This window comes from Patella vulgata, chromosome 1, assembly GCF_932274485.2.
Source record: "Patella vulgata chromosome 1, xgPatVulg1.2, whole genome shotgun sequence".
Taxonomy (NCBI): Eukaryota; Metazoa; Mollusca; class Gastropoda; family Patellidae; genus Patella; species Patella vulgata.
The window spans coordinates 71,023,389-71,167,567 of record NC_065879.2 but is presented as its reverse complement, the minus strand read 5'-3'; the positions used below and the strand labels follow the sequence as shown (position 1 = coordinate 71,167,567).

Below are 144,179 nucleotides of genomic sequence, written 5' to 3'. Positions count from 1 at the left end.
AAATGTCGTATATTGGGTGTTCCAAAAAAAAAAAAAAAAAATTATTACGATCGAAATTGTATTTTCTTGAAAAACCAACTTTGTGTCTAACCAAAGCATTAAAATCAAGCGAAATATAGCCAATATTGTTTTATGGTTAAATACGTATTATTGAAATTATTGTTTAGCCTCTACTGTATGAGATCTATGGAATTGAAGCAGTTAAAGGTGAATATTTTCCTGAGATACGTCTTTACTGTATAGAATTGCAAATAACTAGGTTTCACTCCATATTTCTGCACTAAATGTTGAACTTGATATGCGCGGATACTGTTTAAATGGCTACACATACATTTTGTACATAAATATTTGAAAAGGGCTTCAGAAATACGACATTATATATACGACATTTTGACGTGACGGTTTTAAAAGACATTTTGATTCTTAACCTCTGTGCTATTTTTGGCTCTCCTGGACAATTTCGCAAAATCCATATACGACCTTTTGACTCTCCACCGACGTTGTGCTGAATGGATGTTGGATGGATGTTGGATTGATTTTAAACCCATTTATGTCACTCAGTTTGTTTAATTATAAATAATGATCAGTAGATATAGACTTATAATAACACTTGATTGACAGTAACTAGTATATGATTTATAAAATTATACGAAAAGTTATTGTCCGGGGAGGAGAAATAGACGTTTAGACGTTTATGTCTCTGTGTGTATAAAAATGATTCATAATATTAAAGATGCGTTCTCACGAAAACATTTATGGAGTAGTCGTTTCCAATAAAGGCATGGCAAAGTTTGTTTATTTGGAGAGTAGAGGCGCTCAACTTTACTAAAATTTTAATAAAACAACGGATTACCCAAAGAAACGTCACTTGGCGTGCTTTGTAGCGACTGAGAGAACAGTGAAAGACACAAACGTACAGCAGATTCTGTGATTAAACGGCAGAAAAGGAAATTGGCAGAATAATCAAAGGCTTCGATATTTATGGTTGGTATATGGACAGCGAGTAACGACAAATACATTTTAAAAATGTCCTCTCACCTCAATCAACCCACTTGACAAACAATGATGCTTAAAATAAATTTTCACGACTGGGAGTATTTCTTTGCGATTAACATGTTTTAGTCCAAACATATCATCATCACACAGTACGTGAGAAGGCATCTTTATTTTCTTGCTCTCCAGTAGATAAAGTGACATTTGGATTAATAAACGAATGATTATTGTCCTGGAAACAGACTTACGTGTACATCATAACTAAGAATCGAGTTAACTATACGGTATTTTAATCTTCTCGTATATTTTATAGTTTTCCAGTCTAATTAAGATCACGAAGAACGTATAAACTCATTTATATTAGGTGTTATTAATGTATGTACAGAGTAATTTAAGTCACACAAACCCAAACTTTTATTAATGGCAAATATTGATTTCATATTAAGTCTGTTTAGTGCAAGATCAGAGGACACTGTTGAACCAATTGTTGTGGAGTCCTTCATGCAAGTATGGTCAGTGTTGATCCAGATTATAAGGTTCATACTGTTTCAACGCCACTGAATTTTATAGACGTGATGTGATCTCTATCCATTATGTAAACTGTAATGCATTTAGTTCGTCAACGTTCGTTTTACAATGGTCTCAAGCGTTATTAATAGAAAATACTTACTGTTTGTGGGGTCAGACTTTGCAATGTCAAATGGGCGAAAGATTGGGCAAGTATGTTAAAAGAATAAAGTTTTTTTTTGTGTACGAGTATGTGATGCGCTTACCCCACCGCGAAAACACCATTCTTGTGTGTTATCATCGTGATCTGGTGTCGTTATGCTAGGTTCCCACTATCACGATTCGTGCTACGATTGAAATCATGATTTTAATCGTGGAGTTATCGTGGTAATACTATCGTAGCAATCGTGTTGACCGTATCGAAACGTATCCGAAGGTATCTGCACAGAGCAGATCGTGGACTCACCAGAACGACAGTAGGAACCTGGCATAACATTCAGATGCAACATTAAAGTATCCCTAAAACGAGATTTACCATCATCCATTGATAAAAGTGATGAAAACGTCAAATTGGCAAAATAATCCAGTGTACTTGTTTTGGGGTCCCATATATTCAACTACTTGTAAATTATTATTCCATTAATATTTTTGGGATCGGATATAGGTCCCAAGCACCACTCTTCTCGTTCTTGGGGGAGACATTGTAAGAAAAAACTACGATCGGCGTTCATTTGACAATTGCGTAACACTATTCCAACATGGCGACGATGACATCACGCTTTGCAGAAGTACGTTCGTACGTGTTACACTATCGGGTCATTATAGACGACTGTGTTATTCTTGCCTGATATATCCTCGCGGTGGTTCAGTTAGTAAAACGTTGACCATGTTCGATCCCGGTGTTGGTCGAGAAACTCCGGTGTGCATCCGCCTTGTCTGTGGTGCAGGACCGATCAGGATCTTACAAGGGACAACGTATGGTCGTTCGGGTGGGCCAAATAACCCAGGTCCCGTGTACACTTTGGCGTGCACGTAAAAGAGCCCCTTGCAGTTGGAATTCGATATAAGAGTGAGGAATAGGGACGTTGTCTGGGCAACAGTTTCCCCACAGCACACTGCATGGCTTATGCCCGTCTTCATTACCCGAGTCGGAGCAAAACAGTAGGACGTTAAACACCCTTTCATTTAATTTCGTTTTTTATCCAGGCCCGTAGCTAGCGGAGGGGCAAGAGAGACATGTTGGTCGTTGGCTTCGTATTGCGTCCAATGGAAAGGGCGCCAAAGGCGCCAATTGGGGGAAACGATTCTTTCCTCAATGGGCAAAGGCACCATTAGGTGCGCCGATTTTTTCCAGGGGAGGCAGCTGTCTCTCTTGCCCCCCCCCCTCCCGGGTAGCTACGGGTCTGATATCCTATTTCAACCTTAATCTCCATCTTAACCGTCTAATTCACAACTAATTATTTCATGATATTACAAATTCACTACAATTTACTTATAAATAGATATGTCAATATGTCACCAATTGACATATAAATAGATATATCAATATTTTCTAGCTTAAGCATTGATGTACAAATAGAAATATCAGTATATTTATATAACAAATTGATGTGTAAATGGAAATATCAACAGTTTATATGTAACAAATTGGTGTGTAACCAGATATATCAGTATTTATTTGTGTAAAGAGCGGTTGAGTGACTGAATGGTTAACGCTTGCTCGATGGATCAGGCGGTCTATCATTGAGTCAATGGGTGTGGTTTCGATTCCCCGCTTGCACGTGTGACAAGGAAAAGGTTTGCCTGTCCAACCTCGTGAGGTTTCCCCGGTTCCTCCGGTTTCCTCCCACTGCTAAAGACCCCTACGCGCAAGCGAATTATTGAAATAAAATTGAACCATATGTTAGTCCCAAAATTACTAACATTCTATTCCCAAATATTTGAATACTACAGTAAACTTTGTTAGCTACAATATGTGAATACCTTCAATGGTAGGCTCTCTCTCTCTCTCTCTCTCTCTCTCTCTCTCTAATTGTGTGAATATAATTCTATAATTTCTGCAGACATACTAATATAAACAATGGATGGTTTCTGATTCTATAACTATTTTTGTACTGTAATCTAATACATGAAGTAATTATAACCATTTAATGCAGTAATGGTAGATTTCAGAAGTAGGCAGTAATGGGAGTATTAACAAATGTACAAATCCTAAAATCTAACACCAAAAAAGTAAATTATTTGTACATAAATGTTGACCATGTTTTCATCGACGTTTGATCAATTTTTCAAAAGACATGTCGTGACTAAATTATCTGTCTAATGTTTCGTTTAAACTGAGTTCTTTTTGTTTTGATATTTCTGGGATAAACATACTTTTCTATGTTGAAATATACATGTACTTTAATATCTAATAAAGGAATTTTGTATGATTGTTTTGAATTGAAATTCCTATAGTTTGGTCTCTGTAGATGTTTCCAATGAATCGCCATCATAAACAAATTCTGCAAATAAGCCCAGTCTTCGATCTCATTAGTGAAAGGCAAAGGCGATATATCCCCGGGATATTCACATTGGAGCTTGACTGCTGCATATTTTAATTGTAAAAAAACGTATTGTTTTTTATTATAATGTCAGCGAATTCTAACCCTATTTTTAAGGTCACAATTTTAGATAGAAGATCTTGTTTTTGTTTTATAATGCCTGTTTCGTATGTAACTAATATGTAAATTTATTTAGACTTCATAAAGTATATGTTTATGATATAAATATAGTTGCCAGCTCCTTTAATTTTTGTCTTTGTCTATTGTACCCTTGACCCTCCATTTGAAGGGAGAAACCACTATCTGAAAAGAAAAAAGAAGGTTCAAATGAATAAGTAAATATGTATCGAAGCGGAATTTTAATATGTTTATAGGTTTTATTATGTCAAGTAATATAGTATATTGAGTGAGTGCACCTTTAAAGTTACAATTTCATATTTTCTAACAAAGTCAAAACATAATTATCTCTATGTCTTTTGCTTCACACAGGAAATAATAACACAATTATTACCTCCCAATTACCTCCCTTGTTTTCCTCGCCTGTCCAACCTCGTGGGTTTTCTCCGGGTCCTCCGGTTTCCTCCCACTGCTAAAGACCCCTACGCGCAAGCAAATTATTGAAATAAAATTAAACCATATCTTAGTCCCGAAATGACCTAGTTTGTGTCGAGTGGACGTTAAACACCATCTCTCTCTCTCTCTCTCTCTCTCTCTCTCTCTCTTGTTTTCCTATTCCCCACCATGGAATAGCTATCTTCAAACGTTTGAATTTGAAGTTGAAAATGATATTTTTGCCAATTTCTCAACTGTCAATAGTGAATTATGGGATTAATAGGATTATTCTTTAACAAGGTAGGACTGTTTATAGATACCATCTATTTTAGGGCTTTATTTTAATACATTTTAAAAATATAACTTAAAAATATAAAATTGTAACTTTAAACTAACAAACTGAGACTAATTTTACTTGCAACTGGTCTATAATAACATCTCTCCTTTAACTTGGCTTGTTAACCTGTACTGTTTTCTTAGAGCCCAAATCTTGGGGTGAGTACAATTCTACTCCCTTGGTTGCAAGCAAGTTTTCTTTTTATCTAAACCTCACTTTGGACATCAGACATTAGATAGATTTCGAAGTGTAAGAACATGTTGATACCTTCAATCAAGTTGTTTAACTTTAATTTTGAAATCTAGTTAGGTTATTTTCAGAGAATTGTTCCAGTTATACTACTTCAGTATTACAGGTATGTGTGCTAATTCTCTTATTTTGGATTGGGGTTTAGATGGAGCGGATGTAGGAATGATAGAAATTGTAATATTAAGCAGCTATTTTATTTTAATAGATAGAAAATAACATGTAAAGATCATTAGTTTTTCATATATATAGTAGATTATAAGGTACCGTTTTGAAAGTATATTTTTTATATAATCAGAATAATGTTATTTTTCAGAATATAGTTATCTGAAGATTTTGTTTACCATCGTGCTAGTCTTCTTTAAAAAAAACCTTCTTTGGGTATGTGATCAGTTACTTATATATTACATTTAGTATAAACTTAAGGCATATTTAATATATTTAATTTGGTTAGTGATGTATTTTTAGTGTGTAAATTATTGATATATTTCATTATTAAGTATGCATGCCTTACTATTATGTTATTTTATATTACTGAACTGTGATATGTATATTAATTTTGATGTATATATTTTCAGGGTTTTTAATAAAGATTTAAAAACTAAACACCTTAGTTTTTATTAAGAATTTCCCCCCCCCCCCCCCCGGTTATAAATGTACACATACGGAAAATTTAGCTTATTCGCTATATACCCGGGGATATTCAAACTGGGGCCTCGGTGCGGGATATTTATATAAGACGACATTGTATTCACCTTTCCGTACGATAGACTAAGGCCTACATTTTTTTATTTCATTAACTGCAAATTTATATATAAGTAGCGTGGCAGTATAAAACGCGTGCGGGTCTTATACAAATACAAAAGACGCATGAGAGAAACGTCGATCATATAGCGAGCACACATCCATATATAAAGACCTGCGTAAAACACACGTTCGAATACGCACGGCAAAACAGTTTTACTTCCCTGATTTTGTTTAAACACGAACGTCTCAAATAAAGCCTGTTGGTCCCGATTATACTCCTTTTGATGCAGTTATCACTAGCGAGAAACACGTCAAACAATACTACCGGTCGGTTAATTAACACACCTCTACAGAAAACGCACAGTCGCACAGTTTTTCACTCCTAGCATTAATTAACTCGCCTCTTTGACAGTTTCTCACCCCTAGCGTTATTTAACTCACCTCTCAGACAGTTTCTCACCAATGTTAATTAACGCACCAAAATCAGAGTTAAATATAGAGTTTAGGACCATGCACTGTCAGAAAACTTAATGATAATTTTTCGTCCCAGCCAGTAACCTACATTCAACAAGTTTGGTGTGAAGCATTGGAGTAGTGAGAGAGCGAAGCCAATCGATATTCAGCGTTCCGCGACCTACACTTGTGGAGTTACCGCCTTTGTCCGAAAACCTTTTAACGAATGTTTTTCAAATTAATTAGTATAAAGAATAGTCTCTATTATCCAGAAAAATATTCTACGAATATCAGTCTGGATACGTTGTCAACATTTGAGAATAATAGGTCATTGGCTAGATTATCGGGTCTTTTACATTATCATAAACAAAATCTAAGGGACGTCCATGAAATTAATTTAAGAATGCCATTTCAGAAAATCCATTTGATTGCATTGCCAGTTTAATATCCAACACTCTTAATTTTTGTTATTGCAAAATTTCTCCCTTCATGGGGCATATCTATGTTGTTTTTTTTAAAATTAATTCTAATTCGTCGTCACGATTCATGTTTGTTTATATTAATGCAAGGATTATGGGGTTTATTGCGCGAAGTGTCGCAACTCTTACTTGACTTGGCCAAAGATACTGGATAATCAATCACATAAAAAAAAAACTCCCGGTTACGCATGGACAATGGACCTTTTCGTCAAATATTGACAACGGACCCAGACACCCCGTACGCTGAAGACTAGGAGGTTCTGTGACCGAGACTATGTAAAGAATTGACTTCATGAAAGGACGATGCCTGTCCATATTCATCGTTCAATAACCTTCCGTCCCTGACCATCCAAAAAGTTGATAAAGCGATAGAGGCCACATTTTACCGGGTGACGGCATAATGCGCCCAAACTGAAATATGGGCGTATTCATATTTGGGAATCTGCCTGGTAATGGATTTCAAATAGAGGTAATCATCAAAACAACAAACAAAGTTGTCTGTCTTTCTGTAAAAGAAAATATATTCACCTGTATAGTTCCTATCATTTTTGGGGGTCACGGTGGCTAAGTGGGTAAGACGCTGGCTCCAGGGGCGTACATAACGATTTTGTTTGGGGGGGGGGGGGGGGTGTTTAGCCAAAATGCGACCGACTGATGCCCATACGAATACGAGTACGAGTGACGCAGTCAGGAGCCGAGCACCACAGGTGAGAGTTTTGTAGGGGCCATGTGCAGTAGCGGATCTAGATAGGGGTGGGGGGTCCAAATCTAGGGCGCCACCCCAGCCACAATCCCACCCCACAATGAATGTCAACAAAATACAGGCTATAACATTAAGCGTCCCGGTAGAACATAGATGGTATTGTATAATTATATAGTTGTTTATATAGTTGTTTGCCGATCGTTGTCTCGCTGGAAAGCAGTTTTATTTAAGTTGGCATAAAGTTTACGTCATATATGATTATGCCTATAACACTGAGCAACCTGAGAAAATTTGGAAAAATTGAGTCAATATCTTGGCATTTGAGGTCATTGCTGGGAGAAATTCTTGTGGACGAGAGGACCAGAAATGTGAGTCAATTAGACAAAATCTCGAGATCTGCCCTTGTCAAATCCGCCTGTTTTGCAAGAGTTGACAGAACTTTTGTATAGTCTGACGCCTCACGACCCACACAACAGTGCCAGTGGTACTACTAACATAACTAGGCAGTTCAGTATAACCGTGAATATGAAAGTGCTGAGACAGTATAAGACAACAGAGGAGTGGAAGAATGATGTTATAATGGAATCGAGCGCCCCAGGCGCGAAAAAATTTCAGATGTGTAACCGAGCTTTTTAATTTTTGGGACTGGGCCTGACAATTTTAGTCAATGTCATGGCAAATGGATCCAAATTCTCGTTAACGAGAGGATAAGAAATGAATGGGACAGAATCTTGAGGCCTATCTGTCAATGTCGCCTGTTTTGTGAGAGTAGAACTAACAATTCTACAGTCTTTTGACCCACGACTCACTCACTAGTGGTACTAGTAACTATGTGATTCACTGTAACTGTGAATATGATAGTGATGAGATAGTATAAGACAGAGAAGGAGTTGAAGAATGATGGCATAATGGAATTGAGCGCCGATATGTAACTGAGCTTTTAATTTTTGAGGACTGGGCCTGAGGGCACTTTACCTCAATGGGGCGCTTACTTGGTCTCTGAAATGCCCTGGACTTTGGGGAGAGATTTTGCAGAATTCTGATGGTCAGAAAACACCCCATTAATTCATTTAGTCTGAGACCGACTGCGGTGAGGACTTTTTTTGAGACCGACTATTTTTTTGCCATGGGGTGAAAAACACTTTTTTCAAACATGATAAGTCGACATAATTTTGAGACCGACTGCAGTGACTGCACTTATTTTGAGACCGACTATTTTTCTCCCTGGGGGATATTTTGTTCTTAAGACTTACATACTCACAACAGAATAAGAGTGAAACACAAGGTTATTTTATACTAAAGTTTTGCGTGAGTAGCGTGACGTGTGCAGTGAGCACTTATTTTGATACCGACTGCTCTTATTTTGCGACCGACTGCACTGATTTTGCGACCGACTATTTTTTTTTTCCTGCCCCCCCCCCCCACACATTTACGCCCCTGGCTGGCTCGCTAGCCTGGAGGTCGGGTGTTCGATCCCCCTGCATTGGCCGAGAAAGTTCATCCAGATTTTCCGGCGTGGTTCCCCCTTGTCAGTGATTCAGGACGGAGGGCCTGACAAGGACAGCTGTCTTGTCGTTCGGATGGGAAGAACAAGCGAGGTCCCGTGTACACATTGGCGTGCACGTAAAAGATCCCTTGACAGACGGAATTCGATGTAAGAGTAGACCGTAGTGCTGCTGTCCGGGCAAAATTTCCCTCATAGCACACTGTATGGCGTATGCCCGTCTTCATTAGCCCAGTTCGGAGCAGAACAGTAGGACGTTAAACCCCATTTCATTTCATTTCATTTCCTATCATTTTTCATTCTATATAGAGCGGAAATCACGACATTCTAACTCTTAACCTAATAATACATATGCGCTTACTTCGATGCATATAAATCCTTACTTTCATAATTATATTAAATTGACATTTTACACATGTAGAAATGCTGATTTGTATGTTATATTTTTTTTTAATATTTCAGTTAGATTTGGTATTTTGTTCCATTTTCAATATTAATTTTTTTGGGGGTCATAATAAAAGAAGATTGTAGTCCGTTATGTTTCGTAAACTATGCAAAAAACTAAAACAGCCAGACTACTACTTTAATATACAAATACAACAACTGCAATGTTTGTAAATAGCCAATTTACTATTTGTTAAGTAAGACTATAAGTTAAGTACACATATTAGCACAAGCATGATAATTAGTTTAAGAGTCAGAATTATATCGTTAATTCCGCTCCATAGTTCTACATACGCGTTATTTGAAGACCGAGTATTAATCATATCGATATCAAAAATAAACATCGTATTGATAAATGATTGTCTGGTCACATTGAAATAAACATATTATTATGATAATTGATGACGTATAAACAGAGTTGGGTATCAGAATTATGGACGTTGGTCTTCCCGTTAGAGTTTTTTTTTAAAATCTGAAACTCAAATAAACGATTGTAACAATATTGTTAATATAATGTTACTGACCAGTTATTGGTTTCAAATTCATAGACAAGGAATGGAGAAATATGATGGCTGAAAAAATATTGTTATCTTTACAAATTATTGATTCTAAGTTCATAACCAAACATAGAAGTTATGCTGGTTATTTTGATAGTTAACGGAGCTATAGTTTCGTAAACATGTTGGTCATTTACAGTTTTCAAGGATAAGTTGTTACTGTTTGAGTGGGAAATTACTAATTAGTCTACGTCACTCGGCACCTATAAGAGAGAACGGGGTTAGACTCTTACAGGAGTTAAATATTGTAATGTAGACTATTGTGTAACTGTTGTGACATAAAACGTATCGACAAAACTATCGCTGTTTCTGTTATATATTTGATTTCGGTATCGCGAGAAAGCACAATGGTGAAGTCCTTAAGAAGAGAATCACAACAATATTCGAGTTAGATACAAAACAAGACGATCACAGGCTAACAAAGATCAGTGGCGGGAGAGAATATGTCGGACGTTGGTTGTGGTAAGCTTTTTGAAGGTTTTGGGTTTTCCATGTCTGACCGACGACGTATATTGCTACACGATACAACCAACTAATATCATTTTATGACTTTAAGCTTATAACAGCGGCAAATATTTCCATAGCGGACATGATATAAATGAAATATCAACTTGTTAATCAAGCTGTGAGTGGGCGTTGAACAACATTTGCTAATGTGGGATTTTAATCTATGCAGATAATATATTTGTTTTCGGTTTTAATCAACTGTCATAAGTACAGGTCCGACCGTTTATCAGTTTCTTTTGTATGTACAGGGTAAATTGTTGTCGTATCGCCAGTAGAGTGTATACAAAAGGTTTTCTTCTCGTTTGTCCTGCAACCCGGCGCACGACAACTTCGCGTCCTTGTACTTTTCTTTTCTGTTGTCAATAACAAGGAGAAACCAAATTATTCAGACATGTTATAAAACGATCACACAATAAGTAAGGTTGTCACATGAACATATAAATGTTGTTGGTTTTTTTGCCGAGTAGAAGCGTGATTGGAGTACGAGACCTTACATTCGGACTGAAAAATCGAAGTCAACACGATAGACATGTACAGGTATAATAAGAAAACAAATAAATTTAATTATGTGACACATCAACCAGTGTTCGCAAAATTTGCAGTGATGAACCTGAAATGTGCAGTGACCATCCTCCGTTTGTGCAATAGAAGGTAAGTACGTACATGTATGAGAATCAAATTGTGATCACTGGCCAGATCACTGATTCACATAAATAAGTACTAAGTCCCACACAGCCATTATACCTACTACTAAGAAGTATTCAATGGATTGTAATATCTACCAAAATGCGCAAATTCTATTCACAACAGAGTAAAATATTGTTGGGTAAATTATACCATAGTTTTATAATAAGACTATTCTAATAACTCTCGCATGTTTTTTCTTCAACGATCGAAGGTAGAGCTATGTGCAGAATTGAAGTTTATTCCGCCCTTCTTTTTTCACATTTACACCAGCTTACTTACACATTTCCTCGACTGATTAGATAGTCAGCTAACAATTGAATTATATTTTGCCATTAATACGATTCCGAATCTGAATCCCTGATAGGATGGTATAAATTTCGATTATATTTGTGAAGGGATGTTTACAATATACCCGTCTTTAACGTTTAGAGCAATTTGGCGACGGTAATATGATACAAATCACCGAACTGATTTCTCGCTCAAGAATCGTCACTATTCAACTCGTTCTTATGTTTTCGACCAGTGGTGATATTATAATTTGAACTAATGATATCCGATAGGCATGCTTGTATATTTTACATGACGCATATGAAGCCACTGTAAACGAATTCAGCTATTAAAATATTTAATTCGCTTCGCAATTAAATATCGGCCATTTTGATTACACGTATTATTTTTTTTAAGACAAAACGAAACATCAAATAATCTCCGCATTGATTAATCATTAGGAGTAAATAATGATTTGAGATAACCTTTATATTATATCATTCACAATTATCAATCAACTAATCATTAATCCAAGACAACTGATTAGTATTACTCAATGACGCGATCCGGATTATCGGCCAGTTGATTAATTTATAGTATTCAGCCATGTGATTGACACTAAATAATGGTTAAACCAGGATAAATACGATTAGATTTTTAAGAATTTGTTCCGCCAGTTCTAAAAAAGAATCGCCAGTACCCCAAACTTTATCGTCAAAGTTATCGCCAAAATCAAATTTTAATCGCCACTTTCATATTTTTATCGCAAATTGCGACTTTGGCGACCGACAGTGTGAGCCCTGATTCCGATGTTGCTACCGTTACCAGAATTGAAGTGGGGCGTTTTAATAAATAATATTAAATGAAAAAAAAGAACATTTTTAATAAATATAAATTTTTTTTTCAATAAATAAAAAAAAAAACATTTTTAATAAGTGACAAAAAAAACCCCAACAACATTTTCAATAGATCTAAATGAAAAAAAAAATAATAACTGAAAAAGAAAATCATTTTAATGACCGAAAAGAACAAAGGAAACTAGCTGTTATATTACAACAACACTATTAGCACAATTTATTAGACTTCACTGCAGTCTAGAAATAACCCAAATTGAAACCTATTATTAAAACCCACGATGACTTATTGGTCCTTCATTCTATCCAATAACCTAAGAATACCAATAACTGTACCGTGCCTATCGTTTAGTTTATGTGTCCAACTAATTAATCTTTGGAACTGTCTGATATTGCGACACGAATCACAAGACAATGCTATAGATCATGGTAATGAGTCAAGTGGGCTAGAGAGTAACAAATCGTTAACTGACAGTTCAGCATATATTAATTTCAGTCTATATATTAAATACACTTTAAAACAATGCTTAGCTTCCATAAAATTGGATATCAATGCCTTCAATATGTATCTAAATTATCTATTTCTCATAGGCGGGCATCACATTAACTATGAATAGCTTCATGAGTTTAGAATGCAATATCTGTGCATTCTTAAATACTGTGCATTCTGCAATTCTATTGGTAAATACATGTAGTGGTGTTTTTTGGATTCACTATATGGTAAACTTTTCGTTCATCAAATTAAGATGCGGACCAAGTCGCCAATTAATAACAAAATGTATAACTTTCAGCTGCTTAGGAGCAAGAAAAATTGTTTTATAAACAACTATTCGGTTCACACTATGCGCGCTACCAGCTACGAGAGAGAGAGAGAGAGGGAGAGAGAGAGAGCACCTCCCGTTGAAGGTATTCACATATTATAGCTAGCAAACTGTAAAATTAAAATATCTGAACAGGGAACTTATTACAAACAATACATTATATATTCTCTTCAACGCTAATTATTTGTGTCATCAAAATAAATTACTACTAATGGTGATATTCTGGATGAACGAGTGTAGCTCAGCAGTACCGTCACAATAATTGCCATAAGACCTTGCCTTTCGGTATTTGGGAAAGAATGTAAGTATTTGTCGATCAGGTCTGGTTATACACAATGTAGACATCCGTTATAATCGGTTATTTAATACGAAGACATAGCTGAGAATTATGGCCATTTTCTCCGCACAGGTAACCCCTTTTGGCATTGTTATAATAATATTTTGAATTATATCCGCATTATCGCCCTTATTTTTCTTGATTTTCTTTAGTAACATACTAAATAATGATGTAAACTAGCTGATTATCCTCATGTAGAAACGTCATTCAGGAGATGCAACCGTTGTGGATACTTACGGCTGGTTCCCGGACTCATTCACTTTATTTGATATTTGTTGTTTATTGCTTCCAATATCTGTGTAGTATGTGATTTGTCCGCAGGGTTGTCCCTTCAGTTTTGTTTGTGTGTAAAGTCCCCCACCCCCACCATCCCATGTACTTACTTCTGGAAGGATGTAGCCTTATTGTGTGTAAATCAACTAATGGATTATTTGTTTTTTAAAACTTGCATAAAAAAAATGGATTCCCTGAAAACCACCGCAGGGGCGTGCACAGGACCAAAATGTAAGTGTTGATCGAATGGCTAGCGGTGATTAAACGGCGGATAAGGTGTGGGTAGTTGATAATCCAAGAACTTACTAAGGCTCCAATATTTATGCCAAACAAACAGTGAGTAACGACAAATACAGGCTTTATATGGACGCCCAGTATGGAGTCACGTGGCAAACTAAGCTGTTTAAAATATTTATGCCAAACAAACAGTGAGTAACGACAAATACAGGCTTTATATGGACGCCCAGTATGGAGTCACGTGGCAAACTAAGCTGTTTAAAATAAATGTTTACGGCTTTGGGTAGTTCCTTGCGATCAAAATGTTTTGAAAGGGATTTGAGGAAAATTTTTGATAGATAAATTAATTTGAATCTTTTTAATACAAATATATCATCAATTCATCCAGTTAGTACAGGCATCTTTAAAACTAAAAATACAAAAACATTTAATTAAAAAGAAATGATTAAAATTCTTTAATTAGTATAGTAAAATTGTCTTGGCTTAATCAATCAGTAGGGTTTAAAAAACTAAAAGTAATATAATAATAAAAAATATAACCATTGTTAGTATAATTTTCCCTCGGGGATCTTTCCGTTTTTACGTTAATATCTTCGTTATACACCATTTGATTTTCACTGGTATATTCGGTCAACTCGCTAACCAATATTGACTTACGTTGATTAGAGAAAGCCCGATGTAAATGATTTGTTCTATTATTTCACTTAAACAGGAATAACAAATATACCCTACTTTGTTTTCAAAGTTAATCCATAAATAGAAAAACTATTATGGTTCATATCGCCAGCCATTGATATGAAGTATACATCAATTTTGTACCACGGATGCAATACAGATCATCAATGATTTCCTCATTGACTGTAATGTTAATTCTTGTATCTTAGACCAGCTCTAACCTTTTCATAAATTTTCGTTGGGTAGAACGCTTTCTACCACAGACGAAGCAAGATGTGCCCAAAAGCACGCATGAGGATCACCATGGAAAACTTGAGATATACAAACTGGAAGTAGACTAATAAACATGCAATTTTCTGCCCTATATTTCAACCCAACGAACCTCTTAACTCTTGTATCCTTCCGCCATAAAATCATCAATATTCACCAAAACCTGACAGAAAATGTATATTTAAACCTTTTTCTTCAATTCTATACCAAAAAGTTAAAAAAGATGGCCATGCTAAAAGAGGAAAAAGGGAAAGGCTGAGGTAGACTAAAAAATCGCTTTGTTCATATACGTCCCACACAAACAATAAGATCCTATAACTGGGTCTTGGCGTGATTTTCTCGAGACAAATGCCACTACTGAAATTTCGGTATCATTTTCAAGATAAGCAAGAAATGCTAGGAAATAGATAATAAAAAAAAAAACCCACAAAAAAAAATAAAAAAATAAAAAGATTTTTCGACCAACCGACTGATCAACAACAGAATGAAAACAGAGATGAAATGAAATGGCAGGGCCGGCGGAAGCAATTCTTGATTGGGGGGGCTTCCATCTTAGGTCCTTATAGGCAAGGGTCCAGGGGCTGTAATAACCTGGAGAAAAGAGTACTCCGCCGGGCCTGGCTACGCCGGGCCTGAATGGGGTTTAAAGCCCGCGTTTTCTGCAGTAACTGGACTAATGAAGACCGGCATACGTCATTCAACTACCAATTACAACTAACAAAGGTTCTTTTACGTGCACGCGAACATGTATAAGGGACCTCAGTTCCTCGTCCCATCCGGGGGGGTTGGATGGTCGAATGGTTAGCACGTGCGTGCTGTATCTTAAGACCTGTCATTGAGTCAACTGGCGTGGTTTCGAATCCCCGGTTGTACGTGACAAGGAGTAGGGTCGCCTGTCCAGCCTCGTGGGTTTTCTCCGGGTCCTCCGGTTTCCTCCCACTGCTAAAGACCCCTACGCGCAAGCGAATTATTGAAATAAAATCAAACCATATATTAGTCCCGAAATGACCTAGTTTGTGTCGAGTGGACGTTAAACCCCATTTCTCTTTCTCTCTCTCTCCCTCTCTCTCTCCCTCTCTCTCTCTCTCTCTCTCTCGTCCCATCCGACCGACTAGACGCTATTTCTTGTCATTTGCGGCCCCACTGACCGAGACGAACCAGACTGCACTGCTCTATCAAAGCATTGCTTGCCAAATCAAATAGCTCACTTCGTGTGGGGTTTTCCTGGTTAATCAAGTCCGTGGACGTATTTAGTCGCGGTTGTCAAAACTACAATCCGAAACCAACATATTTATGGATATGGTAAATGTCGTTTAAATTTTGTTATACTATTGTTAACCGGTTGTTTACCAATCGTAATATGCCACAGATACTGTAGTTTAATCCAGCAAAATGTGTCTTGACATTTCATAGAGAGGGGGATCCAAGAATAGAAATGAAATGAAATGGGGTTTAACGCCCTACTGTTCTGCTCCTATACTGGGCTAATGAAGACGGGCATACGCCATACAGTGTGTCCAAGAATAGAGAAATATGTCTTGGAATATCCGCGGATATATCAATCTAATATTAATCAGGGAATATATAGAAAACAAGTACGAACGTACTATGTACCAGGAAAAATGTATGACGTCATTGCCGCCATCTTGGAATTTTGACGGCATACCAAGGCCGAGAGAAGTATACAACAAAAACATGAGTTAATAGAATGATTATTTAAAGACGCCATTAAAACTATTAATTAACGCGGTACAAGAATAATTGATAAAGCTAAAATAAATTAGTTGAGACCGCGTCTCAAAGACATATAATTTCACCAGATACAAACATCAAATAGATTGAACAAAACAACACCAGTCATGTAGCGTTGAGGCTAATTAACCGCGCGCATATTTTGAACTTTTTAAAGACCGTATCACCTTAACGATTGTTGCCGATCAGTGTTTTTTTTTCTATTTAATATATAATTGTGTCAAGTCAAGCTAGTTTGTTTTGATCACAACATTTGAAACAAATATGCCAATCAATTGCCAAGATGAAATGAAATGAAATGGAGTTTAACGTCCTACTGTTCTGCTCCTAACCTGGGCTAATGAAGACGGGCATACGCCATACAGTGTGCTATGAGGGAAATTTTGCCCGGACAGCGGCACTACGGCCTACTCTTATATCGAATTCCAACTGCCAAGGGATCTTTTACGTGCACGCCAATGTGTACACGGGACCTCGGTTTTTCGTCCCATCCGAACGACTAGACAGCTTTCCTTGTCAGCCCCTCCGTCCTGCATCACTGACTAGGGAGAACCACGCCGGAAAATCTGGATGAACTTTCTCGGCCAATGCAGGGATCGAACACCCGACCTCCAGGCTAGCGAGCTAGCGTCTTACCCACTTCGCCACGTGATCCCCCCAATTGCCAAGATAAAGACACCTTAAGATTCAGTTGACTGAACGGAACATGCTGCAAGTAGGTACGTGCTTGAATTTCGACAATAAGATGATTTTAATATTATTATTTTGAACTAATTACATGTACATGTATTAGAACCCGTGAGACTTTCACCCATCTTTAAATTGGTTCAGTTCAATAGCCGCTAGTGCAATGGCTTTACTGTAAAAAAAAACAAACCAGTGCTTCGAAAACTAGACGAATCTATGATTATTGTGAACAGCATGTTATAGAACATTAATGGAACTTATAATTATTTCGCAACACCTAATACCTTTTGTAATAGAAATGAAAAACGCATTTGATATGCAACCCTCGTCGTTTTCCGTTTATTTAACCGACGAATTCCTAAAAACGGCGTTATCACCATCCGTCAGCATTTAAACCAGATCGAAGAGTGAAGCAATTAGCTTTGAGGACAATATTCAGATTTCAACCAATCCCGCACAGTTAATAGTCAAATATACGGAAATTGAAATTAAACGAATATCCTGTACAGAGCTACCCATGATTGATGAGAGCTCTAATGCGTTGGAGTTGAGGAGAGTGAAAATACAATGACTGTCATCGAAGCTAAGGAATGACTAATTTCGTATGAATAAAAAACGAAATGAAATGGGTTTAACTGCTCTGCTCCGATTAGGTTTTTTTTAAAGGTGAGCATGCGCCAGGCAGTGTGCTATGGCGCAGACTTCTCTTTTAACGAATTCCAACTGCCAAGGGTTCTATATGTTGTCCCTTGCCGGGCTTCTGCCACGCATCATTGAAAAGGGGGGGGGGCACGCCAGAAATCCTGATGAAAGTTTCTCGACCAACACTCGAACACGAGACATACAGGATATCGAGCTAACGTCTTACTCACTGAGCCACCAAACCATATGAACACAAAGCAGACTCTGTATCATTTACTAAACCAGTACAGCAGATACTCAACCAAATCTTGTATCTTTCTGTTAAAGTGCTTTACACATGTAAAACGTCTGTTTAATTAAACCATAAAATCCATTTAGTCCAACACAATGTTTACATTGTATTTTGCCAAAATATATTTGGAATATATCTGCATCAACATTAAGTAACATTATTTATTTACCATGACAGTATACTACTACTGAAGAGAATCTGTATCTACGTATAGAAAAATAATACGCAAATTAATAACGCAGGGGTGTATGGCTTTTCCACAAAACAGCACTAGTTTCTTTAAAGGTCATATTAATTTAATAAGGAAATTAGACGTGCATACGTCATAGGCATACAGTGTGCTGTTGGGGTCATTTTAGCAGGACACTGAGCCAACACAGCACCCTTTCCGAAATAGAGTGGAGCTCCAAAATGAAAATACAAATGTATAGTATTGTGATGGGTTAAACCCCAAGGTGGATAATATTAACTCACCTGTGTGCAAATTCTTAAATTTTTCGGGTGGTGTATAGCTAAAAATAAAATATATAAATTTACAATAGTGTAAACAGTATATATATCGTATATGTATTTAAAACTAAAATTTATACATTTTAATTAAACAGTGCATAAGTATTAGATATATAAATAGGGAGCCACGGTGGCTGGGTGGTTAAGACGTTGGCTCGCTAGCCTGGAGGTCCGGTGTTCGATCCCTGCATTGGCCGAGAAAGTTCATCTGGATTTTCCGATGTGCTTTCCCCTTGTCAGTGATGCAGAACGGAGGGCCTGACAAGGACAGCTGTCTAGTCATTCGGGATGAGACGAAAAACCGAGGTCCCGTGTATACATTGGAATGCACGTAAAAGATCCCTTGGCAGTTTGAATTCGATATAAGAGTAGGCGATAGTGCCGCTGCCCGGGCAAAATTAAACCCCAATTCATTTCATTTCAAATATATAAATAACATGTGTAAATATGTGCCCACTTGTTACTATATTCGTATAAAGTGAATGTTTTAGAAATCTGATCAATTCACATTTACTGAGTACTGTATCTGTTAAATGGACTCGACCAAACTCATTCAGTGACTGTAAACATTATGGATTCTGCCAAGAAAATTTTAATAGTTTGCTGAACTATGGATCGTAGTAGCCGAAGGTCTCTATATTATGTGAATTATGTGAATATGTAGAAATTTAGTTCTTGGAATTTTCTAGAACACAAGGAAAGGTAAAGTATTTACTTGCTTAATTTCTACACATAGTAAGAAAGTACGGAAATCTATCGTGATGTTACAGAAGGACAAGCGATAACGTGAAACTAAGAAATTTATGCCTGATCTTCCAGAATCTACAGATACAACTTCACATTTAAAGAGTCATTATGCAAGAGCTAAATCTGCCTATTGCAGGTCTTTATTTTGGCGGCAAATGTTATATAGATTATTATTTAGAAATGTATTCACCTGACAGCCCTATAATTAACTCCCTATAACATCGGAATGAAATAAGATCGCCATTTAATGATTTAATTTAAAAATGGAAAAGCGAGACTAACAAGTAACATTGCTATACGATAATAAACAATCTATGTCAAAACGCCAGTGATAACGTCGCTCAGAATAACGTATTTTGAATGAAATTTTCAATATCTATTTCGGAACTCCTATAGCAAGAACGGCCAGCTCCTCTTTATCTAAATCTTACTTAAGCATCTATAAGTCTTCCTGAGGGGGGGGGGGGGGGGTTGGATGGCCGAATGGTTAGCACGTGCCTGCTGTATCATAAAGCCTGTCATTGAGTCAACTGGCGTGGTTTTGAATTCCCGGTTGTACGTGACAAGGAGTAGGGTCGCCTTTCCAATCTCGTGGGTTTTCTCCGGGTCCTCCGGTTTCCTCCCACTGCTACGCGCAATGACCTAGTTTGTGTCGAGTGGACGTTAAACCCCATCTCTCATGAGACTCTTTATTATTAAGAGGGGTTGGATGGCCGAATAGTTAGCGCGTGCGCGTTGTATCGTAAGGTCTATCATTGAGTCAACTGTCGTGGTTTCGATTCCCCGGTTGTACGTGACAAGGAATAGGGTCGCCTGTCCAACCTTGTGGGGTTTCTCCGGGTCCTCCGGTTCCTCCCACTGCTAAAGACCCCTACGAGCAAGCGAATTATTGAAATAAAATTGAATCATATGTTGGTCCCGAAATGATTAGGTTTGTGTCGAGTGGACGTTAAAGTCTGTGTTCTCCTAGGGCATACAGAGGGTCTGACAAGGAGAAACGTTAAGTAAGTCGGGTAATGTTTTATGATGGGCGGCACATTGAATATCGTCTGAGATTCGGAAATTGACAAAAGTGTTTCCTGGTGAGGTGCATGGAAAATTATTGGAATTGGAAAATAAGTTGACGAATACATACGATTTTGCGGATTATATTCTCCGCCCAATCAATGTCCATAGTTTAATCTTCGTATGTATGTATTACCTCCACCCATTACTCCTTCTTTGTAGTATGTAAAGTATACTTCATTCGTTTTAAGACAGAAATATTAGGCTTACGATAATACTAAGGTGACTTAAGTTTGATAAAGACGAGAGTATCATCGTCGAAACTTTGAATATCAATAAACCAGTAATTGTTATTCCGTAAATAGTGTTATGTTTCTCTTACAAAGACTGGAAATTGTTGGTTTATATAAATTGCTACTTCAAGGGTTCTTTTTGGATTTTCTCCAAGACTGAATTGAAGGATATCTGAACATGGCGTCAGAATTCAACACTGGTACTGCTCATTTTCTTTAAAGAGGCATTAAATCTACAAGAAAATAACATTAATTCCACCTAATATCACATTACAGGGAAACATCATATTCCTGAAGCAGTGGCGCGAGAAATCCCTCTCTGGCCATTGCTGGATTGACTTCTGATACTTGAGTTTTTGATGGAGTGTGTCTTTTCTTCCGATTCATTCAAATCTCTCGTCATAAGTACAGCAACATGGCAACACTTCGTTTAATCTGGGGTCTTCCCTAAAACTTTCGACAGCGATTTAAGGTATTAAAGACGGTGAAAGTATTGTTCGTCTCCAAACAGTATTGTTTACAATGTAACCGTTGATAGCCTCGTTTGTCACGCAATTAGTTTTTCTGCAAGATTCTGCTATGCCTTGGTTAATTGTGGGTAAAAATTTCGCTAGTCATGGCGTAACGTTATGTAAACAATGTGGACCTCCGTTTAAACCCGAAAACGCGAATGACATTGTTACGCAGTTACGCATTGGTTGTTAATCGGACTATTGACTAGTCATAATTTTGAACAGAAAAAAAAAGACTTCATCAATGCAAGTACCATGACGTACGAGGTCCATTAATATCATATTTTTTTTTATTTTTGACTTGTACCTCAACCATCCCGAACACATCTCACAATTATCCATGTCTGTTAGATTTGTAAGATGGCCTTTAAGATGGTATCTGGTTTAATTTAGCCATTTTATCCATTTATTTCCTCCACTACTGCCCATTATCTCCACACGTTTACATCGTTATTTTGAATTACTGGCATTATTCTAAGTAACCAAACAGATTTAAATACATCGGTGAGAGTTATGTTCTCTTATAGACAAGTCAAATAAATAATGAGTCAAATAACATTTATTTGTGTCTTCTCATTTTTTTTTTTTTAAAAAGTAATTTAAGCTGGATTGCTCCGAGAACTGAAAAAAATAGAGTTTTTCTAATAGGCTTGAAAATGAAGAATTTATATTAAAGGTCTAAATATTAGAAACTAAACCGCAAATATATACATGTACTATCATACATCAACCCAATACAATTCATAGTCTTAACAAAACGAAGATGGTTAAAGGGCGTATGGCTTTATTTTTTTAGAACATTAAAATTGATGAAAATGGCTCTAAACCAACACAAATGTAAATTGTAATATGAATGACAATGTAATTTATATTCAACAAGTTTTTTTTAAAAAAAAATATTCCTTTGCCGTTTTTGAATCAGCAATATTGCTAATTACATCCCATATTTTCATAGCAAAATAACAACATCACTATTGACTGAAATGGTGAAATATTGAATTCTAGTTCTAATTTCGAATAATAGTCAAATATTGAGTTAGAAAAAGTCTATCAATCTAAATAAACATTGTTTTGATTTCATAACGTTATTGTAGAATCGCCAAAAGGTTGCTCAATGTTAATGCATTTCTATCCATGAACATCGAGTTCGAATGTAATACCTAATCTAGGTTTATGCCACGGAGAATGAGTGTGCTATTATATAATTAAATAATATGTAAGACAATGGTATGGTCAGGTGTTTCAAACATGTACTAATTAAGTTATTAAGACATCACGTTAATATTAGTAGATACTAGAATATTATTCCTGGCGGATAATAATATATGTTTTATATATTTGACAGATGATCAGCTGGTCAGTTACCACACGTTAACATATTTTTTAATCTTATTAATGAATGTACAATTATAATTTATTACCTATGTTATAAAAGTTACTTTAATATAAATGGGTCTAGGTTTTAGACCATGACAAGTACCTTAGAGGTCATGGCGAAATAAAGGAAAGGAGCTAAATATGGAAGCAGACCTTTAAATTAGGACGATGTCGTAATGACTACATATTGTGTTATGCTGTTCCTGTGTGCTGTTGTTATAGACGTAATGAATTTTAATATTCGTTCCTGCATTGTTGAAATAAAGAAGTCGAATCCACAGACATCGTTATCAGTAGATAGTTTGATCCACTGTTATAAATATTTAGATAGTAACCATCATACGATGACATTATATAACATCTGAATCGCCGTTAAACTAGATTCCTATAAGTACTACTCCAACTTGAACCACGGTCTGATAAAGTCTCCATTAGTAATTACTGTCAGCATTATTGAACATGTGTACTTATATCATTAACCAGGCATCAGACAGCATTATATTTTATTGTTTAGTAAAAACCCCTATGTTATAGATAATAACCCCATTGGGAAAACATCTGGAATGTTTATTTAGGATGTTTATACAGAAATAGAAAGTTCTTGTATTATCATTTGATTCAATTAGAGGAAAGTTTTGAAACGATTACACACAAAATAACAGCTGTAATTATTGTTGCAATGCTGGTATCCGTTTAAAAGAAAGGAGTTTCTGCTTAACATTACTCCGTACAATATTCTGACAGGCATACCATTTGCAAATAATCCACCTTCTTGATTAACCCGTCCAGTATCTATATATATGCCCTGCATCTCGGAATCACGGTACCAGTCCTGTTTCATGACTAACAACGCAGATACCTTCATATTAATTTACTAATTTGTGGCTCATGTTGATCTAGTTTTATTTCAATCTCTCCAAATTTTTGTGTGTATGCTACAGAAGAAAATTATAATTTTTGTCTTGTCTTCAACTAGATAAAATACCCTCATGCATGCGAAAGTTTATAATCATTCTGTCTGCCCATCCTTCGACAAAATCTCGTATATGTAGGTCTTATTGTGTAAACAGGTTTGACTGATAAACACAGGACATGAAAATAGTCAATAATGAATAAGATGTCTCTACTACGATGTGATATATAAATATCTTAATGTAAAAGTATAACAATTCTTATTTGTGTGGATGTAATTGTGAGATTACGACGTGTTTGTAAACATCTAGCACTGTCCATGGAAGTGAGTAAAGGCTATCCTTTTTTCTTTATATAACGAACGATACATAGCGACTGAGAAAGCATATCATTAACAGCTGTCTTAATCATATCTCTCGTTAGTAATTAGTGTGTTTTTTTGTTGTTATGAAAGTCAGTTTTTGTTATATTTGTTGGAATATGATTATAATTCTGTTTGAGCACTTTTCTCTTGACAGAAATGAAATTGAATCTAATGCTGATTACTATTTAGTGAGATGCAGTCTATTTTTTTTATAAGAATTGCCATTATGTTCAATAAAGTCTTATTAGATTCGACCAATCATCAGGTCATGGGCACCTAAAGTGCACGTCACGTTGTTCTGATTTTAGACCGCCATCTTAATTTTCTGAAATCTATTATACCTCTTGACTACAGCCCATTTATATACACCAACATCGAGGCCATGGTAGTATGTAATATAAATTTTTCTTGTATCTTAATCGTATAAATTACTAATTCCCAATTAAAGGTTACGTCTAAATTATCCTCAAAAGAATATCCCCAGTATTTATCCGTGTCTAATTTAAATAATGAACATGTTAATCGACATTTGTGCCACATATTTCCTTCTTAATGTTTTTAACAATATGACATTTTAATCTAAGTACGCTATTTTGCCTTCTTATCTTATTTAGGCAGAACTCATAGACGTTATCTTTCAGCAAGACAGTGAGATTAATTTTCTTGATGTACTTCTTACGAACATGAAAAGTCTTTTAGATATAATATTTGTTGGATAAAATGAGATATAAATGTTTAATCTTGGTATACACTTATATAAGACTGATATTCAAGATTTCATAACTCAAAATGATCTGGTATGGGTGGATTTTCATATTTTAACTGTCAATCAAGTCCGCTTTGAATAATTAAGCAACATATCAGAATTGAAGTAAGCAGTGGACTTGAATGTCATCAATTCCACCTTGGTTTACAAGATAGAAGAAGCTCAATCTATTTATTTCATGGAAAAGGAAGGACCGAAAAGAACTATTATTAAATAGTAAGTAATAATTGAACAGATTCAGACAAAACCAACATGTAGATTATGTAATCTCTTGTTGAAAATGTTACATACAGATCGCTGTGTGAACTCAATACATGTAGGTCAGGTATTTCAAATCTTCAGTCGATGAAGCAGATAAAGATAGTGGTGTGAAATCAATAAAAAAAACAGCGTAGACTTCAAATGGCGATATCTTAGGTTAAAACCAATAGAATAATTTCTGGATCAAAATATTTTTAACAAAAATGACTTGGACTGTATGTGGTCTTAAATTCTGTATTTAAAATTTATCGCGTCATTTAGGAACTTTAATCAACCAATGTGCTTTCTGGAATACCCATTTTGATTGTGTATGGCCTTACCTAACACTTTGCATTTAAACTTTAATGTCGATTTGATACCCCTTTCAAGATGAATTATGTAAGATTTAGATAAACAGCTGATCGTTCTCGCTATAATAGTTTAAAAAGTAAATAATGAAAAATGAAATTATATTGAAATTTTCATTCTTTATTCTGGGCGAAGATGTAGCATAAATTGTTTATTATTGTAGCAAAGGTATTTTACAACCCAGCCTTAGTCTAGGTTATTTTTTTATCGTTAAGTTTTTAAATCCCGCGGAAGATCAAATCCATTTAAATCTCGGTCATCCAATGTTCTAGAGAGTTGATTAAAGGCCATAAGTAAAGACCTGCGATAGGCAGATTGAGCTCTTAGATAATACATCTTTAATTAGGGTTGGGGATAAGCAAAGATTGGACGCAATATAAATCTATTGGGTAAAGGAGCTGAAATGTTTTATGACAAGTTAGAATGATGAATTAATACTAACCTCATTGATTTTCTGTGATTTGGGGATGAATTGCTGGATTTAATCTGAAACACGAAGCGTGAATTGATAGGAATGTGTAAACAACTCAACAGTTTACATTCTTTCTGTAGCGATTATACATTCCACATTCAATATTCACAACTCTGCCACGGGTGGTTTGGCACTGGAACTATGGGAAATCAATTGAGTTTAATGGCTCAAAACAACATTTCTATTAGTTTAGGACTCCGACCTACCACGAAAATCGCGCCTGGAGTAGTACTCAGAAATATTAATTTGAATTCTTTTTAGTGCGTTTACGGCTGTACTATATACAGCAAAACTGCGAAAAAAAATCGAAAAATACCGATAAAAACCGAAAACAAAACTCCTTATAAAAGTACCGAATAATACTTAAAAATACCGAAAAAAACATTTTTGATACCAATTACAGAATAAATCTGAAAAACACTAAATAAATACTGAAAAATAACTAATTACCGAAAAACATCACGAATAACCGAAAAACACCTAGGCTACACATAAAAATTGTTATGTGGGTCAGGGTAACTCTGGGTCACGTATGACAATGGTAGACATTCTAGGTGGGTCATGGGTCAGGCTAGGTCAATTATAATAATTGTGGGGCACTCTAGGTAGGCCATAGGTTAGGTTTTTTTTCAGGCGGCAATTTCGCCCGTTTACACCATTCAGCACGGCATTTTTCTTTATGAACTAGCTATAAAACATCCCAATGTTGGTTGTAAGCATTCTTTGACGGCTATTGATATTTTATGTTTCAATGTTCAGCAGTCAACCGACCATCGATATGAAAAGTTGGAGCAGCCTAAAAGTTCATCAAATAATACATGCAAACGCTGGTTTCATTCTACATGTGCACATATTGAAGACCTACCCCCGGCCTGAATGTAGGTTAGTTTTCGTGTGGACTTTGTGACTTTAGTTATGACTTTACTTTTAAAGAACAATATTGGTGCCAGTCATTATCACATATATCACACGTTCCAAATATTATTTTATCACAGAGATCATTGCTACTATAGATGTGTAATCAATGCTTCAGCAATCGGAAGTGACGAATGCAAAAGGAAAACACGAGTTATCCCTCTATATAATTGACTGAAGTGACGGGTGATAACAGATACATGGGTGAATTTCTGCTCACTAATAATTCCTTCGAAGACTGAAAGTTGTTGTGCGAGACTGTGAAAGGATATCTGACAATTAAAAAAAAATTGACTGTCACTAGATAAGAGAACATGAAAGAAAAATAGAAAAAGTCCGTACATTACCATGTTTTTAAAAGTATAGAATGAATAGACACACGTGAATGTACGGACCGTTTCTATTTTTCTCGTGTTCTCTTATCTAATAACATTTAATTACTCTTTGAATTGTCAGATATACTCTTACGGTCTCATATAACAACTTTTGGTCTTCGAAGGAATTATTAGTCAGCAGAAATTCACCCATTTGTATTTGTCACTTCCGATTGCTGAAGCATTGATAACACATCTATCGTAGCAATAATCTCTGTGATAAAATGATATTCGGAATGTGTTTAACCAGTTCTATCACATATGTGATAATGACTGGCACCAATATTGTCCTTTAACTATGATGGATTATTACTTAAGTTTGTAGATTACTACTAGCTTCATTTTAAACTTTAACTCTTGTAATCCCCGAGTGAATGTTTCAGATATTAGTCATAAAATGTAGCTGGAGTAAGTCCGTATGACGCTGGCGAAACACACTCACAAAGGGGTCTCTGGATCGACTTAAGCGATTATTTCACCGCCTGCTATTTAGAAACCAGTTAGAGCCATGTGAGTGTCAATATCGTACAGAGCATCCCAAAAAAAACGAGGGTGGGGTCAGTTGTGGAAATAATGGACTTTTAAAGTTACCCTACTCCCCTAATTTGAATTATGCATACAATATTCATTCGAATTGATTAACCTTTAAAAACGCTATCCCTTGCCAGACCCTCTGACCTGCACCACTGACATCCCGATAAATTTTCTCGGCCAATGCGGGATCGAACACGGGACATCCAGGCAGGGGCGGATTGGGGCCGGGAACCCGTGTCGGAGCGGCCCCTTTTACTGACCCCCGTCCGGGGCTCTCCCACATGAAAATTTTGAAAAATGAACCCGAAATATGCGATTTGGTGGCATATCTGATTATAATCTCTGTCAAATAATATATCTCATAAATCGATTAATTTAGGCCAAAACCCCGACCTGCAAGTAATTTACAACCATCAACCTGTGAAATTATCATATCGTCATATCATTAATTAACGTATTATCACTGTATCGTCAAGAGTCAAGAGAATTTAACTGGTTAAAAAATTGGACTAGTTGAGAGAATTTTGACCATTTGATTAACCAGTTAGGAATATTGAATAAGTAGGAATATTTTCATTGCAAAATGTCACATGGAAGGCCACGAGACACATTGGTACAGAGTGACGAAAGTGAAATTCTGTAATGTCATCTCTGAAAATAACGAGTTAATAAAAATGTCAAGGAATGTTTAACACCAGCCTCAGGAAATCGTCTCGCAGTCATATTCAGCCAGCAGACCAGCTATCATCAAATTTTGCTGAGGCCTTAAAATTTAATTTTTTGGGGAGTTACGAACCATCGGCAGACGTTTCTGGCGTATCCCCACAAACAGGATGCAGGTGACTTAATAATTAATAAATTTGCGGGCGACAGTGTCGGGTGATTCCGATGAAATTTTCGGATGAAATTCGGAATCCCCATTGCAGGATTCCGAATTCCAGCCCACACCCAGCACACCAGGCCCAGAAAGTCTTTTATACCAGCCTATTGCAGACCCCAGTGATGGCGTGGCGGCCCATTAAAGCCACCGGCCACATACAACATGATCATCATCGCTCCATGGCCGGTCCAATACCCCCCCCCCCCCCCCATATAATGTTCAGCAGAAAAGTTTTTTTTTAGACGAATTGGACAATATTATTTTTTTTTCATTTTTTGATGGCCCAATCCGCCTCTGCATCCAGGTTAGAGAGCCAATGTCTTACCCACTGAGCTACCGTAACCCACTGATGGTATATGTCCCAGTCCACCACTGGTGGTTTCTGTGTGCCAGTGCACCACTGATGGTCCGTGTGTCCCAGTCCTCCACTGGTGGACTGTGTGTACCAATCCACCACTGATGGTCTGTGGCTCTGATCAACTCTGATTGTCTGTGACCCAATCCACCACTGATGATATATTGTGTTGACCCGTCCACCAATGGTGGTATTTGTGTCCCAGTCCACCAGTGATGGTCTGTGACCGAGTCCACCAATGATGATCGGTGGCCCAGTCCACCAATGATGGCCTGTGGCCCATTCCATCACTGATGGTGTGTAGCCCAGTCCACCACTGATGGTATGTAACCCAGTCCACCAATGTTGCTTTGTATGTTCCAGTCAACAGTGGCTCAGTCCACCGTTGATTTTCTATTATGTCATACTTCACCACTGATGATGTGTGTGTCCCAGTGTGTGTCCGAGAGAGAGAGAGAGAGAGAGAGAGAGAGGGATTAACGTTCACATGACACAAACTAGGCCATTTCGGGAATAAAATATGGTTCAATTTTATTTCAATAATTCGCTTGAGCGCATATGGGCCTTTAATTAGTTGTGGCAGGAAACCAGAAGACCGGGAGAACACTAATGAAGCTGGACCGGCGCAATATCCCTTGTCACGCACAAGCTGGGAATCGAAATCACGCCATTTGACCTAATGACAGACCTTATGACCCAAAGCGCACACGTTAGACCATTCGGTCACCAAAAGTCCCAAGTAGAATTTTAGAAACGTTAAAGTGATTTTCTTTGTCGGTGATAAAATTATAACAGAGCGAAAGGGAATTGTTGATTCGAATCTTAAACTAAAGTTATTTATCTCTGGGGAAGGTAACGGCTTGTACGTTGATTGAAAGTTGACACGAAGGTTCGCCAATAACAACAATTTGTCCACCACATATAAACGTGTCATGGGACTGCACTGAGGTCAAAGTTTGATGTTAAGGCCATCGAACTCATCTGAAAATCAATAATATTAGCCATAAATGGGAAATAATTGAAATGCGTTCATGCTACACACAATCAAAGAAAGTAACGGAGGGGGCGGGGGAGCTTTGCACGAGATTTATCCACGTGATTGTTTTCAATAACCACCAATATATATTGTTAACAGTTGCACAAAACCATCTTTAAATTATTTAGAAGTCCCAACAATACGGAAGTGACGTCTCTGGTGTGTGCGGTCTGGAATTGTATCTGCTTGATTTCCTTAAACTTGAATGGGCTAAATTCCATTTTAGCTACGGTGTTTACCTACGTTTCGTATAATATCGTGAATAGTTATAGGGTAGTTATTTCCAATAAAAGTATGGCAACATTGGTATGTATGGAAAGTAGAGACACCCAATCTTACTAGAAAATACTGGATTGCATAGAAAACACCCATGGGCAAGCACTGGGCATAAAATTAATGTCAGCGTATCACTAACTGGCAACCCGACGGCTTATTGTCTGCCAGCTTGACTTTCTGGGAACAGTAAGGGGTTTACACTTACAACAGACTATGCGATTAAACTGTGGAAAAACATGTTGGCAGATGATAATCTAAGAATTTATTTAGGCTTTGATATGTATGGTAAATGGAAATAAGTAACGACAAATACAAACTGTAAATGGACACTCCCTCAATCAAGTTACATACAAAACAATTCTGCTTAAAATATATTTCTACGGCAAGAGGTAGATTTTTTTCCAATTACAAAGATTCGAGAGTGATTTGAAACAAACGTTTGATATATAAATTACTTTGTTGAATATGTTTTTAGTCCAAATATATCACCAAATCACCCAGTTTGCACCTCAATTGGACAATGTATCTCAAACGGCGTGATTGTTCCTTTAATTGAGGAAATGGAGACGGTACATTTCTTACTTTATCGCACCCGCTATCTCTAACCTATAGTTGACGCGGCTTTCGTTTACGACTGACTCTACATGATTAGCAGTGTTGTATAAAATATAGCAGACTAATTCATTTCTTCTGTGGGTTATAATGACCTCCTTCTGTGTCCTCTAACTGGGTGTTTATGTCCACTTTCACCTAGCGCAGAAAAAACAATATCCACGTGTAGAAACCGTATCTTATGTAGCACCCAGCAAGGCTACGGAAGAACCATCATGGTTGTTCAAGATAGCCCTTTCCACTGGAAGGTGTCATAATGCAATGGATTGGGACTGGTGAAACCTTCGTGTAAAAGAAGTAATATTCCTCTCCCCACAGTTGCTCAAGTAAGAAACAAATACATGCTGTGGCTCAGTGAGTACGGCGTAAGCAGACAAACGAGGAGGTCCACAGTTCCGATGAGAAGAAAAACAGGGGTCCTGTTGCAAAATGCCCCTCATACCACACTGTATGGTGTACGTACGCCCCCCCCCCTTTCAATAGCCCAACGGGTGCAGAAGAATAAAACGCTTAGCTCTCATTTCAGCTCAAATAATTCATATTGGTCTCACAATTATTATGCAAGGTAGTCTCGAAATGACCTTGTTTATGTTCGATTGCGCGTTAAACCCCATTTCCCTCTCGAATTCTATATAGGTTTCTCGACGAGATGCTAAATCATAAATGCATACAGTATGTAACATGTGTATATATTTTAAGATTATATATTTATGTTGCCTACCAGAAATAGGTAAGACAAGTGTGATTTTTGTTAAAGATAATTACATACAAGCTCAGTAGCAATCCAGGTAACGGTAAGTAGCTATATGATAGTGTGTATCAACAAATTAATATTATACAGCCGTGTGGTAAACACCAAAACCTTGTACACTTCAACCTTCAAACGAAATAGTTAGAACACTTTGAGGGGAGGTTAGAGGTAGTTCTAGAGCTAACACGAGTACTTTAAAACGATTTAGTCGGAGGTGAAAGAGTGGTCAGGGTACCAGATTATTGACTAGAATATCCCGAGTTCGAATCCCGACATGGACCGAGAAGAACTATCGGGCTGTTAACTACGTTTTACACTTGTCAGAGAGGTAGCGACTGGCAAGGGGATTGAATATAGTCAATTTTATAGGATAAAGCGTGGTTCAACACTATACATATTGTTGTGTACCTAACACATTGACTTTTAAAATCCTATGAATAGCAGACGTAAACGCCGTTGTCTTGGAAATAACCGTAAGAGAGGGTCAAAATGGTGTAAATATCATATTGAGATGTTGAACCCCATTCCATTTCATTAAACACAATATAAATAATTTGAATAGAATTGCCCATTGTTAAAATAATGCCATCTATTTGTGTACGGTTACTAAAACTGAAATCTGTAATATCACTAAATATAAGTGAAGAACCTGATCAGTGAATTTTGTAATATCACTAAATAAAACTTATCATTGAATGAAACTTGTCATATCACTAAATATAAACTTATCACTAAAATTTGTAATGTTACTAAGTCAACAAACTCATCAATATCACAAAATGCAAGTCAACAAACTTACCAATGAAATTTAATGTATACTATTTCTATATTAATTCATTGAATGAAATAAGAAGCGGGCGTTGTAACCTGAACAGAAATGAAATGTTTTATTTTACGAACCATTCCATACTCTTTAAATTTCCTATTTAAAATTGAAATTTCCTATTTAAAATTGAAATTTCCTATTTAAAATTGAAATTTTAAACTTAATTATTCATAATTTTAAACTTATAATTCATAATTTTGAAAATTGGTTTATAATTTTATTTATAATTTTTGAAGATAAGTTTATAATTTTGAAAAGTAGTTTATAATTTTGAAAGTGGTTTATAACTTTGAAAAGTAGTTTATAATTTTGAAAATTATTATAGAAAATTATGCACAAATTTCCAATAATATCTTATTAAATTGGAAACTTACAATAGAAATTTCAAATTAATTCTTAAAATTAAAAAAAAAGTTTTAAATAGGAAAATCAAGAAGTTAAAAATAGTTCGTATTTGGCCTTCCGTGGGTTGTTTACCACTCTGCACCAGCCTAGCTAACAAAGAAGGGCACGCGTCATGCAGTGTGCTATTTGGGATATTTTTCTCAGAGAGCGGCGCTAACGTCTACTCTTCATCGAATTCCATCTGTCAGATTAACAGAAACATATTAAATAAATTAATATAAATAACACGTAATGCATAGTTGGCAATTACCTACACCGTTTTTATTACGACTTTAATTATTTTCATTACATAACACCACTAGTATAACATAACCAAGTATTTAGCACCTTAAAGTAACAACAACGTTCATCCTTTGCAGGGAGTTAAGATATGCTATATTGTGGTAATCTACAGATTTATTGAATTTTATAAACCTCTACATTTCTCAAATACAACGTCTAGAAACTCTGGTTATTTTAGCCTTTAAAAGGACTACCAAAAAAACCCGGTTGTTTACAATAAGTAAAATTATAAGTACCAAAGATTAACCTGTATAATATTCAACAATAAGTTTGATTAAAAGATGATTTATGACGACAAACTATTTTGGATGGCTTAGACATATTACCGCTTGAATAACGAAGGAGCCACGGTCGATCAGTGAGCAAGGAGGTGGCAGGTGTGTTCGACTTCGTTGTTGGCTGAGAACGTTCCCCGAGATTTTCCTGCGTGGTTCAACCTTTAAGGTGTATGACGGATGGACGAGAAACCGTTGGCGTGCTCGTGAAAGGGCCCTTGACAGTTGGAATTCGATATGCCTGTGTTCATTAGTCCGGTTATTGCCTCCAGTCAAAGCAGAACAGTAGGACGTTAAACTCTATTTAATTTTATTTAATTTCCGGTTGGAGCCAAAAAATGGGATGTTTAAATTAATTTATTTCGTTAAAGATAAGTACATCCTTAAACTTCGAGACACATGGCTGTATATGCATATTGACGTTATATTATTTGCCGTCCAAAATAATCCATTTTAGGAATATTGCACTGTCAATCTAAAAGTACCTCCAGCTCGACTTCAAAGCGAACCCAGAGCTGCTAATGCAGTTTCTTGAACATATGAAACGTAAGCACTCTTTGCATACCAGGATTCAATGGAAAACACTTTCCCCGTGACACGGCTTTACTCGGCACCACTCATCTTGATAACGTTTTGAAATTTTGTGTTGAACACATTTACCTTGCTTAAAGTATCAAGATTTTCTGCAGAATGTTGAACAGTTCTTGTTAATTATTTAATTCAATTACAGGAAAATTAGGAGTAACGTATGGTACAATGGGAGTGTTGGTGTAAATTACAAACAGCTGAATACCACACAAACATTTCAAGAAATGAAGATCATCAGAGATGCCACGAATTGGAATCAAAACCTTAAGGTTAGTTACAGTCAGCTCACACTGATATCGGTATGCTGATCCTCAAACACCTGTAAGATGGACACATTGGCGAGAGCAGAGCAGTTTTGGACTATGTCGTTCTAGTCCATCACAAATTCAGCAGAAAAATGAAATTTTCCACCAACATAAGGCCCTGCCTGTATAACATTGGGCAAGGTAATGACTGTCAGCAAAATTTAAAAGAGTTGTGTCCCTTCTTTGATTCTTGCTAAATCTCTACACGGCAATAACTGAGCCATTATTTAGAAAATGAGACATTCCGTGTAAGAATTGTCTGTTATGCTCTAATCAAAAAAAAAAAAAAAAAAAGAAAGCATATGGTCTCATAAAATTTTGTGCGCTATTACAAATGGCCGAGCGGAGCGCGAAAAACCCCATTTAGGACTCTTTAAGAAGGATGGCAGCGTATAATCAGTGATCATAACATTAGGATTAACCGAATTTCATACTTTCTGTTTCAATGTGAGTTTTGGGGTTTTATTGGAAAATATTACCGAGGCCTTATATAGAGCTCTTTGTCGGTTGATAAAGATTAAATTTAAATTTGTTCTAATTAGATATGAAAAATCTTAATACATTTCAGCCAAGCCGTCGCTTAAATACTGTAACTCTAAAGAATTGATACCTTCATGTTCCTGAAGCAACGACAGCGAGTTTTACTATATCTTGACATTGCTAGATTACTTTACAATTACCGAAACTATCGCTACGTTGTCTGCAGACACGTGAATAGTAGCACCCGGTTAGGGGTTGTGACATAGTGACTTCCACGAACCCTGAACTTTGCAACTCGATTATCACAGGTAGACGTTTCAGCTGGAAAGCGCGAGACTTGGCATTCGCGATGATAGAGGAATCAGATAGGCTCTCAAACTGGGTGAATGCCAATGGACATTTATAGTCTGGAGGCTCAGCGCGCGGGGTGGGGGGGGGGGGGTTCCATCAAATGGGCACAAAACCAGACCCAACTTTTCTAAGGTAAATTTTTGCGTAGAATACGATGCCGAGTGGTAATCAGTCCGCCGTTGGGGCGTTTTTGAGATATTCGAGGTCAAAGGTCAATTGAATTCATTTGCACTGAAAGTGAATGCGCAGTCATTCTTGTATTATGAAAATAAGCTGAAAATGATCGAAAGTAATCACACTTTCAATAAAAATGTAAACTTGTTAAATTCACCTTTGTTCTTTGTGACCCCAGACGTCAAAGGTCACATTTTCCGTTTTAGCACCTGGAAGATTTAAAGTAATAACTGCCAGCGTAAAATATAAAAACTAAAGCGAAACCTGTTCTAATTAATAATAGGAACATTTAAAATTTATCTTTAGGTGGTCTTAACACCGAACTTTTACTTTGGAACGTTGAAAATGATCTTGCATAACAGAACCAAAACGCGTCGGAGCCTGTTTCAAAAATATACGTAAAAACTGTTAAATCAAAATCTTTCCGAATTAGTTTTACAACGAATGCTATACATAACGATACTAGTTGTCTGAAGAAAAAAAAACAATTGAATAGTTCCATGGCTAGAATCCAGCCTGCAGACCGCGTCACAAAGCCTGCCTAAAATTTCCCCGCTAACATTTACCAATACGACATATATATCCTGTGAACTACTATGTACAATGCATTCGTCGGTTTTATCTGCGTCCATGTCCCAGTGAAATTCATAAAAACTCATAACAAATTTGCAAACTTTTAATTTCGTCGTCAGATACGTGTTTTCCCGTCACAGATTAACGTCGGTTTTCCTTGACTGGGGTTCTCGGAAATCCACGTGGTCTGCAGGCTGGAGTCCAACTCTGAAACTATTCAATTGTTTTATTTAGACAACTAGTATCATGTATAACAATCGTTGTGAAAATAAATAGGAGAGATTTCGATTTGACAGTTTTTACGTATTTTTGAAACAGGTTTCAAAGTGTGTTGGTTCTGTTATGCAAGATCATTTTCGACGTTCCAAAGTAAAAGTTCGGTTCTAAGACCACCTAAAGATAAATTCTAAGTGTTCCTATTATTAATTGAACAGGTTTCGCTTTAGTTTTTATATTTAACGTTGACATTTTATTGCTTTAAATCTTCCGAGATTAAAAACGGTAAATTTCACCTTTTGATCCCCAGGGTCACTAAGATTAAAGGTGAATTTAGCAAGTTTACATTTTTATTGAAAGTGTCTATTGAAAGTGTATACTTTCGATCATTTTCAGCTTCTTTTCATAATACAAGAATGACTGCGCATTCACTTTCAGTGCAAATGAAATAATTTGACCTTTGACCCCGAATATCTCGAAAACGCCCTAACGGCCGACTGATTACCACTCGGCATCGTATTCTACGCAAAATTTTACTCTAGAAAAGTTGGGTCTGGTTTTGTGCCCATTTGATGGACCCCCCCCCCCCCCGCGCTGAGCCTCTGGTCTATCATTAGTACCGAAATTAGTACCGAAATATTCAGGGTATTACGCGAAGGCCTTGATAAATTGTACGGAGTTAAGCGGGATAAGGCCTTCTTTTGAAATTGTGATACCTTACGCTATGTAGATCAGTGTAGATTTTCGACAATTAGTTAAGCCTGTGGTTATATTGTTGAATATAATAGTCAACATGGATTACATTTTTTTTTTATCTCTCTAGTCTCAATGTGAAAGGATTTTGTTTATAGATATCGCGTTTCCCTTGCAGATTAATTTCATTAGTTTTATGACTAGTTATCAAGTATAAAACTGTTAAAAATGATTGCTAATTTGGCAGGGACGATAATTAATTAAACATGTTGATGAAATGTTGTATGAAGTCCAACATACATTATCAATTTGTGGGGAGCCACGGTGGATCGGTGAATAAGGCACTGGCTTAATAACCAGGACTTCACGGTAGTGCCAGATAAAATTCCTCGTGATTTTTATTACTTTTTTTCCCTTGTCAGTGGTGCAGGAAAGAGGGCCAAGAAAAAGCGTCTAGTGTCTCATATACCACTGCATATCCATCACTGCTAAGGTTCACTGGGGCCACAGTGTGAACTTTAGTATATGCCCAAACTAAATGCTATAATGTATAACCATTGAATGTCGGAATCAGCAGTGTAAAGAGATAACAGGTGTTCTATAAAATACAAGCATACCCTGCCTTTATTAAAGATACATTATGGGAGATAAGATAAAGAGATGGTAGTTCTCGCTATAATAGTTAAAAACTAGATAGTGTAAAGGTAATTTGCTGAAAATTTCAGTCAAATTGATCCACTATGAGTCGAGAAAGAAGCGGGTGAAATTTCTGCATAGTCTCGGTCATCATTACTAAAATCATTAATATAAACAGCATAGTCTCGGTTATCCACTTTGTCTGATTTAATTATCAACGGCCGTTAGCGGCATATAGGAATCTAATCCAGCCAACATCGAAGGCTAGCCTTGACATCGAGAGTTTATTATGGTCTGGATAAGTTAATTAATGTCTAATTGATAATTTAGATAACATTTCAGGCCTAAAGAAAGACATGTAATAAGCAGATTTTGCTCTTGCATAATGCATGTTTAAACGTGGACAATAAAGCTTAAATGAATAGATCTGTGTTCGTGCAATTCACTAACGTCTATTGATTAATGCGCAATAGTATCGTCAGTTGTTAAGCATCCCACTGAGTTCGAAATTGCTGGAACAACTGATTCAAATAAGCCATGGAGATTGAATAATAATAATTGTAGGCCTATATGTATCGTTGTGTATGATAACGACAAGATAATCATTCAGTAATTGTCCTCTATGGAACTGTTGTGGTTGAGTTGATATAAGACTCTCCCTCTAAATCCAGAGTTAAAATTCTGCAAGATATTTTGCTTGTGGATACAATTAGACAGCAAAGCCATCTGGCAAACGAAATGAAACGAAATCAAATGTGGTTTAACGTCAAACATCAACCCTCACCACCTTATTCAGTCACGTCAATGTCACGTCATCCCGAATCGTATTTACGTTATCAACGAATATCGGGAATACGGCGACTGCATTCGTTGCATTCTGAGCAGAAGTAATATATGTTAGATCGTTCGAAACTACGCACCACCGCTTCACCATTTAATGCCGCTGATTGTCAATTGAAGGATTTTGAAACCCTTTTGTAAACTATCATATTGTGAAAGTTTATCTCTAATGGGTAAATCAGTCCAAAAATAGTTAATTTCCGTATTTACAAATTTACGATGAATTTTTAAGTTTAAAAAATGCTTATTAATATTCGACATACTTGCAAACTTATAGATAAGTCTTTAGATGGGCATGCTTTTTATCAAGTTGAACCCAAGTTGGAAGATAATCTTCAGCTGATAGTTTGTTTCTTTCTTCATTAATGTTAAATGATTAATTTGAATACATTTTAGCGTGGCGCAAGCCTTGAAAATTATATATTTTGTCAAAATTACAAATGACAACCTTCGGCATTAAACAATACTTGAACCTAGCAATTTTTTCTGTATGACTTTATAATTGAAGATGTTACGTACAGCTTAAACATACATTATGCAAGAGCTAAATCTGCCTATCGCAGGTCTTTCTTTAGGCCTGAAATGTTATCTGAATTATTAATTAGACATTAATTAACTTATCCAGACCATAATCAACTCCCGGTGTCATCGCTAGCCTGCGATATTTACTGGATTGGAATCCGATCTGCTGCTCAACGCTGATTGATGATTAAATGAAAAAATGGATAATCGAGACTATTTTTTATCGTACCGACTTTATTAATGATGATCGAGGCTAGGCCTAAAAGTCAATCGCTACATTCTCGGTTCAGAGTGGATCAATTTGACTGAAATTTCAGCAAATCCCCTTTACATTATCTAGATTTTAACTATTATAGTGAGAACTGCCAGCTCTTTATCTAATCCCCAAAATGTATCTTTAATAATAATTATTCACAGGAAGTACAGGAAATATACTTAGATCATATACGCCCTAATCAGTGTCTACATTGCAATGATGTGATGTAACGCAGTTAATGTTTGAAAGTTATAAAGTAAATAACTCAACTTCTTGTTAAATTTATGTTGAAACCTAAATATAATAATATAGTCAGACATGCAAACTAAGTTGAATACCGTAGGCGTGGCTAGAAACTTTACTTTACATATTACTAATTAAAAAGTTCAAGTAAATGCCCTAATGTTGATTCTTTATTAAGTCCTGAATCACTATTTTAAACAATAGAAATGACTTACAAGCTATAATATTGTGACGAATCTCTAATAGGAATATCGGTCCAAAAAGGTTCAATTCCATTGAATATTTACAAGATATGTGGAACTGATAAATTTCATCTATCTATGTTTTAAATCCGATTGAATACAATCCGAGACATTATCTAGCGTTGGTATTGGATTTTTTTTTCTTAATTCAATATTAAATAATCAATCTGTGTACATATTTGCGTGGATTAAGGTCTTGTTGTTGGTCTCAATTGTTATATGAATTATCATCTATACATTTATTCACATGACAAGCCCACACTAAACTCGCTAGACCATCGGAGGGGCGTGACCTTAGTGGATTGAACCACGATCGTCATTTAATAATGTGATTTAAAAATGGGGAATCGAAACTTTGTTTATTTTCGTAACAATGGAAGCAATGAAAATCGAAGCTACGCTATTCTTATCAAACTTCCAACGTTCACAACTTCGCTCAAAATAAAGTAAATTTGACAGAAATTTTCAATAATATATTGATTTTTTATTTTTTTATGATCTATTTTGAACTATTATAGCAATATTAATCAGCTCTTTATCTAAATCTTACATAATGCATCTTTAAGATTAGATCGATGCACTATCTTTGAACAAAATCATTGGTATCATTAAGATTATTAATCTATAATGGTATTTAGTGACCTTGAATTATAGTTAAAGCAACCGTCCCAGATAAATTGTATTAATTAAAACTGATTAGGACTGTGTACAGACTATTAGGAAATGCAGACTGAGTCACTGAAACACTGTGATATTTTATCGAAGAAATACAAACTTTTCATTTTCATTTGTGGGGTTTGTGGAAGGTCGATCTGTATTTGCCGAACTTATATTGGTAAATTTTCTTCTCTGTAAAATCACTTATTTGGTAATTCCATGCGGTGCAACAAGTTTCGTAATTTTTAGGCGGAAATAGTTTTGTTTCTGGCATAAGCTGTAGCTCAACTATATCTCAACATTGGCTCTTTGGACATACAATTATCAAAGTCAAAAGATACACACTTTACAAAAATAAAGCAACATAACGAATTTAATTATATCGAGACTTTTGTTATTTACCAACAACAATGAAATCATGTTTATGGAAGGATAATCTAGGAATCTAGGACAGCACCTTTAATTTCATTGATTGAGCTCAACAGTGTTGTGCAATTTGTGTTTTATCACCCAATAATACATTCTACAGTAGATATCGCTTGTGTGATATATTTCATAATCTCCTTAGGAGATATCGCATTACATGAATTTGATTGGTCAGTTGAAAAGGAACTACTTTTTTTATTTTCAAAGAACAGTTAATTTCTTATTAAAAGTAACTTTTTTTTAATTAAAAATGAACTATTGTTATTTAATTGACCTTGATGGAAACGCTGGGTCAATATAAAGATCTTTGCACTGGTTGAATTGCTGTCAAAAAATAATGTATCACTACGCCGTAATGTAATCAGGTTCAGTAAAAGTGAAATCTACAGCATAGAATTATACCTATTTATTTGTACATGTAAGAAAGGATTGGGTGATAAAACAAAAACTCCTACTCGTCTTTTTTGATACCTAAAAATATCAACACTCGTCGATAAAGTAAAAAAAACCTCGGCAGAGCCTCGTTTTTGTTACTTTATCGACTTGTGTTGATTTTGAAATAAAAAAAAAAGACGAGTAGGACATTCTCTATCTATATCACCTTGAAAAACGAGTGGTTAAAACATGAGATCCGTGAAAAATATATACTGATTTATATAACATCAGTAAGATAGTGATAATATGTAGTTTATACAATTGTATCTTATGAGTGAGTGGATGAATGGGGTTTAACATCCACTCGACACAAACTAGACCATTTTGGTACTTGCGCTTATGTGTCTTTAGCAATGGGTGGAAAACTGAGGACCCGGAGAAAAACACGGGGTTTGACAGGCAACCCTACTCTTTGTCACGTAAGACCGGATAATCGAAACCACGCCACTGGATTCAATGACTGACAGACCTTGCGATTTAATTCGGCCACACAACCCCTTCTAAATGTGAATGAGAAAAAATGTGGTATTGGCCTTTTGGTGGGTATTGGTTTTCGCTCCATCTGAACGACTAGACATGTGTTCGTTGCTAGGCTTCCCGCCCTGCACCACTGACCATGGGAAACCACGCTAGAAAATTGCGGGGAACTTTCTCGATGAATACCAGACCCGATTCGAACTCTGGACCTCCATGAGTGAGCCAGTGTCTTACTAAAAAAGCCAGCACGACTTCCTAGGTAACGGACGCCTCGCTATAATCGACGTCATCATCATAAGATGGGTTAGGTATAGTAATAGCGAATCAATTGACGCTTCCTGTTATTATTGTCAACATCTTAATAACCAAGACTTAACTGTTAGCTGCACAAGTTAATTGAGACACGAGCTGTTAATGGAAATCAGTGGACGCGTTTCTTGTCTTCTTAATTAGCTCTTAGCTAAAAGCGATGGTAAGTCGTTTAATAGAAATGTTTTGTTAAATATGCATTATGTAAGATTTTGATAAAGAGCTGATAGTTATCGATATAATAGTTTAAAATAGATTATGAAAAAGGGAATATATTGAAAATCTCAGTCAAATTACTTTATTCTGACTAAATTCCGAGCGAAGCAATCAAATAACTGATTAGAATGGAGCGAAATTCATGACATAATTCCAACCCTTAACATAGCGCGAATAGATGCTTACTTCAATACATGTAACTTCTAACATACATATAGCAAATCGGCTATTATTATGTATGGCTTAATGTCTTGAATATTGTAGTTTGAATTCGTAATTTGTTTTATTTCCATGAATAATTTCAATGAATGTCGAAACAAACTGTAGTGGTTTTAGTTTCGTAATCGTTTTGACACCCAACAAAATGTTACAATAAAGCGTCATATTATTATCATAATGAATTATATGTTAGCTGATAGTGGCCATGAAAAATGGGCTACCAACATAACATTTTTATGTCGATAGATACCCGCTTCGAAAAACAGATAAACACACCCACAATTCAATTAAATTTACACGTCTATTATTAAGTATCAGTGCGATTTGGATATAATAATTTCAAACTTTAATGCAAAATGATTGTTTTTCTGGGAGTTTTCGATAATAGAAAAATGTTATATCCCCGACAAATATCAATGAGCAGTCTAGAAACAAGGATTGTCCATAAGGAAATAGAACGTAAATTATATGGATATGCCCGTCAAGGATCTAACTATATTATCACATATTGCGACTTACATTTATTGAAGGTGTTCTTATTAATCAAACGTGACTTTTCAACTAGACAACTTAATTGTGGTTTGACCATGAATACAAAGCTTATCATTGTTGGGAATATGGACGACGTTTAAGGAGGCATTAGCCCTTTGTAGATCTTGGACGGTTGGTAAACTATAATTATTAATTTCACTGGATTTGAATTAGATTGTGTGTAAACTGTGGAATAAATCTGCTCAACCATCACCGAATATAACGTTTTATTTGTTAATTTATGTACAGGTCAATTTTCATTTTTTTAGAAGTTTCGATGGTTTGGATATGATATTAATAATATTATATTACCTACATTTATTTCCTTAGTTAAACTGACACCGTTTACGCAAATTTAAAAGCCTTTCTATAGATAGATAAATACTGTTAATTTTATAATCCATTGAAAGTGTACAAATTAACACGAACTAGCCTTAGGTTGTTGAAAACGAATCCATCATTTACCTGTGAAAACTGAATGACGAATATCCGTGATGTGTGAAGCGTGTCCATGATGTGGATTGATGTGTATAATATGCTGATATGTGTCCATCAAAATGTTTATCGTGCTTAGAGAACATTTTTTTTCTCAGTAAAGATTAATTTCATACGGAAGTTGATGGAACTGGGAAACCGCTCCTTTTTGTCATGTTGGGGATTTACCTGTCGTGATAATGAAAGACAAATACGCTACTCGAAGCCGCATCTATTCATCACACGTCACGTAATACGTGCTCATAAAATCACTTCGAGCTGCACTGCCAATTGCGCAGTATGTACTCATGGAATCCCAGATCCCTATAATTCATCAGATGGGGATGGGGTAGAGTATATAAAAATAGATTGGGTATAAAGTTTACCTAGGTGAACAGCCCCATTAAGTTACCAATCAAAATCGATTAATTAGAAAATATCGACCGAAACGTAACGGTAAAACCAACGTTTACTAAATTGCACGTTTAAAGGAGAGCTCTAGCCGTTGCAGTGTTTGTTTATTTTGTTTATTATCTTGTATAAATAGTATCTACAGTGCAAAACCCGTATATTATCATTTAGTCGTTAATTAAAACATTAAAGCGCCGACCGACTATGACGAAACGGGAGGAAATGACAGCCAGTGTAAATAAACAAACCAGCAGCACGTGCTTAAAGACGAGAGAGAGCGAGAAATGGGGTTTAATGTCCACTCGACACAAACTAGGTCATTTCGGGACTAACACATGGTTCAATTGTATTCCAATAACTTGGCTTGCGCGTAGGGGTCTTTAGCAGTGAGAGGGAATCGGAGGTCCCGAAAAACCCCCACGAGGTTGAACATGCGACCCTACTTGTCACGTACAACCGGGTATCGAAACCACGCCAATTTACTCAGTAACAGACCTTATGATACAGCGCACACGTGCTAACCATTCGACCACCCAACCCCAGCTAAAAGGCGAACCAATTTGTACCTGGAGTTGAGTATGATTGAAATTAATTTATGAATGAATGAATATATTCTGCAATTGCTGGGGTTATAGTTTTAGACGATTGAAACGAGAACTTAAAACGAAACGATATGCTAACAATGGAGGAAATACTCTAAACAGTGTAACAAATACTTTGACAAGAAACATTCTCCTTATATATTTTAAATATTTGATTTAGTACATAATCTTAATTTGTCATTTCAGAAAGTAGGACGTCAGGGCAATTGGTTTGATTATCCAGTCCGTTGAAGATAAACACTATAGCCATGGCTTCGAATGCTACCGACCCTCGAATTCCGAGTGATATGGACATTATAAGCTTGCTCAATCACAAGAAAGCTGTCCAGTTGATCCCGGCTATCACATATACGGTCATTTTAATGGTGATTGGTTTAATAGGGAATCCCTTGGCTATTTATATCTACGGCTGGCGCTGGCAGAAAACCACGACCAGGAATTTCCTTCTTTGTTTAGCTGTGGTGGACTTGATCAATTGTTTAATCACCATGCCTACGGAAATTGCAGTTATGACTAAATTTTACTTTTTTGACAACGGAAATGTGTGTAAAATGTCGCGTTTTACAACTTACGTCATGAACAATGCAACATCGTTTATCTTCGTTATTGTTTCCGTTGATAGGTACATTCGTATCTGTAAACCTCATAACCAACCAATCAGTCCACGTGGTGCATTAATTGGCTGTGGGATCGCAGCCATTATCGGAATTTCTGTCTCCTGGCCAGCGCTCGTAATGTACGGAAGGGAGGAACTGCCTATAAAGTTGCCAAATGGACGGATAATTCAAGGAGTAATGTGCCTTGTGGAAAATGAATATGAGAATACGCCATATCCATTCGCTTTCTTCATTTATTTGTGGGTTGGGGTTTGCGGTACTGCTATTGTTATCATCACTATGTATATTATGATAGGCAGGGCCATCCTCCAACGCAACAAGAAGAAACGGGCAAGATCACAAAGCACACAAGCAACTATGCAGAAATACCGCAATGCCTCAAACAGCACGGAGCAGGAAGTCTTTCTACCACAAACGCCTACACTAGGTCCGCTAAAACTGCATTGCAATACGCAAGATGCTGCAAAAAATGCAACGCCATCAGAAGCCACTTCAGAATCTCCGATGACGTCACCGATATCACCGAGCGGATCGAAAAACCAAAAAGGCTTCTCATTCCCACGCGGCGTAGCCTTGAGTGTTGCATCTAAATGGAGCAAATCGAAGTTTCGAGGTGGGCGTTCTACCCTTATGCTGTTCGCCATCACAGTGGTTTATGTGCTGAGCTTCGTGCCCTTTTTGATCATCACCACCATCAGAACTCATGTGGGAAGTAGTTTCTATCCAAAATTATCTACCCAGGAGCAAGTGGCGGTCAATATATTTATTCGTTCGTATCTCATTAATAATTGTGCTAATCCTATTGTTTATGGCTTCTGTAATTCTCAATTTAGAGATGAGTGTAAGAAATTATTTAAATGGATGTGTTGTCGTGACGAACGATATCTAAACAGAAGTACTTCAAACCGTGCAGGTGGCAGCAGTGTGCAAGAACAACGTGGTCAGTAACCATTTGAAATTAAATTGATGGATTTTCAAAAGCGTGTTAAAATTCGCATTCGAAAAATTTCTTCCACAAGAACTGTTTGGAAAAGATATTAACTGTTAATTGATATTATCTGTCAAAGATTTTACCGTCAGATAAATCTCGGATTTTAGATATTGCTACAATATTCTATGTTAAGGTTTATAGTTAAACGATAGATGGTATAATATTAAATGATAATAATAATAATTTAATTCATTTGATAGAAGGGCTAAAAAGCTAATAATCGAACTACACGTAACTTTTATCGATGGAGTCATCACAGCGATCTATGCACTAAAACATAAGTAACCAGATATGGATGATCTCTCTCCCTCTCTCTCTCTCTCTCTCTCTCTCTCTCTCCAGGTGCATTATCACCCCGAAACTGGAAATGATAAAGCAACGCCACCTCACCCGACACACAAAGATGCTCAATTAAGAAAAAAACAGACAGCTAGCTAGCTTATGACTTGATGTATATCTGGGGTCTGTTTCACGAAATTTTAGCTAAGATAAAATCCAAATTTTAGTACATGTAATTAGATTGGATAATATTAGGTTGATTTTAGTGCTTAGCAATTTAAAATTGAAGTAAAATTTGGATTTTATCTTTAGTTAAGATTTCGAGAAACAGGGGCCTGAACGAAAAAGTTAAGGGTTGATTTTTTTTAAAACTAGGTGTATTTTTATTTTGTCATGTATATAATATATATATATATAAATATTTACCATTTTCTGTGTATCATTATTCAAATTTAGTGGGAGACAAGAGTCGTTATATAAAAGCGATTTAATCTATATTACTATCATTTTCATCTTGTTAAAATTAATTTTTGTACAAAAGAGTATATGTTAAACAAATTTTTGTAACTTCTTTTTTTTCTTTTTAACAGAAAGCTTTTTTTCCGGGTTTAAAGATATCTAGAAGGGTCGTAATTTAGTGCTTATGTGGATATTTACCATTTTATCAAGGCCCCGATGCGAGATTTTAGCGCTAAAGGAATCACCTGTAAACTACAGTATTTTGAATCTCTTTTACAGAGGAGGGGGGGGGGGATGGGCTTTAACGTACATTTCGAAACTTACATTTGGTTCAATTTTATTTCAATAACTCGCTGGTGCATAGGGGTCTTTAGCATTGTGAGGAACCCGGGGGACCCGGAGAAAACCCACGGGGTTGGACAGGCAACCTACTTCTCGTCACGCACAAGTGGGGAATCGAAACCACGCCACTTGACTCAATGACAGACCTTGTGATTTCACGCGCACGCGTTGACCCTTCGGCCAACCAAGCCCCCAATCTCTCTTATAGCAATATCAGTCCAAAAATGATCCAATTCTGTTTAATATTTACAAAAGTGTGTGGAATTAAAACGCCGGTCGCCATTTTGTTATCTGCGAAAATTTATTGTTTAGGCCTATTGTATCCAAACCCGAACATTGTCTAGAGTTAGTATTTTGATCTTGTTTTCTAAATTTAATATTAAATAATTAATCTGAGTACATGTATATATGAGTGTGGAAAAATGCAACTGGTCCACCGTTACTTTAAATCAAAACCAGTCCTCTTAGCACCAGTTAGCATCTCTGTGGTTAACGCAAAGATAGGGTAAATTACGGAAAATTTAAAGAAAGCCACACTGGTCCTTTTATAAAATAATAAAAATGATTATTGTTACGAGGTGCCACCTGATTTAGACCATAACAACGTGTTACATATCAATAAGTGATGGAACAAAATCTATATGATTAAATTTCCATTTTGAAATATATAGTGGCAGCCGTATTCTTTACTATTTCCGTTTTTGACGACTGTTGAACACGGACTAAAATTTTAAATTTCGACAGATATCCATTGCGAAAAACAAATACACACACACAATTCAATTAAATTAACGTTTTTATATTATAAGTATCAGTGCGATTTCGATAGAATAATTTTTTAAACTTCTAATTTAATGCAAAATGATTTATTCTGAGACTATAGCAATTAATGCACCCATAAATATTACGACATACAGTCAACATACTGTGTAATGCTGTGTATCATCTGATAAACAAGCAATATCCGTATTGGAGACGTAACCGTGTCGCCCAATTTCCGAGTAGTGATCCACCTAACTTCCGACTGGCTTATTATCTACTGATTGACGATGCAATGTATATAACACAATGGATAAAGTGATTAGTCAGACAAACACTGGTCTTATATTATGACAGCTACTCAGCCAGAATTCCCGAAATCTGTGTGTTTGTGGTGGACTGGGGTGGAGGATGGGTTAGATGAGAAGCCGAGGTATTGTGTGTGCGCGCACGCGTGTGGGTGGGTGGAGGGGGGGGGGGCATTGTCTAAATGTCCCACCAATAAACAAATCAGTGACTAGAACACAGTTATTAAAGTGTTTTATTTGACTAGACCATGTATTTATAATATCCCTTTTAACTTCCTACATTTTGGCTCCAACCAGGGTACTGAGGACGGGCACATCAGGGACATTTTTCACGTAAAGCAAGCCATTCAATTTTTTTACATGCACGCCAAGGTGTACATTGGACCTAGGTTGATTCTCAATCAGATCCAAAAATAACTGAATTGGCCGACAGTGTAAAAAAACAATGGGCGAGGGGTGAATATGCTACTCATCAGTGGAACCACTACCACACAGGGGAACACAGAACCAACAACACCCTCGAAGGGTGGCATTCAAGGATCAAGAAGCTATAGTTGCTAAAGCTCATCCGATTTTTATTTCTTAAAGTCATATGCCACACATGTTAAAATGTTAGTTAATTAGTCACATTGGGGATTATGAAAGTGTAAATTCTTATCATAACAACCTATAACTCCATTGTTACATTTTTAATCCATTTTAATCCCTGAAAGCTGGATTCCCGCGAAGGCGTCGAAAACCACCTATTTTAATATATTACGGTCAATAACTGCGCCTTCGTGGGAATAAACCCCCCGTCCTGCACCACTGACAAGAGGAAACCAAGCCTGGAAATCCAGGGGAACTTTCTCGTCTAACACCGAAATTGAAATCCGAACCTCCTAGTAAGTGAGCTACCGCGGCCCCTTTAACAAATGGTATTAAAAAATATCTAATAAAGAACATCTCAATAGCAGAATATTTAAAGATACTTTCCCAGAAAAGTATTTATCGGGTGGTGATATCCGATAAAACTATGTCAAATTTGGTATATATCGAAAGTATAGACACCCAATCTTACTAGAAAAATACGGGATTACCCGAAAAACGCCCATAGGGCAAGAACTGGGCAAAATTGTCAGGGTATCACTAACTGGCAACCCAACTGTTATCTGCCAGCTTATTGTGTGCTAGGATAAGTGAGGGAGCGGTTGTTATTTCTTGATCAAATGGTTAGGCGGTTTTAGGAACATTGAGGGGTGTCAGCGTACAAAAGACTCGGCGGAAAAAGAAGTTGACAGAAATCATTAAGAAGTTACTTAGGCCTCAATATGTATGGTAAATGTACAGTAAGTAATGATAAATACATTCTGCAAAATGGACCCCCCCAATGAAACTAAGTTGACAGACGTTGCGTCTAACAACAGCTTACTTATAGCTATAGGTATCCCCGGTGAATATAAAGTTTTGAGAGGGAATTGAAGCAAATTTTTGATAGATCGGTTACTTTGAATATGTTTTAGTCCAAATATATCATCAAATCACAAAGTTTGTACGCGGGAATGTATCTTTAAGTTGCCAAATTAGTAAATTTAAAAAGCCCAAGAACTGTTCAGAAGTGATTACACGGTTAAGTGTGGCAACATTAACCATGGTCGCGAGAAGATATATAACCCGTTGGTCCGCTAATATATTCGTCTTATTTTCAAATTTTGTTAACTGCCACTTTAATATGACACTTACCCATGCACTCGAGCATGTGTACACTTTCAGCTATTCAATTGACGTATAGTTACAGTACATGTTGGCTAGATACTCTATATACAATATATTCTATACAGGTTGTCTTGGTATACAACTGTCATACATAGTAAATAAAGGCCACGCGGTACGCCAGCTAAAATCCGGATTTTTCAAAAGGGTCTATTCAAACCAAGGTCTTGTCGAGTGTAGCGGTGAAATCAGTTTTTGTACCTTTTCAATAAACTACCGAAAACAAACACATAGCAAATTCAATGCAAAGTGCAATTTGTTACATTGTTTCGAGACTTTCAAGCTTGATAAAGACAATCGCGAGGTTACAGACTTCGCAAACCGGCGCATAGTTACATGGATTACAGACGTGGTGATCTAAACCGTACACGACTTTTAACGTACGAACCAATCGCTTTAATGTATAGATAACAGTATATATTTTACACGACTAGACGACTCAGCCATTCGGCCACCAACCCCCTTTGTCAAACAAAAAAACATGAACAGCCCAAATCACCCTATTCACAACAGATATGGCCATCATTCATATAAAAAGAGAATTCAAATAAAAATAAAGCGAAATATAATTTCAGTGTCACCTAGCAATTTAAACGTTGTAATTTCCGCCATAACAGTTTTATTTGGACGGGTATATAAAGGTAAGAAAGACATCATTGCATATTGTAAAATAGTTTATTGTATTTAAAGTAATGATTGAGAATTTTTTTAAGGTCGGGTTGGATTGAACAAAATATAAATTTGGATACTTTACACAGAGTTCGATTATCGACGTGGGCCGAAAATGAACCTGGGGAGCGGGGGCCACGCCCCTTCTCACTTGTTACGGGTGGCGCCTATGGAGCGGGCAGGGGGTGTTTTCGTGGTTGTTGGGATGAGACGAGAATTCGAGTTTCACCCGTATACACACGTTGACGTAGCTTGCACGTAAAATACTTGGGTGTTGGAATTCTAAAACGAAATGAAATGGGGTTTAACGTCCTACTGTTCTGCCCCGAACCGGGCTATGAAAACGGGCATACGCCATATATTGTGCTATGAGGGAAATTTTGCACGAACAGTGGCACAAAGGCCTACTCTTATATAGAATTCCAATTGTCAAGGGATCTTTTACGTGCATGTCAATGTGTACACGGGACCTCGGTTTTTCGTCCCACCAGACCGACTAGACAACTTTCCTTGTCAGGCCCTCCGTCCTGCATTATTGACAAGGGGGAACTTTTTCGGCGAATGCAGGGATCGAACACCCAGCGTCTTACCCACTTAGCCACCGTGACCCCGTGTTGGAATAACAATAAAAATGACATATATGTAAGTTTTAAAATGACTGATATTGAAAATACATAAAACCCCTTCCATTCAATTATTTACATTCCAGAATGCGTACTATTCTTCATCTTGCAAATTGAATTCCATAATCACAACAAAACACACAACAATACTCGTATACCTTGTGTTTTGATGTAAATATTGAACCGTAATTCTATATGTCATTTAAGGAATTTAATTTCATACGCTGATCATCGGGATTAATTATAGAAAATTTATTCAGCAAAGTTAACCTCGGACTTGTATTCAGTGTGCACTGACAGTTTTCGAATTCGAAACTAAATATGAGTGGAAACCGATTTGAAAAAAAAAAAATCAAGATCCTGATTCGATCGATCGGACTAACTTTACTTCAATCAAGCACACTACTAAATGACCTAGAAATCATTGACACCAGTACATATGTATATATACACTACTATCATATTGACACCTATAGGCGACTAACAGGATATCGTGTAGTTTAGCGGAATACATGCACTCATGATGACATCTAATCGAAAAGTGACATTGAATTAAAGATACATTATGTAAGATTCGATAACGAGTTGGCACTTCTCACTATAATAATTAAAAACTAGATAACGTAAAGGCAATTTGCTGAGAATTTCATTCAAATTGATCCACTATGAACCGAGAACTAAGCGTATAAAATTTCTGCTTAGCCTCGGTCATCATTACTAAAGCCAGTACGTTAAACAGCATAGTTTCGATTATCCATTTAATCGTTTAATCGAGAAGGAAAGTTATGCAGTAAATCGGATCACAATCCACTTACGATCGCAGTCTAGCGATGCCATCTAGAGTTGATTATAGTCTGGATAGGTAAATTAATGTGTAATTAATAATTTAGATAACATTTCGGGCCTAAAGAAAGACCTGCAATAGACAGATTTAGTTCTTGCATAATGTATGTTTAAGTTTTTTGAAATTTGAAATCATCGTTGATAAATCTTTTGGAATAAAACGTTTACTTCATATTTGATATATTTAGAATTACTTCATTTCTCAACTTTTATCAGTATTGGAATAAAATGGGTTTATTGCCCTACTGTTCTGCTCCCACTGGGCTAATGGAGAGGAGACGGCTATGAGTATTGGGTCGTATGCTTGAGTCTTTGGGGCATACAATAAAGGAGTTGGCCCCGGGCATCACCAAACCTCTGTACGACACAGCTTACCAGAAACGGCACACACCATAATGCTTTCTTCACTTGGATGGGAATCTCTGCATAAAAAGGGAGCAAGCAAAAGATCTCTAATAAGCGATCTCTTTGATTTGTCAATGGTGAAATAATTCCAAAGCAGTTGTTCCTTCTCCAATGGCGTGCACATTGAATACAAGTACGCTGAATAAATTTTCTATAATTAATCCCAATGATTAGCATATCCCATATATATATATAACATTACAAGACAAAGTGTCTCATGCCTAACTTTGCGTGCGGGGCACTTTAGTATATAGAGGGCGGATGCCGGAGAACCTGCTATTTAACCGGCGACATAACCCTGCATATATCGTCGATCACATATGCTCCACAACGCATAGGATAAGACTATTCAGCTACCTCCACCACCTTTATTCAGATTTAGCGACCCGTTGCGCGGAGATGATTGTTATCAATCATACAGAGCATACTCTGAATCAAATTACTTCTTCGGGATTTTCCGGCGTGTTTTCGCTATGACGGTGCTAGTAAGACAAAATTCCTCTTATAGCACACTGCATGGCGTATGTTCGTCTTCAATATCCCGGATAGAGCAGAAAAGTAGGACATATCCCAAATCCTTTTCATTTCATTTCACTTAATTACGATAGCTATCTTTTGTCATGCCAACCAGTGATGGATTGGGTAAGATTAGCTGCGGGACCAGTTCGGAATGTCGTGTGTATTTTTGTAAATAAACATTAACAAAATCTTGTGAAAGATAAAGCATCTTGGGCGAAGGTAGTGATTAGAATTTAAATATTTTTTTTTACAAAGATTCGTTAAACCTTTAACAATTAAACTAAAATCAATGTGTGAGACTATTTGTCCTACTTTTTAAAATCTTGGAATTGCGGCCAATCTGATTAAAATACAGATCTATATTTCGTTTCGTTTTTTTTATACTTTCGATGGCCTACACTAAATGAAGATCTGACAAGTTATAGCGATAGGTCATGTCAGGGGTCAAAAGACCGACTTTTGACCTATGACGTCAGACATTTGATTAACCAATCAGCATTGGTGTTACTAGTGGATTACCCACAGTTCCGGGCAAAAAAGGTCAAACACTCGATTCGACAGACCATTTGATTGGCTGACCCCTCATTTCAAGCAGAACACGAGTTAAATAAACGGTCCAGATCCAAGTGTAGTAAAGACAAGTAAAACGGAATTTTGAACTATAAAAACGAAACGAAATAGGATCTGTGTTTTAACCAGATTGGAATTGCGGCATAAGACAAATCGCACATCTATTTTCTATACATACAAGTTCAACAGGTAATTAAAAAAGAAAAACAGAGTGTGATGATTCACGATTTAAAGGGGCTCTCGCTGATATATATATATATATATATATAGTCAATAAAAACAAGATAATAATCCACGATCGGCAATTAAAAACTGTTCCAGCCCTGACCTACCATTAGAAGTTCTAAGAAATATCAAGAAATATCAAAAAGTCAGTAGCCATGAGTGGTTGATGACGAAGTTCGTCACTCTACGTTATATTAGTGTCTGGTTAAACAAGTTTAGAATGTCAAATAGTGGTAATTCGGTCACTCACACAATTAAATATTTAATTAGTTCACCAATGTTATAATGTAATGGCGATCATTTTTTAACAGCTGATTTTCACCCAAAGTAAATAGGCTAAATACATTTATTGTGGCATTTTATCTAAATGATTAAACCACGTTAACAAATATTGTATGAAATATGGGAGTAAAGATTATTAAACAAATATGTTCCTAATAATAGACAGCTTTATGGATAACATTCACTAGGTTTATTAACTGCAACGTTTCAATGAGGACACTCTCACCGTCATCAAGCAATGATACAATCAGCATGTTACAGAACAAACGGATAACATAAACTAATTTAACAATTTGAGAGAGAGAGAGAGAGAGAGAGAGAGAGAGAGAGAGAGAGAGAGATGGGGTTTAACGTCCACTCGACACAAACTAGGTCATTTCGGGACTAACATATGGTTTAATTCTATTTCAATAATTCGCTTGCGCGTAGAACCTTTAGCAGTGGGAGGAAACCGGAGGACCCGGAGAAAACCCACGAGGTTGGACAGGCGACCCTACTCCTTGTCACGTACAACCGGGGATTCGAAACCTTAACAGTTTGAAGCTGAAGCCATTCAAAGTTAAACCTCATACCTATGAAAACTATTATTAATCAATAAGAAATCTACAAATTCATGCTAAAACAACAATTGATAATAATAAACCTTTAATCTCCATATTACGAATATAGATTAAAAATCACCACTAAATAAGAAATCATATATTACTGATATATTTTCCTTATATACAAGACTAGGGCATTACTTCTTATTGCTAACGGCTAGCTTATTCATGTCAAAACAGTAGTTATTCCCATTTAGATTAATATCATACAGTATTGACTCATTGTGTCCTGAAGGTATGGTATATCTAATACAATTTTACTTATGTTGGATTAAGAGACACACTGTTTGGAGATATATCACCTCGATAGTCACGATCTTGGATACACAGGACCGTTACCGGACAATAGATGAACTAAGATATAGTAAAGGCATTCTTAGTGGTTTATGGTTTGTAAAAAGTTGACCTCGTCTATCTTGATGCGGACTAACATACTTTCAGACAATAATATGTTTAGAGAGTCGAATAATGACCTAATTATGTTCCAAGGAATATATCTTTATACAGTATTCGGCTCCTCTCTTGGTTTGAAACACGACAAACATGTTTAAATTATACTGTTGACTAATGAAGATAGTGTAGAAAGGTAATTCGTGCCGATTAAATAGAATTACGTGTAAAAGTGTAGACATTCACTTACATTTTTTCTAAATTAGTTGTCTAAAGCTTAACGTGATACTTACGATTACATGCGACACGGAGTATAATCGCTGATCTAAAACCAGTGTTAATGTTTCTAACTTCAAGTAAATCGAATTAAACTTCAGGCAATCGAGTTTTTCTATTGGGAGATTTTGATATTACTCGAAGAGACAAACTAAAAAAAAAATACATATTTTTGATAGAAGGTAAAGTATAAATTATTTATTTACATATTTGTTAAAATTGTAAATATTTTCTTATCTAGCCATAAGGAAGTCATTATTAGGAAGAGTACAAAGACATTTGTGCAAATTATTTTACACCCCAATGGAGTTCAATAGAAGAAGAACAAATATCTTATAAACATTTATGTTGTTACGCACAAACTTGTTAGGGTTGATATTTGGCAATCCTAGCTATGAACTTGGCTGGGCATCGTTAATGTAACTATCAAACATTTGATTTGGGCTAAATTTTTGTCAAACTTTAATTCTATTGTTATGAGGCGTTTGAAATGCACTTTTAATTCCACGTTGTGGTCATGAAACTTTAGAAATACACTATTCTTAATTCGCACATAACGACAAAAAGTCTACCGTACTTAAAATCGACACAACTAAGAATATATGTATTCACATTAATTGTTTCTATGCACAGAGAACGTCACTAGGTGAATCAGAAATATTTAGTTTTTATATATTTGGTGTGTTTGTTTTGTGTGTATATTTGTTTTTATGTCAAGGCGTAGAGGTTTTGTAGAAACCGGTTTATTTAATTGAATTGAATGTATTTATAAATCACGCTAGTTGTAGGTGTTATAGTAAAGGCTGATCTGAATGTACTAAATATATAATCTATTTCTGTATTCTGTCCACAGAGACTGAACGATGACAAGTGCATGAAGTAGATTACAATTTGAGGTGTATAATGAACGAGTATTAAATGCAGTCTTGTGTGATGTCATGCAAGTAGAGGGATGTTCTTTTCTTTTTTTGTTTTTAAAAAAAAGCCCGTTTAGTTGGATATGTAAACTTAATAAGGAAACACACTTTTCTAATTGGATGTGTAATATTAACGGTAGGTTGTGTTTTGATACATAGAATATATCCATGTGAATAGACTGACTGATATGTAACTAGTCACGATTAATTTAACAAGATATATTATTTATCCTCTGGCTGTTTGAATTGGTTTCAACTTATATAACACATATTTTTATTTCACCTAATTGAAGCTATTTTTGCTTAATGTGCCACTTTTATGTTTGCAATAGAATGTACGGTTATTAGATATTTCCGTTTGGTTTCCGTAATGCACCTGCGACATTCCTGCATGGCAACTGACCATAATAATCAGCTATTAAATTATTTATTGGACAGGTTAACTAGGAATATTCTTTAAAGAGTACAGAACTAAATAAAGATGACGTTATTCCAAGATAAACGATGGGTATGGATTTTTGTTGTTATGTACTCAAGTATATTAGGTAAGTACATTTCAATGATTATACGACTTCGTGTTTCTTTATCCGATGTTAATATTTTTTTTTTGTTATTTCTCTCCCATTAACACAATAAATAGGTACACAAATTCCTTCGCACTAAACACTTAAAGCTGATTTAAGAAAATAAGAATACGTATAATGTTAATTCATCCCTGAGATTTATACTTATTGTATAAACTTTTATTTTGGTTGTTAAGGAGAATTCTCCTTGCGTTAAATGCCTTATCCTAGTCATATCAGTATTAGAATGTTCGATAATTAGGTAAATCTAGGCTTATTTAAGTATGGTATTATTCAATGTGTATTTCATAATATATTATATAATCTTGGTTGGAATGATATTGTCTGTTTATGGGGTTATCAAGTACATTACTCCATTATACCAAAGGCTGAATTGACACCGATTTTTTTTTAAACATATACATTTAGTTTACATATCAGTTATATTTTAGACGATTATAAATTTAAGGACAAAAATTAGTTAAGGAGTGGGATTTCACTCCTAATGAATAGATATGCTTCATAAAACGGCTTGCTGACATGAAGGTGTGTAGTGTAAATGTCTGCATATGTGTGTATATATATATATATATAGGGTTAACCCTATACAGGTAAACGCCATTAATAACCACTCCCCTATCATCATTTGTTTAATTTCTATAACCTTATCACATATGATTCAAAACATATATTATTCGGGTAAGGACGGCGACGCTTTAATGTGTTACTTCTGTTTAATTGTTATATATGATATTAAGTTGAAAGGTATTCAAACTCAATGTCACTTTATTCAAAAATACAGTATATGTATAACAGTGCGTTGGCGTCACAAGGGGTACATTGCTAAAATAGAATACATCTATGAATCTGTTTGTTGACATGTTCCCAAAGGTTATCATATGTATTTATACAGAACTAATAAGTATTTGGTGAGGATTCTGTCATTGTATTTGAATAAGATAATATTGTTAACGCCAACAAACATAAAGATCAGGGTGACACGCTTAGTACGCACCTTTGCTACATGCACGAAAACAGGACACTGTTTAGGTCGAACAGGACACGAACATACCATACATAACAAAACTATACATGAGATACCAGCGTTGTTAAATCACCCCATGTCTATTTTATCGTCCATATATGATTTAAGGCACATGTCGTGGTAAAAAGTAGCATAATCTTTCGGAAGATCAAACTTATTAAAATCGTTAATGTATGTTGTTAAATGAACTTTGTAAAGAAGCGATATGGCTGAAGGCAGCTTTTACAATTCTGTGATTCCACACAGTTCAATACAAAGGTGAACGCTGTAAATACTCAAAAACATGTTGGACGACATCAGGTATCATAGTATATCATGCAACGTACACGACACACGTCAACTTAATGAAACATTAGTTTGGAGCTGCACTTTGGAAGACATACCTACTAGATAGAGCGAAATTCCGGGCCCACGGTCACCTGTCCAGTTATCTTGAATACCAAAGTACTGCAGCAGTTTTTTTTATTATCTAAAGATGGAATTATGTTCTCGAAAGAGTAAGCATAGTCTGTCTCGTGCATGTTTGGATATGGATTAGGAGACTGATAAAAATAGCCATTGTTCGAATGATGTTTCAAGCCCAGATCCTGCTTATCAAATATCCTTCGGGGCTGACAAAGAAAGACGTTGGGATTGGACGAAAACCCGTGATAGCTCCAAGCCTGTACACGTTGTGGGTTACTAAAATAAGAGTAGACATTGCACACACTACGAATATAAGAGAGAGAGATAGAGAGAGAGAGAGAGAGAGAGGGAGAGAGAGAGAGAGAAATTGGGTTTAACGTCCACTCGACATAAACTAGGTCATTTCGGGGCTAACATATGGTTTAATTTTTTTCAATAATTCGCTTGCGCGTAGGGGTCTTTAGCAGTGGGAGGAAACAGAAGGATCCGGAGAAAACCCACGAGGTTGGACAGGCGACCCTACTCCTTGCCACGCACAACCGGGGATTCGAAACCACGCCAGTTGACTCAATGACAGGCCGTGTGATACAGCACGCACGTGCTAACCATTCGGCCATCCACCCCTACCCCCTACGAATATAAATGGAAATTAAATATATGTTATTCTCAAAATTACCTATGAAGTATTGTATTTTTGGGACGTTTCTACAAGGGTTTCTACAAGGTTATGCTGCTTAGCCGGCATGGTTTATTTTGTATATAAAGAATATAAATGAATGCGGGGAGTATACTGTTGATTTCATTATTTGATGAAATTGTTAAACCGTGAGCTGTACCAATATCTATAGGTGGCCACCTTTGGATTACCGAAGGCCCCTGTTTCTAATTCTCTTTCCCTTTTCCTCACTACTAAGGTTATTAGATTAATATGAATTATATATAAAGGGGAATAATATTATATGGACATGATTAAGTCATCATGATATCTGACTGAATATTATATACTATTCAAAAAAAGTAGGGGATATTTGATTTTGGGGGCATAATACTAAAATATGCAAATGACTACGAAAAAAGTCACTATAGAACCTAACAGAAGAAACATTTCCAGTTACATGTGACGCCCAAACGCACCAATAGCTACCGCATGGAATGCAGGTGATGCTTGGGATCATCATGGGGGTCCAACCCAAGATTTGCACGACTCTGACTTTGAATGTTACAGTCATTGTGGCATTGAATTCCAGGGTGGAAACATCAGTTTAATTGTTTTAGTGACCAGAAAACAAATTTTGATATGCGTCGGCTTACCCAAAATGAAAGGTTACGTGCCCTTGGCATGCTACAGATCGGCACAACACAGGCGGTTGTGGCGCGGACGATGAATGTTTCTCAGTCTGTCATAAGCAGGCTATGGTCCAGATACCGTGATACACAATCTGTACAGAACAGACCACGCTCAGGTCGACCAAGGGCGACAACTCAAGCCCAGGATCGATTTATCGGTACCTTGGCCTTGAGAAATCGTGTCATCACAGCAAATCAGATCAGCGCTCGTCTTCAAACAGACACTGGTGTGAGAGTGAGTGGCCAGACGATTTGGAATCGACTGCATAGGGGTCACCTTCGCGCCCGACGTCCTCGCGTGATCCCTTGTTTGAGAGATCATCACATTCAGGCAAGACGTCGTTGGTGTAGAAATCGTCAACACTGGGATAATCGACGCTGGAGCAATGTGATGTTTTCAGATGAGTCAAGGTTCACTGTTGATTTTTTGGACAGACGTAGGAGGGTATGGCGTTGTCGAAACGAGCGCTTCCAAGACGTTAACGTCATCAGACATGATCGATTTGGGGGTGGTTCTGTTATGGTGTGGGGAGGCATCACTGTTGCTGGAAGAACGGCTTTACATGTTGTTGCAGGGCGTGTTACAGGCCAGTACTACCGGGACAACATCTTGGCAGTCCATGTTGTGCCGTTCGCACGACGTCATGGCCGCCGTTTCATCTTCCAGGATGACAACGCAAGATGTCACAGGGCCAGGATCGTTACAGGTTACCTCCAACAACAGAACATCACCACATTACCTTGGCCAGCACTGAGTCCCGACCTCTCCCCCATCGAGCATGTCTGGGACATGCTTGGACAGAGGTTACGTCAACGTCAACAACGTCCTGCCAATGTCCAAGAAGAACTTGCTGCTGCGTTGCAACAGGAATGGGACAATCTGGACCAAAATGACCTTAGACGTCTCATTAGGAGTACGCCACGTCGGATCAATGCTTGTTTGGCAAACAGAGGAGGATTTACCCGTTACTGACTTGGTTGTGATGCTGTGGTAACTTTGCTGTTTGACCCCGGGTATCATTTTACCCTTATAATGGTCAGTCTGTGCCTTACTTAGTCTAACGATCATTTGGAATAAATCGATGAATGTGAACTTCATTTCATTTTGTCATTGTTTCTTCGTCAGTTTCATTAGGTGACTTTAATAACACTTAAAAATCAAATATCCCCTACTTTTTTTGAATAGTATATATAAAACTGATTAATTTGAGTTGGTTATTATAACAATAATTTTCATTTATTGTATTGATTAGTAATAGATTTATAATATTCATTTAGTAATTAATCAAACCTCAATTACGACACTATTACACAAAATAATGATGTTGATATTTAATTTATTGTACTGGTAAAGGAATGTTTTAGTAATAAATGGATCATTGTCACTAAGAAAATAGTAATGGCTCTTTGATAATAAAATCCCTTAGTTGCCTGTAAATGTATTTGAGAGCAAAGAGTTTATTACAATAAAATCATATTAACTGACATCCGATATTTTAAGCCAACTAATACTGGTAAACCAACTGACTTTGACAAAATAATTCGAAACGAAATTCGGATCGTATATAATAGACCTGGAGTCGAAATGACAGCCAGATCAACCCATTTTAACACTTTATTTTGACACTTTATTTTAATCTAATTTTTATATTTTACGTACCTGGCTTTGAACATTATAATTGCGATTGTGTATTTTTATTTGACAGGTATCGTGTGTAAAGATGAATGGAGTAAAGTAGAAACTGTTATTACCGGCTGTTCAACAGTTTTAAAATGGCATATACACAATGATTTTAATGATACCATCACTATTACTAGAAATAACGTAAGTTATAATGATACCATCACTATTACTAAAAATAACATAAGTTATAATGATACCATCACTATTATCAGATATACTGTAAGCTATAATGATACCATCACTATTATCAGATATACTGTAAGCTATAATGATACCATCACTATTATCAGATATACTGTAAGTTATAATGATACCATAACTATTATCAGATATACTGCAAACAATAAGTATTACCAGAAATATTGTAAACATTGTAAGCTATATATTATAATATTGTAAGTTATATAGCTTAATACTCTCCGTATTACCATAAATACTATAAGTTATATAGGTTAGCACAATCAGCATTACCAGAAATACTGTAAGCTATATAGGTTAACACTGTCACCATCAACATTACTAAACTACTGTAAGTTATATAGGTTAACACCACCAGTATTATTAAAAATACTGTAAGTTAGATACATTCGTTTGGTTATCAATGTTTTTCTTTTATAAAGGTGAAATTAACTTCGTTTTTACTGAAAGATGAGAATATTTCAATAAGTAAACCCATGGAGGTAAAGAGAGAAGTTGGTGAGACTGAAACAGTTCTACATTTTGTTATAAACAATGCTACATTAGAAGATACTGGTCATTATATTTGTACTTTAGATAAACTACACTTATATAAACATACACAGCTAACAGTTATAGGTAATTATTTTATATCATACCTGTGTATGTATTTAGATTCCCTAGTTTCATTCAGAACTAGTTTTGTTTGGCAGAGGTTTGATCGATTGTCTCGACCACCCCGGCCTATACAGACCACACGTCGACTACAACGAATATTTGTGTGGACAAAAGAGCAGTCGTTGTGCCATCCTCGGTATCTGCAGCGGTCTCATTCGTTCTACTCCACTATACCCTGGGATCATCCATGGGTATTCACATATTCAAATTATCTGCCCTTGGTCGTAGCTTGAATCTACGAACCAATCAAAAAACAGTTTCGAAACCAGTCTTAGTAAATTGTTTACGTTCACAGCAATGGGACAATTTAATAGAAAAGAAGTGATATGCACACAAAGAGGTGACCTAAAACATCTTTATGGTGGGAAATATTTATTTATGTCAACCATAACAGGCAGTGACAAGTCGTTATACTATCAAGCGTACCCTGTTTATTGGTCGATAAAAATAGCACAGTCATCAAGGGCAGATAATTTGAATTGGATTTCTAGTTGTTCGCGTATACAATTCAGGCAATAACGATGGGAAATATTGTCTCAATCCACCACTTACCAATGCATTCTGCACATTTTCCCTGTAATCAAATCTTAAGACATACGGGAATCTCATGACCTTTGATAACGTATATTATAATTTTATAATCGAAGCTGAAACAATATAATATAGGTTATAATGATCAAGACTATTTGAGGGATCGTTACACGAATAATAAATGTATTTTTGAAGCGCTGATAGCCCAATAATTGAGTAAATCTAAAATGTACTAAAACTGTATTAAGGTGACAAATTGTTGGCACAGCAAATCTCGGCCTAATATATTTCATTTTAGTGCTAATTAGATTTGGTACTCGTCACCAGTGTGGTAAAGATGTATAAATATGTTAAACAATATGTATTCAACATACACTCTTGGTATATGCAAGGGCCCATATAGATATCTGAGATATGTTATACAGGGCGTGCTTTTATATTTGAAGTGAAGCTGTATTCATTATCCAGCGTAAAACTTTTGATCCATCGCTTAACTATATATAATATTGAGGATGTGGTGTAGCCTAGAAGGCAGGGTATATGTATTCTATATAAAACACTCGATACTACCTCGCATCTGAGGAATTCACATGGCTTACAAATTGTGTGATCTATTTTAGAGTTATCGTGTATATTTATTTAAAGATACATTATAAAAGATTAGATAAAGAGCTGGCAGTTCTTACTATTATAGTTAAAACTAGATAATGTACAGGGCATATTCTGAAATTTTCAGTCAAATTGCTTCACTCCAAGCCGAAAAAACATTATTTTAAAATCACTCGATTGTCATTGTTACCGCTGTCACGATAATTAACAAAGCCTCAATTATACAATTTTGCGGTTACTCATCAACGGGCGTTGAACAGAAGATCGGATTCAAATCCAATAAACAGAATCGGACACATAAGATGGCATCGAGAGTTGATTATGGTCTTTTCATGTTAATAAATGTCTAATGTATAATATAAAGACCCACAACAGGCAGATTTAGCTCTTGCATAATGCATGTTTAAACATTTTGATTCTAAAGTCAAACGCTATGAAAGTTCCAAATGTTCCAAATTGAAATTGCTTAGTTGTGTAACCATTTAGATTTTCACTCCGAATGCTGCAATTGTAGTACAATACATGATAAAGGCGTTGCTGGTGGATGTACAGGGGTTCCCAAGGTCCCACCTAGGTTTTAACTAGTTTTATATATATCACAGATTTTCAGTGGAATAATGACGATGAGCCTATAAAAGTCCGTCCAGGAGATGATGTAACTATCAAATGGGAGTATATGCTGTTATCTAGACGACTTAAAAAGAATATTTTCTTATATACCGAAGATAAAACAGGCGTTGTAAGTATAACACTAGTTATGAAGATATGATAAACAGTGCAATTATAACACAAGATACGAAAGGATGCGACCAATTAACATAACTAAGTCATTTTTGCCCTATCTTGTCTGGAGGTCACGGTGGCTAAGGCGCTGACTCGCTAGTGTGGAGGTCGGGTGTTCGATCCCTGCATTGGCCGAGAAAGTTCATCCAGATTTTCCGGCGTGGTTCCTCCTTGTGAGTGATGCAGGACGAAAAACCGAGGTCCCGTGTACAGATTGACCGGAATTCGATATAAGAGTAGGCCATAGTGCCGCTGTCCGGGCAAATTTTCCTCATAGCACACTGTATGGCGTGTGCCCGTCTTCATTAGCCCAGTTCGGAGCAGAAAAGTAGGACGTTAAACCCTATTTCATTTCATTTCATTTCATTTACTATCTTGTCTTACAATAGTACGCTGCACGGACAATAGTAAGTTCGGTCCCACTGCGTTCATAGATGATAGATCTCAACATCGTGTTGACCGCCTATGTCCGCTTCCTTGGGTAGGGATATTCAAATACTGATTTAAAATGATGTTTTTATTGCAGGTGACAATGCTGGCGTTTTGGTTCAATGGTGTGTTTAAGAGTGAAACCACTAGAATGACATTTAACCTAACAAAAAGCGAAAATAGTTTTGTAGAAAATATCTACTTAACACTATATAATACGACAACGAAGGATTATAACTTGTCTTATTATTTAAAACTAGATTGTCATAGAGGTTGTGCTAAGTCACATCAACCTATAACTCTTATCGAAGGTATGTTTATCATTATCGTAAAAAAATATAATATAAGTAGTGAATGGCATCACGTATAAGACAGAGTGTGCTTACTTTATGTGAACACTTGATACTATTTAACGTATGTTCACATAACTAAAACATGTTTTGTTTTGTTTTTTGTATTCAATCTTTGATACCCTTACTATAATGTTTAACCTGTCGGTATGTCCTATTAAGGTTTCTAACACATGATAACACGTCTCGCCTATTTGAGAAGTTTACATATCTAACAATTGTACCTTTGGATTTGAACCATGCAATTTGTATTTGCGAGGTCCGTGAAAGAAGAAACTTGTTAATTGAAATCTGAGACTAATTTCTTCAACAGTACTATTAAGTATTGATTCTAATGAAAGAAAGCAATTATATTATGTCATGCTTCTGATAACAGGTACAGAAAAAACAACTCGAGTGGAATCGAGTCAAGCATTCGTTTTTTTATGTTTTCCACTTTAAGTCACATTAAATCATAATTATTACCACTTTGGTTATGTTTTGCCTTAATTCCACGAGACATTTTTTTCAAATTATATATTTATATTTAGATGTGGGATTTAAATGGATACCAGTAAACCCCACCCCTGTAAAGACATCTATAAGTCGAGACGTAGAGTTGATGTGGAATTATCAAACGGAGAAATCTCCAAATAAAATAATAATCACTCGAAAGAATGCAACAAATAACAAGGTAAGGACGACAGGGATACATGAGAAATAATACCCACGCTATTCAGGATATTAATCGGACTGGCCCATGGTAACATTATATAATATTTCATTTCTCTATTAAAAATATAGCCATACTACACGAAGAAATTGTTTGTTGATAAAACGTTATTATATCGTTTAAGTATTTTGAGAAACTACAGATTATAAGATTGCGGTCATTACGTATAACAAGACGAGAGCAGGCGTTACTTAGTAACGTGTAAAGTGCTAAGTTACTACATTGGGCTAAATAGTTGACGGTCTGTAATAATTGTTGGGGTTATTAGGTTATGATGAGCGTAGGAGTCTTTAGCAGTGGGAGGAAACCAGAGAACCTGGAAAAAACCCACGAGGCTGGAAGGCGACCCTACTCCTTGTCGCGTACAAGCGGGGAATCGAAACCACGCCACTTGACTCAAAGACAGACCTTGTGATTTCACGCGCACCTGTTGACCCTTCGTCCACCCAAGCCCCAATCTCTTATAGCAATATCAATCCAAAAATGGTCCAATTCTGTTTAATATTTACAAAGGTGTGTGAAATTAAAAAGCCGGTCGCCATTTTTTATCTGCGAAAATTTATCAAATTTATTGTTTAGGCCGATTGAATCCAATCTCGAACATTGTCTGGCGTTAGTTTATTCGTTTTATACAGAGTCGAATAGCTGACATACTTATATCTGAGGTAGTATAATTTAAATAAAACCTGGTATAAGTCAACTTGAATTTAATTACAGGTAGAGAATATAGGAATGTGGACACCAGAACGTGGATTTAAGATAGAAACTAATTTGACAGCTATCTTTGAAATATCTCAAAGGTTTGAAACGGTGAACCATTCGACGACTACCGAAGAGATAACTAACTCTAACCCTAACTTAATACCAGGCTCAAATACGAAACCTAGCAGCATGGTAAGATGGCTTTATGATATTATCAAATCACCCATTTTATTCTCGACCATTCTGTATAGAACGTAAATGTTAGTATTCAATATTATAGTCCCGGTCCCCACCGGGCGTTATCAACATATTAAACATGTCACACTTGTTTTCAATGGTCCATTAGTAGATTCAATATATTATATACAGCCTATGATCTTCTATACTTCATACTGCAACGGGTATCGTTTTAGCTGTTCTGAAATGTATAGATTAGAAGTGAGTTTTTCATATGTTAAACGTACGCTTAAGTCGACATATAATCCGAACTAGGGAGGACTACTAATCAGAAATATCATTTGGTAATAATACGTGTAGCAGATCTACCAAGAAAAGTCGTTAAGGCAGGAGGTAAAAACCAAGTCTCGCATATCTACATTTAAAAGAAACACTGTCAGTTGGAATTCGAAGAATTGTGGGAGTAAACGAAAAAAAAATGTTTTCCTCAGCGTTTAGAGAGTTGAGGTTATTCCTGTATGTCCAGTTCATGTATAAGAATGTTTATACCAGTGTAATTCAGTCTACCCAATATGTGGGTGGGGAGAAGAGGCCCATACAGCAACGTTTCCATCAATTCTCCTTCAAATTCAGTATATATAGTTTATTGGCCAAATGGTCTAACGTGTGTGCTTTAGAACCTAAGGTCTGTCATTGGGTCATGTAGCGTGGTTTCTATTCCCAGTTTGTACTGACAAGGAGTAGAGTCGCATGTCCAACTTTGTGAGTTTTCTGCGGATCCTCCGGTTTCGTCCCATGGCTAAAGACCCCTACAGGAAAGCGGATTTAAAAATTGAACCGTTTGTTAGTCCCGAAATGCCAAAGCATCCCGGGTGGCAATGTGCATCGATTAATTCACCACATATCAACATATATTTTGCAGGATGCTACAACAGCTCAAAATAAATCAACAACTACCGTGTCTGGTGACCAATCTAGTTCAGTAAAATCGAGCCAGTTTGAAGTCAGCATAGTGACTGTCAATATTAGCCAAGGGCGTATAACTCTTAGATTATTAAATGTTAATAACAGCGATGTTGATATGATGTATTACTGTCACGTCCAATGTGGTGATTGGTTTACGTCAAAACAAGGCGTTACACTTACAGAAGGTATGTTGAAGTATACTTTTATCCGAAAATGAGTTGAATTGTACTTTTATCCGAAATTAATCCCTAATGATTTAAACTTGTATTCGAATATAATCCAGTTTGAATTTAACTTTAATTTAAATGTAAGTAAGCGTGCATTAAATTTTCATCTCAAAGTAAGCTAGTGGCAATTAAAAAACTTTTTCTGAATGCAGTGTGAATTAAACTTTTATCTGAACATAGTGCGCATTAAACTTGAGTATCTAATCATAATTGTTGGATCGAAATATCTTGTAAATGTTAGTGTCTTTACCATCAAAAGTTCATTTAATTCTGTGAAATGACGTGTTGCCATACACAACGTGAATTACAAAACTATACTGACACTCTGAACGTTGTTATGTAGATGGTATTCGAAATGGAAGCCACTGTCATTCATTAAACAAAATTTATATATTTGTTTTACCAAAATATTATTTAACTTATTTTAATTTTTTTTCATATAGTAGAACAACAATTAGACACTAGTCCTGCAACAAACAATCCGTCATTGTCGAGAATGACCGAGCACGAAATGATCGTATTATCAGCTAGTTTAGCAACAACTGTTGTTGTCTTTGTCTTATTTTTGATATTGTTCACCTTAGCAACTAGAAAACTATCACAACGTAAGTATACTTTTCATACTGGGAGTAGAGTAAAAGGCAGCCCATTAGAACACAATCTGACAAGTTACCGTGGAGGTTTACGTCAGGGGTCAAACGAGCGGTTTTTGACCCTATGAAGTCAGGGATTGATTAATCAATCAGCGTTGACGTTTCTAGTGATTTACCCTCAGTTCCGTGCATCAAACGGCCAAGAACTCACCGTAACAGACCGTTTTTTTTGGCTAATCCCTCACTTCATCCAAAACGCCGGTAATATAACAACTCTTCCAGATCCTAGTGTAGTAAAGACAAGTAAAACGAAATTTGGAACTATAAAAACGAAACGAAATAGGATATGTGTTTTAATCTGATTGATTAGAACATTCAGCATGCAAACCTTCATACGGATTATGATAATTTAGTATTACACAACCAATGCTACTGTGTGTGGATTCTCCACAATGTATTGGACAAACGTATTGGTTATATCCCCACTTATCCTGCTAGGCTTGGCGTCTTTAGTTCGCAACCCAGGCATTGACTATGCAGTCACTCTTAGTAGGTGTTAAGTCAACCATCTAGAGTTATTGTCAACGGCGTTGTTAAAAAAGGCCCTCCACCACTATCAGTAGTGGTGTAAATCCAGCCATCTGCCACACTATCACTATCAGTACTAGTAGTACAACCAAATAATCGCCTACACTGTGAAACAAACTGTCCTCCTCTACTAGCAATGTAGTCTTGTAAAACCAAACACCCACCACACTAGTGGTGTAAAGTCAACCATCCTCCACACTGTCTCTATCAGATATGGTATAAAGTCAACCATACGGCAGACTATCAATTTCAGTAGTGGTGTAATATCAGCCATGGATCACAGTATTACTATTAGTAGTGATGTAAAGTCAACCATCTTCCACACTGTCACTATCAGTGATGTTGTAAAGCCAACCATCAACCACACGGTCACTATTAGCAGTGGTGTAAAGTCAACATCCCCCAAACTGTCACTATCAGTAGTGGTGTAAAGTCAGCTCTCTGCCGAACTATCACTATCAGCAGTGGTTTAAAACCACCCATCGTCCACACTGTGAAAAAACCAACAACCACTAATATCAGTATTGGTGTGCAATCAACCATCAACTACACTATCCTTTTTAATACTATGTATGTATATTATCTAGGGAGAGGGGTTTAACATAGGCTAAGCCTGTTCCCCAATCCCATTCAGACATCCTGGAATAAAAAAAACTACACTATCGTTATTAGAAGTGATGTAAAACTAACCATCCCCGATACTGTTATTATCAGTAATGGTGTAAAAACCAGCCCCCTCCTCTACTATCTGTATTAATAAGAACCGTGCCCACCAATCATGTAATCCCAATTGACACACAGTAATAAATTACATTTATGTTGTTTAATTTACAGATTACAATAAAGACAAAGAGCGACCCAAGAGTGCAGTATCTACTAACAGTAATTCTCCTTCTAGTTCAAGATACCCTTATAAACCTATGAGTGGGTTAACGTCATATATAGCTAGACCGGATGTGGAACCCACTAAAAGAAACAGCGGTGGTTTACGCGAATTTTTACATGGAGAATAATAGGGCCTCAACCCCCTAGATCTCACAGTCATCATCAAACACGCAAACGACAATGGTATCCAATACGCGACCTTAAGTCTTTGATTCCTTTTACATGCGCGTTTCTTCATTTACCCCAGAATATTCGTACGTTAAATTGCATTTCATTTTCACTTACTACTGTATGAAAGAGTAAAGTATTTAACTATACGCGACCCTGTGTGATTAAACAGAAAGTTTCAAAACTACACACGTCGCGGGGTATATAATGGAATGCACGAGTTTGACACAAAACGATGCTCTTTTGATAGTTTTTCGCCACTGTCGAAGAAAGACCCAGCTTAGAGACTGGGGACGGCATTGGATTATAAGGTGATTTTAGCCCATCAACACCCGGTGTTAGGTCCACAAAAACAGACTGTGATTATGGTAAAATAGTGCCTAAATCTGTGATGGACTATAATATGAGAATTATGTTAGAGTAAATGTTATATAGACATATTGTGTCCCAAATTCAATTGTGATATATATGAATAGATGTTTTCGGTCAATATTAAATCAGGAAAGGTGATGGAGCTTATACAAAACGTGAATTCTCAAAACACTCCTGTGGACACAATAAATAATTAGAAATTCATAGAGCTACATATCCGTGTTGGTCTTTACCACACCGTACCTTCCGAATGCTAGCGTTTATCACTTCATTTATATTGTTGGGTTTTATTGCAAGCTTTTATAACTTAAATATTGCTGGTGTTCAGTGCTAGCTTTTATCACGACACACTACTTATTTTTAGTGCTATAGTATCACCTTAATTCAGCCCAAGTGCTAGTTTTTTTTACGGAATTTGCTACTTAGATTTTGCATTTGTTTGCTATTTAGATTCGTGGTGTTTTATACATAAGTGGAAATGTGTTTGCCCCCACCCCTAATCCCCGATGACAGTATATTATGTTTATGTATAGTACATTTAAAATATTCACGTTATGGCTCAGTATGTTTGTGATACGTACGACGATGATGATGAAGATCTCGAAAATAGCTGTTCTAATCATTATACATATCGGCATGAATCTAAAATTAATTTACGACAACTCAAAATGTTAACAGGAATGTCTTTAGTGACACCTGTTAAAATATGTTAAAATAATTAAACTGTTTGTTAAACTTTATGAAGTAAAATTAGCATATCCCATTATAAACGATCTGACTTTCTTTTACATTAGGACTATAACTAGTACTTGCTTTCCTGGCCTCGGTATGCCCATTGGTATCGTTCCGTTCTACTCAACTAACGCCTAAGTACAATCAAAAATTTTCACGAGTGGGTTAAGGGAAATAACTCGCATTTTATTGCAACTAAGAACGTTGTTGCAAACTTTGTCAAAATACTTTAGGACATCGTTTTGTGTGCATGTCACTTTTTGACATTAAATGTCTTGCAAGTCTTCTCATAATCGGGCATAGTTAAGCTATTTTATTGTGGTAAACGTATACAGCGGCAGATAATTTGAATTCGTGAAAACCCCGTGAATGGACCCATGGGTTAGTGGATTAGAATGGAACGATACCACTGGGAATACTGAGGATGTTGTTTTCCCAGCTCTATAGAAATTACCCCCACCACCTACCACCATATGCATTACAATTGCTGTTAACGTTTTGATCTAGAAACGATGAGGTTTTCGGGATTAACATTTTGTGCTAGATGTTTGGTAAATATGCAACGAAGGTTCAGACGGTAACATATATAAATAAGGGAAACCACGTACTGGGCTGACGCCACAGATTATAGATTCCTTCGACCTAGCGTTGAAAAACATTATGGGATGGTCACCTCGCTTTCAATATTTTTAACAAACGATTTGAAATGAGACATATTGATCTCTTTGCAGTTATAAAGATCACTGGAAGATTAAAGAAAATATTATAGGTCAATGATTTAACATTAAGTCAAAGGGCAAATAATTACTAGTCCTAATATATTTATGCCATTGTACGTGTTTTGAGTTATTCCCCTTTCAATCCAATTGTAATCAAACAATTAAAATCTTGAAAAATATTTAACGGAACGACTGTATTCCGGGTGTAAAACATAGATTCATACAGTTAGTAGATTATGTGGCTATAAAAAGACCCAATAATTAGTTGAAATTTATTGAAATTTACGCTTTTTATGCCTATAAATTCGAAACCACATTGTAGAAATCAATCGATATTCTTGACATTCTCCGGTTATTTTTGACGTTTTTTTAAAAAAAGAAAATATACCCGTTGTAACATAGAATTCCGTGGTTGTCACAGTGACATGTTAATAAAGTCTATTATTACTTATTTATCTTTGTCAATGTGAAAGGTTTTCCCATTATCTTTGACATTTTGGATCTGTGCTTTTGTTGCGCAGTTAGCACTAAACTGTTTATTACGTAGTTCATATTACAAACAACAGTGCACAGGATTATGGTTAAAGATGGGTTCCCGCGTACAAACTGGTTGATTTAATGGTATATATGGACTAAAAACATATTCAAACTAATTAATTTGTCATAATTATGCTTCAAATCCTTCTCAAACATTGTAATTGCGAAGGAATGCCCTGCTATTAAAATTCGATCAAACCAGGTCATGTTTACGTCACGTCTTGGAAATCAGAGGAGAATTCATTGCATACATAAGACGATGTTGTCTTTAATCGCTTACTATTTATTACAAATATCGAATCCTAATTAAATTCTCGGATTATCCACTACCCGCGTCTTTTTCCGTCATTTTTAACTCAGAAAGTGTTGTACGTCTAACTCTTCATAAAGTTTATCAACTTGTACATCAAGCCCTCAATGTTCGCGTGTGACCTCTGACATCACGCGTGCATAAATTCTTAATCGTCGGGCTGTTGATTAGGGGAACCCTTACATTTTTGTCCTATATACGCTCCATGAGTGTTTTTCGGGGAATCCAGTATTTTTCTAGTAAGATTGGATATCTCTACTTTCCATATATACCAAAATTGCCATACTTTTATTGGAAATAACCACCCGATAAATACTTTTCTGGGAACCCATCTTTAAAGCTATGGTGACAAAAGACCGGTCGACAGATCTAGAATTCCTTTTCCAAATTTACGCATGTTTAACTTGATGATCGCGTGTTTACTCTTGTTTTTAAAGTGGGAAATGCACTATAACCGATTGGCAGGGTAGCAGTATATTACACCAATTTTACACAGAGCCATTGTATTTTCATAGACGATAAATTTAGTTCAATACCCCCCCCCCCCCCCAACACACACACACCGGCCATGAAACCCCATAATTAATTAAGTGATCATTAAGGACATTTGCGCGTGAATTTTTATTTTTGAAAATAGGGCACAGCCAACGATTAACACATAATTATCCCATTGGCCTGTACACTGGTGGTATTAGAATTATTGTCATGTATTTGTACTGTATGGTTGTTATATACGGGAAAGGAAAGGGGCAAGTATGGCGATCTAATCCATGGTAACAAGTAGTATAATAGTTGTATGATTTAATAGGTTCGGAACTCTAAATTGTCTCCAGAAAAGAAACTATGATTCGAAAATAGCCTGGAAATTGTTGGTGGAGGGATTAGGGGATGGGGGCAAAAATTCGTAACGCCGAAAACATTAGGTTACCCTTTCTATTGAGGGCGGACTCTCATATGCTAGTTAAAACTACGGAGCCCTGTTCTTTGCCACATTTCACAAATTTTACAAAACATCTTCTGTTATACAGTGATTGAAAGCTCAATAAATTACCATTCAAAGCGTGCATTCCACATAGAATTTAGAAATGCCGATACGTGGTAGCTGTATTGTCTTGCGCTTTAAGTCGTTCAAAGGGTAAAGTCGGAAATGAGTATTAATAAATGATATGTGTTAAATTGGCAGACCCATGGACCCTATCTTTTTTGCTCGTCTTGCCGTCAGCCACCACAATAAACACAATGGCTGGGGACAGAGTTACCTATAATTAAGATGTTTTGAGTTCAAGCATAAAAAAGACCACGATAAAAACCCTTATAACTATGTAACTTTTATGAACGACTTCCGCCTGTTATTTGTGTCTAAATATCTGCAAGAGAATAATCTATCTGTTTAAACTCTCACTGAAAGAACAAATGGCGATTCTTGATATTCATAACAATGGATTAGAAAAAAGGGAATAAGAAATGCGTGTCGGTTTAATTTCATACTTAGTTCAATACGCCAATGGTACATAACAAACATTTTAAGAATCACATATCTTTCACAAAATAATACAATTTACATGTATATTGCTCAGAATCGAAGACCACAAAACGATATTGACATTATGGATTTCCACAAAAAGCACCTATACGTTCCGATGAGACCATACATAAATCAGTCATATTCATTCAGGCATTTGCGATAGGCTATGCTAATTTAAGACGCCAGATAGGATTTATCCAAGAATGACTTCAATTCGAACTGGGCTTATGCTATTGCTTGGGAATCTCTTAACATTGGCCACTGAACACTTCAATATTTATGTTTACATTTTAATGTTCGTATACTGATTTTGTATCACTGAAACAACAATATCACAAATTTTGGAAATATCCAATTATTTTACAAAAGGTCAGAGGATCCTAGTACACAGTAATTATATCACACAGAATTGTTTCATGTGTATTTCCAGTTCAAGTACTAATGACGTTGAAACTACGAAGAATTAGCAAAATGAAATGAAATGAGGTTAAAGGTCCTACTTCTCTACACCGACCGAGATAATGAAGATGGGTATACGCCACACAGAGTGATATGAGGAAAATTTGCCCGGACAACGGCACGGCCTACTAATTCGAATTCCAATTGTCAACAAGGGTTCTTGTGCGTGCATGCTAAAGTGTGCATATTTCGGCCGATCCCAACATCAGACTCTCCATTCGGCATAACAAGGGGAAAACACGCCGGAAAATCCCGAGCAAACCGGGAGCAATCCCGAGACCTCCTGGTTAGCGATCCAATATATGACTCACTGAGCCACCTCGGCTCCCTGGAATCAATTTCTCGTGGAGATGGACAGATCTAAAACCACTTTAATAATATCCGGAGTCCGATGAAGAATTAACAATAAAAGTTTGATTTTTCGTGTGACATGTTATTAAACGGGTTAGTTACACTTCTTAGTTGATAAATTCGCATAGCTGAAATATTTGTATTGTGCTTTGTATTCATATAAAGCTACAAAAATCAGCGATCGATATTAGTACTGTTTGATCTTGGTATCGGAAAATCGTCTTGACCTTGACATTTACATAACCTTAGATAAATATCCCTGACCTCTAGCCGAAACTTGGAATTACACAACCCATATACCACGGGATTGAAGCAGTTGTTAAATAAATACGACCTTATGAAGATATTTACGACAACTTGTTCCCCTCTTGAGAGGTTGTCGTAAAATTGTTCACCACGTATCGTCCGTATAGTTATGACGATCAAAAATGGAACAAAGCTTAATAAATAGACCACGGCGATGGCGAAAAGCATTAAAGTTGATTTGCCAGGCTTAAATTTTGGAGTACACATGATACTAAGCTCACACAGCTGTATCGATTCTTCACGGTCACGATTTCTCCCGTTTGAGGTCACACTCCTTCGATTCATCTGAAAACGTTTTAATGTATCGTTCATTAATTTCATCTTTGCTTTTCTCTCGCGTTTCCGCCTAAGCACTTCCTTTCCAATCATAAAATACATAATGACAATGACAATGGCGGTAACTGTGACACCAATCCACAAATATATAAAGAAAGCGAAGGGATACTCTGTTTGAACGTAATCACTTTTAACAAGGCACATAACTCCAGTAACATTTCTGCCCGGAAGTGGCAAAACAACTTCCCGTCGTCCATATAAAATAAGTGCCGGCCATGATACGGAAATTCCAACAAGGACAGCAATCCCAGAGCCAACGAAAGCACCCCTGTAAGGGATAGGCTTGGTGTGGGGTCGACATATTCGAATATAACGGTCAATCGCGATAAGCACAAGAATCAGTGACGTAGTATTGTTTAAAACATACGTGGTGAATCGCGACATTTTACACACATGTTCGTTTTCAAAATAAAAGAAACTTTCCATAAGCGCAATTTCTGTAGGCATAGTTAACAAGCAGTTGATTAAGTCAATAATTGAAATGCACAGAAGGAAATTCCTGGTCGTGGTTTTCTGCCAGCGCCACCCGTAGATATAAATAGCAAGTGGATTCCCTATTAGACCAATCACCATTAGTATAACGGTATAAGTTAATGCCGGGATTAAAAGCACGGTCTTTTTATGGTTTAACACATCCATAACCTGTTTGTCCGTAAGGGGTATCATGGCTGTTTCATTCATATTAAGTATCTTGAAATATGAAAACAAATGTAGCATAGCGTTAAGATTAATAATTATACCATCCGAGCTAAGACTATATTTCACTCTTTCATGTATCCAGTGATGATGGTATTAACCAAATAGTTCCACATTAGATGGTTCCATACATAACAAACATTTACAGACCAGTTTATTCAACATTCACATTCTGAAAAATAAAAAAAAATAATAAAATGATTAAAAGAGAATTAAACATGACTTAATATAAGACCGTATGGCCTAAAAGCATGCGTTATACCACTCGACTACCTAAACACCCCTACTGTTTATGCTTTTGCTGGGCTCTACACTGCTGTGCATCCTAACACTATCTGTGACAGTATCAGTTTAAAAGGCAAGTCAGGGGTTATGAGGCAAACTTTATTGGCCTACAAAGTTCCAGAATACAGCCCTTAAGCGACACTTTAAGGGCGGACCCAGAACCTGAACTGAACAAACTGAACATGCTTATCAGTTTAAATGCACCACCAGATTTAGTCAGACTCCCAAATAAATTCCTAAACGTGCCAGAATTATAGGTTTAAGACCATTCACAAGCATATATCCATTCGATCAATTATAACAGAAGTTATGGCTGTTAAAGTTCACATTGATATTCTATTGATTTTACAGCCCCATCCAAAAGTCGAATAAAATAATGTATTATCGTATCTAAAGGCGGCAATCATGTCATGAAACAGACCATACGACAAATTCCTCTGGCAAATTTGTATTTTATTGACGTTGTCTGTGCCCTTATGGCGATCACACTGAAACATCCCTTTGGACATTAAATACTGCTTTAAACTTAGTACCAAAGCAAATATTACTATATCCAGTTCTTCCAATGGATGTAGACTATCTGGTAGTATTGTTTGCTTTCTATTAAATCCATCCTTATATCATAAATAAAATAATAACAAGTCTACTATTTTTTCAAGCATGTTTTTTTTCATATTCGGATGTGCTAATTAAATTTCATAATAATATCAGTCTGTTTACTAAAATGATACATATGTTATATTCGAGGACATTCTGGGTGGTATCCAAGGCCATTTTTATGTCAGGAAATGGGTGAATTTTGTACCTTGTTGTACAATTTGAACCGTCTATTAAATACACAATGATAGAAACAATTCTTTATATTATAGCATAATAATGGTGCGATATACCGGTCAAACCAACCTATTTCTATTCCACGTTATTTCATATATTGGTATCTGTTATTTTACAAAAAATATGGCAACAAAAGATAGTTTTCTTTTAATGGTGTTTGTGATATTTTTATGATTATCAAAAAAAAAATAACGTTTCCCTCAAAACTGTCTATATATTATTTTTTTTCCGACATATCTATAACTCTTATGATGTCGGCAGTCCAGTTCCCACTGGCGTTTTATCGGCAACCCTTTCATTAAAATGATGAAACGTTAACATTTTTTACCCATGGCACTATTCAATTATATAGTAAATTGGAATTGATATAAAACGTAAAAAACTGTGGTTGGTCGATATAGAATTCGTTACTCATGAAACATCCATCAGTCATTTCTGTAGGCAACAAAATGAAATGAAATGAAATGGGGTTTAATGTCCTACTGTTCTGCTCCGAACTGGGCTAATGAAGACGGGCATACGCCATACAGTGTGCTATGAGGGAAATTTTGCCCGGACAGCGGCACTACGGCCTACTCTTAAATCGAATTCCAACTGTCAAGGGATCTTTTACGTCCCATCCGAAGGACAAAACAGCTGTCCTTGTCAGGCCCTCCGTCCTGCATCACTGACGAGGGGGAACCACGCCGGAAAATCTAGATGAACTTTCTTGGCCAATACAGGGATCGAACACCCGACCTCCAGGCTAGTGAGCTGGCGTCTCACCCACTTAGCCACTGTGATCCCCGGCAACAAAAGGAAATGAAATGAAACAAAAATGGGGTTCAACGTCCGCTACTGAGGCAAGAAAATGATCTATCAACACATTGCATAATTCTAATAATGCAGGAGATAACTGCATTCATTCAGGTAAATCGATCAAATGCGGATATAATTATCAAAATTGGCATAACTACTACTTGAGGACTACCTTTTTAATAAATTAGCCACTCAAAAATCCAAGATGGCGGCCATTTTCAAGATGGCCGTTTATCAGGCAACGAAATATCTTCCTTTTTTTAGTGATAACGGAATTGTCTTAATCAATGACCCCAAACCCATGGAAGTTTTAGTGCTTGTAACCAGGTTTGGACGCTTTTTACACATAGCTGCCCCACTAAAAGGGGAAAAAACAACATGTACGAAAGCACGCCAAGTACTAATCATTATTATTCCTTTTATTATTATTTTAGTTATTGTTATATTTATTGAATATCTCTCAAGTGTTTATTGAGTACTGTTGGCAAACATATATTGTGATAGGGTGGTATAACGCGTGCGCTTTAGATCATTATATCTTTCGTGGTGTTGGATAATGGAATAGGGGGATCAAGTGGCTAAGTGGGTAAGACGCTGGCTCGCTAGCCTAGAGGTCGGGTGTTCGATCCCTGCATTGGCCGAGAAAGTTCATCCAGATTTTCCGGCGTGATTCCCCCTTGTCAGTGATGCAGGACGGAGGGCCTGACAAGGACAGCTGTCTAGTCCTTCGGATGAGACGAAAAACCGAGGTCCCGTGTATACATTGGAATGCACGTAAAAGATCCCTTGGCAGTTGGAATTCGATATCAGAGTAGGCGATAGTGCCGCTGCCCGGGCAAAATTTCCCTCATAGCACACTGTATGGCGTATGCCTGTCTTCATTAGCCCAGTATAGGAGCAGAACAGTAGGACGTTAAACCCCATTTCATTTCATTTCATTTGGATAATCGAATAGACTAACACGTTGATCATAAGGGATATCATTAGATTTTGCATATACTCTAACTGAAACGGCCACAATGTAACAGTATAGGCAACTCGGGTCAAATTGAGTTTTATTTTTGATCACCAGAGCTCTAATGCTCTTTTATATATGTTGCCCTAAGACATTTATGAATTCTATTGTGGAAATGTAAATTTCCCATATTCTTCATCAAAACAACCAGTCTATCGTTCTGCTCCGTGTGCCTTCTCGGAAATTAAGTCGGTTAAAACAAATATGACCATCAGTCGTGTAATACTCATGTCGATTTTAATTGAATTATTAATACCGATAGAGACAGTCGATAAAACATTTGGGGCCATTTGTACCCCGAGTTTACTGACCGCATTTATTTACCTCACGACCTTTAAGATAAAAATAAAGGGATAGGACACTAATCCCACAACCAGAAAATACCGGGTTAGATTCCTTTGGCTGTGCTTAGAAGAATGTTCAAATAAGCCCGGTAGCGACACGGGTATCCAGTCGTACGTATGCGATCTTGAGGAAGAGTAGACTGTCCAGGTAAAGTCCGTGCTAGTAGACACACCCAATCACCTCCCGCACTGCACACGTAGCCACAACAAACTAATTATCGCATTCTATCTTAAACATCACTGAAGTGTTGTGTAATCAGACAAGTTTACTTTAAGCAGAGTTTATTTTGAAGGATTAATCAATCCCGAAATGACGTGGTTTGTGTCGAGAGTCATATCGGGACTATAACATAATAATATGGTTTAAGTTTATTTCAATAATTCACTTGCTCGTACTCGTAGGGGTCTTGAGCAGTGCGATGAAACAATATAGTTATTATATTTGTCAGAAGTCCAATTCCCAACGGGGTTTCTATAGGAAAGACTTTATTAAAATGATAACATTTTTTACCCATGACACTATAATATATCGCCGACACAAAAGAGAAAAACTGCCGGTAGAGAATATAGAGACCGTTTCTCGTGAATAAGGACATCAAACTATGTTTAAGGCTTTTGTTTTTCTAAACTATCTGAATATCTCTCAAAGGTTTACTTAGAAAATATTGTCAATTCTATATTGTTTGGTAAACCACAATGTGCTAGGACCAGAAGGCTAATGAAATTATTCTAATGTAAATTTAACACGACTCATGGATAAAATGATTTAAACACACCGGTGTCAATAAGGCAGCATAAAACGAAGTAAAATTAATAAAGACCAATGTGAACTCTACGTTTGGACTGTTCGATTTTAATTACCTTTTGGCAGATATTCAAGATACATTCAAACCGGAGACAAATAAGGCGGACAAAGGAATTGAAACACAGGAAATTGCTATAAAAACTAATGTGTCTTTATATATTCTTAAGTTTATATTAGAATGGCGTCATCACTTTCTACGGGAAATACAAAATAATCATAGAAATCATAGAAATCTTAGAACTGGCCTACTTAGAGGAAAGCATTTTAATATCTGGAATAAAGTGGTTATAACGTGTATGACTAACATTAATTCGTTAAACGTCTATATCTCGGTTAAGAATTAACAGACCTGTCTCTACTGTTAAAATACAACGATGTAACAGTGAAGTTAAATCAAAGCGTCTATACTCAAAGTAAACTAGGTCATTTCGGGAATACCATATGGTTCAGTTCTACAAGCGAAGAATCGAAACCATGCCACTTGACACAATGCCAGACCTTACGATCTAACGCGCAGTCGTTAAGACATTCGCCTCCCCAAGCCCCGACTCCTCTTTGCATACAGATGTACTATGGAAATAAATTTTATCAAGAACACGAGTATACGTATTTTCTGTTTTTGCCTTCTGGGAAATCAAGTCTATAAAAGCATATATGGCCGCCAGTCTTGTAATACCCCTGTCGAAATCAGCTGAATTACCATTACCATGTAATATATTGATTTCTGAAATAGGTGATAAAAACGTTTCACACCATTTATTTCTGTGGTCTCCCATAAGTTACATTAAACAGATTAGCAAGCGGAAAAATTCAAATTGATGAAGTCAGGCAGCTACAAAGTGATCAGAAATAAATTTTCGCTCAGCTGCCACTATCATTGAGAGACTGATCTAAACAAGACGAGCATACGCTATGCAGTGTGCTATGAAGGAAATTGTGCTATGGCCTACTCCTATTTCGAATTACAAATATCAATGATGATGTTACGTGCACGCCAATGTGTACACGGGGTCTTGGTTTTTCGTTCCCTCCGAACGGCTGGACAATATCTTTGTCAGACCTTCCGCCCTTCTTAACTCCTTGGGGTAAAACGGGCCGGAAAATCTCGAAGAATAACCACCAGGTTAGTAAGCCAACGTTTAAATGTTCTCACTGAGCCACCGCCGCCACCCCCTTTAATAAGGCGCTGTAAATTAAATGTTAATACAATTTTTAAAAAAAAATTATTAACAAAATAAATAACCGTTCGAAATATATCTGATTAAAAATATATACCGCATTTAGTGTAAATCGGTTACTCGGTTAGTACGGGGGGGGGGGGGGGGGTGGAGGAAGTTGTTTCGTAAAATGAGCAAAAGGTGACACTTAGTATTTGCATACTTGCTTCATGGGCCTATTTTGGAAAGTATTGACAATCATTACTAAATTGGTCCGTGTATTCGGGCATTTGATGTATTCTATTTCGTTTTTCGACACCAAAATAAAGTAAAAAAATTAAAATCACAAAACATTACTATTGCGTCTTTTTTCACATTAACAATGGGTTTTATTGGATGATAAGCAATCTGGATTACGGCGAGATTTCCACTGCACGAACTAACAATTACTCTTGCGGATCGCTAACGATTAAAATCCGCAAAATAAATAAATGTATTTGAAGATCATGTTTGAGGATCGGCTACCGCCAGCTGTTTTGTGTCAGACTTGTGTTAGGTTCGACGAAAAAGAGAATTAGTTCCAGTAAATATAATCTAATTGATTCCGTCAATCAAATAGTAGGAGCCAAAAAATAGGATCCTGGGCTCTTTCATCTGTTCTGTTTTATGTGGCATTTGAAATGAGCACAAACCACGTTATTTTGTACATATCCGTAATTGGACGAAGAGCCCTGATTAATAAACATATAAATGTAGCCTCATGCCAATATTCTGCTACGTTCCAAATTTGATCGTTTCAGTCAAGTTAGTGCCATATATCAGCCCTGAAAGAGAGATAGAGAGGGAGAGAGACTACAATTACTGCTGCTTATAACTGAGAGACGTTTCATTCAACTAGGCTTCTCTAGTCGCTAGAGAATTCTAAATGCCATTGAAACAATTTATAGAGGTAATGCAGCGTCAATGAGAGACTACATCGGACGTAGTGACCCACTCGGCAAACCACAGCAGATTCCAGTACCCTACATCTAGCCTCGGCTGTATGACCAAGTCCGCCATTGGGGCTACTTTCAAGTTCCCGGATTACCAACGGCGTTGCCCATGACAACGCATTTGAAGAATGTTTTATCATACAAATATTTCGAAGTCTGAAGCTGTTTTTCTTTCAAGTTTAGCCGATTTTCTTCAAACAAGGACATCTTTACACTGAAAATTCTACACACGCTTCCAACGACGCAATTTTGATAACTTCTTTTTAAAAGCGGCAAGTTTTCCTAATAAGTAAACCGGTGCAATTGTATAGGCGTAGGTACATATCACTTACCGAGGCTAGATGTAGTGTAACGGAATCTGCCGAGGTTTGCCGAGTGCTAGTGACAATAAATTGGTGACATTTACTCATTTTAGGCCTTCGCACACTATTTCATGTGTCCATTTACTCTAGATAGAAGAATGTTTTATCTATATATACTTTCAATACCCTTTCTTGATAATTTAAAAATTGTTTACTATGTTATAGCATAAATACGAAACATTAAATTGCAAATCTGTATTAGGAAATTACAACTAACAGAGTTGACTAAATTCGTCAAAATTTCAAAAAAGATAAATGAATAATAACAACAATTTGTGTCACAAAATAATGTTCTGAAATTTCAATATAAAAACCATCACACTTCATAGAGATATATCAGACTTAACTTTAAATTATATTAGAATAATAAATTGTAGACGATTGAACTTCCCAAATTGGGTTGAGGACTTGAACCGTCGTCACTAACTTGAACTCACAAAGGTTATGGACGTAACCTGTAATCGGACTATGCGCATTAGTTTTTCGGAACTAATAATAAAATAACGCGCATAATCATTGGCCTATACAGCTCGAATTCATCCGAGGGTACCCCATTTTGTCGTGAACCGCCGAGCACTTAGTTGTATAGGGCAGAAAACAGGGACAATAACACTCTTGCTGGCTTGACAGCTCCAGAAAATAAAAAATAGCCCTATTCTAAGTACTAGATGTGTTAGTGTCCTACCTGTTGTGTAAATTATCTATTAAATCCTATTTTACTTGTCCAAAGGGTTCAAAAATATTTTTAAATCAAAGTCACATTTAAAAAGCTTTACGTCAGGCTTTTAAAATCATTTAGTTGAATTTTTCCAATTTTCTTTAAATTAGGTGTGTTAAGATGAAATTTGTATCATCAATTAATTGGAATATTGTAAAATAGTACAATTTGTTGACCAGAATAAAGATTGGGACATATTATTCAGTTACAACTAGAGTGGTATTGGGCCTTTAAAACGAAACTAAAAAAATAATGGTTAAAGTGGTCAATATTCGGGGAAATATTCGGCCGATCCGGCGTAGCACGGGTATAGCCATGAACTGAAAATAACACAACTCCGAAACTGGAAGTGGGAGATCATCGCAACCAGGCCTATGTTACGCACCGGTCCGAGCTACCCCTATACACCAAATTTCAGCCCCGGGACAGCCCTAGTGTAGCCGCCAACCATGAACAGACAAACAAAAAAACGATATTCCACCCTGAACAGACAGACACACAAACGAACGACAGTCACAAGTATTAGTATAGATTTGCCTTATATGGAATTGAATGTCCAACTCAATACGACTACGTCATTTCGGGTTTAAGTAACACAACACTAGACGAAGTGGCAGTGTACGTAAAATATCCTTTAATCGTACGATTAACCATAGAAATAAAATTTACCGCATATTAATCTCAAAATGAGTGTTTGAATCCTTTCCATTGTATCAATCACATCGCTGACCCTACGAGTGTGAACCTTTGCGTCACTCGGCAAACCACCAGGTGGAAACGATCACCACACGCTTAACGCCCCTGAAAGACAGGGTGCGTTTTGTATCTCCGTTCCCACACAGGAAAGACCGGATTGCAATTCGTCACCAATAAACACAATTGCATAATGCTAATGGAACGCTCTCGACATTTCCAAGCGCAATGTGTGATGACCCGACTCTTAACGGAATAAGAACGAAGAATACATCGACTTTTGATATCAATTTTTAGGATTAAAGTTATAGATTATAATCAATGATAGCATTATGACGTAAGTGGTAAAGTTCGATCAGTGCTAATTTGGTGACAAACTGATAATTCTATGAATGAGATATAATATACCGATAGTTAAACAATTATATACATCAAAAGTAACAAATAATAGTGTGTCGCCTAGGAATGTACAGTATGGCTAATGCCAATCAGGACATCGGTTGGTACACTGTAAAAAATATCAATTTTTGATGTGGCCGAATTCCGTAGTTTAACACCTTTTTTCTGTTAATCGAAGGATTTTTTGGTAAAATTGTGTTAAAAGCATGAATTATTTCTTCAAATTACGTGTTTTATATATTTCTGTGGAATATTCAGTATTTAACAGGAATTTTCCGTGAAATTTAGGGATAAAATGTTTTATTCCCTTCTATAATGGACTTAATCCTGTTATTTTACGGAATAAACTGTGGAATGACAAGGAAGTTCCGTGAAATTTAGGGATAAAATGTTTTATTCCGTTCTGTAATGGACTTAATTCTGTTATTTTATGGGATAAGCGGTACAACGATAAGTAATCATATACATATATAATCATTTATAATAATGATCATGTTATAGTATTCATTTCAATGGATTAACCATAATATGAAGAATCATATTTTGTAACGTTTGGTATATTAATTGAAATGTATATCTAATTTCCATTATTTATAAGATCTATAAAGTGTATTGTTATTCATCATACGGAAATCAGATTGTAAGTATTTTCATAAATATTTAAAAATATGTTTTAATGCCTCGTGTGGTAAGGTTGTAATATCTGGTAATCAAGCTTAAATCCAGATAGTACAACCCGTTGGCCAGTGTAAGTCAGGTTGTCTCTATAGCAGAGTCTACCACTGAAAGCCTCCAACGAGTGGCGGGTTGTGATACCTTGCTCTCGATTCATAAATTAGCGTATAGAGGTTATGTTCAAAGATTATCTGCGATATCACTTCGGTGGAAGCGGACGTTAGATAAAGCTATTTGACGCACGGGTATAAAGTCAATGGTTAATTCAATGAAATTTTTATCATCTTCATGCTCAGGAAAGAAAATTTACCAGGATTTTTTTTTCTGAATTTGAAAATGGAATTTATGTTAATTGAAGGAATTTCTGTAAATTACAGGAAAAACAAATACGGATAAAATTTTCCTGATAATTTTTGTTTCCGGAATTTTTTACGTTTTTTCACGGAAATTTTTGTTACAGTGTACTTTAATAAATGAGCATACTCTACCAAATACAAAATTAGTAATACAATCAATTATCAATCAACCCAAATCATTCATGGCTCCGTATATTTTAGTGAAAGTTGACAATGTCCTCAAATTCCATTGATATTTGTAAGAATTTAAATACAGTTAAAGCTAGAGAGAGACAGAAATGAGGTTTAACGCCCACTCGACACAGACTAGATCATATCGGGACTAACATATGGTTTAATTTTATTTCAATAATTCGCATGCGCGTAGGGGTCTTTAGGAGTGGGAGGAAACCGACGAGGTTGGACGGGCAACCCTACTCCTTGTCACGTACAACCGGGGATTCGAAACCACGCCAGTTGACTCAATGACTGACATTATGATATAGCCCCCCCCCCCCCGGTTTTCTAGGGGTTTTCGTATTAATTACATTGGTCCTCGTATATTCAAAAGGAATAGAAATTTAATATCCGCGTATAAGCAGGAAATTGAATTGGGTCAAATAAAGGGTCTTTACGTCGAACTTCCAATTTCAAATCTCCACATCTCGCCCATTGGCGTGATCCCTAAATCTGATGGATCTTGGAGACTAATGCATTTTTAGCCAAAATTGATATTAAGTCGGCATTCAGACTCTTGCCGATTTACCCGGGAGATTTTGATTTGTTACACTTTGAATTCGACAAAAAGTATTATATTGATAAATGTCTACCGATGGGTTGTTCGATTTCTTGTAGTTTATTTGAGAAATTCTCAACCTTTGTGCATTGGGTTGTATAATTTAAATCCGTTTTGGATTCCCTGGAACATGATCTAGATGATTTTATTTTCATCGGCAATAATATTTCAACTTGTCACAAATTGATAAGCTGTTTCGTGGATCTGTGCGCAGAGATTGGAGTCCCTATAACACATGAAAAAAACTGTTGGCCCTATAACAACTCATCTAGGCCTTGAGATTAACACTGTAAAATCTGTTATCCGTGTACCAATAAACAAAACTCAAAACTTAATTTGTTACAATTGTATTCGAAAAGAAAGAAAATCACTTTAAGACATATGCAGTCGTTGGCTGGCTCCCTTAATTTTCTCTGCAGGGTTATTAGCCAGGTAGGGCATTTATAAGACGGTTTTATGATGCCATGGTCGGAAGTAAGAAACAATTTCATTTTATTAAAATTAATGGTGATCTTAAACAAGATATGCTGATTTGGCTTGAAATTTTAATAGATATCAATGGTCAAATCTACATTCCAGAATTAATCTGGTCAAGCAGTGAAGTCTTGCAGCATTTCACTGACAGTGCCGGGAGATGTGACTTGGGTTGCGGGCGTATCTTTCCGGACAGTGGACATGTTTTCAGTGGCCACTCTCTTTGAAGAATAGTACGATTATGTCTGATATAACATTTTTAGAGTTAGTTCCGATTTTATTTCTGTATGGGGGAAAAAGTTGTCCAATAAGAAAATAACATTTAATGTTGATAACTTGTCACTGGTAACTATTTTATATAATTGTACATCTAAATCCAAACTGATTATGCAACTTTTAAGACTCTTTTTTATATGCTTTAAGCTGCTTTAAGGAATAAGAGAGTCGTCATTTATCCAGTTATTCTAATTCCATATATATATCTGATTATATTTCTCGAAGGCAGCGGGCGTCAACCCACAACCAATTCCAGACTACGCATGGCTTATCGGAGTTAAACATTATTTTCAACAAACTTGACCTCCAGAACTAGATCCCGTAATGAACTTTATAGCGGATCTATATTTCCGCGGCTTAGCCTATAGAACTGCCCGATCTTATGTTTCCTCAATAAGTTTTCAATGTAATACACGTGGTTGTGTTGATATAACTGAAAATTATTTAGTGACTAGAGTACTGGAAGGAATGAAAAGGTTTAGAAACCCCACAGATACGAGACTCCCAAATTCAATTTTACAGAAAATACATAACGTCCTGCCGCTAATCTGTTCCAATATCTATGAGGCAGACCTTTTTAGAGTAGCATACACATTTGCGTTCTTTGGATTTTTAGAGAACGACGTGCCGTCTATTGTTTCCATTATGGATGTTTCGATTGACAAATCAATAACTTGCCGTGGGTTAACTTGCGAAAATCTAAAACTGGCAAATTTTTAAAAGGTACCACGATTACAATACCTGGTATTAATTCTACAATTTGCCCTGTACAAAATATGTGCCACTTTTTGTCTGTCCGTGGTCACTCGCGGGGTCCGTTATTTTGTCATTTTGACAGTACTTGTTTGAGCGTAATTAGTTTACGGCGATATTCTTAAAGTCTTTAGAATTACTGGGGATAGATGCTAAACGTTTTAGGTCTCGCTCATTCCGCAGAGGTATGGCCACAGCCTGTGCTATGACTGGGCATTCTTGGGACACGACACGGGTTGCTGGCAGATGGAAATCATCTGCTTATCGTTAGTTTAGTTTAAACATATTTTATTGACAAATATCAAAAGGATTGAGCACAAGTTTCAAAAACTTAGAAAAGCCCTTTCCATACATATAAGTGATAGACAAAATTTAATACAAACAAGATTGCGAAATAGTATATAGAATAATAAATAATTTATAAGTAATATAAGTAAAATCAGATGAATTATATCGCAAAGCTCTATATAAAATAAGTGAAGAGGTGATAAAGAGAATATAAAATTATATTTAAAACATTGAAAAATAAAGTTTAGTAAATGGGATATAAATGAACTGTTCCATGTATTTTTTAAAAAAAAAAAAAAAAAAAAAAAAAAAATTGCTTATCGTTCATACATCCGGCTACCTATATAATGCCTCGAAATCTGTTAAATTGACCCTTCGCTATTTTAGGCTCTAATCCAGTGACCGTGTGATGTGTCGGCTCCTCAATTATAAGAAACGCTTTCTGTATATATTCTTTGGCAAGGTTATTCAGGTCTCCGACTAAGCGGTATTAAAAAGAAAATCCAAACATTATCATTGGTCATAGCAGCAACTGCGTAGTTTGTGTGCTTCCGCATTGGCATGGCGATGAACAGGTTGGGATTTGTCGTCCCAGGCCTTGTTCATGGGAAATTGCGCACACAAAACTCTTGCATTAATACAGTTCCGATTTCTGTTTCCGGGCTTAGATAATTAGCTTCTGTTTCCCAGAGTTAATTATATTTTTAATTACTCGAAATTAATTATTTGAACTAATAATTCGCCGCATTTGCCATCGGTATACGGCAATGCAAATATAAATTGTTGAATAATATAGCCGTGGTCATAAACGTTCAATACTATCCATATTACAAGTATATAAACTTTAAATACAGTGTCTTGTGTTAAATCTTTCTGGTTTTAAAGAAAGGGAATTTGATGTGGAATTTTTCGTTCAAATAAGACATAACACAAAAGAAAGGGGATTTGGTGTGAAGATAGTTCGTTTAAACACAAAAGAAAGGGGAATTTGACGTGAGAAGTGTTCGTTTAAATAAGATATAACAAATATGAGTATTGCCCGTTATATTAATACATTTAAAAAATGAAAAATTATGTTCGTTTAAATAAATTAGAAAAAAAAAATGCTCGTTTAAATAAAAAAAATTAGAAATCAAAATAATAATATATAAGTATATTATATATTCTTACCGATAAAAAACCTGGTTCAAAATATATACGTCAAACTATTCATATGGAAGCAATCCTGTATGTCGACCTGTACAACCAACATTATCAAACAGAAATGAGGCAGCTCATTAAATGCAAAACTAATACCCGACTATATCCAGTTAATTGAGTACTAATTGGTACATTATTAACTGGGCGTAATCTACAATAGAAATGATCTGCTTTAGATATCCGCTATAAACATATCATTCACCGTTTCAAGCCAGGAATACAAGTCTACGTATTGCATTTATAATCCGTAGACATACTGCGTTCAGTGTATAGTACATTGACTATTGCTTGATTCGTGCGCGATTTTTTCCCCCATCTTTCTAAGCTGGAGGTTGACGATGTCGACACAGCTCCAAGAAAACGGAACTATCCTACACACATTAGAGACTTTTGGCAAGCGTAAATTTCTGGTCCGTATCGCGTATCTGTATGGATTTCGCGTGTGACGTCATCAATGTATTCCCATACGTGATACGTCAGCACGTATCGAACAGCTTTCATACGGAAAAGGTCCGTATAACGTTGTCGTCTTTTTAACGTCTTTTTGCTACTTTTAGACGCTGAAATGTTATACATGTATATCATTTTATGAATCTATGTCCTAGAACCCGAAGGTGTATATTTGATGTGATTTTAACCATGATAACGACTGGAATTTTATCATTATTTTTGATGGGTTTTTCTCGGGATTTTCATACTTTTCCTGTCTGCATGCTAGTTGAACTACGTGCTAAAATTAGGGAGGTGGGACCTTGCAAATCTGTAAATGATTTTGTTCTATGGTAAAGGGGTAAAAACTCATTAGTGAAACCAGAAATTGCTGTCGAATCGAAGTCGAAGATTTTTAATAAGATTCGACATTACATTTTTTTTATTAGCCCAGCGACAGGACGAACGACTTCACTCCACCCGGGTAATTGTATAGGCTAGGCACTTGACTAGTACTAGTGGTGATGCTGTAATAGAACTAAGCTCAGCTCAGCGACGCATAAGTACGCGACGCGAAAATCTGTCAAAACTCTAAAACTACATTGACGCAACGTATCACGTATACGATACGGATACGTGATACGGATGGGAAAATTCCGCTTGCCAAAGGTCTCTATTAAGCTAGGAACCCACACGGTATGTATATACGTGATGTGTGTGTAAGATCCAAATTTGTGGATATAATTTGTGCTACCAGGGAGTGACGTTGGCTTGCTAACCAGTAGGTCCCGTATTCGATCCGAGAAAGTTCATCGCGATTTTCCGGCGTGGTTCCCCGCCTTGTTGTCAGAGCTGCCCGACAGAGGGCCTGGCTATGGACAACTGGCGTGTACGTAAAATATCCCCTAGTAGTTGGAATTCAATACAAGAGCAGGTCGTAGAGCCGCTGTCCGGGCAAAATTCCCCACATAGTACACTGCATGGCATTTGTCCGTCGCGGTAGAACTGTGGGACGTTAACTCCATTTCATTTCACTCTGCTTTCAGAAACGAAGACAATGCCTGCGTTTGTCAAATACAAATTATTCCGATATTCGCTATTTTCTTCCCTGGATTGATAACAATTGGTGGTTTATTTTAATAATAATTGACAAATTGTGCCAGGGGAGGTGTCCGTGTTCATAAACTTCATCGCTAGTTGTCATTTATCAAAACAGACCCGGCACTGTAAACATTCTATCCAAAAAGCCAATGACGACAATTGGTGTACCCAAAGATTTTCGCCAACTAGTTTATCTAGATTTATCTTGGAGACAAGAGAAGGCGCTAAGCAGTTCTAATTGATAAGGTCACATTGATAGGAGCAACTGAGTTGTGTAGGCGATTAAACAACTTGATTGATAACCGAATCAATTTAATATAACATTATTTTTTTTTTACATCCTTGTGGTGGAGGTGTATCTCAATACATCTACACGTCACATGGCCCACTAAAACCCGTGTACATAAGGCCCTAATGATGAAGTATGCTTGTTGATTCGGGGAAGGGGAGGGGCTAGTGGTCTAGAGTGCCGCGCTTCGAGTTCTAGCTGGCCGGTCATCTCTGGCTTGGTGTGAGCGTATGTGGCTTGGAGAAATGGTCGCCTTTTCAACCTCGTGGGATTACTCGGAGTATCTCGGTCAACTTCCACAGAAGAGACACGTGCGCGTGCGCTTCAAGCTCTGGCTGGTCGGTCATCCCTGGCTTGCAGCCGTGGTTTCGGTCCCTGGTGTGAGCGTAGGTGGATTGGAGATATGGTCACCTTCACAACCTCGTGTGAATACTCCAAGTACCCGGGTTCCTATCACAGAAAAAAAAACCCGCTAATGCGCTAAGATAATAAAAATAAGACGTGTCTATGGGATTACTTTCGGTGGAAGCGGGCGTTCTGGAATATAGCCTAATAATAAAACCATTAGCGATATCACAATTGTTTTCAAGGACAACTTCAACATTACATGTAGTTTAACGATGAATATCGAATGCTAGTCATCGTGTTATTCTGCTTCGGAGCGCAGTATTCAAAGTGACTGTAAGACCCGCTGTCCATGTACGCGTTTCCGCGGGCGAAAATGTCTGTCTAATGGCAATGTAATGGGGCCGTTTTCATGTAAGCGTTTCTGGGTGCCCTACTGGGTGTTTACTTTCTGGCGAACATACACTTCCCCTCCACTAAGTCAATCAACCACTCTTGTTGATGCTAATTCAGCTTTCAAATGGTAGTTATTGGGGACATGAAACTTGCGGCGCCTTGTCCTTGGACAATTGCGCATTGATAGACGAATATGGCGTCACAATTCAAAGATAGCGGCGATAACATCATTCTCGATTTATTGACCCTATGGTAATATCGTACTAAATACACGACAGCTGTTCATTTCGACCTTGCCTCACCACCTACTTTTTGTCGTTTGGGCATTAAATCCCTTCTTCTCCAGTCCAGAACCAATTTAATATCGAGTTCGATCCATGTGCGCGTTTTCAGCCAACGATAAAATCGGTAAAATGCAAATGTGGCCGTTTACGTTCTGGCGTTCAAACAAGGTCTATCTTTCACTACGTCAAACAACAGCTTTTGCTTCTGCAAATGGCAGGTGTTTTGGACATGGTGTTTATATAAACAGGCGGCGACTGAACGCTATCATAGGTAGATACAGAGAATGTTATTGGATTTGAAGACAAATCCTCTGTACTCTGGGTTCAGTTTGCTGTTTTTTTACGCTTGGAATGTGTGATCAATACACTATGTAGCGGCCATATAAATGTATGTCGTATTGTAGAAATATTTGAAATCGACCATGTAAACAATATTAATGTGTAAGAGACGCGATGGCTCAGTGAATGTGATGCTGGCTTATTAACCATTATGCAAGAAAGCTTCGTTGTTTTGCAACTTATCCGTCGTTGTCAATAATGCAAGTTGCAATTTTTCCAGTTTGGACTAACGCCTGGGTCTCTTGTGTGCTGTTGACAGTACATGTTAAAGAACCATAAGCCCGAAACAGTTATCTCCGCTGCCTTGGCAAGATGTCGACAATAGGATACTCCATGACATATGCAGGAAAGTTAACACCTTTTAATTTATTGTTTCTGTACGTGCTTCATCATTTCGTTTCGGGTTTGTATTGAGGATAAAAAATATTGCAAGAAAAAGAACATACGATAGAAAATAGTAATCACAAAATGTAAGATTTCTTCCTCTTAATTTCTGTTCATTTTTAATATTTTTGTAAATTCATGACTAAAAAATTAGATTTACAGATGATTCTGTTTTAACACAAGGTACAATTTTATGGATACACAATGATACAGATATGTGAATAGTAGACACATATACAGAATGTGCAACAAAAATAACAATCAAATACAATTGTATCATTTGCTTTGAAAAAAAACGAGTGTATCCTCGTCGAAACGTCGCTTAGTATTAAACTCAGTAATTGTGTATCTATAAAATTGTACCTTGTAATTATACCTTGTATTGATATGTTCAGTTAATAAATGCCAATCAAAGAAGATTCTGTTATATCTTCAACCAAGATAATTATGTTAGAGGAAAAAAACCCCAGAAAATCTTCTGACAGCAGATTTACCAGGTTTTTTTCCTGTGATATAACCGGGTTTTCAGCAGAAACACGCTAATATGACTTCACAGAAATTGTCAGTTACAGAAATTTTTTTTACACATGTATGGAAATCGAGCCACGTGGAGGATGGAAAGTCAAGAGACATGTCTGCAAAAACAGACTTTTATTGCGAAATCTTTTGTTTTTAAATTACAGCAGATGATCGCTTAAAGTGCTAGGTGTAGTAGACTATGGTATACATGTAGAATGTTTAAACAAGCCATCTGAAATGAAATGTTAGTCAGCCAACGTCTTACTCACAGGGTCACCACCTAAACGGACACATAAAGGTGTTGACTCAGTAGAACCAATATTAATTTAAATATGCCATAACTTAAGTTAACATTTATTTTGGTGGGTCATGTGGTCTAATGCGTGTGCTTAATATCATAACGTCATCCATTGAATCAAGTGGCGTGGTTTCGATCTCCAGTTTTTACGTGACAAGGGTCCCCAGGTTTCCTCCACTGATAAATATATATATACGCGCAAGAGGACTAATTCAATAAAATAGTACCATTATGCTAGTCCAAAGTGTTTGTGTTGAGAGGACATGCTGGCATATTTGGATTTAAAACAAAAAACTTTACAAAAAACAATCTATTTAAATCCACCGAAACTACCCACACGAACAGACTCAGCAAAATGTTAAAAAGGTTTGAGAGCGAGCCAAGTTTCCCAATACCGTATAAAATGATGGAATGTTTCAGGCAATCTAGTTGTTATACTAGACCATAAAACTAACATTGCCTCCATTATAAGATTTTTCTGTGGTCGGTGAATATAAATAAATATTTAAAATACAACGAACATACGTTTACTGGAAGACAGCATGTCTCCTTTGCCTTTATAGTAAAATACTGAAATGTTAGTTCTACCACTGTTTTGGAATGATATGAAGGACTAACAGTCAATAGGTGTTCCTCATGGGGATCGCATTGTACACATACCATAGAAACACCATAATATACTTTATGTTATTAAAAATAATACCAATCATTTCTGGGGCAAATGAGCCCACAAGTACTAAAGGATTTACTTCATTCCTGAACAGAAAAAAAGGTTACAATATTTTTAAAATTGATTTTAAAACCATTCAATGTCATAGGATCGATCACTACGCAGCTTGGAATTGACTTTTATGTTAGATTAAACAATATTAATTTAAATAAACATATTATATCCTAGGATAAACACAGCTACTTGCGGATGGACACATACAAATGTTCAACGTATGAATTTTTATGAGTACATGACTTAAACAAACATTGTGCAAGAGCTAAATCTGCATATTGCAGGTTTTTCTTTAGGCCTGAAATGTTATCTAAATTATTAATTAGGCATTGATTAACTTATCCAGACCATAATCAACTCCCGATGTCATCGGTAGCCTGCGATGTTTATTGGATTAGGTTCCGATTTGCTGTTCGACTTCCATTCATGATTTATCATGAAATGGACAATTGAGACTTTTTTTTTATCGTACCGACTTTAGTAATGATGTTCGAAAGGTCAATCGCAAAAATCTTGGTACAGAGTGGATCAATTTGATTGAAATTTTCAGCAAATTCCCTTTACATTATCTAGTTCTTAACTATTATAGAGAGAACTGTCAGCTCTTTATCTAATCTCCCATAATATATCTTTAAGTATCTCTGGACCAGAAGACCATTTTGTTCGATCGGACGGGATTCAATCATCTGGTAATATTTCGTGCAATGATGCCAGTAGAAATCTAGCTTCGTGTATCGCAAGCTTTATTTTACAAAGTTTATCATTAGACCACGATTCATGTATAAAGAGAACATAATCCAGTATTCGCCAACAGTCGTTAATGTTCACGATTGTGGGCTACTCATAAAATTAACCCCCAAGGACAAATTTAGCAAAGCACAGAAGGAATCGCACCAGGCTTTATCAAACATTTACTGCATTAAACGAATCAACATGATCGGAAGAGAACTGGTGCTGTATAGGGAATTGAAAGTTAATGATTTAATGATCTCACAGAATCCATGCTTATTCTTGATTAAGTTATTTAGATTCTTAGATTTAGGGAAAGAATCCTAATTAAAGTTGAACGTAAAATGCCAACAAACCATAATAGGAATTAGATCTTAGGAATCAAGACGCTTTTATCGCACACGGCATCAACATTGTGAACGAATCGGGAATTTATACAAAAGTTTTTCCCGGAAATAATAGAGTTTCTTTTTCTCTTCTCCATTTATTTTCCTTTAAAGCAACAGCACCATTTTTTATCGGGTCAAAAACAAAATTAGTGATTCGATTGCATTTTATGCGTTAATTTTTTTCTGAAAGAACATTAAGACTTCCTTCAATATTTTACGCCGCCAACATGCTAAGTCACAATTGAAATGCTGAGATGTTTGATCAAAAAACCCTTTTAATGTTTTATGATTTAACAGAATCAGTAAAACATGTCCCGAGAAGGCATATTGTCAAAGATGATAATACCCACTAAAAGTAAATTCCGCCATTGACCTTAACTACCAAGGATGATTGGAACTGTGATTGGAAAACCGACAGGCATTGAAGTCAAAGAGAAGCTGTTTATGAAATCAATCATGTTATCAATGTAGCCATAATAGATATTTATTGACAGGTTACTGTTGGTATTCTCCAGCGACTAGCATAAAGTTCAAAAGTCAATCTACATTTCACATACTAAATTGTCGTATAAAGCCGACTGATACAGTGACATCGACAATTTCGTTTGATATTTTAAAATTTCTACCATAGTAGAAATGTATTTCTTAGTCGCATTGACTTAGCGTATACTTAGGCACATATTTAACAACTTACTTTGCATTTTATTTCTGAATCTGCATATGCTTAATAATTACACAAAGCCGATAGATACACAATTAATTTTTAAATTAACTAACTCCTTTTCACAATACAGTTCAATGGTACATGGTCAACTTGTAGTCGTTTCATTTAACGAATATGATTTGAAAATCACCGAAACCACCTGCACATTACCCCGCTCTAAACAGTACTTTAATAATAGCACTGAAGTGGTTTAGGTATTATTATAAACCTATAACGGTAAATCTCTTTGATCTTTGGGTTATATTATATGCTCGGAATAACCTGGGGGCGGTTTTCAATATATACGGGTTATTCTTCTTTAAACCTGTAAACGGGTTATTCTTCTAGGGTAGGGTTTTCCCATACTAAAACATGATATATTGTTTTCTTTCGGGAATTCTGGGATATTCTCATTTTACGTACATTTAAACATAGACGGTTTATAAGAAAGATAAAGTCCTTGACTTCGGTTATGCTCGGGAAGAAAGACTTCAGAAAAATACCCTTGAAAGAAAAACTTCGGCCTCTGTCTTTCTTTTCACGGGTTATTTTCTTCGGTCTTTCAGCTTGATCTGATAAATTTCGTGTACCTCTAGAATCTTTTGGAGAATGGAAAAACACGGATTTTGATCTTTTGTCAAAGAGAATCAAGTGTATTAAACATAACCCAAGACGACCCCCCCCCCCCATCCACTCAAAAAACTATAAACCCACAAAAACAACAAAACACCCATCTAAACAACAATACATCTGCCGTTGAATGCCTCGCTACTCTTCACGAGAGATAGGTTTTAATGTCTGTCAATAAGGCTAGCAACAATAATATTGCTTTTACCTATAAAAAATACTGTCTTAGGAATATTCTTACTGAAGTTGGACTTTGGCCCAACACCAAAAATGACACTTATAAAGGCATTACGGATTTCACTAAACTAGATATTTTACATAATCAATATACAGTGCACTCTGTCACATCAGACCTCTGATCACTCCGGCACTCTGTTACACTCGACACCATTTTCATGTCCCGATTTATTTTCTTATTACTTCAGCCAAAAAATCTCTGGTAACAGGAGTAATGATATTAAAGATAATGTTTAAAAAGATGCACTACCTTACATTTATTCTATACCTAAATTCCATAAAAGTCCGGCAAAATTCAGATACATAATATCCTCTAGCCATTGCCAAACCAATTCTTTGGCTAAAACAATTACCAGGCAAGGGACTTAAAGATACATTATGTAAGATTTAGATAAAGACCTACCCATTCTTGCTATAATAGTCCGAAAATAGATCATGTAAAGTGAATAATTTGAAAATTTCATTCAAATTATTCTATTGTGAGCAAAGATACAAGCCTTTGAAGCTTTCACAAGACGTGTGCAATAATTTCAACCACCGTACTGGTTGGTCGAAGCTAAGTCTCGCTCCTCCATTTATAGATTAAATCAAAATGTGTCTGAACCGTTCTAATCTATTTAATATCGGATAAATCCGATGCCATCGATAGTTGATTATGGCCTGGATCAGTTAATTAATGTCTAATAAATAAAGAAAGACCTGCCATAGGCAGATTTAGCGCTTGCATAATGTATGTTTAAATTATGCCAAACCCAACATGCCTTTTGATGTAGAACACTTTGCAGTTACACGGGCATTAATAGTTTGTTCATATTTGATAAAAACAAACCCATCGTAGAAACTTGAGATAAAATCAATCAAAACCTTGGTGCCAAATCAACAGAAACGTTTGACTTTTCTACTTTGTATACAATGCTTCGACATTCAGATCTTAAAGATAATTTGGATTGGTTTGTGGATAGAGCTTTCAATAGAGCTTTCGGAAAAGGCAGAAACTTGATGGTCATTTACTCAGAAGATGCCAAATGGATTATAAAACGTGGGAATGCCGGCACTGTGGTTTTTGACAAAGAAAACTTCTAAAACATTATACATTTTCTTATTGACAATGCCATATTTAAGGTTGGGGGTCAGATAATACAGCAAACAATTGGTTTACCATAGAGAACTGACCCCGCCCCATTTACGGCAAAATGCACATTTATATAAATATTAATTCTGCTTTCAGGATCATAAACGAAAAACTGATTACAAAGTACCTTAAAGTCTAAACTATATCTTTCAGATACATTGATGACATGACACCTATCAATGATAACAGAACTTTCAACAAATATAAAAGTGAAATATACCCCCCAGAATTAATAATAAATAACGAAAATTCTTTCACTATAACTAGTCTTGACATGTATAAATTAAAATATAATTAACAGTAAATTTAATGTCGGTATTTTCGACAAAATGGACAAATTTGGCTTTGAAGTGGTAAAATACCAGTCAATAATTATATTTAAACTCAGCTGTCTAGTGGTTCGAATAGGACGAAAAAACGAGATCCCGTGTACACATTGGCGTGCACGTAAAAAGTCCCTTGACAGTTGGAATTCGATATAAGAGTAGGCCGTAGTGCCGCTGTCCGTGCAAAATTTCCCTCATAGAACACTGTATGGCATATGCCCGTCTTCATTAGCCCAGTACGGAGCAGAACAGTAGGACGTTAAAACCCCATTTCATTTCATTTAATGTCTAAATAATAGTTTATATAACATTTGAAAGTAACGACTTGCAATATGCAGATTTAGCTCTTACATAATACATCTTTAAAGAAAGCCTGCAAGATGACATTTTTTTATAATATACAAACTTTTTAAAACGAGATATTACACTGAAATTTGAAATCATTTAGCCATTAATAAAACTTTGACGTTATTGATTCTACCAAAGTGGAAATTTCGAACAACTGAACACATCATAAAATATTACAGAAAATAGATTCTTACAAGAATAAACATCAACTTGTTTCTTGTCTACTAGAAATAAGACATTTCTTCATATCACGCCAAGAAAGCCTATAAGTTGACATCAGAATGAAATATATTGGATTAAAGCGGAATGTTACATTTAGATAAAAACTAAAACGTGTTTTATGGCACGTACAATGTACTCTCAAATACACGGTTTTACTTAAAATTATTATTGGAAGAAAGGGGAAATATATAATATCGAGGAAACTCTTTCGAGTAATTCAAAATAAAAACACCAGTGCCTAGACTAACACGTGAGAAAGTAACGTTCTGACCCTTATAATATAGTAGTTTGGATGGGACGAAAAACAAAACCAAGGTCCCGCGTACACAATGGTGTGTATTTAAATGAACGCTTGACAGTTGGGATTCTGTATAGAGTACACTATAATGCCGTTTACTGGGCATAATTCCCCCAGTAGCCCACTGTATGTCATATGTCCGTCTTCATTTCCCCATTCGATACAGAACAGTAAGGCGTTAAACCCATTTCATTTCATTGGATTTGTTAATAGTCAAATGTTTAAATTATAGGCTGGGGCCCCTCAGATTTGATTGCAAGAGCTAAGGTAACAGCAGACAATCAAGCAATAAGTGGCTGGTTTTAATGGTAAACAATAAGGACATTCTGCTGATATCTGAGCGGCCAGTACTGTAAAGCATCGAATTTCTCGGACATCAATAAGAAAGCTTGATGTTGTCAGTTGTCTTGGCTAATGATTAGGGCGGTCAGTAAATATGATTTCAAGTCCAAGTGTAATTCAACTGAAATACAAAGTGAAGAGTGCATGGAGCTGAAAACTCATGACTTGGATCTTGAAGTGATTCAAGACTCTGTACAGACACTTTATTGAGGGCTAGTGTAAATAGTTTTCAGATTTTCTAGCCTTTTATAAAGCAGGGGAAGAACAATTGTATTCCATAGAAGTGTGCCTTTTGTTTATTCTTAACAGTGAGGTTTAATTTATAGGCAACGGGCCATCGCCCATACCTACTATATCTCAGATCTTGTGTAATCTTCATAGAACATTAAGAAGTAATAATGTCATAATGGAGTTGTGCTAGTTCAGAATTCCCGCCGTAGTTTCACCTTGTCTATTCGTTTGGATGGGACAAAAACCCGAGGTCATGTGTGCACGTTGACGTGCACGTAAGAGAACCCTTAACATAGGTCGTTGTCCGGGCAAACTGCCCCTCATTGACATGCACGTAAAAGAACCCTTAACAGTTGGACGTTATTTTTCAGAATTCACTAGAATTGGTCGATTTTCAAGAAAGTCATTAGTGAATGTATCTTGTATAACAAAATCCCTGATGACGTGTGACAATGTGACACGTCTATTCTAATTACTAACTTATATAATATATTATTCATAATACAAATCCTGCCCTATGTAAGCTAAGTTACTAAATGCGATTCCGAAAGAATAGATGGAGTCTTTAAGTCCAATATGGCAAATTATTCAGATCAACGGTTGCTGTCATATGTAGATTAATGAATAATAGATAAAGAACGTGACATAATGGGATTACCAGTTTACTTCTATACAGCTTATCTTAACTAAAAGTTGGAAATTAAATATTTACTTAGATAATTTCTCCAGGGCACGCCGATACGACTGTCAAGAATACAGAATGATTAATTCGATTCGATATATTGGTCCAGACGATGAAGGAATCGCAAACTTAAACATTCATCACATCAAAGGTGTGTACGGAAGACAAGCCTTAGTGTCGACGAGGGACCTTATCAAGTAATTGTATAAATGTCGACACCGTCATTAAATCTCACACTATATGAGCCACAATCCGTGGATCATGATGTATAGACTTTAATTTAAAGCAGTCTGCAAGACGATAAGAATTTTCACCATTTTGTTATTTATATTTTATTTCAACCGGACCTCATTTTGCACGGAATTTAAATATTTTTTAGACTTAAATACACTTTTTATACGTGTAGCAATCTTAGGAAATCAATCTGTCCCCCACCCCAACACACACACACACACACATCCAATAAGTAAAGTAGGGGTTTGGTGTGTAGAAATTATGTCTTCTTAAACATTATCTTTCAAGTTTTGTGACACATCACATCCATCCCTTCTGGAAATCCCGCAGTCGTCATTACCCATGTAGTCTTGGGACTACAAACACCTTCATTGCATTACAACATATCGTCATCTCTATAATTAATCTTAATACATTCTTTGTATATGAAAGCGATATCAACACACTTTAAGAACCTATTGTATATTGAACATATAAAGGATAACCGGATTCATAAGCCTAGAAAATAGTTTCATATCTTGTCATAAAAAAGACACCTAAATAAGTCAGAAATTAAAGGCTCAATACCACTCTTGTTGTAACTGAATAATATGTCCCAATATTTATTCTGGTCAACAAATTGCACTATTTTATAATATTCCAATTAATTGATGATACAAATTTCATCTTAACATACCTAATTTAAAAAATTGGAAAAATTCAACTAAATGATTTGAAAAGCCTGCGACTTGGATTTAAAAAATATTTTTGAACCCTCTAAACAAGTAAAATAGGATTTAATGGATAATTTACACAACAGGTAGACACTAACAAATCTAGTACTTAGAATAAGGCTATTTTTTATTTTCTGGAGCTGTCAAGCCAGCAAGAGTGTCCCTTTAAGGAAGGGATATAAAATCTGGGAAAGTGTTATGAAACTAAATTAGTTGGCTTTATATAATAGACTGTCTACAACTCTACCGGTATCAATAATTGGGTGTTTTAAGTGATATTCCGCCTTTATGATTGCTGCTCATGGTAATTATACATGGCTATTCATTATGCTTATTAGCGTTTCAACAACTGATTTCCATGTGTGTCATACTGGAACATCTTATACCACTTACCAATTAGCAGAAGAGAAGGAGCTTAAACCCTATTCCATTTCGTTTAACTTTTTCCCCATTTTATTTTCAACATAGAAAACTACTATTATTAGGCGAGCTATTTCTCCGGTTCGTATTATTATTTTATTATTATCAAAATTGACATTGCCAAGCGTGTCGTGTCAAGATTGATAGTTCGGGTGAGTTCTTTTATTGCACGTGCGGAGTAAATGGGGTTTAACGTCCACTCGACACAAACTAGGACATTTCGGGACTAACATATGGTTTAATTTTATTTCAATAATTCGCTTGCGCGTAGGGGTATTTAGCAGTGGGAGGAAACCGGGGGACCCGGAGAAAACCCACGAGGATGGACAAGTGATCCTACTCCTTGTCACGTACAACCGGGGATTCGAAACCACGCCAGTTGACTCAATGACAGGCCTTATGATACAGCGCGCAGCGCGTACGTGCTAACCATTCGGCCATCCAACCCCCCGCACTTCTGAAAAACAAATTTTGCGTACAAGTAATTTATTGAAAGAAAGACACCTAATGCGTGTTTTCCATCTAATATAACCGATAACCTCCTTAATAGAGTATATTATATAATTTATATGTGGAGCACGAACTATCTATCTTAATATATCTGTCGAAAGAAATAATACAGACTCCGTGTTCGTGTTCTTAAATACATGTTAAGATACGTCGTAGAAAAATAAAACCAGTCGATACAAGAAAATTTCAAGTAATGTTGTTAAATAAATAATGGATAAGGATACCAGAGTTAATACAAGAATTTGGTTCTATTAGTAAGTGCAGGAGAACTGCAAGACACATCCACAATTATCCACGGACATGACACAACATTACTAATACATGTACATTAAAAATATGAACGTATCAGATCATTGTGCTTAAAATATATCAATCTCAGGTAATATTACTTACCAGGGGAAAAATATCAGGGTATGCTAATGGACTTTCATACTATTTTACGTTTAATAAATTAAGATAAACGTAAAGGTCATTGCTGAATACACTTCATCATTTGCATAAGTGCCCAGAATTTATCATTGAATCTTAGCAGTGGAAGAAGGGTATCCCTGGAGGCGAGATAGATTATTTTATTCCTTTGGAATGCACTCCATCATTTGCTCAAATGCCCAGAATTTATCATTGGATCGTAACGTTGGAAAGGTTATCCGTGGAGGCGAGATAGATTACTTTATTCCGGAAGGATTAAGTATGACCCACGTGGAGCTTTTCTGGCTTAATTTAAATAAAAAAAACGTGCACTTCAATGAGGAAGATAACTTGGTCTATTACATAACGGTTCAAAATTTTTGTAAGCCATTCATTTCTTCGTTAAGGGTTTATTCTCGGGTGTGCTTATTAATTTATAAGAACAGTCTTTACATTAAATTAATACATAGTTTTTACCTCTGAGATATACGTGATGGATTTATCTTGAGCATCTGGAAGAGAAAATAGAAGATGTAATATATGATACAATTTATCAATACTTTAACTGATTCAGTACTGTGTTTTAAGAATTTTCAAGTAAATAAATATAATGATAACATTTTCAAAAATGGACATGCTTCATTTCCAAGATTAAGCTTGTGTTATTACTTAGTTTACTTTGCTTTCACAAAGCATTCTCAGACTTCAGTGGAGAATTTACTCAACTTACAGCCACTGTTTATAAGAAACATCTTTGATCAAAAACCACAAAAAATTGCACATAGTTTCTTATTGATGTAATTGATACATTAAACAGTTTTATAAAGGGCTATATTTTAGTTAAAATAAGGTGAACAATTTTGAGTAAATTTTTGACTTAAGTCTGACAATATTTTTTGTGAAACCGGGGCTAAAAAACTTAAATGACAATGTTGAAAGAATGACTCTCCTATCAGTGGCACTACAGTGTAAAATTCATCAAATCTAATGAAATATCTACTGTTTTTAGGGGGTGTTATTATAAAATGGATTATATATGGCCTATTCTTATCTCCCCATTAACTTTACTCCATGCGCCCCACTTGACAGCTCAGTGGGGTCTCTCTGGACAGAATTGTAGCATTGCTAAGATCAATGTTCAATTTGCGACAGATTTCCTATAAAGCCAATATCAACCATTTGGTTTATAATATTAAAAGCTGAAGACAACCAACGACCTATGGTTACTATTGTAAGAAATTATTAGTAGATACTATAGGCCAGGCTAGGATGACGGTTAGTCAAACTTTAAATTATATCAATATCGAGACAGTTTCCCCAAGTTCAACATCAAAGCAACACACACTTTTAATATTTAATTGGAGTACCAATGTTCCTCGCAAAGTAACCTTGATATAATATTGGCAAATGGGCTTTGGTTTTATTTCTATAATTGGTGGGATCAAAATGTTATTCCACGGAGATTGTTTATTGACTTCTTAATGAAATTCCCGGCAGGGACTTCAAGATGAAAATAATACATCGATATATTTTTACACGTACACTTGTGGGCGCTCTAGAGGCTAACGTTAATAACCGGTTAACTTTAAATTTATACACAGTGTTTAAGAAGTCTATTCATTTTCAGATAATTACTGCCAGAGTTAATTATCGCCCTTGATCACTTTGAAATATCTTGTGGACGCTCTAGAAGCTCGAGTTAATATCCGATTGACGTTAAATTGATACACAATATTTAAGGTCGTGAGACAAAGTAGCATATTGATTTTCAACGATTTCTCTTGATCACTCTAAAATATCTTGTGGACGCTCTAGAGGCTAAAGATTTAACGTCAACTCAACACAAACCATATCATTTCGAAAAAAATATCGCACGATGTTATGTGAACAATTATTAGCTTGCACGTAGGGTTCTATAGCTTTATTATTTGGGAGGAAATCGGATGACCCGGAGAAGACCTACAGTGTTGAACAGGCGACCCTACTTGTCACATACAACAAGGGATTCAAAAACTAAGCCATTTTACTCAATGACAGACATTATGTTCTGTTTTTTATTCAGAACACTGGTCTACAATCACGTTTGTAATATGGCGGGTTTCAAATCCACCTAGCTGCTTGGCGGAGATGAAATTTTCATCAAACCATTCAACTATAGAGAATTAGTACAAGAAGTTTTTGGTCTACAATCACTTTTGTAACATGGCGGGTTTCAAATCAACCTAACTGCTTGGCGGAGATGAAATTTTCAAGAAACCATTCAACTATAGAGCATAAGTACAAGAAGTTTTTCGGGTGATTGACAAGGTGTCAGAACTCCTTTAGCATTTTGACTATACTGAATCCATATCCATTAATCCGTCAACGCAGCTGTCTGGATACAACCAGATAGATAGAATTTATGATACCCAAGCTACTACATGTATTATTTTATAGACCAGTAAGCGAGCGAACACAATACAGAACTATGCCAATACAGACAATTTGATCGGGGAATACGTTTATACAGAAAACTCGTCAGATGTTCATGTAATACAATAAGAATGTAACGAAATGTAATTAACATCTGATTTCAGTCAGATTGATATAGATGTGATTGATACCAGAATGATGCCCTTGTTTGTTACCAGTACAAATCTAATAATTTATTGTCTTTAATTACACAAAGATATGCATATTTTACAAAAATGTGAAACGAGCGTGTGATGACCAACTCGCCCAAAATACGGAAACACAGCACTGAACACCATATGTGTCACATTATTCTAAATATGGTTAAATTCATTCGTCCGAGAACAGTGGCTTTGAGCTTCCATATAAAACCTGGGTTCCCAACTTCTGGGTCCCGAATCATAGACATAAGAACTGTCACTGTAGTGTTATTATTGTCTTCGTTCTAGACCATCTTGTGAACCTACCCATTGAAATAACCAGAAATGGACACACTGGCTATAGTGCAGCCAGCAAGTTCCTGCAAATGAACGGACTAATCTCAACACAAATACATGTCGACATGATCTCCACTTAAGTTTAGGGGATGATGCCCCTTCCTTTTGCACAAAGACGTGGGTTGTGGAATTTAATCTATGGCCAGCGTCTTGGCAGGCCATCAACAGCAACCATTCAAGAACATTACCCGGATACATGACATGGCGATGGCTGATCGACATATTGTCAGTGTTGTCGGTATCTCACACGAGAGGGTTGAGTACATTATCGCAGGCGAGGGGATGATCTCCTTTCTTTTTCCACAGTAAAGAAATGGGATGTGGAATATGAGCATAGCAGAGAGCCTAAACGATTACCCGTGTCCTGGAAAACCATCAACGGCAACCATTACACAAATCATTACCTGAGTGCATGGCATTGTGATGGCTGATCGAAGATTGGCCACTTAACATATTGCCGTAGGAATGATAATCGTTTTCTGCCAGATGGGTGCCAATGACCTTCACCAAAAATGAAAAAGGAACTAGCCAATTGTCCCTTTCCTAGTAGTGATGATAATATATCAGCTGTGAACAACTTTTTTTTAGGGTGGCTAAAGAAAATGTCTTCTTGGCCGGCATCCAAGCCTTGCAACATCGAAGAGGGCGATGTACGAAAAACTGGAAACCATCGACTTTGTACAGGTCTTTCACAGATAGGTTTAAAACTTTTCAGCAAGCCCTCGTAAATTTTAGATCTATACACCTCTTGTCACATTGCCAATCGCCTTTCCTCTCTCACGCTCACGATTTGTTTCCTCGGTCTCTCTTTACAAAATTTTAATCTGTAAATAATGATGATGTTTCATAGCAAATTAAAGCTCACCCTTTATCTTCGAGGGGTCGCGATCAGTTGATGGTTACTGGAATGGCATCACAACGAACAATGGGTTGGGAACCATTGATATAAAAAACATTACTTACATGTAATCTTGAGAATTTGTGACGTTTTACCGAACGGGCTACTTTTTTGTCTCCGAAAACACTTGGGTTAACTGGAAAGTGAACAAAGCAAAGGTGAAATATTCAATGTTTGTTTTGAAAATGTTTTCGATGATCATGTTCAATGAGATGGGTATAAACTAATAGCAATTCTACATTGTGTTTATTGTTTATAGCTGGACATATATTACATCGATGTTTTAAAAATCGGTGACTGTGTCATGCCATTATACTTAATGGTGGTGTAAACCTTAGATTGCAAAAACATAATGGGGGATTTGTCTGGATTTCCATTTCCATTAGAAAGTAGCATTGAATGTTTTAGTAATTGTCATTCTATTTAAATATTATATTTCATTGTATATACTACTGTATATATAGTACAGGCACTTAATATTTTTACATTGGTTAATTACCTAAAAAAAAATACATCCAGTTAAAGATGCATTTTTTAAGAGCGAAATTTGCCTATTGCCGGTATTTACTTTGGCTTCAAATATGTATTATACGGTCCATGATTATATGAATTGTTATTTAGACATTTTTCACACCAGTAGCCTATAACCAACTCTCTAGAACATCGGATGGTGGATATTTAAATGGATTAGAACATACTTGATTAACAAGTGCCGGCTACGGTAATAAACAATATATTGCAACATCTTATCAAAACTTCAAACAATGATAAAGTAATTCGAAGGAAACTTTCAATATATTGAAAAGCGCTGCGTTATGTCAGTTTAGCTATTGGATCTTATAGTATTTAAATATACATTATCTAATTTGAATGAAATTTTCAATATATTCATATTGCATTACCGGTGTTTATTTTGGAACTATAAAAGCAAGGACGACCAGCTCTTTATTTAAATCTGACATAATGTATCTTTTAATCAACCACTTCTACACCCACACACCCCCTCCCTCAGAACTTATTTGTATAATAATGAATGAATGATAGGGTGTTTAAACATCCTACATGTGTGCCCCAACCGGGACAAATCACACAGATATCCAAATAAAGTGAGGCGTACGTTCTCTTTTAGGAAGCAAAGGTGGCTAAGTGAGTAAGACGCTGGCTCGCTAGTCTGGCAGTCGCGCGTTCGCTGCCAGTGTTGGCCGAGAACGTTCCTCGTAATTTTCCGGCGTGATTTCTCCTTGTAAGTGATGCAGGACGGAGGGCCTGACAAGGGCAAATGTCCAGTCGTTCGGATAGGACACTGGCATGCACGTAAAAGATCCCTCGACAGGTGAAATTCGATATGCGAGTAAGACGTATCCCCGCTGTCCAGGCAAAATGTCCATCATATTACACTGTATGGCGTATGCCCGTCTTCATTAGCCCAGTCGGAGCAGAACAGTAAGACGTTAAACCCCATTTCATTTCATTTTGTTAATCTTCAGTCACGGTACCCTGATTACACAAGGGTGATATCGTTGACACCCAATATTGGTGTCCTCGCGTTTAACGTCCACTTCCACCAAGGGTGATATCGTAGACACCCAATATTGGTAGCGTTTCTCCATGTAAATAGACTTGTGGGCCTGGATTCAGATAAACAAACATTATATGAATGGCTGTCGATCGGAACAGTTATTATTACTATTGTATAGAAATGCTCCGAACTGGGCTAATGAATACGGGCATACGCCATACAGTGTGTATGGGGGAATTTTTGCCTGGACAGGGGCACTACAGCCTACTCTTATATCGAATTCCAACTGTCAAGGGATCTTTTACGTGCACGCCAATGTGTACACGGGTCCTCGGTTTTTCGTCCCATCCGAACGACTAGACAACTGTCCTTGTCAGGCCCTCGTTCATCATCACTGACAAGGGGGGACCACGCCGGAAAATCCGGATGAAGTTTCTTGTCCAATGCAGCGATCGAACACCCGACTTCCAGGCTAGCGAGCCAGCGTGACCCCCCTATTGTGTAGTTTCCAGTTATATTATGAAACTCTTATATTAAAGACATCATATTAGAATGTGGCTCATCTGTACGTGACTTTAATGTTTTGTTTCGAAAGATTAGCATCACTGACAAGGGGAGACCACGCCGGAAAATCCGGATGAAGTTTCTTGGCCAATGCAGGGATCGAACACCCGACTTCCAGGCTATTGTGTAGTTTCCAGTTATATAATGAAACTCTTATATTAAAGACATCATATTAGAATGCGGTCCTTCTGTACATGGCTTTAATGTTTTGTTTCGAAAGATTTTACTAATATATATATTTAACCAGGGCTTACTGTGTCGACAGTGGAACACAGATTGCTTATATCTCAAACCTTCCTGAACTATAGACATAAAATGTCTAATTAAACTTGTTCTATAGACATAAAATGTCTAATTAAAACAGATTGTTATCCTACAAGATCAAAGAGGTCTATTTTAAGTCATTTTAAGAATCTTCGGTGTAACTGACTTGGCCGATCAAAATAAATTCCTCTTTAATTACCCAAAAGGTTAAAGAATATCATGAAAGTATAGAACAGCCCGGGGGTCTTGTCTGGTTCTCAATTACATTTCCTGGTCAGCCGAAAGGGTAATTCTTCCTAGACAAATAAGATACTAGTCTCACGGACTATATGCTATTTTTATACTTTACTAAATCAACCTGATTTCAAATTTCCCACTAATTTTCTCTTTTCTAACAGTTAAGTTAAACTCGATCATTATCAATATTCGCCGCCCGTGTAATGGGTGTTCGACATATTCTGTTATTTATTTTAGTCAGTTAAGTGAAAATAACCGAGAAATTAAAGACTTCAGCTGAAGTTGTTCTATATATAAATTATATGTGAGTTTGATTGGGAAAAGATTTTGAACCAAGAAAATATGTGAGACTAACAATTTCTTCCCCTAATGTCGACCATGAATTATTCAAATATCAAAAATAAAACTCTGGTTCTTAACCGACAGTATCAATGTAGAAATAAATATATAACAATGTATTTAATTGGTACCTTATACCATAATAGATATAAATTAAAAAATGCAATTTAAAATATCTCAGGTTTGCCTATTTATTTCAAGGAACTATACAGTACGGTGTTGACACTATGCCAACTAATTACCAGATGTTAAGTAATTAGCAAATTTTCGAGTTTTGAATTTAATAGTTTCCTGAAAAAACATATATTTTCATCACTATTTATAACACCCGCATCATGCTTTTCACAAAATATCCGGATAACAATATTAACACTCTTAAGCTGAACTTTCTTTAGTACGGATCCGGTCCAGGTTGTATATCCTTATATGCGGTTATTCAAGCGGAAGGGCTCTCTTCTCAACATGCTTAAATGTAAACTATATAGCAAAACTGACGATGGCACAGCAATGAAATATGTGCGATACAGTTGATTGATGTGATGATAGAATACAATCTGCTTATCAGTCACTATACATCGATAGTTTGATCACTCATAGGCCGGGAAATCGATTCCCAGACATTGTGCACCAGTTGTGCATCTTTAGATTCTGCACAGCTTGCATCATACAGGCATCGATTGCTACGTACAAGTTCAATCAGTTTTTTCGATTTCCTTCTTTTCTTTTTCTGGTTCCATGAACACGTGTTCAAGAAAGGGCGAAAATTGGAATTTCCCTACCTATTTTTAGCTTTTTGCCGTGCGGGCTACCCAAACTGTGTTTCCTTATGTGCGTTTACGGAAACGGTTCCGCATGCGTTTCCGTATCGATCGCGACATGGTCCGTTTTGAAAAACCGTACCGGACGCCGCATAGAGAACCGTATCCGCGCCCGCACATAAGGAAATACTCTTACTAAAATTCTATGAAAGTGATTTTTTCCGTATCCGCAACCGTACTAAAGGAAATGCAGCTTTAGTCTTATTGAAAGGAGCTAAATCGCTCATATTTGGGACCTAGAAATGGACACAAATAAGTCGCAACGCATATAATAATGTAATATGAATGTATATAAACTGATTTACATTCAATCTTTTCTGTTTTTACTCTAATTTCAAATCAGTTATGTCCGACGAAATAAGTCAGTCTCAATCGAATGGCAATCTCTAGCATATGGTTATTCCAGTCTACACCGAAAATCTTTATTGCGCATGCTCTTCAGATACGAATATGACGTCACCGTTTGGCATGACTTGTGGAATATGTCTAGCCTCGTTCTTCGAGTCCCTTGTTACAAATGGCGCTGAAGCGAATTATGGTACACGATTCGTGTTCAAATGGTAAAATATTTATTTTGTCTTAAACATTGGATATCAGATGGCCATCTTTTCAAGGTAAGATCACAATATCGCTGTTGATATAAATTGACAAATAATTCGTGTTTTCAATGTCGAAGACTTTGGATGATACTGAGTTAGAGACTTAGCTACTTTAAGAACAAAAAAACATTCCATTAAAGATATCAAAAAGGAATGGGTTGTGTGGTTTTAATTTAATAGTCCGCTGAAAACAACACACATATTTTCAATGTTTATAACACCCGCATCATGCTATTCACAAAATTTCCGGATAGGTAAATTCTATCTTACTTGTAGATGCGAATTTTCACACAAATACAAATCAGAATATCCATCTAAACTGTGGTATTTATATAAGTCTTTACTGTCTACTTCTAAATGTCTAATATAGATTTGTATCTGCTTTATAGCAATGATAAAATCTAGTTTCTCGGTGTCGCGGTTTGACCCGGATCCCTGTTTGACTCGGTACCTTATTTGTTAATACATATCACGCATACACAATACATATTATTATAATAAAGTAAAACCAATACGTAGACTTAATAATCATAAGAAACACATCACCAAGATCAGATATTAAAATTAATTTTAAAAGCTATCTAGAAACGTTTAATAAAGACAAAATAAGTGAAAGACCAAATGAATACAAATTTAATCCAATCGACACATAACTGATACGGTCTATATTAATCCCATGCAAACAGTGCCCAGCTAAACTGGGTACCACGGCAAACCGGTTATAAGACATTCATGTCTTAATTTAGCAGGAGATATAAGTATTAAAATTTGGCAACCGGTAAAACAGATGTTCTTTATAAGTCACCTTTAGCTAACCTATCTCCTATAAATCTTCTTGTATCGCCATCATTATATAGCTTGTATTATTATAACTGGTGTAAGACACGCTTTCATTACTATAAAACCATCTAATAAAACAGCTACAAAAAATCAACAACTTTTTTGATGTTTACAATTACAAAATGAATACAGCTACATAAGAAATTCTTCTAGTCTTATATCGAATTCCAACTGCCAAAGGACCTTTTACGTGCACACCACTGTGTACACGGGACTTGCGTGGCTGACGGGCGTTTACACCTATTCTTTTTTTGCCTAAGAATTCAAACTGTCGAGGGCCAATGACGTAGATTATATGGCGGGAAAATGTAGACGCCGCATGAAATGGGAAGTATTGGGTTGACAAGCAGACATTGAACAGCGTTTCACTGAATTCATTTCCTTAAAAATCTATTACATTAAACAAGAACAAGATTTTATCAGGTTTGCCAAGCTCCATGTGTTTACATGTAAGCTACTACATTAGTCTACTTTATCCTTCGTTCTCCACAACCCTCAACGAATTAACTGTCTCGAAAATAACCTACAGATGACTTGATTAGCCAGTTAGTTCAAGGGATCTTGACGCCGACACCTAAAAAAACGTGACAGATGTCAATGCTTTCAACACCAGAAATAAAACGAAACGAAACGAAACTGACATCATAATGGTTTCGCGAAAACATAAATAAAACAATAATTCCTACTAACCAAATCGGTTCTGGAGGTTCAATTGCCAACATGTTTGTATCTTTTTATCATGGTATACCATAGTTTATTCAACCAATCATCACATTCCGTCTCTCTGTAAATGTTTATAAATATCCGTTCAATGCAATAATTTGAACACATGATTTTAGGTATGTATCAAAATGGGGAATGGTTAATCAATATTATGGATTTCTGATAATTAATCAGTTAATGGATCAAACTGAATGATTTTATTAATGGCAATCGTCACATCTGAAACGATACACTGTGCCACGATATGATACAGTATCATGTTCCAACCCAACCACACGGGTGCATCACGATACATGCTTTTACCGTTGGAAATTGACCAAACATTGCATGAAATAAAGTTATATTGTCTATCATTAGATAAATAAAATTAATATTTAACCAATATCTTTGGCACTTTTTGAATCAAATTTAATCAAAATACACAATCTCTGACACAAAATTAAAGGGACAATAACACTCTTGCCGGCTTGACAGCTCCAGAAAATAAAAAAATAGCCTTATTCTAAGTACTAGATGTGTTAGTGTCTTACCTGTTGTGTAAATTATCCATTAAATCCTATTTTACTTGTCGAGAGAGTTCAAAAATATTTTTAATTCCATGTCACATTTGAATAGGTTTACGTTAGGCTTTTCAAATCATTTAGTTGAATTTTTCAAATTTTTTAAATTAGGTGTGTTAAGATGAAATTTGTATCATCAATTAATTGGAATATTGTAAAATAGTACAATTTGTTGACCAGAATAAAGATTGAGACATATTATTCAGTTACAACAAGAGTGGTATTGAGCCTTTAAGTATGCAATCACACAGTCACACAGACAATCAAGTAAAGTCAAACAAAGTCAGGTACCGTAGTTAAAAGAAAATCCGAAATGGTCCCACACATTCGATCGGTAAGATGCAGAAAGTTTTTCGATCTCAACTTCACATAGTGTAATTAATACTGGACATGCATCCGGACATAATAACAGTCAAAAGGAAAATACCACTGAAAGTTAATCAAAAATTTTAACACTTTCGTAAGGGCCACCGGCACCGCAATGACGAAATGAGTGTCAAATGCGATTTAATTGGCGTAAAATTGATTGCGTCCGGTATTTTGTCCAATAGAATATATTGTCCTATCAGATTCTGGGGAGAATTTTGCACGAGATTAGTAGGTCAGTTTTTGCAATGATATGAAGCCTGGACAACAGGGACATATTATTCTAACGGGATTTTTCTTTACACTGAACTGATACGTAATTTCTGTACGTCCTACCGCCTAATTTATTGAATAAATATCACGATACAGTGTGAATATATACCGTGAACCTCAAATTGAAAAAAAAAATCGAGGTTATCGATATTCTTATAAAAAGTATCGTTCATCGTTTTTATGGAAAAACTCGCGGTACACCGGTTCACCGGTGAGTCGTTTCGGCCTTCCTGTCATGCAATAAAAGCCTTTCTTTCATTAGCTAATAGTTACAATTAACACTGTGCTTTAAACTTTTATCCAATGAAACGGCTACACCCATAATCTATTATCCATGCAGCATCTCGGGATTTATCTCCTTTGATGCTGCAAGCCATCCACGATCAGATCTAGTTCTTCTTTTTAAAATTCGCATTTAACTCGACTTTCACCCATGTCGCTAAAACTCTTGGTCGACATATTAGTGACCCTAGTTTAAGTTATTAATAATTAAACATTTGCTAAAAGCAACGTCAATAACAAAAACATTTCCCGATTTGCTTGGTAGTGCAAATGTTGAAATTTACTTACATTAATTGCTAAATCAATCACTCATTCTTGTCGACAACCTTTATACCCTGAATAAAATTCTTCTATACAATATACGTATAATCAACATTTACTAGTGTACCGATTCACCTCAACATATCAATAGAGAAAACAAATCAAGCACGGAATGAATTGCTTGGAATTTCTCGATCTGATTAAAGTACGTTGATATTTCAATTCTGGTGCGTTTTCGTTCGAAGTTCGAGTTAACAAGTATTAATAGTATTTATTTAAAATACATATTTACCGTTTCGTTTTTCGTCCATTATCCATTTTTTATATCTCATCCATTATAGTATCTATATTACGGATTTGCGAACAGAAATCTCTGTTAAAACGAAAGAAAATAGATCGATCTGTTTTGAATTAAACACACAACTAACAAAGAGTTGTAAGTCAAATGAGCTCCTCAAATGCGAAGTGATAACAGATTTTATTTGCCTTTAAAGGACAATATTGGTGTCAGTCATTATTACATATGTGATAGAACTGGTTAAATACATTCCAAATATAATTTTAACACAGAGATCATTGCTACGGGAGACGTGTAACAAGCTCGTGAAAAAACGGGAAGTGACGCCAAACATGACAAACACGAGTTGTCCTTCTATATAACAGACTGAAGTAACGAGCGATAACAGACAAACGATCGAATTTCATTTCACTGATAATTCCGTTGAAGTTGAAAAGTTATTATATGGGACGGTGAGAGGGTATCTCACAATTCAAAAATAGAATTGGCTGTCACTAGATAAGGGACACGAGAAAAATAGAAAAATTCCGTGTATTCCCCCGTTTTTATTCATTCTGTTCTTAATAAAAACATGGTAATGCACGGACTTTTTCTAATTTGTTCGTTATCTTTTATCAACTGACAGCCAATTCTTTTTTTGAATTGTCAGATATCCTCCCATCGTCTTATATAACAACTTTTCGTCTTCAACTGAATTATCAGTGAATTGAAATTCGACCGTTTGTCTGTTATCGCTCGTTACTTCCCGTTTCTTCACGTGCTTGTTACACGTCTTCCGTAGCAATGATCTCTGTGTTAAAATTATATTTGGGATGTATTTAACGAGCTCTATCACATATTTTATAATGACTGACACCGATATTATCCTTTAATACCCAGTTAAATCTATATAAGAGACACATTAAGTGCACGATACCATTTCTTATTGCCGTGAAAGGTTTACACAGGTTTTTCTTTTATCTACGAAACCTAAAAAATAACAACCTTAATATTTTACTTTATTTTTTAAAACAACCATTTATTTAACGGGAGATTTGATGCGAAACGATTTTCGTTTTTTTTTATCTACCAAACCTAAAAACCACCAATCGTAATTTTTTAAAAATAATCAGGATAGTACAGAACTAGGTGCTCTACAATACTACGGAACAATCCATGTAGATATTTAAACCCCCTCCGCCGACAAAACCCTCGCGTTGTATTGAAGTTTGAAATGCGCTGAATTTTTAGTTTAGCACAATAAGCGGAATTCGTCTGGTTTATTATTTTGATTTTTGAGCTGAATCAATCCGTGATAATAGCAAAATATTCGAAATCCGAGTAAATCAATACCTGCATGTAGTTTGGTCTAGGTCAACGAGATCGTGTCCTTTATCTAAAACTTTGTGATACAAATTCTATCTAGCTCTCCATATTTACAAGGTCATCCAAGTTAATATTATTTTTACAAACTGTAAATACACATGTAAACATGCGGCTGTTCAGTGTAAAGGCAATCTAACAAATCTGATGATAAATGATAAAACATCTTAAATTAATCTAACTTAAAGGCACTTTCTGCATGGAAAAAGTCATATTTATAATAAATACTATCATTCTATCTTGTGGAAAATAATAAAACAGATCATAAACTATGTTACATTAAAGGCACATGCTACCTGGGAAAAGGTCGAATGATAAAATATATAGCAGATCTGCACACATTAAGTCAATTCACATTAAAGGGCCCCTCTACCTGAACACCAGTCTTATGATAAATGATAAAACAGCTCATAAACCATTCCAAATAAAAGCGACATTCTACCGGGAGGAAGGCCTTATGATAAATGATAATTCCGCAGTAGAGCTATACTCTATCCGGGTAAAAGTCGTATGATAAAATCGTATCTTAAATCATTCCACATTAAAGGGACTCTCTATCTTTATTCATTCTACATTAACGAGACACCCCGAGGAAAAGTTTTATGGTAAGTAATAAAATAGATCTTAAATCATTCTACGTTAAAGGCATCTACATGATAAATGTAAAAATACGATCTCAAATCATTCAACATTAAAATCACCATCTACCTGTCACCAGTTTAAACTGATGCATTGTTGATATTGCCTATGTTATGTTTAACGACAACTTGTTCGAGTTGATAAATAGATTTAAAACACCTAAAAGCTAGTTGATGGGGTTTAACGTCCATACAACATTACCAGGATGTATCATAGCAATACTAAATAATAAGCGTCATAATTCATTTATGCGCATGCTCACAACGTGATGCAACCTTCTCTTTTATTTGGCATATACGTTTGTTTGGTGGTTGATTAGTCTATCTTGTACTCGGTGGATCATAAAGTATGTCATTGATGTAAATGTCGAAAGTTCGACCCCATGATTGTATGCATCAAGATGTGGGGTCGCCTGCACAAGCTCTCACGTTGGACCAAACTTTATGATGCATAAAACACTATGTCGGTTCCCCTTTAAGCAAAGTATATCCTGTATTCTCTGTATATGTGTATATCTATCATATCTATAAAAACAATCTAACATTTATCTCAGCTTGGTAACAGCACGAATCAATCAACCACATAATCTCCTTGCTTATTTTAAATATTATCCAAAACCATTTCAAACTATGTTATTATTTACAGAGGTTATCGAACATTTAAACGATATACAATAACAAATAGACGAATCTAAAGTTTCGATTTAAAGGACAAACACCCTCGCATATGGCATCCTTTTCCTCATGTCACTTTACCCCTTAGAATTATTCCCCTTGGTTCCCTAAACATCCAGCTCCATTGTGGGTACGAACAGACAGTTGCGAACAACTGAATAATGACAATGAAGTGAGAAATATACTTTTCTGTCTTTGCTCTAGACGGGCTCTCATAATTTTGTTAAAGTGACCATTTCCCCCTGCATAGTAATTTGAGTTATTTGTTTTCTGAAAGATGGCCTTTTGGGTGTGACATGTGTTCAGTGGTGGATACCCCGGGTACCCTGAAAGCGGCATTAGTTCTACTGCTACTACTGATATCAAAACGTCCATCCTCTTTAGATATTTGGACGGTAAAATAAATGATAGACTCGTACGTGACGAGGGGTAGGTTGCATTTTCTCCAAGAAACCCGGTTTACTTTCTCTGCTAAAGATGTACCATCAATAAATCAATGAACATTAGTGAAAGGAAAAATGTACGTAACGACCTTTTTTTTATCATTTACGATGGGATTCTCTCTCTCTCTCTCTCTCTCTCTCTCTCTCTCTCAATGACTAATATTGAAGACTTCAATCAAATGACTAATATTGAAGACTTCAATCAAATGACTAATATTGAAGACTTCAATCAAATGACTAATATTGAAGATTTCAGTTTAATGACAAATATTGAAGATTTCAGTCAAATTACTTTATTCTATTTAAGAATGTTTGTAGTTTTGACAAGAGATAGCCTAAATAGTATAAATAGTATAAGCACCCTATAGTCTATAACGTGTACACTCAATGTTTACAGTCTCATCAAAAGTGCACCTAAAAATAAAAGAAAAATCTTCATAACATTTTGTTTTATCAAAGTTTTGATGCGTAGTTGATTTTATCGTGAAGAAAAAACATATTTTGTCTGCCAAATTTAAAGGTGCAACACACCCAGTCAAGAGTTGAGTGAAATCCGATAAAACACACAGTATATCAACAATATTATTTCTAAAATGTGTATCACGAATTTCTTTATTTTTGTCACATCCTACTGTTCTGCACCGACGGACCTAATGAAGACGGTGTAGCCCCATAGAGAATTTCATTTAAATTAAATAAAGCAACCAATATTATTCATAACCTTTTCATCTTGGCCATTACTTGTCATAAAATGGGTGCCATAGTTCATTTTGGAAAAAACTCATTTGTTATTTGGAAGACAAATGAAGATAAAATTTAGATAAACGTGAAAAAATAAATACATTTATAAATCAAAATTATATTTTTTCACAAACGCGTAGTACAGAGACAGTGTCGGATCGATCATTTGTGTATCTTCAAAATACGTTAAAAAATTTTTTGGAAAAGTTGATAAAAAAAAGAGACCACGCCACATCACTAAACTATTTTTAATGAAAAAATATTTTATATAGTAAACAAGATCAGGCTACAAGTTTTACTATCTTCAAATAGTTGAATACCAGGAGTCTAACAAATTCATTAGTAAAGAGTTATGATAAAGATTGATTACATAACAATAAAATAGAAATTGTTAGCTATGTGTAATATCCAAATAAATAAGAAGTGGTATCAACTGTTCTAGAAAGAGTGTGCAAAATATTAGAGAATCATAAAGACAATAAATCTCGCAAACTGTTTATCATAATTTTAAATTTCAGTTTGTCATGTCATACATAGAGTAGGCAAAACACATAACAGAGGATAGATATGCGTTCCAGACAGCGTAAACACCAATCTGTTTCACAGAGAATTACGAGTCTAGTGATATATCTCTGTCAAAGATGACTGCCATTGGCTGAATGGCGCGTGCATTGTTTACATAAGACGTTACTGCTTCGGAGAGAATGCTGCATTTTAGTCATTTTAATACCCATTTACACTAAATAGGAAATAATTTTTACCTACAAATACGTCAAACGCCTTTATTTATTTTTCCAATACATAAAAAAAATGTTTTAGAATTTAATTTGTCGCAGAAAAAAAAGTTAATATTTCTGGCTCATTAAGCCGCATCGATGTCATCCTTATCAGTGATTGTAGCGGCCTAGCAAATATTCACTGCGGATCAGTGTGCGTAAACACGTGACACATGTGGCTACTTTATGTAGTGTACTGTGGGATTTATAACTTTAACCAAACTTTGGCTCTATTCAGAGAGTTATATATATAATACAAGTTTTAATCAGGTTTAACATGTTTTTCAGAAAAGATAATTTTTTCTAAAGTGCGTGTTGCCTTGGAAAAATAAAGGAAAAAAAGCTGGTAGTTGTATTTGATAACAAACTTGAGTTGTAAAATACACACAGAAGGTAATACGATTCGTAATTTGGATAGTTATAAAAATCTCTTTAAAGTCAGTCAAATAAATTGAAAGAATGTTTTTTGCACGAAAACTTAATAAACATTTGACGTATGAAATTAACTTGGTAACTGGGTGTGATTAACATACATCGTCACAAAGTAGATCATTTCGGGACTAACATATTATATTAGTTATTTTTGCCGAAATACTAAACTGGAAGTCATAGCGAGGGTTTGCTGGCATTAACCGATATTCATCAAGTTATTTAATAAACAATATTTTTTATTCAAATTTGTATATGAATAGGGGTTAGAGTACAGGCATAGCCTATATTAAACCCCTGTCCCGTTACGTGCATGATTTAACCTCTCTTCACGTTGTACGAACGGGGGGTAACCAACATTTTTTTTTTTGGTGCGTGTGTGTGTGTTGGGGGATTAAGCAGGCTACGAGGGGGAAATATAGTGGAGTTTACATTGTTCCGAATATTGTATTTATATACAGTGTGACCGCCATAAGATACGTATTTCTGGAACCATTCCTCGGCCTTCGAGAATACAGGGTTTATTTAAGATCATGCCATTTTAAAGTAATTTACTGTTTTCTAGTATTTGTAGTTTTTATATTGCTTATAACATGAAGATGGTAAGGTTATCTTGGAATTAGATAGCTGCCGCTTTGGTTGTAACATCCAGAATGATTGACAAGCACAAGCAACCTTGCCTGCAATTAAACTTGTTTCAAATGGCGTGTTAAATTAAACGAATAACGAGTTGGAATTACGGTCAAGGTTCAATATGTTATAGCTTAAATACTAGAAGACACAAAAGCTAAACTGATATAACGTAGCGCTTTTTAACGTTGTGCTACAACACTGTAATATGATCAAAGGCATTTTTCTGATCATAAACATTGAAAAAAGGGCACTTGTACTTTTTTTTATCAGCGAGGTCAGCTAGAGTTTAACAAGTTTAAAGAAGTATTTACGTAATATATTATTAATTTCCTTTTCTCGGGTTGTTGGTTTAAAAAATTGATTGATTTCCTCATTTATTAAACTAATGAATAAAGATAATAAATTTGTTATATTGTCCTTAGACAAATTTAACACTATACCGGATCTATAGTAATGATTTGCTGATAATGACTTTTTGTCAGCCAATAATCAGTCTGTTTTACTTCCCCTAAAGGAGAACTCTGGCCTCTGCATATTTCAGAAATATTGTTTCGCCTTTGATTAACAATTTCTATACTGTAAGTGAGGCTATGAGAAGAGATGTCAGTTACTTTAAATAATGTTGAAAACGGAGAACGTGTTGCGCATTGCATTATTTACAATGGCTGACATGTCTGTCCATATCGGGGGCTGGGTGGCCGAATGGCTTAACGCGTTAGAGCGTAAGGGCTGTCATTAAGTCAAATGGCGTGGCTTCGATTCCCCGCATGTACGAAAGCGTTCAATATCTTGGATTTTGTGTAGGTCCTCCAGTTCACCTCCACTAAAAACCCTACGAGCAATAGAATTATAGATATAAAATTAAACCGAAATAAACTAATTTGTGTCGATTGACCGTTAAATCACATTTACCTCTCTTTCTTTCTCTCTTCCCATACCGGGGAGTTAATTTGTTAAGATGCGCATGGTTGGAACTATCTTAAATGGAATTAATGAATAAATTATAAACAATATTGAAAAGCCTGCAACGGCGACAGCTCCCCTTTAAATTAATATCAACTTCAAACCAATAGCTGCTTCAATTAAATATATTACCACATGTTGATTTATAATATGATCTTAATAGAAATAGAATGGCCATCTAAAGTTCAAGATTATTAATTTGAAATCATGATGTTAGATGTTTGCTAGAGGATTATCAATTGAGCTATTTTGGGTTGTTTTTGTTGTTTTTTTTATCTCGAGAGCAAGTAATGACAACACAATCGCTAAACGGATAATGAAATAGCTAGATTGGATACTTTTACTCCCAAAAAATAGCATTACTGCAAACGTTAGCGGGGTGTTTGTTCTACAATGTGTTAAAATAGAAACGGTTGAAATCCTGCAGGAATTAATACCTTATAACGCACCCGTTGTAGATCATACGGTCTGTTAGCTACGCAAATAGTCATAGGTCTGATCTACGGCTGGTAGGTGACAAGGAATATAATAAAATCCCGCGAGATTTCACATTGTGCATTTAAAGAATGATGCCAACACGCAAGCAGTTCTTTTTTAAGATAGATTGAACAATACGTTCAGTCCCAAAAGTTTTTAGTAGTAAGTAGGCATTAAACCCTACCTTCATCTCCCTTTTACGCAAGTCATTAATAATGATGTAATTTCGCTTCCCCAACCTAGTAACTCATATAGTCGGTGGCGGTGGGGTGTGAGAGGACTAGAGCATATAATTAATGAAGAATGACATTCGACAAATCATGAACTCTACTGAATAAAAAGTTCATTACGATACGTGTAGTTTAATGGTCGAGTACGAGACATTAAGTAATATATTGATATTGTACTAGTGCGATAGCACGAGTGCAATATCTGTATATTACGCAATGTCTTGCATGAGACCATTAAACAACTTAAAATACAGATACTATCCAGCACGTGCATTTCAATGAAATACGTCACGCGCGTCCAATATTGCAACTAGTATAAATAATGTACGCTTGGCACGTTGCCCGTACCATTATTTCAAATTATTTCAAATAATGGTACACCAACATCAAAGGATGACGTCACATCTGTATTTTAAATTCATATATTAACCGGAATTCGTATGTTCAAATGCAATATTTATACGTCTTTGCTTAGATAGATTTGTATGAGAGTGGGATGGGGTAGGGGTTTATTTTATTTCGACCCGCGTGGAATGATGATTTTCATTCCCATGCAATTCTCGAAATGACCTGGTTTGTGTCGAGTGGACGTTAAACCCCATTCATTCGGACAAACTTTTCGCTGATGTGCTTTTGGACACATAATATAAGCGGCGATAAATCTTTAACCGATAAAATACCAAATATAATTCGCACGCGGAATTAGTTGGCGAAGGGTTAGCCTAAATGATTCGCCGTAAAAAATTCGCCTTGTGTGTCCTTGCTATGAGGGAGCGAATACGGTACCAAATAAAGCAATATGATATATCTTATGAGTTGACTACTCCACTATTTATATGTCAATTTACTCAAATTCGTTAACTGATCCTTTCTATATTCTTCTTTACTACCATTGTATCTTATAAAGTGTAAAAATAAAAGAAAATACTTTACCTAATAATACATTAATATCTTATAGTCCTGTTCATTGAAATAGGTGAGCCGAAATTCCGTCTACGGTCGATAGTCACAAACTCTAATCATATCGACACAAAATAAATCACAAGATTGAAATAAATAATCAATAGTTAGCACTCCTTCATGCAGTTCACTTCGATCAACTACAATGTCTTATTATTGGATAATTTGAACAAAAACAAGGCATAATGGTTAGTTACACTGTTTGTGTGTAAAATGGCTGTGTGCATTTTCACACCCGCTTTCAGAATGAAATGATATCGAAGACAGACCCGTTTTCCGTGGAAGCGCTATCATTAATAAAATAACTCTATGGCTATGAAGCGTGTTTGAAATAGAGACGTTCCTCAGACCAGTTGTATTAGCACAACTCGTGTAAGACACTTCGTGGTATTAAGAAGGTAATACAGACGCTCTGTATTATTTAATCAACCAAGCTGAATGAAACACTTCTCATTCAGAAAAATCCCAAATGCTGGTGAGCTGATAATAATATTATAAAGCGTGTATTTTCTATGTCAATCAAGTTATATGATACGGCAATGCAGTTCTAGCAAAACCACGCGTAAATATCACTCCAGTCTATGAAGTCCGTATAATGATCAATACAAAATGAAAGGAAATAGTAATATTTCAAGAAATATCACAACTCTTAATTAACCAGCTCGCCGTTACAACTCAGACATGTAATGTTTGTAGAAGGGTGAATACAAATTGAATCGTATACAATCAGTAGGAGTAGTAATTTATTTGCAACAATTACAACAAAGTTGTGACAACCCTGATGCTAGCAATACAATTAAAATAGTTCCCACGTTCAGACTGGTCGCATGAGTCTATTGAAGTCGGAGTTATTTAATGAGCTAAAAGTTCTAAAAGTTTAATAATTAGGCAAGAATTAGCCATATTCTGGGTTTAATCTCACTGTGCCCCCCAATCAACTGGTGTTATAGGGTAGTGGTGTGAAAATTTAAGTAAACAAAGGATTATAGACTGTATCCTTATTAGTACTGTTCACCTAGTTAAAATTTAATTATTTTAATGATTAAAATATATAAGTTAAGTTCACGTGTCATTGGTTAACGAGTAACTTGAATATTATTCACCTACCTTTCATTCAGACAGTACTCATAAATCAATCAAATATATGATTAGAAACTCACTATCATTATATAAGGATACATGTATTGATACATGTATTTGTTGTTACTTTCACGAAATTTATTGTGAATAAAGTTGTTAATTAGTTTAAACCTAGTAGTTTAAAAAAAACAGACTATACTTTTAACACCATTGTATTCGATAATCCCCTTGCTTGATTAATCCTCCCATGAGAACAATAGCAGGGGGCACAGTGAGATGTCCCCATATTCTGATGCCCATTGTTTATAGCCCAATAGCGCCAATTACTGTAAACAAACGTCATTTTAGTTGCCAACTGTTTTAAGAATTGAAGTTTTCAAACATTGTATTATAGAGATGTATGATAATAAAGCATGTTTTAATTCCATTCAAAACTTCCGATATAAAAATCGATATATTAATAGATCAATTGTTATCTAAATTATTAATTCGACAATAATTAACTTATCCATACCATTACCAACTCTCGATGTCATCGCTAGCCTGCGATATTTACTGGATTTGAATCCAACTTGCTGCTCAACGCTCATTGATGATTTAATCCAAAAATGGATAATCGAGACTATGTTTTTTTTTTATCGTACCGACTTTAGTATTGATGATTGAGGTTAGTCCTAAAAATTCAAAAGCTGATATCTTGGCTCAGAGTGGATCAATTTAACTTTTATAGTGAAAACCGCCACCTCGTTAATCTCTCATAAAGCCCCTTTAAGAATATGTTATATTAATGTGAATGTAAAGGCTTAGACTATATCAAAAATCCGAGTTAGAGTAATGACCGACGAGAACTGACAGCACACAAAGTATTTAACAAATTAAACAACAAAGCCAGATGCCACTTGTCCATAATTTTGTCAATTTGTCATGAAATCATTTATACTTTGGATATGCTATGTAGAATGTGCATATCTACAACACATCCTTTCCTTGTCGGGCACCTTTGGAACACGTTGGGCGCTTTGGACACAAAACGCCCTATCTTTGTCACATACAAATCGGGGAAAGAGTACATACCTTATATATGTAACTGGCCTTTTGTCCCGTAATAATCCCCACCCTACCCCAGACAAGGATATTAAATATAATCGAAATGTCGGGATAAATATGAAACTGCAAGCATATGCTGCCAAAACATGACACGCTTTACAACTGGTGTGTAGGAGGCTAAATGATAACAATTTATTGATATTAAATTATTTTTTCTTGTTTAACAAGTCGTAGTAACGGAACCAATCAATCACGTAGAGGTGTGTTTCATATATATCTTTTATTTTATAAGACATCACAGCACAGACAATCGAAAATGTCATCACAGTTATTTTCCTCAAATAAATCTAGCTATGCATGTGGATGCAAGTGAGATGTGATATCGGATGTTAGATCTTTTGCACACGTTCTCTTTTCTTATATAAAAGCACGGTGGTTCAAGAAAACGCTGTCTAGTTCTTGTGATTTGACGAACATTGAAGTGTACGGAAAAGATTCGGTAGCCATGGTGGTATAGTTGGGGAACTGGATATAAAGCTTGTAAAAGGTGGCACGCCCGTAGGGCTCTCGTTGAAAATGTTCTAATGGGATGAAAACCGATGTCACTTTTACCGAGTATTAGTGCGCATAAAATAACCGTTAGCAATGGTTGTGCGGTTAGGATGATGGGCTCAATACCAACCAGGGTTGATGCTAGTGGGCCGTTAAGCAAACTGTACCTAGTCCTTCAGATATTACAAAAAAATAATGATATTCCGTGTAGTATATATCAGTACAGGGCGTAAAAGATGCCTGGGAGATGGTTGTGTCGTTAGGACACTTGACTAACGATTTGTCAGAGTTTGAGCCTCGGTGTAGTCGTTTGGCATATCAACTTTAAATACAAAGACTATATTCTATCAAACGATTATAAACTTTATATACATAGACAATAATATACTATCAAACAATATGGAGTCACGGTGGCTCAATGAGTAAGACGTTGGCTCGCAAGTGTTCTCATTTTCGGCCTGTGTTGACCGACGTCGTGCCCTATTGTCAGTGATGCAGGATGGAGGGCTTGGCAAGGGAAAACGGATATAGGCGAAAGCAAGGTCCCGTGTACAGATTGGCGTACACGTAAAAGAACCCTTGGAATTAGATGTTAGAGTAGGTCGTAGTGCCGTGTTCGAGCAAAAACAACTAAAATATATCCGTGACCGCTCCTTTAAATACAACAAGGTTATCATTATGCAATGACAATATAGGACAAATTTAAAGGTGGGGGTGTCAATAAAGACTATACTCATCATCTGAGACAAATACACCGATCCATTACAATAATACTGTGGTTTAAATTTATATTTAAGTGATGTAAATACTTTAATCCTTTTCATAGAGTTTAACTTGAAGTTATTTTAAATATGACGTTGTTAAAACGTTCAGACTCAATCATTTTAACAGTCATTTGTATGAAAAATACCCCGTCTTTATCTACAAAGCCATTCCGTTCATCTGCAAATGTTTTTAGTTTTATAAAATTGTTCCAACCCCAGCTAGAGACAGTAGATGTATACGAACGACCCTCATTACTCTCCTTTCTTACTGTCGAGTGCTATTTATTCGTCTGATTAAAAAGCTTTGCTGACCATTTAAACTTGCAAGATTTAATATTTGAGTCTTGAGAAATATACACGTAGAGATGAATACCAAGACCTCTGCTTTTGCCCTCTTTCACAACATTAATGCGACAAGGTATACCTTGGATATAATACTCATCCCCGTATATATCCACATCCATCATCTTCGGTCTACCCACGGTAAAACTACTTCTAAATGTTGGTCCATCTAGATTCTCTAAGATACCAAGTTGTTCTCCTAAGATTCTGTCATCAATAATTTCTTCTTCAAACCAAGTGTACGTCACAACTGGTAACTTAAATGGTTCTAAACTAGTGTCTTCGTTTTCCTTTTTTACTTGCGAGATCCATTTCAACCCTTCAACTGTCGAATCATCAGCTAGTACACTCTCAAAACAATGAACACTGGTCTTTAAATTCTCGATCATTGTCTTCAACTCTTCGAGTTTTTCTGTGCATTTCTTTAGTTGGTCTTGGCGAGACTTCTGGATTTTATCCTTCATGTCTTCACCAAGCTTTTTGACAAGAGAACATAAATCCTTAACCTGCTTGTCCACATTTCTACATGAGACTTTAGAAGATAGGTTAATATCAGTTACAATCCTCGCCAGGGAATCCGAATAGTTCTGAAGGTCTTTAAGTTGTGTTTCCACAGAATCTTTTAATGTGTTCAGTTCCTCTCTAGTCTCATCATGGATCTTTTCATCTAGTAAATCTTCGAAACTATGTCCATTATGATTTGCTACAACACATCGGCAGCACACTCCTACCATACATTGTTTGCAATAATAATCTGGTATCCTGTCATGGTGGATGGAGCAGAAATCTTTAATTGTGGGTTCTGGGTTATCTCCGCTTGGATTCTCTGGATCCGTGTAATATCGATTTTCTTTCTCTAAACATTTAGTATATTCAACTACCACGTGATTGTTGGTTACTGTAAGGGTGTCGTGAACCTTTCTGCAAGTGCTGCACAAATACTGATGACAATCTTCACATCTAAATTCAGAGGAAATTCCACTTTTACATGCATCACATTTTGGAATATCCTCCTTTTCAAGATGATCATTGGTTTTGAATTCATTTACACCATCACCGGGAAGAGTGATATCGCGGCGACAAAGTGGGCATGGGAAGTGGTTATCAGTTGTAACCTTCTCTATGTAATCCTCCAGACAGATTAAGCAAAAGCTGTGCTTACAATCTAGAATTTTGGGTTCTTTAAAGTCATTTAAACAAATGCTACACAGAATTGTATCTGTGTTTTCAGCCATGTTGGTTTATGTAGATCTTAAATATATGTTTATCGCAATATAGAGGTAATGTCACAAGATGACCACTGCAATAAATTTCAACAAATTATCTATATAACATTTCTGCTGCTGAGGGTGTATGGCTCTATTCTTTGGTACCTTAAAATAGACGAAAATGGGTCAAAGGACATAATACTGTAATATGAATGTATATAAGTTATTTATAACTAATGTTTCAAAATTGTGTCCGTTGAAATACGCGAACAGTATAAATTAAACAACGGTCGTTTGTGAATCAGCCATAACTAATTACTTCCACATTGTCTTGTAGGGTATGTCTTTCTTTGCTCATTACAGATGGCGCCCGAAACCATATAATACACGACTCGTGCGCTGATATTAAAATATTCATTGTGTCATAAATATTGGGATCTCATATTTTCACGACAAGATAACAACATCAATATTGATTGAAATGGACCAATAGTGAATTCTAATTCGTGTTTTTAACTCGGAGAAAACCCACGAGGTTGGACAAGAGACCCTACCCCTTGTCGCGTACAACCGGGGACTCGAAACCACGCCAGTTGACTCAATGATAGACCTTATGATACAACGCGCACGTACTAACTATTCGGCTATCCAACCCCCAAATATCATAAGTTTAGCTGTTCAGTCGTGAAGGGTTCTTATGTTCACGCCAATGTGTACATCCCATTTACATAATCCTAATATTGTTCTACCATGTTCTGGAAATTCGGCAACCCGATATCACGACATTTTAACCCGACAATATGACATTTACACGCGACATTACGACATTGTTAATGTCGTTTGTTGGGTAAAAATGTGGTATTGTCGGGTAAAAATGTGGTATTATCGGGTTGAAATGTCGTGATGTCAGGTTGTTATGTCGGGTAAAAGTGTCGCGATGTCAGGTCGTCACATTATGAAAGTCGACATCCCGATATGATACCTATCAGCCAACACACATAGCTAATTTTATAGTGAAATTTGTTTCTGAACGGGGTATAACCCGAAAATTTCCCGAATGCTCTTATAAAAGTTTGAGATGGGATTTACTGGAAGAACAAAACCAAAACAAAATATCTCCGGAACAAAATTCCAAATGATATTAGCCGCGAGCCGCAGTCACACCTTTAATGACCAGTTTAATAATCTTTCCAATTGGAAACACATTTCTAGAGCAAATATTGATATACTCGCGATTTTGATTACCTCTGACGTGTCAGTTTGTGATATTTCATTCGGATGTACGATATTGTTTTGCAACAGCTTACCTTTAGTCTAATCTGACACAAATATCACCCAATATTAACATGTCACATTGAAATTTATAATACACACAGGTAGATGTTATCAATACAACTAACAATCACGTTATATGTTTGTCTAAGTTAGTTCTGCAAGAAACATCGACTTTTCAAATACAGTCACGATACCAACGATAAACAGGTTAAACCAACCGATAAAATTATCCAGATACGTTGCAGTTTTACTAACCGATAAATCACACAGTGAGTGTGACGGCTGGTTTGTATTTAAGAGAGGGAAAGAAATTTGGTTTAAGCTCCATTCGGCATAAACTAGGTCATTTTGGGACTAATATATGGTTCAATTTTATTTCAATAATCCGCTTGCGCGCAGGGGTCTTTAGTAGTGGAAGCAAACGGGAGGACCATGACCAAACCCACCAGATTTGACAGGACCTAACACAAATTGGCAGACCAAGCTGGCAACCTTTTCGTTGGCAACCTATTCAGAATAAAGACCAGAATCGCCCAAACTCATCTATATTTATCAACCAATAAAATCCAACGTTACATGTATAAAATGAAAGTAGAATATATTATACCGTACGCTCTTACAATATTAAGCTATTCCTTTAGCTCAGAATTGAGGTGTAATTTCGGATTATCGTACAGAAATCTTAGCATCTTACTTCACAATATGTTCTGAGAGGTAATAAAATAAGCTTTCCAAATATTATTCATAAAAGTTGGCACAATCATGTTAAAGGGGTGCACTCTCATCTTAAACGTCGCCAATTTTTCAATATTTTAAAGTAAAAGACCGGTAATATTCCCAGTCAAAACTCGGATCATCGTACAAAATTTTGAGCATCCAAGTACATATATTGTGAAGGATAATTAAGTAAGCTTTCCAAGTATTATTAGTAAAAGTTGGCAAAATCATATTAAACTTAAAGAGGTGCGCTTTCAACCTAAACATAGCCAATTTTTAAGAAAGACCGTTAATATCCCGAGTCAAAATTCGGTCCATCGTACAAAATTCTGATAATCCAACTAAATATATTTTGAAAGGTAATTAAAAACGCTTTCCAAATATTATTAGTAAAAGTTGGCAAAATCATATTAAAGGGGCGCGCCCTCAACCCTAACACTGCCAATGTTTTAATATTCTAAAGGGAAAGACAGTTAATATTCCGTGTCAAAATTCGGATCAACGTAATTCTGAGCATCCAGCTATATATATTCTGAAAGGTAATTAAACAAGCTTTCCAAACATTATTAGTAAAAGTTGGCACAATCATATTAAAGGGGCGCGCTCTCAACCTGAACATCGCCAGTTTTTAAGAATATTTTAAAGGGAAAGACTGTTAATATCCCGAGTCAAAATTCGGACCATCGTACAAAATTTTGATGATCCAACTAAATATATTCTGAAGGTTAATTAAATAAGCTTTCCAAATATTATTTGGAGTGCTTACTTAATTATCCTTCAGAATATATGTAGTTGAATCATCAAAATGTTGTACGTTGATCCGAATTTTGACTGGGAATATTACCGGTCTTTTACTTTAAAATATTGAAAAATTGGCGACGTTTAAGATGAGAGTGCACCCCTTTAACATGATTGTGCCAACTATTATAAATAATATTTGGAAAGCTTATTTTATTACCTTTCAGAACATATGTAGTAAGATGCTAAGAATTTTGCACGATAATCCGAAATTACACCTCAATTCTGAGCTAAAGGAATTGCTTAATATTGTAGTAGTGTAGGGTATAATATATTCTACTTTCATCTTATACATGTAACGTTGGATTTTATTGGTTGATAAATATAGATGAGTTTGGGCGATTCTGGTCTTTATTCTGAATTGGATGCCAACGAAAAGGTTGCCAGCTTGATCAGTCGTATCTGCCGCTAGCGAAAAGGTTGCCAATTTGTTTGGTTTGGACAGGTGTCTTGTATTAAAGGGCAATGTTGCCTTCCACCTATTGTACATGTCTGATAAAAATGGTTAAACTGAATCCAAATATTATTTCCAGGGGTTTATAGCCATGTTCGTTTTAGCTAAAATATTCCTTATTCATGAGGTCATTAGTTCGGTGGTGGTGTCAGAACATTGGACTCAAACGTTAAAATGATGGCGCTTGTGTGGCTCACGGGGAAATACCTCGAATGAGACGAACAACTGAAGCTCCGCGCACAAATTAATATTAAAAATATACAACCAATGGGGTCTTTTACAGGCACTACTAATTGAATAGTTTAGAAAACGATTTATTATAACCATGTCCACCACCCAATCTGGTCTTACTCAATTGTTCTCTCCGAAACTTTCACTAACCGTCGTTACACGTTCCAGAATTGCATTATGTTTCACTTATCAAGTACACTGAATTGTTATGACACAGGAATTTATTCTTAAATATGTCATTTTGTATGCATAGTATGCCACCCAGTAATTACTTGCTGAGAAAAAAACCGATCCTCAAGCCCTGTGTAAATAAAAAAACATGAATTACAATTATGGAGAACATAAATTCTTCATATGAAAACATTTAATACTCAACCACTTACATTACCTAAGTATGGCATTTGGTGGAAATCTCCGGCTGCACTATATACTGAAAATAACCGAAAAACACCGATAAAACATCGACAAAACACGAAATGTTTCTTTTTTACACCTATTACTGGTAAAATCTGAAAAGCCCCAATTCCGAAAAACCACTAAATACCGAAAAATCAACACTAATTGCGACTTCCCAGACCCCGCTTGTATTGGATCATTTGGGCGCCCAGTAGGGCTTCCCGGGGCCCAATCTGAGTCTCCACTGTGCGCATGGTCTGCCAATGGCTTCCTGTGCTCCTAATGGGCTCATGGCACCGACGGTCACTTACATGGATCCCATAGTGAGCCCACAAAACAAACTAAACACCTGAGTATTTTTGCTTAGGTTATGTCGAGTGATGAATAGTTTGATTTCCAGGTGCGTTATAATAATGTGCAAGTAACTTATGAGTGTCATCTATTTCAGAACATCAGCCTGACTGTTGATTTGTAAAATACACATTGATGAATTAATGAAAGGTTACACTAAAACAATTTCCAGTCGTCTAGGCATGCCGACATACATATTGTATTAGTTATCGCCAGTTCCACTGTTTGTCGTCACCGATTTTCTGTGCTCTAATAGACCGTCTTTCAGACCATGTAACAGACAATGGTCCGCAAAAATGAACCCTGGAACCACATAGCATCTAGACCTCGGTAAATGCTACCCCACTGCAATGGCGCCAATGGTATTTTTCACCGAGCTCGAAATCACGACTATCATTTCTTAGTTTAGCCATCTTATTAAAGCCTCCAATACCCGTTATTTTCATTAGGCATGGCCACCTTGGTTCTGTTATTAAGGTTGCTGATCAAGCTGGGACACTCTCACTACGCTGCTTCCGCGGTGACCTTAAAGTAGCCCCAGGCGACATGCCCGCTACGCTGCTACAACAATGAGCTGGGAGTGACCCCATTCGTAGCCCAGAGAGTCCAAATAAAATTTAGATGATACTGAATGCCATCCTGTTAGATGTAATCATTAATCTCAAATACAGAATCGGATACCTAAATCTCTAGACGGATTTCCTCTTTTATTGCCACAGGGAAGCCACGTACCCAAATATGTACGAAAATGGATTCAGCTACCTCAAAAATGTACAATTTGACATCAAACTTGCTCCTTATATAAAATTCAAATTTTATCGCCCAAACTGGCCACCACCTTGAATGACCACTAATATTGACTGAGCGGTATCACTAATCACAAAAATGTGCATGGAAATGTACATTGCACAAAATAACCGACAAGGAAAGATATGTTATGGGTGTCGCTGTTATCCATAATTTTGTCAATTTGTTATGAAATCATTTACATTTGGGATGTCGGCCATTTTTTGCAAAACACTATATATCTTTGTCATGTAGAAATCGGGAATCGAGCATATGACTTGTATATCTAACTGTGTTTTATGTGTTATACCCCCACCCCCACCCCCACCTCGACAATCAAATAATATCAACACAACAAACACGAACCCCCTATACAAGGATATTCAATTTAATCTGAATATCGGGATAAATAGGGCACTGTAAGCATATACTGCACACACATGACACCCTCTACCCTCTAAGTTTGAGGCAAAATGATAACAGCTTACTGATATTAATTTATTTTTCTTGTTGTAACGTTTTTAAGATATATCTTTTATTCTACAAGACCGCACAGACAATCCAAAATATTTTAAATATTATCGCAGTTATTTTCTTCTGGTTATGAGATATGGTATCTAATGTTAGATATTTTGCACTCGTTTGATTTTATTTTTACATCCATACTGTCTAGTTGTTCGGATTGTACGAACATTGAAAATGCAGCTTTTCAAGGGTGGCACCTGCACGGCGTGTGTTGAAACTGTTCGGTAGGGATAAAAAAAACGAGGCCATATCTAGTGCACATAAAAGATCCACATTCCGTGGTGTTGTGATTACGGATATCAGGAGTGATGCTTGCTGGACTGAAAAGGAACAGTGTCTAGTCCCTCGGATAGGACAGAAAAGTGACATTCCGGGTTCAGATTAGATGGTTGTGTCGTTAGAACACTAGGCTCAAGGTCTGTCAGGAGTAGTTTTTCTGCGGTTCAAGAAAACAGTGTGTAGTAGTTCTGAATGGGAAAGAACTCGGGGTCACATTGGCAAATTGATAAAATATCCTTTCTTAGTGGTTGAGTAGTTAAGAAGCTCGACAGACATTCGTGCCATGTTTCCGATGAACTCTAGGGACCTATGGATGGTACAAAATCCGACATAGTCTACGCAAATTGGTAATAAGCTAAATTGTTATCCCCTAGTTCCTTCACACTTTATTGATTTATATTCATTTTTTTTAAAATGAGTATGCTTATATATGTATATACACAGACTGTATTATTTCACACTTTATTATGCTGTTACATCTGTGAATTAAAGGAGGGATCCCAGATATCAGAGGAAATCCGTTGAGTCTTTTTAAGAAAATAAATAAACATCAAATAATCTGACAGTTTCAGTGTGCATCCAGAAACACTCGACAAAATTTATTCTCACGTGGGTCTAATCCTTACTTATTATGAGTGACCTGATACAAGCACGCTATGACAAGCTTATAGACATGATTACCTAGACATTTTACAATAAAGGAATAGTTTGTTTCCACCATATGGTATTACAGATCTACAGATATAAAATAATTCTGGAACTATTTCATATCTGTAGATCTGTATTACAAACAAGTAATATTGATATATTCACTAAAGTATATCTGGACCCGCTCCTTTAAATAAAAACCAACAACTTTATTAGATGAATTTTAAGCGACACCAGCACATAGCTGATCTTTATTATTTTTTTTACTTTTTTTTAATGCCCACACAGTTGAATCGGCGGGTTATTAAATAAGCCTGCATGCAGCATTTGAGAAAAACCTACCCATCAATTACATAAATATTGACTTTTTAAGTTTTAATTTATGTGATGTACATTCTGTAATCCTTTTCATATTGTTTAACGAAACCTTGTGAAAAAACTCATTACTATAAATAAGTCAGTCCTTGGATATTTTATAATTTGATAGCTTGGAAGTTATTTTAAATATAATGTTATTCAAAATTAATTGCAGTTCATTTCATTTTATTTTTCAGATCGGACAGACTCAATCATTTTAACAGTCGCTTGTACAGAAAATATCCCGTCTTTATCCACAAAGCCATTCCGTTCATCTGCAAATATCTTCCAGTTTATAAACTCCTTCCATCCCCAGTTATCATCAGTAGATGTATACAAAATATCCTCACAATCCTCATCACTTTCTGCACTGGTTATGGTTTGTTTATCCGTCCGATTAACCAGCTTTCCTGACCATTTAACCTTCCATGATTTAATATGCGAGTCTTCAGAAATATTAACGTAGAGATAAATACCAAGATAAACATCTCCGGTTGAGTCATCTTTGTTTCTATTAACAAGAATAAAACAGGGTACACCTTGGATATAATAATCATCTCCATATATACCGTTATCCAACATCTCCTGTTCATCCACCGTAAAACTACTTCTAAAAGTTGGTCCATCTAGATTATTTAATACTCCAAGTTGGTCTTCTAAGATTCTGTCATCTATGATTTCTTCTTCAAACCACGTGTACGTAACAACTGGTAACTTCAATGGCTGCGAAGTAGTTTCTTCCTTTTCGTTTTTTACTTGTGAGATTCTTTTCAACCCCTCAACTGTCGAGTCATCAGCTAGTATATTCTCAGTACATTTAACATTTGCCTTTAAATTCTCAATCAGTATCTTCATCTCTTCCAGTTTTTCTGTGCATTTCTCCCGTTGGTCTTGACGAGATTTCTGGATTTTCTCTTTCATATCTTCAGCAAGCCTTTTAATACGTGAACAGACCTTCTTGACCTGCTTGTCCACATTTCTACATGAGACTTTAGACGATTGGTTAATATCTGCTATAATTCTCTCCAGGGAATCCGAATAGTTCTGGAGGTCTTTAACTTGTGTTGCCAGAGAATCTTTTAATGTGTTCAGTTCGTCTCTAGTCTCGTCCCTGATCTTTTCATCTAGTACATCTATGAAACTATGTCCATTATGATGTTCTACAAAACATCGGCAGCACACTCCTACCATACATTGTTTACAATAATAATCTGCTATCCTGTCATGGTGGATGGAGCAGAAATCTTTAATTGTAGGTTCTGGGCTATCTCCGCTTGGTTTGCATGGATCTAGGTTTTCTTGATTTACTTTCTCTGAAGATTTGGTATATTCAACCACCGCGTGATTACGGGTTACTGTAAGAGTGTCATGAACCTTTCGGCAAGGGCAGCACAAATACTGATGGCAGTCTTCACATCTAAATTCAGAAGAAAATCCAATCTGACACGCATCACATTTGGAAAGCACCTCATCTTCAAGCTGATAATTGGTATCGAATCCATTCACACCATCACCAGGGAGATTGATAGTGAGACGACATATTGGGCAGGGAAAGTGATTATCAGTTGTAACTGTCTTTATATAATCTTCAAGGCAGATTAAACAAAAGCTGTGCTTACAATCTAGAATTTTGGGTTCTTTAAAGTCATTTAAACAAATGCTACAAACTATTTTATCTGTGTTTTCAGCCATATTGGTTTATGTTGATTGGTCAGATGACCACTACATTCACGCTAGGATGTCCACTACAGTCGTTTTCAACAAATTACATTGATTGTGTAAATCTTAATTCTGATGTTGTTTTAGTTAAACAAGTCAACAAGTATAAAAGTCAACTCGAAGTATAAAAGTCAACTCGAAGTACAAAATTCACATATATGGAGTTCAGTTATTTCTTTTCACAAATTATGGCATTGCCTACGATATAAACTTATGGCATAGCCTGCGATATACACTTATTGTAAAATTTCAACCATCTGACTTATACGCCTACACAAAGTTCAATTATTCCTTGTTTACTCCCAAACTATGAAAGTTCAGTTATTTCTTAGCTGTATTACAACATAGCTCCATTAACATGTATACAGACAATATATGATATTGTTTTGTTACAGCTCACCTGTATGTCAGTCTAACCCCAAACTCACCTACTGACATGTTACATTGAAGTTTATAATACATACAGGTAGATGTTATCAATACAACTAACAATCACATTAGATGTAGGTCTAAATATGAAAGATTAGTTAATTACAATTACCAAGAAATGTGTACTTTCATATTCTAAATAATACTCCATTGCATAAATTCACAAATGTATTCAACGGTGTACGAGCACGGTTTCATATTCTTAGAAACACAGTCACGTGTCAATTACAGACGACAAACAGGTCAAACCAACCGATACATTTAACAATAAACTTTGTATTTCAACTAACCGATAAATCAAAACGTTTATCACAACTAGTTTATATTAAAGGAGCTAAATCGCTAATATTTGGGACCTCGAAATTGACCCCAAATGGGTCGCAACGCATATAATAATGTAATCTGATTGTATATAAACTGATTTACATTCTATGTTTCCGTTTTGACTCTTAATTTCAAATCAGTTATGTCCAGCGAAATACGGCCTATGTCTCAACCCTATAGCAATTTCTAGCGTCGGGTTATTCCAGTCTATTGCGCAGGCTCTCCAGTTGAATATGTCTAGCCTCGTTCTTTCTGGTCACTTGTTGCAAATGACGCTAAAACGCAGTATGGTACACGATTCGTGTACCAATTGTAAAATGTTTATTTTGTCTTAAATATTGGATATCAGAAGCCTGTCTTTTCCTGGTAAGATCACAAAATCAATGTTAATTTAAATTGACAAATAATTCGTATTTTCAACGTGTATGACTTTGGATGATAATGAGTTAGAGACTTAGCTATTTGAACTTAATGATATATGTCAGCAATTTTTTTATCGATAATATGTAAAAAGTACAATGTACAAAGTCCTAATACCGATAATGATAATGTCAAAATACCTCTAAGGTAAGAGTTAAATGTAAAACGTCAAATGTTAAGTGTTAAATGGCAAATGTTTTGTGGGAAAATGCTTTTTCGACGTGTCTACATTTTACATTTCTCTCATTACATTTTACATTTGCGCTCTGCCACATCCCATTTGTCCTTCACGCTTTCTACATAGCAACTTTCGCACAGCATCAACTTTCATATACAAATGTTGGATATCACGTGACTTATTAACATATACGGAAACCCGGCACACTATAAACCAGCACATACACTATAAGGATATTCACCGCACGATAACAGTAAATCAAGCTGACACACCATAAGAAACTATCTAGACGACCGTGCGTAATCGTGAATGTGCCAGGAAATAATTGATAGATTCAAACAGCCAAAAAACATACTTTCCAATAATTTATAACACAATAACTGGAATTTCATATTAATACCCGTATTTTGATATTTGAAACAAGCCCCCACTCTTTTCGGTCTCTCTATAAACATAGTTGAGTACAGCCTAATTAACCTTGATTCATTAAAAAACCAAAACAATATACATGTATAAGCATTGTGCCCAACAAATAAATAATATATTTAAAGAGAGGAATGACTATACATTTTTTAGTATGGACAGAGAATGTTTGATTAAGCCTCGTATCTTTATTTTAGTTTAGGCCCCCCCCCCACCCTTCCTTCACTTCAACTTTAACTTTAATCTTAAAGTAAAGCAAATATGAATGTGCCAGAAAATTATTTGCTTATTTGAAGAGCAATCAATGATACGTAACATGGTATCTGGAATTTCGTATTTAGACCAGTATTTTTACTTCAATACCCCTTTAATAGTGTGATATTTATTGGATTTGAATTATGAAAATACGATTGTACCAGAAAACTATTTACATATTTACAAACAGAAATATTTAACATGATACCTGTAATTTCGTATTTGGACATTGCACAGCCCCTACACCCATCCCCCGTAATCATGGTAAAGTACCATCCTAAGTGTCAAGGTAAGTAGATTTTTATTGTGTGCTAGGCTGATTCCTGTTATAGTGTCGTGAATAGCCTTATTATGGCTTATAGTGTGCCAGGTTTCCGTATATGTTAATAATAAGTCACGTGATATCCTACATTTGCATATGAAAGTTGATGCTGTGCGAAACATGCTATGTAGAATGCGTGAAGGACGAATGGGATGTGGTAGAGAGCAAATGTAAAATGTAATGAGAGAAATGTAAAATGTAGACACGTCAAAAAAGCATTTTCCCACAAAACATTTGTCGTTTAACACTTAACATTTGACTTTTTACATTTAACTCTTACCTTAGAGGTATTTTCCCACAAAACATTTTTCATTTAACACTTAACATTTGGCGTTTTACATTTAACTCTTGCCTTAGAGGTATTTTGACTTTATCATTACCGGTATTAGGACTTTGTACATTGTACGTTTTACATATAATCAAAGGAAAAGACATTGTAGCAGAGCATTTAATATTGGCAGCGATACCCTTCCATAATTTTTACGCATTAAAATTTTCAGGACTACCTTACTAAGTTCAGTTCAAATAATAATAGAGAAGTAGACCTCTCTTCCACCCCTATTTATTTGTTTCTGTTAGCATTATCGGCCGCCAATATACACTTTTGTGTACACTGCCAATCAATACCAATAAGACCAGCTATAATTTCTCGGTATTTGGCCCAGATACATTGTAATTGTCATCGAGATTTTTAGTGCCTAACGAAACGAAGACGAAAGCAGGGTCGTAACTAGCTCAGAGCAACGAGGGGACAGGAAGTTTTCTCCGGGTGCTGTAATATTGATGGACAATGTATAACTATTTTTTTTATGGTCGAAAATTTTTTCACGGGGGGGGGGGGGGGCGAAACTTTTTGCAGGGGGGGGTCTTCCCCCCCCCCCTGCGCCCTCCTTCGTTTTGAGTTTCGTTTTTAATGATCGGATGCTGGCATATAGTTTTTAATTCACCAATTTTGTAGAATCCGATTCTAATCACACCCAAGCCACGGTACCCACATTCAAACAAGTCTCCGGCTTTTTTCTTCAAGTAACAGGGTATTTTTTTCTTTTATTTATTTATACACCAACAATTTTGTTTTGAAACGTTACTCGGCATGCCTCTGGGCCCCTCTAGGATCCGGGCTCCTGGACAATAATTGTCCCAGCTAAAACCCACCTCACACACACCTCGCGGGCTCTGTTAAGTGTTATAAACACAAAAAGATAATGTGGAACACGATCACTATTTTAATTAAAGCGAGGGTTCTCTCAAAGAGATGGTTCTCCCAACGTCATCAAGCAAATGATGATGAATATATTTTGCGTACGTAACTAACGTATGAAAATTAAAGGGTAGCTGGCTTCACTTCTCTGCAGGTAGGGTGAATCTGTTGTTCAGATTGTCTATGTTGATGTTTATTACAAATTTAACGTTCAATTGATTGAAATATGATATTAGGGACAGATTGATTTAATTACGTTATTCACATATGAATATAATATACAGAAGGATTGTATACAAAAACAAGTAACAACTAATTAACCAATTATCAATATTGCATCCATTGAAATATATATACTATTCAAAAAAAGTAGGGGATATTTGATTTTGGGGGCATAATACTAAAATATGCAAATGACTACGAAAAAAGTCACTATAGAACCTAACAGAAGAAACATTTCCAGTTACATGTGACGCCCAAACGCACCAATAGCTACCGCATGGAATGCAGGTGATGCTTGGGATCATCATGGGGGTCCAACCCAAGATTTGCACGACTCTGACTTTGAATGTTACAGTCATTGTGGCATTGAATTCCAGGGTGGAAACATCAGTTTAATTGTTTTAGTGACCAGAAAACAAATTTTGATATGCGTCGGCTTACCCAAAATGAAAGGTTACGTGCCCTTGGCATGCTACAGATCGGCACAACACAGGCGGTTGTGGCGCGGACGATGAATGTTTCTCAGTCTGTCATAAGCAGGCTATGGTCCAGATACCGTGATACACAATCTGTACAGGACAGACCACGCTCAGGTCGACCAAGGGCGACAACTCAAGCCCAGGATCGATTTATCCGTACCTTGGCCTTGAGAAATCGTGTCATCACAGCAAATCTGATCAGCGCTCGTCTTCAAACAGACACTGGTGTGAGAGTGAGTGGCCAGACGATTCGGAATCGACTGCATAGGGGTCACCTTCGCGCCCGACGTCCTCGCGTGATCCCTTGTTTGAGAGAGCATCACATTCAGGCAAGACGTCGTTGGTGTAGGGATCGTCAACACTGGGATAATCGACGCTGGAGCAATGTGATGTTTTCAGATGAGTCAAGGTTCACTGTTGATTTTTTGGACAGACGTAGGAGGGTGTGGCGTCGTCGAAACGAGCGCTTCCAAGACGTTAACGTCATCAGACATGATCGATTTGGGGGTGGTTCAGTTATGGTGTGGGGAGGCATCACTGTTGCTGGAAGAATGGCTTTACATGTTGTTGCAGGGCGTGTTACAGGCCAGTACTACCGGGACAACATCTTTGGCAGTCCATGTTGTGCCGTTCGCACGACGTCATGGCCGCCGTTTCATCTTCCAGGATGACAACGCAAGATGTCACAGGGCCAGGATCGTTACAGGTTACCTCCAACAACAGAACATCACCACATTACCTTGGCCAGCACTGAGTCCCGACCTCTCCCCCATCGAGCGTGTCTGGGACATGCTTGGACAGAGGTTACGTCAACGTCAACATCGTCCTGCCAATGTCCAAGAACTTGCTGCTGCGTTGCAACAGGAATGGGACAATCTGGACCAAAATGACCTTAGACGTCTCATTAGGAGTATGCCACGTCGGATCAATGCTTGTTTGGCAAACAGAGGAGGATTTACCCGTTACTGACTTGGTTGTGATGCTGTGGTAACTTTGCTGTTTGACCCCGGGTATCATTTTACCCTTATAATGGTCAGTCTGTGCCTTACTTAGTCTAACGATCATTTGGAATAAATCGATGAATGTGAACTTCATTTCATTTTGTCATTTGTTTCTTCGTCAGTTTCATTAGGTGACTTTAATAACACTTAAAAATCAAATATCCCCTACTTTTTTTGAATAGTATATGTTGTGTTTATTACGTGTGTCAATGCTAAATGCAGCTCGAAGAAGATATTACGGTTGATGTGTTGCATCTGATCTACATAACTGCTATACTAAATCTCACTATATTATGTGATGATTATTTATTAGTAAATGAAAATAGATTTTTCTTTGTAAAACGAGCTTTAAATTTCTTGGTATTTAGCCTATAATTGTGATTAATTGTGTTGTATTTGACCTACATAACTGAATAGCTTTTATTGAAATTGTATGAAAAGTGTTGGCTATTTGGGACGTCTGGGTGAAACAAGCATAAACACGAGCAGTGGAAGTATATTAGAAAAAAATAGCTAAAACATTGGACAATTATTGTTTACTTTTAGAGATAATATATATCTTGCTTATATCAGGCTATTGTCAAGATTTAATGAGAGTGCGAGCAGAATTTTTAAAAGTTATATCCTAGCTGGACATTTACTTATTATTAACTTTCCCTCCATTCTAGAATGTTTGAAACACACGTACAACACAACATAAACAGGTTACTTTTCGGAGTGTTTGATAGCTTGGCATCGAAATCCGGACTCGTTAATTAACATTCAATATCTTATACGTAAGAATGTTATACAGGTCACAATTTTATGGAATACAATTACTGCTTATAACTAAGCGACTTTTCGACTAGGCTTCTGTCGCTCAGTTATAAGCAGTAATTGTATTCCATAGAACTGTGACATGTATACTCCAGTGCAATTACTAAATGCCATTAAAACAACGCAAGAATGTTGGTATTTTTCTTGGGTTTTGAAATATACATTATGTTCAGATTGTATATCATAAATGTTGGATTTTCAAATGTTACCAGATACAAAATATGGCCCATATTCTTAACAACGTCATTCGTAAATAACTAGAGATCACCATTAATAGTTTTAATAAATAGATTTGAATGTGTGTGTTAATGGTGATCGCCATTAGAAAATATGTTTTATTATTTCAACCGCACATAAACAAAACAACTCACCTTTTTTACATCACCTTGTAAATCAAATCATTAGTGCTTCGTAATATTTTGAGTTATCAATCATCTTCTATGTATTGTATCATAAGTTCCAAATCGTTAAACATACAAGGAAATGACATTTTGATTCTCGATTCCATTAAGTCCGATTTCCTGAAGTAGAAATGGTTTCAAGGGGCTATATCACTTTCACGATCGCAACCGATGGGGATTTTCTATTTTCCACTCTGATCTGATCTTGCTATAACGTTAAACCGCGAATGTCATTTTAGAGTGCGTGTAAAAATATATTCGATTCTCCCAATTAAACCATTACATAGATATTTGATTCAGTATACGCGCCGTGCGTATTTTATATAGTGATATTCGAGGAGTTCAACTAACATTGTGCAATTTTGTTTGAGTTAAGCAGGCCAATGCATGGATTTGCGGTAATTAGGACAGTGTTCCCTTTAAGCTATGCGTGTGTGTGTGTGTGTGCAACGAGCGCACAAAGGAAACGAAAGTGTGCATATATATTTGGCCAAATAAATAAAATGTCAGACATGCGCAAAAGACTGTACCAAAATTATCTTGAAACCATTCCAAATATCATAGATTAGAGGGAACATTGCTGTACTTCAAAAATATTATTAGATGGAATTGGTTGGATTTATTATCTTACAGGATGATAGACGTCCATATATCACTATGTTAATACTTCATTCATTGTTATAATAAATATGTTTATTTAGAAATGACTAGACTTATCATTCATCAATACGATGTTTATGTTTGATATCGATATGATTAATACTTGACCTTCATATCACGCGTGTGTAGAATGATGGAGCGGAATTCACGACATATTTCTAACTCTTAAACTAGTTACCGTGCTTTTGCCATTATGCTTACTTCAATGCAAATGACGCCTTACGTAACATATTTTAAATTGGGTATTTACAATATCGTAGTTTTTGTATGTGAAGATCAAAGTAGAAGTCTGGCTGTTTGAGAGAGAGAGAGAGGGGAAAAAGAAAGAGAGAGAGAGAGAGAGTTAGGGGTGTCTTTAGCAGTGGGAGGAAACCGGATGACCCGGAGAAAACCCACTAGGCTGGACAGAGAGAGAAATGGGGTTT

General features: G+C 36.1%; 5 protein-coding genes across 11 annotated transcripts; 2 read left to right on the top strand and 3 right to left on the bottom strand.

Moving 5' to 3' along the window:
• The first annotated feature begins 19,466 nt into the window (after positions 1–19,466).
• On the top strand, positions 19,467–46,775 carry LOC126815862 (G-protein coupled receptor 84). Of its 2 annotated transcripts, XM_050541870.2 has the most exons (3): positions 19,467–19,578; positions 34,185–34,311; positions 44,517–46,775. In XM_050541870.2, exon 3 carries the CDS (start codon positions 44,579–44,581, stop codon positions 45,893–45,895), a length of 1,317 nt encoding a protein of 438 aa, XP_050397827.1. In that variant the 5' UTR covers positions 19,467–19,578; positions 34,185–34,311; positions 44,517–44,578; the 3' UTR covers positions 45,896–46,775. The 2 variants fall into 2 exon arrangements, with proteins under 2 accessions (XP_050397827.1, XP_050397818.1); XM_050541861.1 differs by lacking the exons at positions 19,467–19,578; positions 34,185–34,311 and adding an exon at positions 41,911–42,040.
• Positions 46,776–50,463: 3,688 nt separating this feature from the next.
• On the top strand, positions 50,464–70,919 carry LOC126815713 (uncharacterized). 4 transcript variants are annotated; one of them, XM_050541610.2, is made up of 12 exons: positions 50,464–50,478; positions 56,095–56,294; positions 56,597–56,703; positions 61,225–61,343; positions 61,823–62,018; positions 63,800–63,936; positions 64,507–64,720; positions 65,290–65,432; positions 66,189–66,365; positions 67,273–67,501; positions 67,987–68,148; positions 69,559–70,919. In XM_050541610.2, exons 3-12 carry the CDS (start codon positions 56,640–56,642, stop codon positions 69,735–69,737), a joined length of 1,620 nt encoding a protein of 539 aa, XP_050397567.1. In that variant the 5' UTR covers positions 50,464–50,478; positions 56,095–56,294; positions 56,597–56,639; the 3' UTR covers positions 69,738–70,919. The 4 variants fall into 4 exon arrangements, with proteins under 4 accessions (XP_050397567.1, XP_050397575.1, XP_050397558.1 ...); XM_050541618.2 differs by lacking the exon at positions 50,464–50,478 and adding an exon at positions 54,884–55,423 and having other exon boundaries at positions 67,990–68,148; XM_050541601.2 differs by lacking the exon at positions 50,464–50,478 and adding an exon at positions 54,884–55,423.
• A 3,000-nt stretch (positions 70,920–73,919) lies between these two features.
• On the bottom strand, positions 73,920–123,505 carry LOC126815950 (neuropeptide receptor npr-1). Of its 3 annotated transcripts, XM_050542084.2 has the most exons (4): positions 123,068–123,505; positions 112,695–112,788; positions 103,456–103,490; positions 73,920–76,292 (listed from the first exon to the last, which is right to left on the bottom strand). In XM_050542084.2, exon 4 carries the CDS (start codon positions 76,139–76,141, stop codon positions 74,957–74,959), a length of 1,185 nt encoding a protein of 394 aa, XP_050398041.1. In that variant the 5' UTR covers positions 76,142–76,292; positions 103,456–103,490; positions 112,695–112,788; positions 123,068–123,505; the 3' UTR covers positions 73,920–74,956. The 3 variants fall into 3 exon arrangements, with proteins under 3 accessions (XP_050398041.1, XP_050398033.1, XP_050398049.1); XM_050542076.2 differs by lacking the exon at positions 112,695–112,788; XM_050542092.2 differs by lacking the exons at positions 103,456–103,490; positions 112,695–112,788; positions 123,068–123,505 and adding an exon at positions 89,290–89,369.
• Positions 123,506–126,123: 2,618 nt separating this feature from the next.
• Positions 126,124–129,546, bottom strand: LOC126810006 (E3 ubiquitin-protein ligase TRIM71). The gene is made up of 2 exons (XM_050534903.1): positions 129,395–129,546; positions 126,124–128,252 (listed from the first exon to the last, which is right to left on the bottom strand). The coding sequence occupies exon 2, from the start codon at positions 128,112–128,114 to the stop codon at positions 126,816–126,818; it is 1,299 nt and encodes a 432-aa protein (XP_050390860.1). The 5' UTR covers positions 128,115–128,252; positions 129,395–129,546; the 3' UTR covers positions 126,124–126,815.
• Positions 129,547–134,764: 5,218 nt separating this feature from the next.
• Positions 134,765–137,229, bottom strand: LOC126811433 (E3 ubiquitin-protein ligase TRIM71). Its single transcript, XM_050537037.2, has one exon. It carries the CDS (start codon positions 136,594–136,596, stop codon positions 135,091–135,093), a length of 1,506 nt encoding a protein of 501 aa, XP_050392994.1. The 5' UTR covers positions 136,597–137,229; the 3' UTR covers positions 134,765–135,090.
• Positions 137,230–144,179: the final 6,950 nt, after the last annotated feature.

Excerpts from the sequence above, each read along its gene's own strand:
- LOC126810006 (XM_050534903.1), bottom strand. The coding sequence starts at position 128,114 with ATGGCTGAAAACACAGATACAATTCTGTGTAGCATTTGTTTAAATGAC.
- LOC126815862 (XM_050541870.2), top strand. The coding sequence starts at position 44,579 with ATGGCTTCGAATGCTACCGACCCTCGAATTCCGAGTGATATGGACATT.
- LOC126811433 (XM_050537037.2), bottom strand. The coding sequence starts at position 136,596 with ATGGCTGAAAACACAGATAAAATAGTTTGTAGCATTTGTTTAAATGAC.
- LOC126815950 (XM_050542084.2), bottom strand. The coding sequence starts at position 76,141 with ATGCTACATTTGTTTTCATATTTCAAGATACTTAATATGAATGAAACA.
- LOC126815713 (XM_050541610.2), top strand. The coding sequence starts at position 56,640 with ATGACGTTATTCCAAGATAAACGATGGGTATGGATTTTTGTTGTTATG. Across the intron at positions 56,704-61,224 it reads TATGTACTCAAGTATATTAG|GTATCGTGTGTAAAGATGAA; the intron begins GTAAGTACATTT and ends TTTATTTGACAG. Across the intron at positions 64,721-65,289 it reads ACCTATAACTCTTATCGAAG|ATGTGGGATTTAAATGGATA; the intron begins GTATGTTTATCA and ends ATTTATATTTAG.